This window comes from Piliocolobus tephrosceles, chromosome 9, assembly GCF_002776525.5.
Source record: "Piliocolobus tephrosceles isolate RC106 chromosome 9, ASM277652v3, whole genome shotgun sequence".
Lineage (NCBI taxonomy): Eukaryota > Metazoa > Chordata > Mammalia > Primates > Cercopithecidae > Piliocolobus > Piliocolobus tephrosceles.
In genome coordinates, this window is record NC_045442.1 from 89472602 (window position 1) to 89615507 (window position 142906).

Sequence of the window (142906 nt, forward strand, 5' to 3'; positions counted from 1 at the left end):
TTATACTTTACAACAGAAATAAATTTATCACATTTTCATTTAACTTTTGATAATAAAATACTTTATTGGTACCATTTAATAAATGTCAAAAACATATAACATTTCCATTGCTTAGCTTCCATCTTTAAACTACAAGCTAGTTTAAAAACAACAGGAACGAAAGTAAACTCATTCGATTCTCTCAAAAAACAAGCTGTAACTTACCTTTGCAAATAATTAAGTTCTCTCACTTTAAATATCATAATTCAATGGTTTTCATAATAAATAATTATAATAATAGATAAAAGGAGACGGTGGACTGAATTATCTTGCAGAGAACATTTCACATATCTTTAAAAAAATCACCGGCCAGGCGCGGTGGCTCAAGCCTGTAATCCCAGCACTTTGGGAGGCCGAGATGGGCGGATCACAAGGTCAGGAGATTGAGACCATCCTGGCTAACACGGTGAAACCCCGTCTCTACTAAAAAATACAAAAACTAGCCAGGCGAGTTGGTGGGCGCCTATAGTCCCAGCTACTCGGGAGGCTGAGGCAGGAGAATGGCGTGAACCCGGGAGGTGGAGCTTGCAGTGAGCCAAGATCATCCCACTGCACTCCAGCCTGGGTGACACAGCAAGACTCCGTATCGGAAAAAAAAAAAAAAAAAAAAAAAAAAATCACTGAACTACCACAACTTAAAATCTGTAAGAATAAATGGGTAAGAGTTATTGTAATATTGAATTAATATAGCACCTAGAATTTTGAAATTTGTAATATTTCAGATTATATGGTTTACTGAGAAAAAGAATAATGATTTTTCTTCAGTGAATTTTCAGGGGTTTTCAACATAGGTCTCTTTTAAAAGCCAAAGGTTAAAAAATTTATGCATACTAGGAATTGACCTGATGGTAACAGATCCATGTGTGACAAATAATGTAGTGCAGTCCTATGTGAATATAATTTCTTTTTCACTTTGTCTCATTAATTTATACCTCAGTTAAAACATTCCATATACAAGTGATATATTTCTCTAAAACATTCCATATTTCAGATTTCCATTCAGACTATCTTCCCCTCCTCCCTTTTCTCAAATCAGAGTGATCTTGTGGCATACAATTGCTTTTTCTCTCCACAATGAAACTCTTTTTCAACTCAAAGTATTATAGTAATGCAAATACAAATGTAGCATATATTAATACATTAGAAAAAAGGATAGTAAATACATATGGATCCATGCCAAATGAGAAAATTGAAAGCAAAAACAAACAAAACCATGCTATGCTCATCTATTCTGACCCACCATGGGAAGACCCTGATGTAGATGGCTAACATAAACTAATGTTCCCAGACACAGCTAGGATCCTGTACTCCAACATAATTAAATGCTCTGTTAAAAATGTTTCCATGTTCTTTTCTGTTTGTTCAAAATAGTTTACAGCAACTCTGACTACTAATCCTGAAAATGATAATGTAATAACATTATATTTTTAATCAAGCCATAGATTCTAACCTATTTTCTACTATTACCCATTTGCTTAAAAACAGACTTTCAGGGGTGTACGCAACAGTAAGTTAAGGAGTTTTTATTTCTACCTTTCTCTTGATTGACTGATTGGGGATTTCAGATGTGTCAATTAATTATCCTCTACTTCAGTGGAAAAGGATTCTTCGAGCTATCAAATCAAGCAGGCTGACTCAGGGGTGGGCAGGTGAAGATACCTGTCCACACACTATGCTCCATCTCCTCTGTAAGAATGTGCTGCTCTCCACCCAACAGTGGCCCAGCACATTCCATCCGCTCCACCTAGATGCAATCAGGACACCATACAATCCCACACACAGTCAGAACATGGGCACCAGGTAGAACTAACTCAAAACAACTTTTGGGACAAATGTGAGATTTCAATTTCTCAATTATTCCATAGTGCAGTATTCTCACAAAACAGAGATTTCGTGTTGAAACATTTGCTTTTTCTTCTTACATCAAGTTGAATTGCTAAAGTAATGTCAGCAAGAATATGAAAATGTAAACAAGTCTTTTCCAAAAGAGGCACTGCATCTGGAAGTAGAAGTAAGGCTAAATAAATAGTGCTGGTTTGTGGTTCACACAGTAACACATTAATTATGATTTCAACCAACAGCTTCGCTGTTTGTCCTGTATGCCTGTTTATGAAGATGCGTCTCTATTTCCTCCCTGAAGACCAGCATTCCCAGGTGGGAGTGAGAGGCCTCATTCATGGCTTTAGACTGGATGCACATGCGGTACTGCTCGGGGGGCAGCTCATCAGCACAGCGCTTTTCATGCCAGAGGTGGAAAAGACCAGGAACCGGAGTCCGAATCACAATGAGGTCACCATGTAAGTATTTTCGATAAAGATGAACATCTTCTCCACCCCAACCTTTCACTTCCATGTCAAATCCACCTGTAAGATCAAAACTGACACTATCAATATCTGCCTATTATTAGCCAGAGCACAAGGATATACATATAAATGTTTAAATGTTCTGCTTCAAAAGGGATGGGATCGTTCGGCACAAAGATAGCATGAGACACCTGGCATGGAGGAGTGACTTCCAATCACTGGAAGTTCAGTTTTGAGCTGACACTTGGACTCAAGGAGTTCAAGATTGGTTGTTGAGAGTATCAAAATGGGGTTAAATATATAAGAACACTTTGTAAATTTCACAGTCCTGTAGAAAATCTACAGAAAGTCAAAGGAGAAGAAAATACAAGTCACCTATAATCTCACCACCATTAAATTTTTATGTTTTCTTTTGTTTTTTTTTTTTGAGACAGGGTCTCACTCTGTCACCCAGACTGGAGTGCAGTAGTGTGATCATGGCTCACTGCAGCATTGACCTCCGTGACTCAGGCGATCCTCCCGTCTCAGCCCCGTGAGCAGCTGGAACCACAGGCGCATGCCACCATACTCGGCTGGTTTTTTTTTTTTTTTTTTTTGTGGAGATGTATCACCATGTTGCCCAGGCTGGTCTCGAACTCTGGGTTCAAGTGATCTGCCCACTTGGCCTCCCAAAGTGCTAGATTACAGGCTTTAGCCACTGAGACCAGCCACATTTTCTATCCTTTGAGACACATGCTTTTCTGGGCTATAGAAAAACTCCCCAGAGGGGAAAAAGAAGAAAGGGCCGAGTTGGAGATAGAAATTTGAGAATGGGTCCATAGATTATTTAAAGCTATAGGAATGAATGAAATTACTGAAGGAATTGGGAAGGAAAACACGGCCTAGGTCTACACACTAAGAAATGCCAATTTCTAGAGATTAAATAGAGGTAGAGAAAGTCAGGAAAAGAGATTGAGAAGTGGCCCCAGGTGAGGGAGAAAATTCTGGAAAAGGTGCCATTGGAGTAGCCATGTGAAGAAAGTGTCTTGAGGAAGAAGTTGTCAAGTGTGTGCTATTCAGTGAAGAATTTAAAAAGAACTGACTGGACCTGGCAGCCTAAATGTTACTTACAAATTTACCCAGAACAATTTTGACAGAGTGATGGGGCAGAAGGCTAACTGGAGTGGGCAGACCCATAAAACGGGAGATAAAGTTGAGACTATTTTCAAGCCAGGTTCAAGCTAAACGACTAACCTTTTAAAGATGCAGGGAAAATGCAAACCAGAGTTTTTTGAAGAGCTAGAAAACTGATTCTTAAAAACCTAGAAAAAAATTATTTAATTAAGAGTGAGGCTTCCAAATTAATTCTATTTTTTTAGAGACAAGGTCTCTGTCACCCAGGCTGGAGTTAAGTAGGATGATTATAGCTCACTGTAACCTCAAATTCCTGGGCTTAAGCAATCTTCCTGCCTCAGCCTCCTGAGTAGCTAGAACTACAGGTGTGTGCCAGCACACCTGGCCAATTACAAAAAAATTTTGTAGAGACAGGCTTGCACGATTTGCCCAGGATGGTTTCAAACTCCTGGCCTTAAGCGCTTCTGTCTTGGCCTCTGAAAGCATTAAGACTACAAGTGTTAGTCACTATGCCCTGCCATCTGTTAAACAACTTTTTTTTTTTGAGCCTCCCAAGTAGCTGGGATTACAGGCATGCACCACCACCAGCTAATTTTTGTATTTTTAGTAGAGATGGGTTTTCACCATGTTGGTCAGGCTGGTCTTGAACTCCTGACCTCAGGTGATCCACCCACTTTGGCCTCCCAAAGTGCTGGGATTACAGGTGTGAGTCACTGTGCCTGGCCCGTCAAATAATTTTTATTTTTCAGAGATGTGGTCTCACTCTGTTGCCCAGGCTGGAGTACAGAGGTATAATCATAGCTTACTGCAGCCTCCAACTCCTGGGCTCAAGTGATCCTTCTGCCTCAGCCTCCTTAGTAAGTGGGACCACAAGTTTGAGCCACCATGCCTAGCTCCTGTCAAATAATTCTATCCCGCTTAATTTCACATTAACAGGATGGACAATAATCTGGAGATCTCTGAAAAGTATTCAACAATCAGAGCTTGAGACATATCAGCTTTTCTTCCTTGTAGATATAAGCTCTTAGAATATTAGAGATGGTACATATACTTAAAACAAATGGGGCATTCCCAGTTTCTGGTCTGGTATGTCCGGGGCTAAGAAGTCATCGCTCCATCCTAACAAGTCAAAAGCTGAACACTGAAAAATCAACAACTCCTCTTAGGTCTCTCACAGAGAAGTGAGGTCACAGGGTAAACCGCTGCCCTAAAAACTGGTGAGACATATAGGCAGATACAAAGAATGCCAACTTACTGGAGCAGAAATCTCTGTGGGAACCAGTACCCAGGTAGGAAGACCCGAACTGGACAAATTGCTGGAGGCTCAGGGGAGGCAAGTCTGAGAGTTAAAAACTCCAGGGGGACCCAGTCATATTGGGACCCCCATATTCATGTGAGTTTTACCTCTAGGAGCTCTGCCAGGTCCTCGATGGTGAAGATCAGAGAAAAATCTCTTAATGCGTCCAGCAGTGGGGAAGGGGAAAAGTAAATCATTTTAAAGTATGCCACAGCATGTTGTCATTATTAACAAGGCCTGTCCTTAGGAGAAGTTATTTAACTAGAGCCTAACCTGCTGGGGTTTTATCAGTGCCTAACTGACTTGGAGGAAGAAATGTACCCAACTCCATCCCTTTCTAGTCATCCTGTCCAGGAGAGGAGGGGAGATTGAGAAGCATGTGTGAAGTTCAGAGTCTGGGATACAGGATCCCTAAGAGACTGAGACTCATGGGACTACAGAACACTTCCGCTCCCTCCATACTTCACCACCACATCATCAAAGGCCTATTTATTGCAGTTCCTTTTACCCAGTATATCAAGTCCAACTTTCAACAGAAAACATGACAAGGTATACTAAAAGATAAGAAAAACACAGTATGAACAGACAGAGCATGTACCAGATCCAGATTCAGATACAGCAGGGATGTTAGAATTATCAGGCTGGGAATTTACAACAATTATGATTAATACGCTAAGGGCTCTAATGGAAAGAGCAGATAACACACAAGATGCGTAATATAAGCAGTGAGATGGAAATTCTAAGAAGGAATTTTAAAAAATGCTAGAGATCAAAAACACTGCAAAATAAATGAATGCCTTAGATGGGTTTATTAGTAGACCAGACTTAGCTGAAGAAACAATCTCTGAGCTTGAGGATATAACAATAAAAATTTCCAAAACAGAAAATCAAAGAAAAAGACTGCAAATAAAATGAACAAAATATCCAAGAACTGTGGGATAACTACAAAAGATGTAACATACACATAATGGGAATACCAGGAGGAAAGGAAACACAGAAAGGAACAGAAGCTCCAAATAAAGAGTCTAAGTTCCAAACAGGTACAGCTCTTTTTCACCCAGCCCACAGCAACAGGGTGGAAGCTCCACTTCCAGGTGTGGCCAGCTGAGAATACTGGGGGTCCTTCTGCCCCTGCCCAGTGTCCTGCTCATTAGGACAGAGGTGGTCACTCTGCTTAATGATAAGTATGTCACTGTCCCCATCCTCAGGGCAAAACCTCATGGATTTTTTTCCCAGGGGGAGAGGCAGTCCGTAAGAACAAACTGCTCCAAAGTTCTTCCCTAAGGAACTGACTTTATTTAAAATAGAATGTAGAGAAGTTCAGAGTTTAGAGAAGTTCCAGCCTCTAGAAAATAATGGAGATTTTGGTAGTAAGCAATTAAGAGGAGGCTGGTAACTCCAGGAGGGCAACAGCTAAACTGTAGGCCAGCTAATTTACTAGAGAGAACCACAGAGAGAGACAGTAAGAATATACCTCCCAGGGTCTGAACAAATCAAAGACTTGTTGCAAAAACTATCCCTGCAAGAGGGCCCAATTTAGTAGGGATAGATTATGGAGCAATTTATGACCCCAGAGCATTGTCAAAAACAAGACAGCACTTAGTGAACAGTCAGTGGAGTCTAATAGGAGTGATAGAGATGCTCAACATTAATCATAAGAAAAATTATAATCAGAGTCACAACCAATACCACATCCACTATCATGGGTGATACTAGAAACAAAAAGACAGATAACAACATGTATTAATGAGGATGTGGGGAAACTGGAACTCTTAAAACACTGCTGGTGGGAATGTAAAATGACGTAGCCACTTTGGAAAACGGTGTGGCAATTTCTCAAAAGGTCAAACACAGGGTTACCGTATTACCCAGCAACTCTACTAGATATATGTCCAAGAGAATGAAAATCTATGTCCACTCAAAAAGTTAAACACAAATGTTCACAGCAGCAGTATTTATAATAGCCAAAAAGCAGAAACAACTCAAATGCATATAAACTGACAAATGGAGAAACAAAATGTGGTATAACCACACAATAGAACATTTTCTATAAAAAGGAATGAAGTACCTAACACTAACACATGTCACAACATGGAAGAACTTTGAAAACATTATGTGAGTGAAAGAAGCCAGTCATAAAAGGCCATATATTGTATAATTTGCTTTCTATTAAATTCCCAGAAGAGGCAAATCTATAGGAAGTAGACTTGTAGATGCCTAGGTCTGGGGGAAAAGAGGGTTGGTGGGATATGAGGAGTGATTGTTAATGGGTATGGGGTTTCTTTTTGGGGTTATAATGCTCTAAATTTGATGATGGTGATAGCTACATGACTTGGTTAACTGTACATTTTAAATTGATAAATTTTATGATATGTAAATTATATCTCAATAAAACTGTCATAAAAGAGATACAGAATTCAAAGCATTTAAGATACTACTGAAAATAATGTACACAAATCTATTTTTGAGGAATAGTGAAATGCTTCTTGCTTAACTAAGCAAGAAATCAAGGAAAAAAGCATCAGTTTAATTTAACGCCCCTTTTATTGTTATTTCCTGATTTTCCATTATTCACGTGTTACAGTGATAAGGAGACAAGGTGGGGGGGATTTCCAAAACAAAAGGTTGATTATAAAAACGAATGTGATATGGACCTAGAATGTATATAAAATACATTCTATGACTTCTATGCTGTAGAAAGGTAGCTAGCCCTAAATGAATCAGAAGACATGGAATTAGGTTTCAGCCTGCTTTATTAAACTATTCTTTGACACTTTATTTTTTGATGGGTAAGACTGGAGCTGGGGGCTGGGCATGGTGGCTCATGCCTGTAATCCCAGCACTTTGGGAGGGCAAGGTGGGCAGATCGCTTGAGCCCAGGAGTTCAAGACCAGCCTATCCAATATAGTGAAACTCCACCTCTACAAAACAAATACAAAAATTAACTGGATGTGGTGGTGCATGCCTGTGGTCACAGCTACTTAGGGATTGAGGTGAGAGGATCGCTTGAGCCTGGGAGACAGAGGCTGCAGTGAGCCAAGATTGCGCCACTGCACTTCAGCCTGGACAACAGAGGAGCACCCTGTCTCAAAAAAAAAAAAAAAAAAAAAAAAAAGAAAGAAAGAAAGAAAGAAAGACTGAAGCTGGCGTGGAGGATGATGGTTGGAACAAATGATTCATGGGCCATCTTTAGACTTAGGGGAATGCATGACTAAGGTGTGATTCCAAGACGCTAACTCCAATCAGTGCTAGAGAGAGCAGGTCTTCTTTCATTTGTATTAAATACTGGGATTTTGTGTAACAGTTCACTAGACAAGTAAAGGAGGTTTCATCTCAAAAAACTGTGAAAGTCCTTGGTTTAGACAACCAAGATTACTTCCAACTGTAACAACCCATGGGCAGAACAGTAAAGTTATAGAGAAAGCTTTTGTAAGAGTACTCTAAACAACTGCAAATACAGGTAACAAGTTAAACAGATATTTTTAAAAACAAGTGTTTTGATTTTAAAAGCACAATACTATACTTTATGACCTTTTTTCCTAGTCAAAACATTAATTATAAACTTACTTTGCCTTTTGTATATCCAGTTTCTCTTTTTAGCTAACCTTAGACACTCATAATTTAGTAGGAAAACACTCGGATATGAGAACTTTTAGCAAAATACCATTAAGTCTGGAATAAATAAAGTCCTATCCTTAAATGTAAAGTATACTTACCAATGGTCAGGAAATCTGATCGATACTGACAAGTCATTCCAAAGCCAAAATCTCGCCAAAAGCCAGAATCCTTTTTATGAACCTTAGTTAAAAAAAAAAAAAAAAAATCAATTTAATTCCATAAGCAGAAGTAGTTTTAATCAATGATGAAACAAATTATTTTCTAATGTATACTTTTTTCCTGTCATTTATGTGACTGATTAAGGATCGCATGCACTTATGTTATTAAATCTTTACAAAACAAATAAAAATAGAACTCAAAGCCTGTACAAGGTACAAGCTGAGGTTACTAATAATTAGTGCGGTGCCTGACTTCAAGGGGCTTACATTCTAGGACAACAGTTGTGTAAACAAATTGTAACATACATGATCAGCCTTACACAGTAGACCTTTTCTGGTGCCTACCCAGCATCCATTCCCCCAGCCCCCTTCCTGATTGGTACAGTTTTGTTCTGGTAATTACCTGGCCCTGGGCAGCCCATGAATTCTGGGAAGCTGCTGTCACCAGTAGATTCAGAGTGGGCCATGAGTCTCTATACTAGTGAGACAGTCTCCCCCACTTACCATAGGAACTGGCTCACTAATAGGTATTTGAAAAAAATCAGGCCAAGGAGGTAAACAGGGGGGTTGTTGGGAACTTTGGAAAACAAAGCTCCCTAGAAAGGACACTTGGTCGTAGGGCAGGGTCAGCAAACGATGGCCTCTGGCTAAATCTGGCCTGCTGCCTGCTTTTGTAAATAATTTTAGCGGAACATAGTTGGGTTGATCTGTTTACAAATTGTCTATGGGTGCTTTCACAGTGCAGTGGCAGAGTTGAATAGTTGCAGCAGAACTATATGGCCTATAAAGATTAAAATATTTCTTATCTGGCTCTCTACAGAAAACGTTTGTTGACCTCTAGTGCAGGATGCAGCTATGAAGCTTGGAACTGCCAAAGTCCTTTTCTACCATGCGAGGAACCAGCTTTAATATGAAGCTGTCACCACTGAAGTCTAAGTAGAGAAAGAAATATAAAACCAGGGCATTGATGACACTGAGTCCTTGGAATCACTTCTACTTACAAGTTGAAGCCTGATAAACCTCTTTTATTTTATTCATACTTTCAACAAGTGTTTAATCTTTTGGATATGGTTCTAGTAACTGGGGCTTAGCAGTGAACAGAGGTGACAAAGTCCCTGCCATCAAAGCACCTTTGTTTGGGTGGGAAAACAGTATATAAATATACATTTTAGGTGGTGATACATGCTACAAAGAAAAGAGGCAACAGCTATAACTAGGGATGGAAAGTTGCTAGTGTATGCTACTGTGGTACGTACAGAAAGCAAAATAGTGTATGGATGTGGAATGTGGAAAAGATTTAGGTCAGAGACTTCACAGAAGTTCCCAAGTGATTGAATGGGCAGGAGTGGGGAGTGAAGGAGAAGCATCAACCAAGATGACAGCAGGTTTCTGTCCTGAACAGTGGGTATGTAATGGTGCCATCACCAAGATGAAGCCCAGGGGAAGGGGCAGCCCAGAGAGGAACAACATGGAGTTGGTTCTGGCCATAATGAATCTGAGTGATCTGTATGGCCCCTACACAGAAATTCCTGCAGATAGCAGGAATATCAAGGTCTGTAGAGGGGACAAATTTTGAGAAGCGTGGGCACAGCCTGAAACTGCTGCTGTACAGAATAAGAGACTCAACAGGAAAACACAGAATGAACCAGGTAGCCCTGAGGGCTCAGTTCAGACTGGAGCTAATGGATGAGGTTGGCATTTTTCTTTTCCATTTGTTTTTCTTTGAGCTGAGGGGGAGAACTTCTTCCCCTTCTAGAATGTAAAGCTCCATGAGGGGAGGACTTGTGGATTCTGTTCATTGCTCTATTCCTAGCACCGAGAACAATGCAAGGCACATGGCAAGCTTTCAATAAATACATGTTGAATAAATAAATATATAGAGAGACAAAACTTTAGTGGCAAAATTATGACTAGACTCTATTACTATTATTTTGAGATAGAGTCTCACTCTGTTGCCCAGACTGGACTGCAGTGGCACAATCTTGGCTCACTACAACCTCCGCCTCCTGGGTTCAAGCGATTTCCGTGCCTCAGTCTGCTGAACAGCTGGGATTACAGGTGTGCGCCACCACACCTGGCTAATTTTGGTATTTATAGTAGTGACGGGGTTTCACTATGTTGGCCAGGCTGGTATTGAACTCTTGCCCTCTGGTGATCCACCCGCCTCGGCTTCCCAAAGTGCTGGGATTACACATGTAAGCCACCACTCCTGTCTCTAATATTCTTATCTCTTTGTTAAAATATAACTGTGATACAAAGTATTAAAAAGCAAAACACTTACTTTGACATCTCTACATCATGCCAATTCTGATTTTATAAGTACTATAACTTTGTAACTTAGTTTCTCTAAAAATTCTTCAAATATTATCAGACTTGGAGAAAGGAATCATTGGTTTTGTCTGATTTTTAAAGTAACACATTTTCACAGAGGAAAGTAGAAGGAAACTCAAATTGTCCATAATCCTCATTGTTAAAATTTTCTTGCACTGTTTTATCTGGCCTCCTAAGCATGTGGGAGATGCAGTTATCCACACATAACCTAGATACCTAAGCCTTGGCCTCTCACAGAATGCCAGATCCCTGAAGCCAACTAGCAACTTGGCACCTCCCCTTGGATGTTTGATAAACAACACATGCCTACTATGGCTCCAGTTGAATCCTGATCTCTCCTCTCCCATTCCTTTCCTTTACTCATTTCCTACATCTAATCCAACAGCAAGCTCTGTCAGCCCTATCTCTGAATCATATCCAAACCTTTCTCCGTAATTGTAATACACTGTCATCCAAGCCACAATCATCTTCACTTGTCTACGGTGAAAGCCTAACTGGCTGCTGCCAGCCAGAGCAACACACAATCCATTCTCCCTGCAAAGGCTTTCCAACACACTTAGCATAAAATCCCAATGCCTTCTAGAGGCTTAACAAGCTCTACATGCCCTGGCCCAGCTATATGCCCCTCACCGGCTGTGCTCCAAACACCCGAGGAAACCCAGTAGCTGTTCTTTCTGCCTGAAACCACTATCCCCGAATCACAGCCTAGCTGGTTCTTTCCTGTTCTTTGGACAGCTCTGCTCAGCTTCATCTCAGAAATGCCTTTCTGACCAAACAAGTCACAGAAACCACAGAGTCAGTCTTGGCAACTCAGTCTGTTTTAATGATCCACATGGCACGTATTATCTGACTTTACTTTCTGTCACCTCCTAATAAATAAAGGTCCTTATGAGCAATAGCTATATCTGTTAGGGTCTAGATGTCAGGGTGCCAGTGGTGGATAATGCCTGGCATCAAAGGGACCCTCAATATTTGATGAATTAATATAACAGAGGCAGTGTGTGCAGTGGACAGGAGTGGAGGCTGTGGAGCCATATCACCCGGGCTCCTGGGCCTACCCAGGCCAGTGTGCACTTGGGACAGGCACTCGACTGCAGCACAGCTGTGACAAAGGGGGCAGTAATAGTACATACCTCAGAGGTTGTTAGGAGGATTAAATGAATTAATGTGTAGGCAAAACAGAACAAGTACCCTGCACACAGTAAGGGGTTCATAAAAATATTAGCTATTATCATCATTCAAATGTTACCTAAAATATAGATAAGCTATTTCCCACTTTTTAGCTTTACAGTTTCCTCTACATTTACATTGCTGTATATACATTTCACATTTTCCTCGATATGCAATATCCACCACAGAATGCACCAGAATTCAATTTATCCTTTTATTATTAGTTTTGCTTGCTTTTAATGTTATCAATTTATGCATATTACTATCGTGTAGCTTGATTATTTCCCCACGAGAGACTGCTGGGAGTGGAAATTACTGGATCGGAGGGATGAATCTGTTTAGAACTCGACCCAGAGAACTGGCCTGAATCCCCAACAGGAGCGATGGAGGAGCTCCCATCCCCCAGCCTTGCTCGCATGGCTTTCCTTTTTAAAAGCAGTGACCTAACAGCAGAAAAAAAGCATTATACTGCTGTTTTAATTTATTCCTAGTAAGGCTGACTATTTAAATGTGGTGAAACTAGAACTTGAAGTGCTTAAACTTAAGTTGCTATGCAACACCTAGAATGAATTGGCATTCAAATCATTCTTCTCCTACAACCCTCCAAGCCAGGCAAGAATATTAGCATGCTTTGGCCGGGTGGGGTGGCTCACGCCTATAATCCCAACACTTTGGGAGGCAGAGGCCAGCAGAGCACAAGGTCAGGAGTTAGAGACCAGTCTGGCCAACATGGTGAAACCCCGTCTCTACTAAAAAAACAAAAATTAGCCGGGCGTGGTGGTGTGCGAATATAATCCCAGCTACTTGGGAGGCTGAGGCAGGAGAAACTGGAAGGCAGAGTTTGCAGTGAGCTGAGATCGCACCACTGCACTCCAGGCTGGGCAACAAGAGCGAAACTCCGTCTCCAAAAAAAAAGTATTAGCAAGCTTTTACATTCCCTTCACACTTATATGTTGACTTTATTTACCTCTTCTTGTTTGCTTTCAATTAATATATAACCTTTTATTTTGGAATAATTTTAGATTTACAGAGAAGCTGCAAAACAGTAAAGAGAGTTTCCGTATACCCCTAATCCAGTTTTAGCTTCCCCTAATGTTATTATCTTACACTGTTGTGGTACATTTGTCAAAACTAAGGAACCATCATTGCTATATTAACTATTTAACTCAACTCCAGACTTTATTTGGATTTCACCAGCTTTCCCTTCACTGTCTTTTTTTCTATTCCAGGACGTAGTCCAGGGCACCACATTGCATTTGGTTGTCATGTCTCCTTAGTCTCCTCTTGGCTATGATGGTTCCTCGGTCTTCCTTGTTTTTGATGACCCTGACAGTTTTGAGGAAGAATGGTCAGGTATTTTGTACAATGCTCCTCAATGTGGGCTTGCTGTAGCTTTCCCTGTGACTGGACTGGGGTTCTACGTTTTTGGAAGAGGACTGCGAGCTAAAGTGTTCTCATTATATCATGTCAGGGGTACATGGTATCACTTGGTTAAGGTGTTTGCTGGGTTTCTCCTTTGAAAAGTTTGTTTTTTCTTTCCATACTATATTCTTTGAAAGTGAGTCCCCTAGTTCCACCTACTGGAAGAGGTGGAAGTTAAATGGAATTCTGTAAGGAAGATTTATCTTTTCTTTCCTATCTAGTCTAGTCATTTACTATTTATCTGCTCATTCACTTACTCATTTATATCTGTATAGACTCATGGCAATTTATTTGATGCTTTGGGTTATAATCCAGGTCATTGTTCAGGTTGTTCCAGTTTGGGCACTGGGAGCTCTTTCTGTTGGCTCCTGTACCCCTTTGACACACTCCCATCTTTTTGTTGAGTGCTTTCTTACTTTCTGGCGCTGTAAGATGCTCCAGGGTCTTCTTGTATATTTTTTGCCCCTGCCCTGGAATCAACCATTTCTCCGTGGACCTCTGGCTCCTTTGATTGGAGAACAGTATTAGAAACTAAGATTTGGAAGCTGAGTGTGCTTGTTACTATTAGCGTGTCACTGGTTCTAGGCCCTTTCAGCTGACAGTTCGGTAATACACATATAAGTATACCAGGCACATAACCCTCTGACATCTTAATCCCAAATTGCTATTGCCTTTTTATTATGTCAACATAACTATTTACACTATTACATCAACAAATGTTTAGACTTAATTTTTTTGTTGTTCACCACTATTTATTCTCAAGTCCTCCTCTCTCAATGTATACATTTATCATTTTGCTGGACTTGATTAAAAAGATCTGTGAGAAATAAATTCTGAGTCCTTGAAAGCTCAAAAATGTCTATTTTGTCCTAAAATAGTAGGTCAAATATTAATTCTAGAATCAAAGTTACTTTTCCTCAGGATTTTCATAGTATTGCTTTATTGTTTTCTAACACCAGTGTTGTCAAAAAGAAGGCGAATGTCAATCTGATTGTTACTCCTTTGTGAACAAGCTGGGTTTAGATATTTTTAGTGTCTCTGGAAGCTATTAGAATTGTCCCTTTACTGTTGTTCTCCAAACACCAGAAGATTTGTTTCTGCTTAGCTCTGGAAACTTTTCTTCCATTTCCTCCACTCAATATTCTCTCTTTTCTGAACTCCTATTAATAATTTGGGAGCTTCTGGCTTGATTCTCCTTGTCTCAATTTTTCTCTCATGTTGTCTTGTGAACTTTACGTGTTCAGTTGGCTTGTCTTCCAGTTTACAAATTTGGCTCACCTGTAACCATTCTGCTATTCAGACCATTTACTGATTTTTAAAATATTTTCATAATTCCCAGATTCTGATTTTTTAAAGCAACAAATCCTGTTTTATGAACTTAACATTTTCTCTAATCTCCCTAAAGATATATTTTAAAATTACTTTCTGTCTGTATTCATACACTCATGTGTTAATTTTTCTGTGTATTAACACTTGGTCCCTCTTTCACACTATTGTTTTTCCTCAAATGTTTGGTTAGTCTTGGTTAATTGCTACTCATTTTTGTTTCAAGTATTGTTTGGAAGTCCACGGCTGTTAGCTAAGATTAAAATGGCCTATCTCCAGTACAGTCAAGGAGGGCAGAACAGGATCTCAGGGGGAAGGTGCTAACAGTAGCTCACTTTTGTAGTCTAGGGGCTCCCTAGCCACCCCGACCAGCCTCTCCTAGCTCCAGGGACCACACGCACTGCCTTAGACTGAGGGTCAATCCCTGTGATGTCTGCTTCTCAGCACACCTAGAGAAGCATGTTTACTCCAGGCTCCCTCCATTCTGTCTGCCATGAGCTCAGAGGATACAAAGCAGCCCCATCTTCACTCACTGTTCTCTTGAACACGTTCTAGTCTGTTCTCTCCTCCAGAAATCTTATGCTGCTATCGTCTTACAGAAAGTTCTCAAAACTTATGGCTGCTAACACCTTCTCTCATTTTCCAGTACTAATGTACTCTTTTCTTCAGAATAATTCACTGTCATATATGGCAGATGTGGTTGCTCAGTTTGCCATTTTGAACCTATTTATATTTATATTCATAACACTGGCCTACAGATAAGATAGAGGGGTGTGTGTGTGTGTGTGTCTGTGTGTACTATGCCAAGTGTTGATATCAGGATAATGGTGGCCTCATAAAATATGTTAAGTACATCATATGGTGCTAATATTACCTGCTCTTTGAGAGTTTGGAAAAGCTCATAAATTAAAACATTGTATTTATGTACCTACAGGGTAACTTTTTGATAACTGTTTTTTAAATGGCTCTTAATTTCTTCAGAGCTTCCACCTCTTTGGTTTTGTTTTTTTGAGACGGAGTCTCGCTCTGTCGCCCAGGCTGGAGTGCAGTGGTGTGATCCTGGCTCACTGCAACCTCTGCCTCCCAGATTCAAGTGATTCTTTTGCTTCAGTCTCCCGAGTAGGTGGGACTACAGGCTTGTGCTACGACGCCTGGCTAATTTTTGTATTTTTAATAGAGACGGGGTTTCACCATGTTGGTCAGGCTGGTCTCGAACTCCTGACCTTGTGATCTGCCTGCCTTGGCCTCCCAAAGTGCTGGGATTACAGGCGTGAGCCACCATGCCCGGCCCACTTCCACCTCTTTTATTCATAAAATACTAACATGAACTTAGCCTGTGTTCATATTTTATAAATTTCCAAATCTTTCATTTTATTTAGAATTTAGAAAACTTACCCTATAAAATTGATTTATCTCAATGTTTTCACATTCTAATTTCTAATGTTTTCCTTTTTACCCAAAATGCGTCTACCTTATGATTAAATTTTTTGTACATAAACATAAGCTTCTATATTTCTCAATCTATTTTTGTTGTATTAACTTCTGCTTTATCTTTATTGCTTTCCTTGAAGTTATTTTTCGTTTTTTTTTTAAACATCTTAAAGTGACTTCTTAATCATTTCTACGTTTTCTTAGTATTAACAATAAAGGATTACGCTAAAAGCAATTTGGTATTCTGGACTCGATTCTGAAACAGAAAAGGACGTTAGTAGAAAAACTGGTGTAATCCTAAATACTTAGCAGTAACTTACCAATATTAATTTCTTCACTTTGACAAATGCACCATGGTTACATAAGATGTTAGCATCAGAGGAAACTGGGTGAAGTATGGAACTCTCTATACTATCTTTGCAACTTCTCTAAATCTAAATTATTACAAAATAATGTTTAAACATTTTAAAAAGCTTCATAAGATTAGCTTTGGCAATAACTGTAAGTTTTGATATATGGCATTTATATTCCATGACTTTCCAAGTAATTTACCAGAGTATACTATTCCCTCTTATTTAGCAGAGTAGATTTATATTTCTAGTTAGTCGAGTTTTTAAAATCAAATTTTTAGTATTAGTAAAAATAAGCTGGCAGAAATGACTGTACAATTTCCACATTCTGGGACATGAGGTTTTCCTTTATGACCTAAACTCTGCTCCCCTTACACTTAATTCTGAAGCAATAAATGTGAAAAGCATTTTATTGGGGGTATAAAGAGGAACTACGGAAATGTATTTACAATAACTACAGTTTTTCTTTAACACTTTGCTCATGGGAATACAGTTTTTTGCTGAAACTTTGTTTTCTACTTACACAACAAACATCTAGAAAAGAAAAGATCTTAGAGTCTTTCATAACTGAAAATGTGAAAGTCTCACCAGCTGCTGCTCCACAGGTGGTGGCACTTCCTGGTTGGCATAAACAATGGCAGGATTGTAAAGACTGAACACCACAGGGTAAAACACCTTCTTACCTACAAATTAAAATATAGGTTTGTAACATACAAAGAAGTTATGAAGAACTGTTCCTTGTTGCAGTATCTATTAAGTTTTATCAAAGTCTTTCTTATCATAGAAGATGATTTTATCTATATTTTTAAATATTCAGGCTACAGAACATCATGTTAATTTGATGAATATCATGATGATTTTGTAACATATCAGTAGGTTAACTACAACCTTACAAAAGAACAGAGAAAAAAACAAACTAAAGGGTGCTTCACATTTATTCCCTTTGACTTTGGGGAGATGTGTATTCATTACCTGAGTCATTTATTACTCATTATTTCATCTAATCAGTAGTAATAAGTGTAGATTAACCTCTGATAATCACTATGAAACTTAGAAATGTCTGTTAAATCCACCCTTCAAAAATGAATCATCAGAAAGAGTAAATTCAAAAAATACTGTACAATGAATAGACATGCAGAGAATAATTAAAATATAGAAAAAATCTGAACCAAAATCTGGAACAGTCAGGAAGACAAGGATTAAAATTACTTGATATAATAGACCTTGGAGAAGACCCTGTCATCAGCATTCAAACTGACTGATCTAAAAGGACCATAAAGGCTAACTAGACCATCTCCCTCAGTAGAGTATGGCTGCCTTCAATCAGATGTGATCACATGAAGTGTTCAGTGATTGTCAGGAAGTGTGGGAGTAACATGGCAACCTTTTTATTACAAGATTCCTAGCAGATGTTCATTCTACCATTGTTCAAATACATTTAGGGATGGGGAGCTCAATTTTCCAGAGGCAAATCTATTTCTGGATATAAAATGTTTCTTTTAAACTAAGCAAATATGTCTCCTTCAACTTTCACATTTTGCATTTCATGCTGTAAAATAAACCTAACCTTCATTTATTCATTAGGTTCAAAGAGTTCCTGAAAACTCTCTCTAATCTAATTAATAAGAAGGCAATCATTTGCATATGAATAGTTCCACATTAAAAAAAATTTGCTATTAGAATTTTAAAAAAATTTTATTTTTATTTTTTGGGATGGAGTCTTGCTCTGTTGCCCAGGCTGGCGATCTCAGCTCATTGCAACCTCCGCCTCCCAGGTTCAAGCAGTTCTTCTGCCTCAGCCTCGCGAGTAGCTGGGATTACAGGAGCAAGCCACCACGCCCGGCAAATTGTGTATTTTTAACAGAGATGGGGTTTCACCATGTTGGCCAGGCTGGTCTCTAACTCCTGACCTCAGCTGATCCGCCTGCCTCGGCCTCCCAAAGTGCTGGGATTATAGGCACGAGCCACCACACCCGGCCTCTTTAATACTTTTAATTCTTTTAAATGAGCTAAAAAGCATTTAGCCACTGTGCCCAGCCAAAAATTTTATTTTTAAAGATGAGGTCTCGCTATGTTGCCCAGGCTGGTCTTGAACTCCTGCACACAAGTGCTCCTCCTGTCTCAGACTGCCAAGGTGCTGGGATTAAGGTGTGAGCTACTGTGCTCAGCAGCGCCCCCACAATGTTTTTCTAATTGACTAATAAAAATGTACAACATGATGTTTTGCTACATTCATATATTGTGAAATGACTAAATTAAGCTAATAACCATATCCATCACCTCACACAATTAACATGTTTTTTTTTGGTGGTAAGAACATTTTTTTAATGCTACTGACTTAGCAATTTGTAAGTATACAATATATTATTATTAACTATAGTCACGTTTGTATAATAGATTTCCTGAACTTACTCATCCTGCTGAGATTATTTAATGCTTTTTTTTTTTTTTTTTTGAGATGGAGTGTCGCCCTGTCATCCAGGCTGGAGTGCAGTGGTGCGATCTCGGCTCACTGCAAGCTCCGTTCCCTCAGCTCACGCCATTTTCCTGCCTCAGCCTCCTGAGTAGCTGGGACTACAGGCGCCCACCACCACGCCAGGCTAACTTTTTTTGTATTTTTAGTAGAGACGGGGTTTCACCGTGTTAGTCAGGATGGTCTCGATCTCCTGAACTCATGATCCGCCCACCTCAGCCTTCCAAAGTGGCAGGATTACAGGCGTGAGTCACCATGCCTGGCCTCTTTAATACTTTTAATTTTTTAAAATGAACTAAAAAGCATTTAAAATTTGATTTAAAAAAATATCATCTTCTCATTAATTTTTTTTTTTTTGAGACGGAGTCTCACTCTGTCACCAGGCTGGAGTGCAGTGGCGTGATCTTGGCTTACTGCAACCTCCGCCTCCTAGGTTCAAGCAATTCTTCTGCCTCAACCTCCTGAGTAGCTGGGACTACAGGCGTGTGCCACCATGCCTAGCTAATTTTTGTATTTTTAGTAGAGACGGGGTTTCACCATGTTGGCCAGGATGGTCTCAATCTCTTGACCTCATGATCCACCCGCCTCAGCCTCCCGAAGTGCTGGGATTACAGGCAAGAGCCACTGCACCTGGCTATCTCATTAATTTTCAAAAAATATCTACAACGTAAAGCAAAATATAGTAAAACACCTCAAAATGCAGTCTGGAGACCAAGCACTATCTGCATCTAGACTTCCATGTGTGTGTGTGCACACATGCATGGGGGTATGTTTGCATGTGTGGACACTATATGCCCAAAGTTGAGTGCTTCAGACTCTCACACACATCTCCATACCATCTGCTTAGCTCTTTTTCGACCTGCACTGCTCCTGCCTCATCAATTTGTAGATATCCTGTTCCTCTGCATTTCTTTATTTGGCTTCAAATGTAGTCACTGGAAGTTGGACCCAAGAGAACAAAGGATATGAATTTCAAAGGGTCAGATTTTCAATTTCCTATTTAGTATTCCAGTTAAATTATGCCTAATATAGCTTAAAAAAAAAACCGGGGTTAACTGAAACTTCTCCCTCAAAAATCACTTGATTCAAACTATAGGACATGCCGACACTGTTCTAAATTCTATAGTCAGCTCATCTACCAACATTTTACGCACCTGGCTCAGCATTTAACCGGCAGCTGTTAAGGAATTCGGCTGAGAAATAGATATCAACATCACAGAAAAACATCAAGACCTCTCCCTTGTCCCAAGCTCGGGCACCCACATTTAGTCCTCGTCCACGATTAAATTCTTCATTCAATGAGACCAAGGTGTAATTGTGAAAATTAGACTCACTATGAGGAAAGCACACACAACAAATGATAAGTCCCACTTAAAGTTACCAACTTTCTTCCTTCAACACAGCTTACAAAATATGTTTTACACTTCAAATATTTGATTATATTGGTTCTACATTCACACAGGGAAAGAAAATCCCAGCTTCATGTGTATGATTATCATCAGGGAGAGATATTCACCAAATGCCCACATTTGAGGCACATTTTGGTGGTATGAGGCTCCAAAAGTGGCCACTGCCCTTTGGAATCTTAAACACCTTCTAGGGAGATGAAAAATACACAAATGGAAAAATAGCTGTAATGTCTGTTAATAAATAATGCATTCTAATTGGATAGCACACACAAAGATCACTCTCCTCATGCATCTGTTGGGTCTTTGCACACATGTCCCCTTATCAGAGGGATCCTCCCTAATACTACTTGAGAAGCAGCTCCGACCTCCCAGTCCTTCATCTCCATCCTCTTCCTCAGCTGTTTTCCTTTATATTGTCAGACATGTTTGTTCCAGTGTCTCTTCCACTCTATGGGAGCAGGGATTTTGTTTTGTTCGTTACTACGGACACAGTGTCCCCTGATAGAGTAGGAGTTCAATACATAGTTACTGAATGAATGAATGAACAGCAGTTCTAAAAAATACATCGCTCATGTCTGGAGTAGTTAGAAAAGATGTTAGAAGTGGAACGTGAGTTATGCCTTGGTTAAAATGTTGAATTCAGTGGTGAGTGTAAAGGTCATTCAAGAGAATTATTCCCAAAGGCAAAGAGGTAAGAATGTAGAAAGCATTTTAGAGAAAAGGGATCAGACAAATCAGATTGGTACAAAGGGACCCTAAAATGGGAACAGTGAGATAAGGGTCAAAGGAATCTTAAAATGGGAACAATGAGAGAAGAGTCAGACAGAAGAGTACCTCCCATGCAAGGTTAAAGAAATCGGTCAGTATCCTAAAGGTAAAGAGAATCAGCAGGGCTTTTCTGCTAGGGCAGTGGTTCTCACAGTGAGGCCCCCAAACCCAGAGCATCAGCTTCCCGTGGCAACATGTTAGAGAAGCAAACTCTTAGACTACACCCAGACCCACTGAATCAGATGCTAGGGCTGGAGCCAAGCCTCTACATTTTCACAAGTCCTCCTAGTAACTCTGGCACTGAAGTTGGAGAACCACTTACTGCAGCCTAATCAAAAAAGTAACATTTTAGGAGGATTATGCTTACAACAGTACAGAATGGGTAATGGAGAGATGGAAAAAAGGCTCAAATAGTACATGGAGTGGACTCCAAGTGCTCTGAGTGCCTAAGACTCTTTCCCCCATCTTAAGGATTATAAATCTCTCCTCTGTTGGGTGAAAACTGCCCACTGCCACCCCACATACTCAGCATCAAGTGGAGGCACTGATCACAGAATACCCCTCACTCTCTGCCCACCCCAACCACAGTAATTTCCTAGGGGTGGGGACCAGGCTTAAGCTGGGCCAGTCCCAATACCCCCACCCCACCTGGCCATAGTGATTGGCTCAAGAGTGGGCAAAACGTCCTTCCCTGGGATTTTCTCAACTGGAGCTGGGAGAAAGCTCTTTCCTCTCTGATGGCAAAGCTGAGAAGATGTGAGCCCAGAGCCGCCAACAGTCATATCCCTCACCATGTGGAAGAAGCCAATCTGCAACAGGAGAATGAAGTCAACATGCAGAGAAAAACAGACAAGGAGACAAGAGAATTTTGATGGTATTCAAGTCTCTGCTTCCAATCCCTGAGAAACCAGAGTTGTTTTGATTTTCTTCCCCAAATTTGGTTGTAACAATCCCTTTATTTCTGGGAGGTATGCAAGATTCTTCAATACTGCTCCTATTTTCCTTAAGTGAGCTCAAGGTAGGTTTACACCATTTGCCACAGAAGTGTCTTGACAATACTTCAGTATTACCAGTGTGAGCTCGTGGCACTTAGTAGGTGATCTAAAAACACTAAGGAGGGAGAGGAAGGGAAGAAATGGAGGAATGGGGAACCAGGGTTAGGGTGGTGGCAGTAGCAAGGAAGAGATACAGAAGAGGTCCTATGAAGTAAGTAGGAACTAACTAATTAGAGGTAACTGGAGGCAAAGAATAAGTAAAAGACTGTGGCTCTCAGAAGTCATGCCCAGGGGATGGTGAAAATGGTTTTACTCTGAACTGAAAGAGGGCCATCAGGAGGAGGAGCTGGTGTATGGAAGGGGAAGACAGTGAGTCGTGTCTATATATATCAAGGCTCTGAGAATCCCTGCAGGTCAGGGACTCAGATTCACCCATCTATGCCCACTCTTCTTCCAACTACCCCAGACTCCCAAGCAGTGTACCTGGAACACAGTAGGTAGGACTCAATGAATGTTAGTTGAATGATTTGAGAAGAACGGCTGCTCAAATCTGGGCTCTTGGCAAATGGCCACAACTGGCAGAAAGGTAAAGAAGCAAGTAAAGGATATAGAGCTGGTGTTACTGGTTAGAGATGATAATCAACCTAATAGTTTACATTACATCATACTTACATTTACAGAATAGTTACATTTTACAAACACAAGAAGAACATTTTAAGATGGAAATACTGGTTAGGTTGTCAAAGGTAAAAAAGCAATGAAAAAGAATAACAGAAAAGAATTTGGCAGTTAAGTCGTATTTTTGGGCCCATGATTTAGAAAGAAAAAGACTGAGAAGCTAAATAATAATTAAGTACTAAAGGATTACTAATTCATCCATTCAAACCTCTGAGCATCTACTATGTGCCAGGTACTATATGACTTGCTTAGTTATGAACTACTGTCTTGTGATGTTGAGCTGTGAAAGGACAGAAATGTAATGGTAGCGGCTGGGCACTTCAGAGTTGAGTGGGAGTTTCTTAAGGATATGGGAGACCTTGGCACTGTTAGCAGGGGGAGAAGAAGGAGCCTGAGGAAATGGAAGGAAAGAAAGGTGACAAAAAAAGAGACAAGTTCAGAAGATGTAATCTTCTGAATTATGTCAAAGTGAAGGAATTAGATTTAAACAAAGGGAAAGCAGCAGCAAATACACAGAAGGTGAGTGGGCCAGAGAGAGCATCCTGATCATGCCAAGCTGCCTGTAAGCAGTGAAGGGAAGTTGAGTCATGTAGGGTTGCATGTGAAATGAGGAACTTATCATCACCACAACCACCCACATGCTCAGTCAACTTTTAAATAATAGTTACTAAAAATTATTAACTCATTACATATCTGAAATTCTCTTTTAGCAATATTATATATCAAGGACTTCGCTGTGGATGTGGTTCACCAACCTTGTGACAGATTCTAGGATAGACTTGACTTTAGACAGTCCTTCTTTGCCAAAATATACCACTGTGAGATGAATCTTCTTGTCTTGATGAATACAAACATCCCTAACAGAAGTGAAAAATAAAGTTTATTCAAGAAAACATGAGGCACTATTTATTCAGAAAGCAACCACATGAAGCTTTAACAAGAAAATGAGGCATTACTGACACAGTAGTAAACATAAAAGTGGCAATACTGATGAATTATGGAAGGCACAAGATCTATGCCTGAATGGGTGCAACCCTTGGAGGGCCATGGAAGCAGTCTGACATTGTTGCCATATTTCAAAACATTTTTTGAACTTTTGCTTTTGGATTGCTTTCAGAAGCAAATCACAAGCTGTCCAAGGAAATACACTCAATTGGTTCAAAACCAAATAAATAAATACTGACCTTTTGGATTAAGAGTCATTTTGTCTTCAGACTGGCTAATTCCAAAAATTATAACTATCATTAAGGAATAATATTTGCCATGACTGAGATTACTTACTGTAAAGAATAATGTGGCCTTTGAAAGTAATTCCAAGAAAGGCAATAAAAAAATGCTTTAGGAAATCAGATCTCATGTGAGCTATTTGGAACAGTAAATCTCACTTGGAAGTATGACTGCCAGACATTCAGTTGCAGAACAGTTTTAATTAACCTTTAAATCCAACAATTTCAATACGAGAATAAAGACTAGGATCACAAAGCATTAAAACTAGTATATCAAAGTATCTAAAACATTAAAAATATTAAAGTATTAAAAACATGGAAACTGTTAAATCAAAAAGCAGCATTTCCCACAGTTTTCATAATGTGTAATTATTTAACCCTTCAGCATTTTAAAATATCCAAATTTGATAACATAAAAAAACCTTTACAAATTCTCTGCTTTGCAAGATGAAATAACTTTCTCCAACTTTTAGTTTAATGTTTGTATTTCTAAATGTATTTCAGTTAAAAAAACTGAAATCATTCTCAAGGGGATTTTCTTGTGAGACACCAGTATTCTATGTCTTGATTGGAGTGGTGGTTCGCGAGTATGTACATTTGTCAAAAGACATTAAATCCCAGCCTGGACAACATGGCAAGACCCCCACTCTACAAAGTTGTACAGAATAAAAAAGATGGCATGCACCTGTGGTCCCAGCTACTTGGGAGGCTGAGGCAGAGGATCACTTGAGCCCAGGAGGTTGAGGCTGCAGTGAACTGTGCTCACTCCACTGCATCCTAGCCTGGGTGACAGAGTGAGACCCTGTCTCAAAAAAAAAAAAAAAAAAAAGAGTCATGATACCTATATCCTTAAAATATGTGGATTTTACTGCATGTAAATTATACCTTAGTAAAGCTGATTTTTTAAAAATTCAACTTGTCTTAAAATGAATTCACAATTATCAAGGCCATCAAATTTAGTTTCTAATAGGTGTCACTCAATTTATTTCATAGTTCAAATTGTCTATAACACAATACACTACACATGCTTTAAAAAAAGAGAGAATATAAAACAATAAAGTTCCCCTAAAGCCTATAAAATTATTCTAAGTAATTATAATCAGTGAAGATAAATTAAGGAAATCTGAATAAAATGTGATTTTTTTTAGGAGAATGTAGCTGAATCATTAAGTCCTGACAGTTACCTGAAGTTCTGCATAAACTGTACAAATGCTTCAGTTCTTTCAGCAAGTGGCACAATGATATTAATAACTGATCTAGTGATGTCAATCATCTCACTCTTCACTTTCATGAGAGGTCCAAAAGGGCGGAAGAGGGTCACATGTCTATATTCCATAAGGTCTGCTTTCTTAAAAAAGAGTTCATACTGCGTGCCCTTATCTCTCTCGGTGCGATAATAACCTAAAGGTTAGGAACAAAGACATCTCCATGTCAAAGTTCACAAATTCAAAGGGAAGACAGATTTTCCTCACTTAAACATCAAGAGTATTAAACCAGACCCGCAGGATTTTCACCTATTTGTGAAAATATTTATCCCCACTGTACAGTCAGTAACAATTACTCCCTTAAAAGAAAAGGAAAGGTTAAAAAAAAAAGTTCACTGTTCTGTTCTTTTATTCAATCTATAAAATATACTACAAATGACAATTATTCCTTTTTACATATGACTTTTTAAAAATACTAAAGCCTATCAATATGGTAACCATGAAAGACATTACTTCTAGCAATATTAAAATCTAGACCCAAGAGTCAACATTTCTATTGGTTTAGGTCAACTAAAAGAAATCTAGTGCCTTCATGTCAGTTATGTGATATAAAGAGTGCCATGTGGTCTCAATTTTGAGGACAGGGCCAGTCTAGTGAAGGAGACAGAAAAATAGACAAATAATAACAATAGAGTACTATGTGATATATATATCTGTATATATATGTGCGTATACATACACACATATAAAATCACTGACTAGAGTGAAGTCAGACAAAGAAAAATTGGTACAGACATAAACACAGTGATTTGAGATGTCTTTGAGAGAAAAGCATGAGTATCTACAAGGCAGTCTGATTTTTTTTTTTTTTTTTTTTGAGACGGAGTCTTGCTCTGTCGCCCAGGCTGGAGTGCAGTGGCCGGATCTCAGCTCACTGCAAGCTCCGCCTCCCGGGTTTACGCCATTCTCCTGCCTCAGCCTCCCAAGTAGCTGGGACTATAGGCGCCCACCACCTCACCTGGCTAGTTTTTTGTATTTTTTTTAGTAGAGACAGGGTTTCACCGTGTTAGCCAGGATGGTCTCGATCTCCTGACCTCGTGATCTGCCCGTCTCGGCCTCCCAAAGTGCTGGGATTACAGGCTTGAGCCACCGCGCCCGGCCTGATTGTTTTTGTTTTTTAGACGGGGTCTCACTCTGTCACCAGGCTGGAGTGCAGTGGTGCAATCTTGGCTCACTGCAACCTCCGCCTCCCAGGTTCAAGCAATTCTTCTGCCTCAGCCTCCTGAGTAGCTGGGACTACAGGCATGCGCCACCACGTGGCCTAGCTAATTTTTGTATTTTTAGTAGAGATGGGGTTTCACCATGTTGGCCAGGATGGTCTTGATCTCTTGACCTCATAATCTGCCCGCCTTGGCCTCCCAAAGTGCTGGAATTACAGGCGTGAGCCACCGTGCCCAGTCACAATCTGATTTTTAAGTGTGGCACTCAGGAGAGAGAAGGTTAGACTTACAGATGTGTGAGTCACTCAGTCAATATCTGGGTATAAAAAGGTGAATAAATTAGACTTGGTCCCAACCCTCCTGAGGCTTACAGTTTAGTAGGAAGCACAAGCCAGGAAATGGGCAACGCCACACACTGTGACAAGCAGTATGAATGTACAGGTGAGAAGAGCACACAGAAGTACTGCTGTCTTAGACTTGAGGTTGCAGATGACTTCTCAGAAGAGTGATATCTGAGCTAAAGTCTAGAAGAGGGATAGGAATTAGTTGTCATTACTAATTATTAGTAATTACTCTCCCTGCAGTGGGCAGACAGTGGCACAGTAGAGGAAAGGTAAGGAACAGAATATGTTCCATGTAGAGAAAAATCCTGAAGTATCAGAATCCAAGGAGAGTTATAAGACAAAAGCAGGAGCTGCAGAATATAAAACTGGCACAGCTCCCTTTCTTTTTAGGTAGAGCTGATGTGAGGACATTTTACGCATGTTACTTAGTTATCTTATTTCCTCCGCAGCTTCCAATTCTGCCATAAGCTACAAACATACAGTGAGAAGACAAAAAGCTGAGCTTGCAGAAAAATCAGAAGAGTTTTGAGAACAATAATCCATCAAAAATGGCAGGAAGTGACAGCAGAAAAAAGAGGAAGCCACAAGGAAAGGCAGCTGCAATGCCACTGCAAACCATAATGCCCTCCCTGATGGCCTCCAAAGGCCTCGGTGTATTATAATAATGCTACAGCGCAGCAAGTGATGGCCACGATGATTTGGAGTCAAAAAGTCTACATGTGCTATACCAGGGGTCCCTAACCCCCGGGCCACAGACCGCTACTGGTCTGCGGCCTGATGGGAACTAGGCGGCACAGCAAGAGGTGAGCGACGGGAGCCTGGCAAGCATTACCACCCGAGCTCCGCCTCCTGTCAGATCCGCGGCTGCATTGGGTTCTCAAAGGAGCGCAAATTCTGTTGTGAACTGCGCATGCAAGGAATCTACACTGCACGCTCTTTATGAGAATCTAACTAATGCCAGATGATCTGAGGTGGAACAGTTTCACCCCAAAACCATCCTCACCATCCCATGGAAAAACTGTCACCAATGAAACCAGTCCCTGTTGCCAAAAAGGCCGGGGACCACTGTGATACACAGTCTATAGAATCAAGCAAAGAGAACTTTCAAGAAACATTTATTTTCAAAATGGTTTAAGTCAGCAATTAAATGTCTAGCAGTGAGTGTAAAGGTGTAAAGGAGATGGGTAGGGATACAGAATTATTACTGTTAATATCAACCAATAAGTATCTTAAATTTTATAGCAGTATTCTTCAACCTCTGAGTCATATCCCATCTTGACACATAAAAATCCCATACCCTTTCTGAAATATGTATGAGGAAAAGAGATATTTCCTTACTTTTCCAAATGCCAAATATGCTTTTTAAACTATGTATGACCCCTTGTTCAGACAGGCACTTCTCCTTCCTCCAATATGAAAAATAGCTAAGAGTCTACTAATATTTTCTTTATCAAATGGTTTTCAAGTTTTGAGTCTTAGTTTACACATTTTTAAAAACATAAAAAACACCAAGATCAGATAAGTGAGTAATATAAATCATACACATGCAACAAGAGCTGTTTTATTCTATTTCCCTAGTCCTTATTCTCCAATTTTATTATGATCTCATTATACCTTTTTCCAAAAGGCCACTTAAAATTCTTGGTGGAATAAAGTGCCAAAAACTTTAAGTGTTTTAATACTGTGGATAATGACTGACTTATGTTACCAACATACAATACTAGCATTTGTCTTACTAACATAATATTGACCAACGTATTTTTCACATTACCTTCTACGAAGTCATTTTCATTAAATATCAGTTTCTCTCCAAGTGGACCCTCCTCATCATCTTGTTCATCATCTTCATCAGGATTATTAATGACCTCCAAGCCAGCTTCAATAACTTCCACCAATTCATCTCGTTTGTCTTTTCTAACTGGCTTTTCTTCAGGATGGCGAGTGAGACCCATTTCCAATTGAAATACTTTCATTAAGGTAAAACTTTCAAAGGGAATGACCCCATACTCACTGGGTAGTTTGGCCCCTATGCTAACTTCAGCTTTGTCAATTTGGGAATGAAGAAACTCTAAAAGATCACTAGGTGCTTGCTCTTTGTTGCTCTGATAGCCTATGCCATTAGCCCCTACATTCTTTCTTTCTTGCAATGACCTCATCTTTTCACTCATTTCTTGTAATTCTTGTTTTAGTTGAGCAATTTGGCGTTTCAGACTGGTTGCCCTGGTCTGATAATGTTCTTCTTGTTCCTGTAGGAGGGCTTGATAATACTCTTTACCATAATTTTCCCCAACAACACCAGGAAGAGATGCATTTCCATCAGTCTGGGGGGCACATTCCAGGAGGTACATAAATAATACCAAACTGCAGAGCAAAGCGAGGCCCAACAGCAACCAGTGGGTCCGGGTGTGAAGAATCAGTCCTCTTCTAGGCATGCTTATTAACGTGTATTTGCCTAACAAAATAAGCTCTTTGTGTGTTCATACCTTTAGTAAAAAGTCATCAAAAATTGAAAACAAAATCAGAATTTCCATAAAAGGTACCCAAATAATTCTGCCGTAGCTTTAAGTTTTTCTTTCTTCAGCAGTCATGACTACTTGCAGAAATGGGAAGTTATGTATACTTTCTGTATTGTTACCATGATATCCAGAATAAAGCAATCTGACATATAAAATCCATTATATTGGTAGTGATTTTTCTGAAAGACACAGATCAGAATCAATCAGAATTTTGTTTCCTTAAGGATATCAAATTTGTTTGTGGCTTCAGTGAACTTAGCTACGTGACTACTACATGCAGAGAACTATGAGAGGTACTAATATAATTTAGCATATTCAGTAAATACTGGGAGAATTTTTTTTTTTTTTTTTTTTTGAGATGGAGTCTCACTCTGTCACCCAGGCTGAAGCGCAGTGGCACGATCTTGGCTGACTGCAACCTCTGGCTCCTGGGTGCAAGTGATCCTTCCATCTCAGCTTCCCGAGTAGCTGGTACTACAGGCACCTGCCCACTACACCCAGCTAATTTTTGTATTTTTAGTAGAGACGAGGTTTCACCATGTTAGCCAGACTGGTCCTGACCTCAGGTGATCTGCCTGTCTTGGCCTCCCAAAGCGCTGGGATTACAGGTGTGAGCCACTAAGCCTGGCCTGGGAGAATTTTTAAAAATACCTGGCTGGGCGCGGTGGTTCAAGCCTGTAATCCCAGCACTTTGGGAGGCCGAGATGGGTGGATCACAAGGTCAGGAGATCAAGACCATCCTGGCTAACACGGTGAAACCCCGTCTCTACTAAAAAATACAAAAAACTAGCAGGGCGAGGTGGCAGGCGCCTGTAGTCCCAGCTACTAGGGAGGCTGAGGCAGGAGAATGGTGTAAACCCAGGAGGCGGAGCTTGCAGTGAGCTGAGATCTGGCCACTGCACTCCAGCCTGGGTGACAGAGGGAGACTCCATCTCAAAAAAAAAAAAAAAAACAAAAAACCTTACAAAACAATAAATTATGTATAATACTTTTAACTAGTATGTCTACACGGCTATAACTTGAGTCAAAGAAACATTAAAATTACGTTCAGCATAGTCTGTATTACATATATTCTACTATTCTCTAATTTTTTGAAAATTATATTGCCTATAACTCTTTATTAACATAGTATTTCAATTACCGCACCATTTCCCAACTAAAGCTTATGACCATTTGGGAACTGAGTTTATAGAAATTGTTTCTGTTATAGTAATAATGATTTACTGGAGAGAGATATTTTCTTCCAGTTTATTCAACTCAAGCATTCTACCTCATTAATTTCTACTGTTCAGCTCAGCCTTAAAATTAAGTGGGGGAAAGAATAATTTCATAAGCTCACAGACATCTGAAAAACACATTAAGAAAACATTTTTATATCCAATGTCCTCCAGTAGATTATTTGCACATTAGATCACATAATTCTTTCCACTGTATTATGCATCAACAGATTTCCTACAAGTCTAGAAAGGTTTGGAGTCTATACAAAGAAAAAACATGAAGAATTTAATCATCCTTATCAGCAGAGAAAAAAATTCAAAAACCATTTATACATTTATAAAATTACATGCCATCGTTCATGCCACAACCAGTTGTGCAAACTCCTCCATGTCTTGAATGATTCTTAACTCTAGAAATAGAGGTTTAACTTAGGACAAGGGAGGCAAGGAGGCCTCCACTGCAAACAAAACTTCCATCGTAACAAAGTGCTTGTTGAGAAGGATAATGTGATATGACAGCAGGCTTTTAACAGTAATGGTTTTCTCACTGCAGCAAAACCTGGAAGATCACTACAGATTATCAGTCCTAGCCACTTTTTTAATGAGTAGAAAAACCTGGATGCTTTCTGTGGCAAATGCTGCAATGTGTTTTTTTTGTTTGTTTGTTTGTTTTTTTTTTGTAACATGTCTGTATAAAACATAGGACAGATGAAAACTTCTTATGGCCAATATACCACAAATAATGGTCTTAACTCTCCTTAGTCATTTATTATTTTAGTAAACCAAATGATAACCAAGTATCTTGGAAAATTTAGTTCACTACAAGGGAGTTTTTTTGTTTTTTTTGAGACGGAGTCTGGCTCTGTCGCCCAGGCTGGAGTGAAGTGGCCGGATCTCAGCTCACTGCAAGCTCCGCCTCCTGGGTTTACGCCATTCTCCTGCCTCAGCCTCCCGAGTAGCTGGGACTACAGGCGCCCGCCACCTCGCCTGGCTAGTTTTTTGTATTTTTTAGTAGAGACAGGGTTTCACCGTGTTAGCCAGGATGGTCTCGATCTCCTGACCTAGTGATCCGCCCGTCTTGGCCTCCCAAAGTGCTGGGATTACAGGCTTGAGCCACCGCGCCCGGCCTGTTTTTTTTTTTTGAGACGGAGTCTGGCTCTGTGGTCCAGGCTGGAATGCAGTGGCGCGATCTCAGCTCACCGCAAGCTCCGCCTCCCGGGTTCATGCCATTCTCCTGCCTCAGCCTCCCGAATAGCTGGGACTACAGGTGCCCGCCACCATGCCTGCCTAATTTTTGTATTTTTAGTAGAGACGGGGTTTCACCTGGTCTCGATCTCATGACCTCGTGATCCGCCTGCCTCGGCCTCCCAAAGTGCTGGGATTACAGGCATGAGCCACAGCACCCGGCCAAATGGAGTCTTTTACTATGACAGCATTTCTCTTACTGATTATAAATCTTGTTTGAGTGATGTAGAGAAAAACAGAAAAAAATAGTTGGCTTTAAGAAATACTATCTAATTAAGAAATAAGAACACAAAACTAATATTATTTCCAGGACTTAACCATACCTCAAAACCATAATCCCTAGCATAAGAAAATACTTGAATTTCAAAACCTAGCAGTATCTGTTTTAACTATTATTACTAGTCCATTTATTAGGAAAAAGAACTGAAAATGTGGAGACATAATGTTGTATAATAAAGATATACATACTTTAATTAATAAAGATACACATACTTAAGCATACTATACTCAAAACTGAAGTGAAACTAGAACAGAACTACCACTATCTTTTATTAATATGGTACCTCATATGTTTTCTTTATATACACAATGTATTTTAGACAATGAGCTATAACTCAGACAATGGGTCACTACTGAAGGTTTACTTTTCAATAAAATAGAATGGAAAATATCAGTGGCAGTGTTAAAGCTAAGGTCATCTTTCTTCCTCTTCCCTTTAAGGGAAATACAGGTTTTGAGATATCCTACTTAATATTACAGTTGAATATTTTCCGATAAAATGAAAGAAAGGATACTGTAATTACTTCAGAATGTAAATGTTAGTGGTTATTAAAAATGAAAGATTTCAATTAAAATTTTATTTGCCTAGTTCCTGAAAGGAACTCTATGGCCATAATCTAGAAGATTACATTATAACTGTTCTATCATATAAATTATGTTAAGAATATTATAGGAAACATTTTTCTGTTGTTACATCTTGATTGTCATCATTCTATGAAATGTGTTTGTATCATGAATACGGTTCATTCACAGCCCAGAGTTAATCCCAATAAGCCTTCTAAGCACAAATGCAGATAGTTAAGTGTTTTGAGGAGAGAAAAGGATAACGAACGTGAAGATGGGAAAATAAGCTGTTAAAGGTATGTAACATGAAACCAAAGATCTCAGGATTGAAAGAAACCTTACAAGCCATCAATTCTAACTCTCTAAAACTGACTAAAAAACTGACTTCCTCTTACAACCAAGATGAAGTAATGGGCCAGATTTACTCTCAGATTTGCTCTCTTTAATTGTCTTGAAACAACCAAAAACAAACAACCCTTCCTGCCAAAAAACCCAAAATATGAAACAATGATTTTCAAGATATTTAACATCAGGTAACAAAGGACAGTGATTCCCCAGAGAAACAAGAAACAAGTGGTTGCCAGCTTACTGCTTTAGTTTCTGAGCCACCAAGGAGGGGAACCTAAGCAGAGCCCAGAAGATTCCCTGAGTTGATGGGATGCAGCTCACAGTCTGAGGAGACCAAGGTATCTAGGATTAAAGCAAATAGTACCAGAGTGGATACAGCTGCAGAGAGAGAGCACTCCAGAAATCTGAATAGGATATCCCATGGGTATTTGGCAGAGCACTGATCAGTGAAGGCTTATGAGGCAACTAACGGGCTAAGAAAAGGACCACACACAAAATTAGAGGACACAGAACCCAGCATTCATACAGGGCCAGGATTAGTGCATGTTCCCACCAGACAGACTGGAAAACCTCAAAATTCCCAGGGCACTGGGTAGACTAGCACTCAAGAAAGTCTTGTCTCAGTAGTGGGAAATAATTAGCTCCAGACTAAACATGGCACTAATCCTGCCAATACATCTTAAAAGCAAGACTTGAAAGGATCACATTATTTCCAAGTAATAGCACAACAAGCCTTAAGAATATTTATAAGAATACAGAAATACCCAGTACTCAACAAAATAAAATTCACAGTATCTGGCATCTCAACAAAAATTACCAGGCACAAAAAAATATGATCCATAATGAGAAAAATCAATGATTAAAACTGACCAATGATTAGAACTGACAGATGTGGGAGTCTGCAGAAAAAGCACACCAAAACAGCTATCATAACTGTATTTTTAAAATAATGTTTATGTTCAAAAATTTAAGTAGAGGTATGAATGACATAAAAGAGATCCAAGTTAAACTTCAAGAGATGAAAATTTCAGTGTCTGAGATGAAAAATACACTGAATGGGATTAATGGCAGATTAGATATTTTAGAAGAAAATATTAGTAAACTAAAGATATAGCAACAGAAACTATGCAAAATACAGAAAGAAAAAAGAATGAAAAATTTAAACAGAGCATTGATAAGCTCTGTAACAACTTCAAACAGCCTAATATACATGTAATTGGAGTCCCCAAAGAAGGGGGAAGGAGTCAGGAGAAATAAATAAACAAGACTGAAAATTTCCCAAATTTGATGGAAACTATAAACACACATAAGAAACTCAACCAATCCCAAATAGCCATAAAGAAAATTGTAGCAAGGCACATGATAATCAAATTGCTCAAATCCAATGTAAAGAGAAAAATCTTTAAACTGGCCACATGAAAAATGCACATCACATACAAGGAACAAAAGATAATGACAGATTACTCCTTGAAAGCTGCAAGTAATTAGACAGTGGAACAATTATCTTTAAAGAACTGAAAAGAAAAATATACCAGCCTACAATTCTATACCCAGAAAAATTATCTTTGAAAAAGGCAAAATACTTTCCCTACATAACAAGCTAAAGGAATTCATCACCATCACACCTGTACTGTAAGTCTTTTAAGCACAGGAACATAATACCAGAAGGGAATATGGATTTATACAAAGCAATGGAAAACATCATTAATGTTAAACTACATTGGTAACATAAGATTTTTGCTCATTATTATCTAAATCTCTTCAAAAGATAACTGAATAAAATAGACAAAAATCCTAGAAAGATAGAAACAAAACTGATTTAAGAAGAAATACCAGATATGAATAGACTTACATGACAAAAGATTGAATTAATAATAATAAAAAAAACTACTCACAATGAAAAGTCCAGGCTCAGAGGCTTCACTGGTGAAATCTACCAAACATTTATTTATTATTATTCTTATTTTTTTGAGATGGAGTTGTGCTCTTGTTGCCCAGGCTGGAGTGCAATGGCGTAGTCTCAGCTCGCCGCAATCTCTGCCTCCCAGGTTCAAGGGATTCTACTGCCTTAGCCTCCCGAGTAGCTGGGCTTATAGGCATGCGCCACCATGCCTGGCTAATTCTGTATTTTTAACAGAGATGGGGCTTCTCCATGTTGGTCAGGCTGGTCTCGAACTCCTGACCTCAGGGGATCCACCCACCTCAGCCTCCCAAAGTGCTGGGATCACAGGCGTGAGCCACCACGCCCAGCCTAGTAAACATTTAAATAAGAATTATTATTATTAAATAAGAATTATCTTCACAGACTCTTCCAAAAAACAGAAGAGGAGGAAGCATTCTATAAGGTCAGTATCATCCTACTACCAAATCCAAAGACATTAAAAGAAAACCATAGGCCAATATCCTATATGAATATAAATACAAAAATCCTCAACAAAATACTAGCAAAACGAACCCAGCAATATATAAAAGGAATCATACATCATGACCAAGATTTGTCCCAGGACTGCAAGGTTGGTTTAACATATGAAAATCAATTAATACAATATACCATATCAATAGAAGACAAAATTCACTTGATCATCTCAACAGACATGGAAAAAGCATTGGACAAAAACACCATTTCCTAATAAAAAGCATTCAATAGGGGCTGGGTGCAGTGGCTCACACCTGTAATTCCAGCACTTTGGAAGGCTGAGGTGGGCGGATCATGAGGTCAAGAGATAAAGACCATTCTGGCTAGCACGATGAAACCCCACCTCTACTAAAAATACAAAAAAATTAGCCGGGTGTGGTGGTGGCATGCACCTGTAGTCCCAGCTACTCAGGAGGCTGAGTCAGGAGAATCACGTGAACCTGGGAGGCAGAGGTTGCAGTGAGCCGAGATTGCGCCACTGTACTCCAGCCTGGGCAACACAGCGAGACGCCATCTCAAAAAACCAAACCAAACCAAACCAAACCAAACCAAACCAAACACCATTCAATAAACTAGAAGAGACCTTAATATAAGAAAAGGGTCCTACAAAAACCCCATAGCTAACATTGTATTTAATGATGAAAGACTGCATGCCTTTCCCCAAGATCAGGAATAAGACAAGCATGTCTGCTCTTGTCACTTCTATTTACATTGTTCTAGCCAAAGCAAGTAGGCAAGAAAATGAAATAAAAGGCATCCAGATTGGAAAGGAAGAAGTAAAACTATCCTTATCTGCAGATGATATGATCTGTATGCACAAAATCCTAAGGAATTCACTAAAAATCTATTATAACTAATAAATGAGTTCAGCCAGGCTGTAGGATACAATATCACTCTACAAAAATCAATTGTATCTCTACATATTAGCAATAAGCAATCTGAAAAAGAAATTAACAAAAACAATTCTGTACACAATATGGCATTGAAAAGAATAAAATAGTAATAATTTTAACAAAAGAACTGCAAGACTTGTATTCATAGAAACTACAAAACGTTGTTGGAAGACATTTAAGATTTAAATAAACAGAAAGACTCCACACTCATGATTGGAAGGCTTAATATTGCTAAAAGGGTAATGTTCCCCAATTAATATACAGATTAAACACAATCCTCTTCAAGAATCCCAGTGGACTTCTTGCAGAAATTGGCAAGCTGATCTTAAAATTTATACAAATTCAAGAAACCCAGAATAACCCAAACAATATTGAACAAGAAAAATGAAATTGGAGGAAAACACTTCCCAATTCCAAAAATTACTACAGAGCCACAGGTAATTAAGACAATGTGGTATGGCATAAAAGTAGACATATAGTCAATGGAATGGAACTTAAAGCCCAAAAATAAATCATCACATTTATGGTTAGTTGATTTTCAACAAGAGTGGCAAGAGAGTTCAATGGGTGAAAGAATAGTTTTTTCAATAAATAGTACTGGGACAACTGGATATTTACAGGCAAAAGAATGAAACTAGACTCCTACTTCACACCGCATTAAAAAATTATCTCAAAATGGATCAAAGATCTGAATGTAAGAGTCAAAGCTATAAAACTCTTAGAATAAAACCTATGTGTAAATATTTGTGACCTTGGATCAGGCAACAGCTTCTTAGATACGACACCAAAGTCAAAACAAATATTAATTGGACTTCATCAAAATAAAAAAAACTTGTGTTGCAAAGGACATCATCAAGAAAGTGAAGAAATAACACACAGACTTAGAGGACATTTGTAAATCATTTGTCTGTCTTACTTTAAAACGAAAAAAAAAAAAAGATAACTCGACAGCCAAAGATCTGAACAGACATTTCTGTAAAGATAAATAAACAGCCTATATGAGTACATGAAAAGATGCTCAACACCATTAGCCAAAAAGGAAATGCAAATCAAAAGCACAATTAGATACCACTCCACATTCACTAGCATGTAATTCCAGTGAATCTTAGACCTAAATGGAAAACCTAAAACTATAAAACTAAATAGCAAACATAGGATAAAATCTTTGTCACTCTGAGTTAGGCAACTATTTCTTAGATATGATATTTAACAGCATAAATGATAAATTGAATTTCATCAAAATGAGTAATCTGTGCTCTTTCAAAGACACTGTTAAGAGAATGAAAAGACCTGGAGAAAATATGGGCAAAGCATGCATCTTATAAAGGACTTGTACCAAGAATATGTTTTAAAATGATCAAAATGAAATAATAAACCAAACTCAATTAAAATGTGGGAAAAGGCCTGAACACTTCAAACAAACACTTGAAAAAGATGCTCAACATTGTTAGTCACTAGGGAAATGCAAATCAAATCATAATGAGACACCACTACACACAAGGGCTAAAAATAGAATAGCTAATATTAAAAAGAATGACTATACCAAGTGTTGTTAACGTGGAAGGACTAGACCTTTCATACACTGCTGATGGGAATATAAAATAGTTTTGTTAATAAGTTATGAACTTAACAAGTTAGATTATTTTCTTTCTTATTTAAAAAAAAAAAAAAAAAAGACAGGACCTTGCTCTGTTACCAGAGCTGTAGTGCAGTGGCTCTATCATATTATAACTCAATGCAGCCTAACTCCTAGGCTCAAGTGATCCTCCTGCCTCAGCCTCCCGAGTATCTGGGATTACAGGTGGGAGCCACTACATCTGGTGTGATGGCTAATATTGAGTGTCAACTTGACTGGACTGAAGGATACAAAGTATTGTTCATGGGTGTGTCTCTGAGGGTGTTGCCAAAGGAAATAAACATTTGAGTCAGTGGACTGGGAGGGGTAGACCCACCCTCAATCTGGGTGGGCACCATCTAATCAGCTGCCAGTGGGGGTAGAATAAAGCAGGCAGAAGATGGAAGAGCTGACTTGGTGAGTCTTACAGACTTCATCTTTCTCCCATGCTGGATGCTTCCTGCCCTGGCACATCAGACTCCAAGTTCTTCAGCTTTTGGACTCTTGGGACTTACACCAGTGGTTTTCCAGGGGCTCTTGGGCCTTTGGCTGCACAGACTGAAGGCTGCACTGTTAGCTTCCCTACTTCTGGGACTCAGACTGATCCACCACTGGCTTCTTTGTTCCTCAACTTGTAGATGGCCTATCATGGGACTTCATCTTGTGATGGAATGAGTCAATTCTCCTTAATAAACTCCCTTTCATATATACATATGTCCTCTTAGTTCTGTCCCTCTAGAGAACCCTAAAACACTTTGCTAATTAAAAAAAATTTTTTTTTAGAGAGAGAGTCTTGCTATGTAGTCCAGGCCAAGTTTCTTAATAAGTTAATAAGCCTACTCATATGATCCAGCCATTCCATTCCTAGATACTTACCCAAAAGAAATGAAAGCACATATTCATACTATTAAAATAAGATGGAGACTAGGTCTGTAAATCTCCTGAACAGACAAAGCCAGTTAAGCCATTAAAACAACCCTGACCTTGCAAATATAAGCAATAGAAGCAAAACTTAATTTGGGCTGTTTGCAAATGTAAACTTTGGTTATTTTTTGCTGTGCCTATATTAAAGAAACATTAGGTTGGGCATGGTGGCTCATGCCTGTAAGCACCTTGGGAGGCTGAAACAGGAGGATTGCTTGAGACCAGAATTTGAGATCATCCTTGGCAATATAGCTAGCGAGACCTTGCTTCTATAAGAAATTAAAAAAATTAGCCAGGCGTGGCAGTGCATGTCTGTAGTTCCTGTTGTCCTGGTTACTTGAGGCTGAGGTGGGAGGATCACTTGAGCCCAGGAGTTCAAAGCTGCAGTGAGCTATGATCACACCAAAGCACTCTAGCCCTGTCTCTTAAAAAAAAAAAAAAAAAAAAGAAAAAGAAAAAGAAACAAACAAACTTAGGTTATGCCAATTAGAAGCCATCAACTAACTTATATAACTAGGGACTTTACAATAGGATGGACTAAACAAGGCAACTATATAAATGCAATTAATCAAATATTGTCTTTGCCTTGCTTCCTTTTAATCAAATATTGTCTTTGCCTTCTTCCTTGTTCATCCTGTAGAAGTCTTCCGCTCACATTCCTTCGGTGGAGTCTCAAATCACTTTTGATTTGTTGTTGCCTGATTCATGAATTGCTGTTTGCTCAGATAAAGCTCTTTAAAATTTTATTCTGCCTCAGTTTATATTTTAACCATACCAAAACCTGTACACAAATGTTCATAGCAACTTACATGTGTAGAGCCCAAAAGCAGAAACAACCCAGTGTCCATCAACAGGTAAATGGACAAAATGTAAAACAGACACACAATGGAACACTGCTTAGTAATAAAAAGGAATAAACTCTGACACATGCTTCACCATGGATAAATATCAACAATTACTCTGAGTAATAGGAGCCAGGCAACAGAAGTACTTACTGTATGATTCTATTTATATAAAATTTTGGAAAATGCAAGGTAATTTGTGGTTAACTGAAGGTAAATCAATCAATGATTTCCTGTAGGAGGTGGTACCAGAAGGAATTATAAAAAGGGAGGGAAAACCTTTTGGGAGTAATAGATTTGTTCATTACTTTGGTTGTAGTGATGATTTCACAGGTGTACACATATGTTAAAACTTATCAAATTGCACACTTTAAATATGTGTAGTTTATGTCAATTATACCTCAATGAAGCTGTTTACAAAATAAAGCCAAGTCAGATTTAGTAGTAGTGCCAAAAAGGCATTTGTAAAAAAAAATTAAAAAACAAAATCCTCCAGTTTGTTTACTGAGGTATAAAGATCTATTGATTACAAGTTTGCATTTAAAAAACAAAACTAAGTCCCTCATCTCCCCAAAAGTAGAGTACTACATATTTCTCTAAAGGTCTTACCATATCTTTTCTCTTTGCCTTGTGACTCGGAGACAAGAGAAGTGTTAAAGATAGTTAATTCTACAGCACTAGTCCCTTACATAATAATATGACCCTTAAGGAGTTTCTACTCAATCTTGATTATACACAATTTTTGGTACTACGAACACAAATGTTACACATCTTTTCCAGGACATGTACATTGCAGTGTGTCAAGCTAACATGCAAGACTAATCTACTGCCCTCTGAAGGATACAATCCATTTGAGTCTATTATAAAACATATTCTGTATAATCTTCCCAAATTTTCTGCAAAGAACAATTTCTCATTAAAGTTTTCAAAAACTAAATTTATAATTTTGAGTTCATTTTTTACAAAGCAAAAACAAAGTCACACAATTATTTGGAAAACATAAACCAGTCAGAAAACTAAACCATTATGAAATGTAAATATCTAGGAAGCAGGAGATTAGAATGTTTTATTTCTTGGTAAGTTCTTGATTACTTGATGAGTATTACAGTGATGCATGGGTTGTCAATATGTTACTGAATAAGTGATCTGTAAGTACTGATCATCTGAAAGCAGCACGTATTCAACAAATACTTGATTACCTACTGTGTGTCAGGCACTGTGCTGAGTACCAAGGACAAGTAATATCAAATGGATCCTTTTGACAGCCTGTTTCTGGAGAAAACTATACTCATGGCACCTGGATTTCAGCAAGACAAAGGAGAAAAAGGTGCCAAACTGTGGCACAGTAAAAACAACTTAAAGAGTCAAGTGTAACAGCTACTTAATAGCTATGTAACCTTAGGCATAACACTTTACCTCTCGGGGCTTCCTCTAAAAAATGAGGCAGTTTTGCCTGAACAGTCAATGTTCCTTCCAAGATATTATGATTCCTTTAGTTAAACCGCCCCCAGCCCCCCACACACACAATTTTTGTAGAGAAAACTTAATTTAAATGCACAGGCCATTTAATCCAGCAATTCACAATTCCACCTTCCTGATTCTATACTACAGAAGTATCCATACTACTATATAAGGTCACATTCATAGGATGTTTATCAGTGTTATATGTAAGAGCAAAATAAAAACAGAAGCAACTTAAAGTTCATCAATAAAGGAAAGGTTAAATTAACTGAAGACATTTACACAACAGAATATTTTAAAGGAATTAGATACATCTTTATGTGCTGATGTAGATAATACCTACAAAATGGTGTTAACATGTTGCAAGTATTTTTTCTCAGTTTGTCTTGTCTACAATAGGCTTGGGAGCCAGATGGCCTGAATTCAAAGATCTGCATCATGGTTTCCTACTCTTCGTTACAGACAAATTCCATAATATATGTAAACTTCAGTTTCCTCCTCTGTTAAGTGGGAATAATTACAGACCCTACCTTAGAGTATAATTATAACACTTATTCAAGTAAAACATGACAAGCATAAGTGCTCAGTAAGTGTTAGGTATTATTTCCTATTAAGCAAAGTTTTGCTGGTGGTGGTGGTAGTGGTAATAGACTCAAATCTATCAATCTTTTCCTACTTCTTGATTTTAGCTTCCCTACTCGAAGTAATACTAATAAAAGTAAATTTTCCCTCAAATAGATAGCTAATTCTTGCCATTTATCATGTAATCCATGCTCTTGTCACTAGTTTGAAATGCCACCTTTATCATTAGCAAAATTCCTATATATGCATAAGTCCATTTCTGACCTCTAAACCAGGAATCAGCAAATATTTTAGGTCAGACAGTAAATGTCACAACCAGTTGATTCTGCTTTTGTGGCACAAAAGCAGTCACAGATGATATGTAAGTGAATGAGTATAGTTGTGTTCCAAGGGACACTGAAATTTGAACTTCATATAATTTTCATGGGTCATGAAGCATTATTTTCTTTTTCTCCCCAAAGCATTAAAAAGTGTAGGGCTTGGGCACGGTGGCTCACGCGTGTAATCCCAGCACTTTGGGAGGCTAAGGCAGGCGGATCACGAGGTCAGGAGTTCCAGACCAGCCTGAGGAACATGATGAAACCCTGTCTCTACTAAAAATACAAAAATTAGCCGGGCATGGTGGCGTGCACCTGTAAACCCAGCTACTCAGGAAGCTGAGGCAGGAGAATCACTTGAACCCAGGAAACAGAGGTTGCAGTAAGCTGAGATCACGCCACTGCACTCCAGCCTGGGCGACAGAGCAAGACTCTGTCTCAAAAATAAATGAATAAATAAATACAAAATAAAAAAAATAAAAAGTGTAAAACCAGTCTTAGATCACAGGCTATACTAAAATAGGTAAGCAGCCATACTGGCAATCCCTGCTTTAACTTCTAAAAAATTGTTACACTTTAAAAATTTCACAAAATAAATACATGTGATAAAAAGGTTAAACATCATATAAGGACACACAACCCCAATCCCTGCTGTGAGCTGGTAGGGAAGAAGAGTGGGGAACAGTCAGCAAACCTAACACATCCTTCCATAAGCTCTCAGAAAAATGCATACTTCTTGATCATCCCCACTGTATAGATGAAGAAGACCAGAGAGGGAAGGGTTGATCTATATTTGCCAGTCCTTTGTCCTGATACTTATTTCTCCCTGGCTCAGGCTGCCCAAGACTCTGCCTGGACACTCCTACCTTCAGGATCTCTGTTATCTCTGTGGTTATTTCTTCTTTTCCAATTTCTAACGCCTCCTGGAACTCCTATTAGATGTATATTGGCTCTTCTAGATCTACTTTGCATGTCATGGCTAGTCTTTCCCACTTTCTTTTTCTTTCTTTCTTACCTTTTTTTTTTGAGACAGTTTCACTGTCAGGCTGAAGTGCAGTGGCAGCCTCCACTGCCTGAACAGCTGGGATGACAGGTGTGCACTACCATACTGCTAATTTTAAAAATTATTTGTAGCCAGGTGTGGTGGCTCACGCCTGTAATCCCAGCACTTTGGGAGGCCGAGGTGGGTAGATCATGAGGTCAGGAGATCGAGACCATCCTGGCTAACACAGTGAAACCGCATCTCTACTAAAAACACAAAAATTAGCCGGGCGTGCTGGCGGGCGCCTGTAGTTCCAGCTACTCAGGAGACTGAGGCAGGAGAATAGCGTGAACCTGGGAAGCGGAGCTTGCAGTGAGCCGAGATCGTGCCACTGAACTCCAGCCTGGGCAACAGAGCCAGACTCTGTCTCAAAAAACAAACAAAAAAATTATTTGTAGAGACAGGATCTCATTATGTTGCCTAGGCTGGTCTCAAACTCCTGGGATCCAGCAATCCTCCTGCCTCGGCCTTCTAAAGTGTTGGAATTACAGGCATGAGCCACCACACCTGGCTCTTTCCTACTTTCCATGTTTAAATATTCAAGAATTGATTGCTTTTTTTCATGTCACCCTGTATGTGTTCAGTAGGCATAATACCTTAACAAATTTGAAGATACTAATACTTACTTTAAAGTTTTCTTTTGTCTTACATTAGCTCCACTGCTTCAGTGCCTAGTTCTTGTATTTGTTTGGTCTAAAGCTTCTCCTAGACGCTACTGATTTCCCACAAATTTTTAGTGATTTTTGTTGTGTGTTCACATTATAAATATGCTAGTAAATATCTCAGTCCATATGAAAATCACTGTACTCCTGCTGTAAATTCACATTTGTAACTAGCCTTATAATTCAATTTTACACTTATACCTAGTGCTTGTGTAGCATGACAATAACAATGTTAAGTTCTTTGACTTGCAGTCCCACGCTTCTTCAATCCACTTTCAGTCATATCCTTTTGGTATTTCATTTCCTCTAAAAAACCACTAACTTGAGTAACGCAGTTCTTACGTAAACGTTATGCTAAACTTCAGAGTCAGATCCTCACCAGCTCTAACAGACTTGTCTAACAGTTAAACAAACAATGACAGTCCGACAGAAGACAGTCATAAATGTGCAATCCAACGGGTAAATAATAACATGGTAATGAATGAATCACTTACGTCTTGAACTCTTAATAGTTATGCTTTTTTTAAACCAACCTTGAATGTTATATTAGTTAAAATAACTAATTCTATTACATTAAAAAAAAGATGACTCCATGTTGGTTAAATTTTCTGCCTTTGGTTCGTGATGGTATGGTTGGTAATGACTCCATGTTGGTAATTTTCTGCCTATGTCATGACTCAGTCATTCTATAGCTGACAGAAATGCATACAGATGCTCACCAAGACATTTAATTTACAAGGATGTCCACAGTATTCTTTTTTTTTCTTTTTGAGACTGAGTCAGGCTCTGTCACCCAGGCTGGAGTGTAGAGGCATGATCTTGGCTCACTGTAATCTCCACCTCCTGCCTCAGCCTCCCCAGTAGCTGGGCTTACAGGCATCCGCCACCACACCTGGCTAATTTTCGTATTTTTAGTAGAGATGGGGTTTCACCATATTTGCCAGGCTGGTCTCGAACTCCTGACCAAGTGATCCACCCGCTTGGCCTCTGCAAGCGCTGGGATAACAGGCCTCAGCCACCATGCCGGGCCCACAGTATTCTTAATATCCAAAATACATCACATACAAAAATTGGGAACAAAAATGTCCATCAACTGAAGAGTAGTCACATATTATTCAATGGACTATTACACAATAATAATACAATACCATGAAATAGCATGGGTGTGTCTCACAAACAATATGCCGAGAACACTATGCAATCCATTAACATGAAGCTCAAAACAGAGAAAACTAAAAGCTGACAAGAGAAGTTAGAATACAGATGGGAAAACAGGGATATAACTGACTTGGAAGAAGCACAGGCAAACAGGATGATGGAAATGCTCTACGGTTATAATTTGATATATCTAGTGGTTCCACAGGGTAATAAGTAAGTAAAAATTCATTGAGCTGTACAATTAAGATTCGTGCTCTTATTGATTTCATATGTATTGTATGCCTCAACAAAAACAAAGAGAAAAATGCAGCTTCTAAACTGGTTGGAACTGTGCTTAGTTAGGCCAAAATCCTCTGAGCCACAAATACTGGAAATCCAACATCTTTTTTCATTCTTTTAGTTACATGACAACTTTAAACAAATGGTACAAGAATAATAGTACAAAATGAACGCTAACACTCAGTTCTAAAATACTTGGCATCTTACTTCCAAGATCGAAAATACTAATTTAATACAACTTCAAAAAACAACATTAATTACCAGACATGAAGGCCCTGCTCCTGCGAGCCTTGAATGACGGTGAAACGTCACGACATCCCACATCTATCTCAAAAGCACGCTAGAAAATGTCTCCAAGTTTAACAAGCCAAGGGCTCAGGAAGAAAAGCTTCAGATGTATAATCAAACTATCATACCGCCAATACCACCATCACAAACAGAAGTATCACTGTCGTGCTTCCTGCACTGCTCAAGGGTAGGGTCATTTTTAAGATGCATTCTCCGACAACACCAGAGGCTTCCCGTCTCCTCCGCCCCACTGAGCCCTCCACGACCGAGCATCTTTACCGGCCCTCGCTCTACCATCTACAGATAAAGAGGGGCTGCGGGCAGAACTATTTTAACGCGATGACGAGGTCACCGCTGACTAAAGTTTATCCACTGAGAGGAGCAGAGATGGTGATGAGTTGGTAAAAAAAAAAAAAAAAAAAAAAAAAAAAAAAAAGACCAACACTGACACGCGAACCAACCGTCTCTGGCTGCGCTCTCCCCAAAACCGGAGCCTACTCCGGCAGGCTCATCCCTGAGGGACAGGGCCCCCCGCAGGACCCGTCCGCGAGGCGACCCCACCCGACCAGACAGAAGCCCGCAGCCTGGGCGCCCGCACCGCCCAGGCTCGAGCCGGCGGGAGTCGCGGGCGGGCAGGCGAGACCGGGCCAGGTACTCACCGCGCTCGCCCGGTCTGCGCTCCACCGCCTCCTGCGCCGCGGGCACACCCGGGCGGCAGGCTGCCGCCGCCGACGCCTCAGTCACCCACCCCGCCGGGCGCGCCGCCGCGCCTGAGCGGCCACTTCCGGCGCGCGCGAGGAAATGAGGCCGCCTCGCGCCCGCGGCCCCGCCCAGGAAGCTCTGCCACTGGCAGCTGGGTGCCGATTCATCACCCACGTATTAAAGTATCTGTGTGTGTGCCTCCAAAAACCGTTTGTGGAGGCAGCAGAATGCCCGAGGCAGGAAACCGCTCCGGCCTGCAGGCGCCAATGCCCGGACTCGTGGACCGCAGCGCTGTCCAGCCCGGGAGCCGATCCTGGGAGCCTGAGCGGGGCTGCGGGGCCTGCGTGGCAGCCGAGCCGAGGACTTCGGGCCTGGGGGCTGTGGAACATCCTTTGGCGCTGGGCCGCCGGCAGCCGTGGGCGCATCACTGCATTTCCCTGGAGGAGTTCCCTGATCTGTTGAGGGAGTTGAGGCGGACACGCTGGGAAATGGCTTCGAGCTCACACACTGATTTTCGTGAGTGGGAAGAGAAGCCCTTTTCTAGGCGTCTTCCATGCCACTGCGTGTTCCAGGGTCCTCTCCGGGCACTCTGTCTCCCACGCCACCCCGAGCACGGCCTAAGCGGGCGAGCGAAGGCGCGGCGGCGCTGAGAGCCGGCTCTGGTGGGCGCCGGGCGCGTAACCGCGGGCTGGCGGGGGAGAGGACGCTGGGAAGCCCTCCAGAAAGAGGAGCCACCACCGAGCAAATTCCCATCTGCCACGCACAGCTGAGCCTCTCCCTCCGCCGCCAGCATTATTTTCTTTGTCCTCCTAGTCCTATAAACGCTGGGTTTCCTTTCTCATTCATGGACTTGTTTTCTCCCTGGATACGTCTTAGTGCTCCTACCCTGTGTCCGCACGTCTGGCACACGCGCGGCGGGCGCTGCCTGAATACCCGAATCCTCCCAAGCACCTGTGCAGCGGCCACGGCCCTCAGCTAGCGGCGAGCAGACTGAAGCCGCAGGGTCAGGGTTAGTTGCCACATGTTTTAAATTGCTCTTCGAATCTTCCATTAGAATTGTTTTTATTTATTTATTCATCTATTTTTTGATACAGGGTCCCGCTCCGTCGCCCAGGCTGGAGTGCAGTGGAGCCATCACTGCTCACTGCAGCCTCCCCACCGCAGACTCCAGAGATCCTCCCGCCTCAATTTCCCGAGTAGCTGGGACCACAGATGCATGGGACCACAGGTGCATGCCACCACGCCCGGCTAACTTTTAGGTTTTTTTTTTTTTTTTTTTTTTTTTTTTTTTTTTTTTTGGTAGAGATGGGGCCTCCCTGTGTTGCCTAGGCTAGCCTTGAACTCCTGGGCTCAAGCGATCTTCCAGCTTCGGCCTCCCAAAGTGCCGGCATTACAGGCATGAGTCACCCCGCCTGGCAGTTGTTTTTAAACTGAGGTTCTCGCATCAATGGATTTACATTGTTACTTTTTAATGATTTTTTTAAGTAGCCAAATACTAAATGTATGTAATTTGTGGAGAGAAGATAATGCATGATTCAAATTATGTGGCTGATCATGAGTGATACACTGGGATATAGTTGTAAAATAAGTAGTTCCCCTAGGGAAAATATTGAAGTACAGCTGTGTTGGGTTTAATATCAGAAAAAATGTAATTAAAAACATCTCCCCCCAACGACTTCCAATCTGATACTTAAAAAAAAAAAAAAAAACAAAAAAAAAAAACTATAAAAAGTTTCCCATCCCTTTCGGGCCTTTTAAATTTCTACCAAAAGCAAGTGATGCTGGCTGATTCCCCTGCTATAGCAAGTTGTGAATAAATAGCCTTTGCTGGTTTCCACAGTTTTCCTGGTGATCCCATGGTAAGTCTGTACTGCTTGTACCTGAGGTCCCCAGGCTTCCAACCGTTGTGCCACCCAGAGGCCCCTCATGCCTCCATGTTCTCGTCCTATCAAGTGCACCGATGTGGTCAGCACTAGGGCTAGCCTCACTCTTCGTGGAGGTCTCTGGCTTATTCTCAGTTTTGTACTCTGGTTGTTATTGATTCTCATTTGTCTGGCATCTCTAGTGGAATCAGGCCATTCTTTTTCATCCCTTTTCACTGTATTTTGTGTTAGTGTTTAGTGTTGTGCTGTCAAAAAGTGCTGCTTGTCATAAGGAAACCATAGGAAAGGACACAGGCATGGGGCTCATAAGCCTCTTATTTGAGCCAGCCTGGCAGCCCATGAGTTAGCAGTTCTCATCACACCGGCCATACCTGGACAAACTTTGCTGTGGGTTTCCGGTAAAACTGAATGAGGTTCTCCTTCCATCTCACTTTCATGTCCTGAGAGACACAAACATTCCATTTCTCGCCAGCCTCACCACCCAGCATTCATGGTGTTGTCTAAGTTTAAATCTTCTCCTCCTCCAGGAAAAGCTCCTGCTTCTTCAATATGCTCTCTTAACAATTCCAATTCTCATGCCCATCTCTGAAAAGCATTAACTTCACCAAGGTTGATTTGGTGAAGATCTTATTTGGAGAACATCTAACTTGAACAAAATTGCTCATTTGAGAGATACCTTAGAAATGAAAGGCAGGCCGGGCGCGGTGGCTCTTGCCTGTAATTCCAGCACTTTGGGAGGCCGAGACAGGCAGATCACAAGGTCAGGAGATCAAGACCATACCGGCTAACCCAGTGAAACCCTGTCTCTACTAAAAAATACAAAAAACTAGCCGGGCCAGGTGGCGGGCACCTGTAGTCCCAGCTACTCTGGAGGCTGAGGTAGGAGAATGGCGTGAACCTGGGAGGTGGAGCTTGCAGGCGGAGATCACACCACTGCACTCCAACCTGGGTGACAGAGTGAGATTCTATCTCACAAAAAAAAAAAAAAAAAAAAAAAAAAAGAAATGAAAGAGAATAAGATTTCTCAGGCCCAGTGAGCAGCCTTTTTTGATTGGTAGTCAGAGGTCTCCAAATGATATTCTGATTCAAAAGTGCTTCCCTGAAAGACTCTTTGGCTAAAGCTAATGAGCGATTTGGCAAATTTAAGCAGCAACAACCTAGACTCATTTTCCTAGTAAATCCTTCTCCTGCTTGTCATCCATTTGCTTCCCTAATACAGCTCTCCCTCTTCTCCCCCTTATCCTTCTGATCTCTTTCCTTCCACACATCTGTCCACACTTTCCTTCTCTTTCTCTTGTCCAGATCCCTGCCCTTTCACAACAACCCTCCTATGACCCCAGAATGCCAGCTGCCTCTCTGAAGGCCTATCCATCCATGAGCCCCGTATACAGACAACTATGGAATTTAAACCTTAGACCCAAGCTAAATTAATAACCAAAACTAAGGATTTCCCCAAACCCGGGCAACATCAGCAACTATTCATAAAATAATTAAAAATACTTTGGCCAGGCACTATGGCTCACACCTGTAATCCCATCATTTTGGAAGGTGAATCAGCAAGGACTGCCTGAGCCTACAAGTTCGAGACCAGCCTGAGCAACATAGTGAGATCTCCATCTCTATGGAAAACAACAACAACAACAAAAACCCAGGCATAGTGGTGTGTGCCTGTAGTCTTAGCTACTCGAGAGGCTCAGATGGGAAGATCACTTGAGCCCAGGAGGTCGAGGCTGCAGTGAGCTGTGATTGCACCACTGCACTCTAGCCTTGGTGGCAGAGCAAGACCCTATCTCAAAAAAAGTGGCTGGGGAAGCATGTGACCCAGTGTTACCTAACCCATATCAACTTGTACACACATTGACCAGAACCTTGCATGCTAAATCCTGAATGGCAAAAGTTGACCAGACTCCCCCAAAAGGGATCCTAGGATCGCACTGTCCACAATAAAACTCAGAGTTAACAAAGAGGCTCAAAACAGGGCAGTCTTCTAAAAGCCATACCTCAAACATTCCCCCCCCCCCCACAAAAAAAAGGTTAGACCATAATCCAGTGTCATGCAAATAAAAAAAAAAAAAGATGAACCTACAGTATGTTTTTTGGGATAGGCTAGAAAATACATTGTACCATTTGGGAGTCTAGAAATTAACCCTTTCATTGCTTGTTTTCAAGGAGCTAAACCTGAAATTGGAGACCTAATCAAAAACAGAAATGAGAATGGGAAGTAACCCCTTAACCTGAACTACAACACCTGGCAGACATTTTAAAAGTGCTTTAGAACAAAAATAAGACAGGACTCAAAATTAACTTGTGGCCCTGCCGATCAAACTGCTGGGTGGCCCCTACCCAACCAGTCAGCTACTGACAAGGGCAATTATAGATACTGTAAACAGAAGGGACACTGGGAAAAAAGATTGTTCAATCTTGAAAAACAAAAATCAAGACAAAAAGAAAAATCCCTCACTTCAGATCAATGAGGTGCATTGGGGAAAGGAAAAGCACCAGTATCCTGCAATACCTTTAAACACCTGCCACACATTAACCATACATACAAATGGTGCGTTGGTTTTCCTAGGATTGCTGTAATGATTTACCACAAACTGGTTGGTGTAAAACTACAAAAACCGTAACATCACCCTTAGTTATTCAGCACTCTAACTGGGGAGTTACTGACTCATTGTTTATGCAAACAGTCAGAGCAATGTTCTCATCTGTGGGAATCCTGTTGTCATAAACTTATCATTAACCCTGGCAGAAGTCATTAGCAATGCCACTTCTTCACTAGATGGGGCACCTATCAGTCTCAACTCATTGGCATGAGTAGTGATGGACAGTCTCATTGCTGTAGATTTCTTGTTGGTTGGTGAAGGCCTCTGCCACTGCCAATACTGCACCTGGACCAGTGAAACAGAAAGGTAGAACAGGCCACAGATCACCTTGAGGCAAAAGCTATTTGGCTTTCTAAGGTTGATCCTCATGGCCTATATGGGATTTGCTCTTTGCCTGCATTGGTCAGCTGAGGTTTGCGTTCTAAGCGTGTCATAGAGACAGTTGCTTTTGTTTCTGTCATAGTGGTCCTGATGTTGTTCCACTGCATCCCATTCTTGTCAAATGAGCACTATGATGCTACAACAACAGAAAGATCAAGATCTCACAGTACAGTTAACCGGAAAGACAACTGAATAATCTCTGAGCAGTGAAGAGCTGGATCTCTAGACTTCCTTGAGTCGGCCAACCTTTTACAAACAAGAAAATGACCAAGAAGGGGGACTGAGAGACTGAACATGCAAACAGACAATGGCCAGACCACATATGGCCGGAGGATTTGGATCAGATTCTCTGCAGAACTAGCCAGGAAGCTAAACCATAGCCTCTGCAACAATTATCCCAGAATGGTTAGAATTTGGTCACGATCTACAAGCTTCCCTATTTTTTGCCCTCTGAACTAAACAGAGAAAGCCACCTGTGTCCCCCAAACCAATCACATAAGAGGCCCTCCTGGTTAGCTGCCTCCAGCTTCCCCAGGCCAACAAGCCCCAATCACAGCATCCCCGAGGCCTTCTCCTCACCCTCCCCACCTTTAATTTTTTACTGTAAGGCTTTCCCACTCCTCTGCCTGCCTTGAGTGTCTGTTTTAAGTGATGCTGGCTCACTCTCTTGCTATAGCAAGTTCAGAACCAATGGCTCCTGTGGGTTCTCATATGGGTAGCCTTTGCTTGTTTCTACAAAGTTAAAGATTATAGGTAATTGTGTGAATATCCCTTTAAAAATAGTGTCCAACCACACTTCCTCTACTTTTTCCAGTGACTATCTTGTGAGACACTAGAGCTCTTCCATCCTTGGTGTCATTCCTATTTTTAGAAATCATTTGCTATGATCTTACTTTTCTTCCCAGACACTGAAGTCCCTCAAACCCTCAGTATGCTCCTTTACCATGGGGTTCTAAGCAATCTAAGAGCTTCAGGCCCTGTGGCCAGAGTCTTTAGGAAAATTCTCAAGCTCTTGAAAACTCCCAGAAGAAAGGCACAAAATACGGAGCAAGGCACACGCCCTAGGGAGAGTGGGTGCTGCCTGGCTCCCTGCAGTCCTCTGACCAAAGTCTCTTGCCCCCAGAGACCCCTTCTTCCATGGGAGAATACAGAAAAGGATTGATGTGCAGGTGAGAAAATCGAGCAGCCAAGAAACAGGTTGCTCTGATTCTGTTTACATTGACAAAAATACACAAAAACTTGAATGTTTTAAAAGAATTTCATATTTTTATTCAAGAAATCGACAGTCTGCATGGTAAATATTGTCTGTATATGAAATATCAAACTTGTTTCCTTCTTAAACAATGAAAAATGATTTTTTTAGTTTAGAATTCACTTACCTTGCTTGCCAGCCAGCACATTTTTAGCTTGAACTGCTCAGTGTCATCTGAGAGGATGCAGGTTTATGATCTCTCTTAGTGTGGTAGTCACAGTGGCTGGGGTAGTCTTAGACCACAAGCTCCCTCCATGCTGAACTTCACATTTCTGCAGCCCCCACAGTGAGATGTGCCCCCATAAAGGATCCCCTGCCCGGGGTCCAACTGAGAGATCTCACTTGGCCAGGTCCTGTGATTTAACACCTCAGAGACATCTGCAAAAATACCTGGTCACTTGACACAGCACTCAAATTTGTAGTTGCAAAGATAAAACGTGATTTCTCCAGGGTGTTTAGAGTGTTTGCCTCCTTAACTCCTGGGAGCAGCCTGCCCTAACAGCCCTCAGACGGCCACTACCTGACCTCAGCAGCAGGACACAGTAGTAGCCCCACGCTGAAAAGTTCTCTACACGTAGGTTCTTAAGACCTCAGCTAAGATGATCCTTCCTGAGTCCCAGTTCCCTGAAGAGGTGGGAGACTCTACACAGTTTCCGTCAAGGCTGCTGCTGTGGAGAAGGGACAGGGCCACAGCAGGCAGCCCTGGCAGAGAGGGTGCTTTCCCTGCAGGCGCGCAAGCCTAGGACACGCACCTGGAGCATCTTCATGTGGAGGATGCCAGGGGCCACACACACACACTGCGGCATGCACCCTGCAGACCCACCTTTCCACCTTTTTCAGGGCCACAAAGGTTGGGATTCCCTAGGACTTCTTAGAACCGCCCCCCAGTTGTGAGGACCACTAAACACAGGCGAACCTCAGAGATAGTTTCAGACCACCCCGGTAAAGCAAAGAAGATTGAAGATCCTAAATAAGTGAGCCACACAAGTTTCTTGGTTTCCCAGTGCATATAAAAGTTACACTTAACACTGTACTGGAGTCTGTTAAGTATGTGACAGCACTATGTCTAAAAAACAATGTACATACCTTGGTTTAAAGATACTTTATTGCTCAACAGTACTGATAGAGAGACATGAAATGAGTGTGGGTTGTTGGAAGAATGGCCCTGATAGACTCCTGATGATTCAGTGTTGCCACAAAATTTCAATTTGTGAAAAACACAATAAAGCAAAGAGCAATAAAACAAGGTGTGCCAGACACTATGTGTAAACGCACCCGAGGCAGGGAGAGGCACTACTAACTGCTCCACCTGCCTGCGGGAGAGGCTTTCTTAAAGTTAGAAATTGTGCTTTCCCTTCAAAATTTCTTTTGTATATGAAGTATTTGTTCAAGCCCTGTTCTCAGGCACATTTCAGCTAGATTTCTGACCACATAAGCTGGCCTTGTGGTGGGAAGAAATCCTTCGTGAAGGTTGGCAGAAAATGTGTTTTTAGGGGAAAATAAAACAGTAAACATACACACTCAAATAGTCCTAATGTAGAGTCTACATTGGGGTGGCTTTTAGTATTAACTTTTCTTGGCATAGATTTCTACTTTCAGAGGTAAAGGCCATAGCAAACAGCTGGCTCTGGAGATTACGTTCACTTCCAGCTCCTGTGGTCCAGGTTGAAGGAGGAAGCCGTGAGCAGACACAGGCACCCACGGCTGGGAGGCGGGGCCTCATGGGCCTGGGGCAGGCACTGGAACAGGTGTGCAAAGGCCTGTGTGTACACCACCTGGCAAGGCATGCAAAGGCCCACGTGTACACACATGTATGCGTGTGACACAGGCCCTTGCCATCTGATACAATGTAATCGCAGATGAGACTGATGTTGACAACAACTCCCATTTGTCCACTGACCCACCAGCTCCACGCCCAGCATGAGAAGCTCAGAGAATTCCTCGGGAAAGACATAAACAGAAGCAGTGAGTGTGTCAGGCTTCATGGTGGTCAGGATAGCATTTTCCCTCACACTTCTAATGGCCTTCCTCAGGACTAGGCATTTTATATTCTCTCTCACACACTCTAAGGCCAACTTCAAAAGATCAGCAACAAGTAAATTGCTAGAGAACTGTGAAGACCTAAACTCAATGCTGGCTGCTGCTTTGTTCTAGGGATCAACACCTTAAGGAAGGGATTCCTTGAACAGTGGAGTTAGCTGAGTTTTTCAGTTTCTATCAATGTGCCTATTCATATGCAAATGTACCAGATAAACCAGCGATATCACGGGAGCCCTTAGTCCTCAACCACTACTGATGCCTCAGTGGTTATCATGACAGAATTCTTTGTGACGTTTTAAATATTTAAAACGATAGATTTCTGATTTTGTAGTTTCCATACAATATTTAAAACATCAGAAACTACAAAATCAGAAATCTGTTTTCAACTAGAATGTTAAAAAGAAAAAAAAGGTTACACATTTTACGATACATGATTTTATTTACACAACTGATTTTCTTAGTCACCTTGATTACAAAAAAAGGAACACGGTCTGGTTTAATGACCTTTCATAAATAGATTTTACAAATTTTAATAACTGACAGATTGCTACTTAATACTCAGTAATACTTAATACTTAGTAACTTCTGCATATATGTGTATGAAAACTCCAATAGAGCTAATAAGGATGGGGACTTTTATAACTCAGGAATAGACAATTAGGTTATTGGTCAAGGATAAATTCCCCATCACTGGGTCAGCTGTTTAGACCTGGAGTTCTTACCCTCCTGAGAACAAACCTGTTGCAGCAATTCACACTTACTGTGTAGGCATTTTTAATAATTTGAGAGAGTTTATTCTTATTTCTGCATTTAGTAGGCTATCATTAAGCATATCTGAAAACCAAAAGTTTACCATGTCTATAGATATTTGTAAAAGAACTTATCACAGTGTATCTGAAAAACAGCCCAAATTAGAGCCAGGTTAGGTGTCCACCAAGCATTTTTCAAACTCTCCCTCTGGGTGTGTGCACACACACCGTAACGCTCTATTACGCACGCATCCAAGCCTTGGCCTCACAAAATGCCATAATTTTGCTGTTTTTGTGAAATGCATATATAAAATACAGTATTTGAGACTATTTTAAGTCCTATCAGTGCTTTTAGTCTGAAGAGCAGGCAGTGTTTTGGTAATCCGACTCTTTTCTGCGAAGTTACAGTGCTGACGACACAGCCAGGAGAGCTGCTGGGACTTCCCAGAAGCTGCCCCCACAAGACTGGAGGAGCGTTGTGCGTCTATGACCACAAACAAGCAATGAAGAATGACAAGAAGCTTATGAGTCATGGTCAGAATCTAAGAAACAGACATGTCTTGTAGCAGCATTAAATTACAAACACAGGAAGAACTGATCCATGGGCCTTTCACACAGGCTCTATAAGAGCCAAACACCATCTTTTTCACATCAGAATTGTAATCAGAGGTGTAGCAATCCTTTGTCATTGTCATTGCTACTTCTAACACAGCTAGTTAGCCTGCCCCTTTATGAGTAAGTTGATAAGATTCAAATTAAAGTGAGTACAAGCCCTATCTGCTCCTAACAGGTCAGAGGAGCCACTGCTTTTGCCTCTACTTGGCTATGGGGTGTGCTGCAGGCTGGTGGCAGGTGGCATTCACAGCAGCAAAGCCTTTGCTGTCAGCAGTCCTGGGACTCCAGCAGCCCCCTTTCTTCACACTGTTCTCATCAGGGGTAGTGGTTGCTCGGTGCCGAACACATGAGGATGATGTGGTGGGCCCGGGGGACAAATGTGTCTTGTGAGCCCTCTTCCCTGATACCACCATCCACACAGCAAAGATGGCATCAAATCTCTCCATTGTGCTAAATCTAGGAATCATCTTAATCATGATGAAAACCAAATGTCTTCCTAAGAAAAGGTTGCATGATTAAAAAAAATCATTCTCAAGATCTCGAATGCTGAGCCCAGGCCCATCCTTGGGTCCCCTCTGCCCCTCCAGCCCTGGAGGGGCATTGACACTACCCCCAGGCCCTCCCAGACTCTCATTCTGAACAAGGACAAGTCATCTGGGCCAGCATTTTTCCTACTGCCTTTTGTGTGTGTGTGCTTCATGTTTAAACTTTTTTGCCTTGTTTGACGGCAACCAGAAAAATCCAACAGTTCAGGTCCAATTTCATACACCAGGTAGTAAGCAGTGGACCCACACATGTGAACACAGAACGTTGGCGGTCACTGATGGACACGGACCAATACCAGGCGCTGCTGGGCACTGAAGAGAAAGGAATGCTTAACCACTAAGACTCAGAGCTCTTATCCAGTGTGGCATGTCTGCTAGGAGGGAAAATCACCGGCTATCGGAAGTAAAACCACCTTGGAAGTTAAAACAAGCTACCAAAAACGAGTCTGCCGCCTGGGAACTGAACATGGCTTGGCCAATGTGACGTTCACAAAGAAAGGGCCGGTAGACTTTCCATTCTCAGCATGTTTCTTCCCCTTGTGAGTTCATTACCTTTCACAAAGAAATGTTAACTATCAAACGTGTCCATTAATTTTGCCGCTGAGGGTGAAAGCATCCAGTTAGCATATACACTATCATTTGCATATCTTGGAAACCCAGTGTTAGTGCCATCAGCTCTCGTGAGTGGTACAGGACTCTCTCCAGGCCAGTTCGGGTCTGACATGCCTAAAAATGAAAACAGATCATTTGTTCTGCACTGAAGAACCAAAACTTCAAGTGCAGACAGTAAGGCCTTGGCAAAACTCCCTTTGATGTTCAAACCAAACTCATGGTTTCTGTGCCAATTATATTAATGGTTTTGTGCTTCAGGTTTCCAAAAACACTGTTATCGTTAAGGGAAATATCATGTGCTCTCTTGGTAAATGTAACTTAATAGACACTACCAATTTTGACTTTTATGAGCTTGAGACTCTCAAATCTGATGTATATTTGTCAAACTGCTTAACTTTTTCTAAGGCAGTGTAGGGCAACAGCACACTGCTACACTCAATGGCTTACTGCAGCGGGAACGTTCTATAAAACGTTCTCTAACATAAAGGAGGCACTCGTCTGTTGTCTTGAGCCTACAACGGAGAAGAGGACCTTCCAAATCGAGGGCGCACGCGGGCCAGCCTCATAGCATCGTCAGCACAAATGGAGTGTGGCACTAGACACAAAGCCCGTGAGGAGTCAGTGAGTCAGGAGGCATGCAAAAGGAACCGTCTCAGCTTGAAAAAATGCTTGAAACTCCAAGATTTCAAACAACCAATGATGAAGTTAGGAAACAGAAAAAAATTTCAAGTATTTAATCGAAGACAAAAGAAGGAGTTTTGGCAAGAACCATATTTACTGTCCATTGCAAGACCACAGCACCACAGACTATGTTCTTTCAAAAAGCAACTGCTCCGGCTTTAGCACTGACTTCATAAGTGACAACTGTCCTGAAGGTGGGTAAGGCAAAGGATGTGAAAACAGCAGTGGGGGTGTGTCCTCCCAGGGCCGGCCAGCTCCTGCAATCTCACTGCCCCGGATGGAGGACATGCAACTGGGACTGGGGCTGAGGCTTGGCCAGTGGCCGCTGGCCAGTCCCAAGTGGCCTCTGAGAGGCACTGGTCTGCCCAGGAGGGGTCTGGGGGAACCTGGCTGTGTTCCCAGTGCAGGGTAGGTAGTGCTGGCAGCTCCTTTCTCAACTGAATGCCTCCCCAGATTTGTAAATTTATCCACGTAGTTAAAGTAGAAGTACTATGACTTGATTCCCACCCTAGAAATGCCTTATTCAGCCTGTTCTTGGTCTCCCCTGAGAGTTCTGCCCTGATCTGTTTTTTCCTCTACCATCCTAAGTTGCTGGGCGATGTGGTAATTACACTTATTTTCACATCCTTTTAGAAAAACATAGTTGCAAAAATGCCTAAATGTAAACTGGATGCAAAGTCAGACATTTACAAATAAAAAGGTTCAGAGCAAGACTTTGGTTTTGTTCAGACCAGAAACATTTTTAAAAAGCATCACAGAGAGGAAGGATAGTGCAGAGGGGACAGCGGTGCTAGAATCTAGTAAATGCATGGGAAATTCTACCATAGAGTTTGTTTTCAATCCATGTGGAAGGGAGGGCTCGAGGGAGGGGGGCATTATTACAGTCCACCAGGGGTGTCTCCTCCTCTGAGAGGCCGTCGTCATAAAGCAGGGAGTCGGACGGAGTGGACGCCGCAAGGTCCAAGTAGTCCTGGAAGAGAGAGACGGCCGGTCACTCCACGCCATGCGCCACGACTAGACACAACTCAGGTCCCCTGCTGCCCGCAGGGCAGAGGCTCTGGCTGTGTCTCCACCTCACACCAATCTCCTGGCCTCTCCGAGACCAAGGCCAGGCTGCGCTAAGCTCCCAGGACTCCTGGCTAGCCTGGTCCTGCTCTGAGGTCCCCCTGGGTGTTGTCTATTCTGTCTCTTCCCCTGGAAAGTCACCTCCCTGGGGACAGAAATGTGCTCCCTCAGGGTCCTATCTCCAGGGCCTGGAGGGCAGCCCCGGGGGATGCCTCATTCAGCCGCCTCTGGCCCAACTCGGAGACGGGTGGCAGGGAACCGGCCCGCTGACAAACCCTTGGGCTCTGGGGGAGCCCACTGCAGCCACATGCCAGGATGCTGCCCCAGCCTGCAGGATGTTTTCCAGCTTTCCCCAAGGATCCCTGTCATCTAGAACATCACGTCAGGGCTAAGACTTCTGAAATCTGACAGTGCTGTCAGGGTGCACATGACCCTGCTACAGGCACAGGCTCCCCAGCACGAGGGGCCACTTGCATCTGCTCCTTTCAATGCCCAGCTTGAATGTGCACAGAGGGGCCCAGTGTTTTCCTGGCTGTTTCTCAGCACTGTTCTAGGAAGGCCAGCACCAGTGATCACTTCTGTTTAGAACCACCCTGCATTCTCAGGACTTGGCGTTTTCATCCAAGCGAGACAGTGATGTGAAGTGTTCCTACGGGGTCCTAGGTCCTGCATCCTGCTATCCAAGTCTGAAGAAGTGACAATTCAGTAAATGTGCCAATGTTAAGACAAGGTCTGTGTGTAAACCCCGTGAGGACAGGGCTGTGTTGGTCTTGTTTATTTGGATTCCCAGCCTCTGAGACACAGTACAGGTCCTAGCAGCTGCCTGATGAAACTGGTTGAAAATGTGTAGAACTCACAAACTGTACTTCCAGGCATGCGGGCTAACTCTGGTCACCCCCTGATAAGCTTTGTTTTGCCTACATTTGGCTCTGGGAAATTTTAATGAATTGTTAACAATAAAAACTGGGAGACAACATAAACCTCATAAAATGCAGACGACCCGGTCCATTCCTGGCTCCTTTCTCTGCAGGCCACAGGTACTCCAATAAGGAACCTTTTGGAGGGGCCTGGCTGTTTGCCACAGTCTCCACTGCTCCTTACTCACTGCCCTCCCCCAGCCAGGCTCCCCTCTGGGCATCTGAATTTTGGGCACTTGCTTCAACTCGACTTTCTCATTTTCCATTATGGAAAACAATTTTTTTTGGCTTTGGAATATTTTCCTCCCATGCCTGTCTGTAGAGAGCTCTTCCTAAATGTCAAAAATCTTGGTTTCTTCATGACTTGAAAAGAAGCCCAAGCAGCCTGGCCTGAGAAAGGTTCAGTCTGCTGTCTGCACGCAGGGGAGAGCATGACTGTCTCTCTCTGCACAATCCCACTGTGGCCTCACACTGGGAACTCTGAGGGCTAAAACCACTGCCTGGGGTGAGGCTGGAGTCTCCCACGCCACTTTCAGCTTGTGGGAATTGGCCCCAGGCACTCACTCTGCTCTTAACCATCATCTTCTCCAGGTCTTTGCTGATGTCCGCAAACACCGGCCTTTTGTCTGGCTCCTGCTTCCAGCACTGCAGCATCAGGCGGTACCTGGTGGGAAGAGCAGACAGGCCAATGTGACCCAAGCAAGGCCAGGTCTCGGAAGGACAGCCCACCACAGTCACCGCACCCTGCACCCCGGGCCCAGTGTGCTCTGTCTCCAACCCCAAAGCTATTTCTGCATCGCTGACATCTCCTCTGGGCCTTGCTGGGACTGGGGCAGGGCCTATCTGCAGGATCCCAGCCCGTGGGCCACTGTGCTCAGGTCTCCCAGAGCTGTGGTCCAGAATCCTATAGGCTTCCCTTCCCTCCAGGGGAGATTCATTTTTACTTCCCTTGCAAAGACACTGGTAAACAGCTCACTGGATATTATGCCTGCTCTGGCAGCTAAGTGATAAGTGCCAGTCCTTAAAACTCTCAAGAAGGATGAATTGACTGAGGGCTTTTAATTGTGGAGACAGACAAACAAGAACCTTTGGCAATCACACATCTGTCGTGCACCGTCCTTGCTTGCCTGGGTGCCCAGGCAGACCGCAGTGCTCCAACTGGCCACCAGCTGGGGGCCCAGGGAGGCGGTGCCTGGCTTCTTGGCCCAGGATGCCCCCTCCACGCCCCACTCTATGGAATGCATGGACCAAGCATCTCTGCCTCTGGGCAGCCCTTTCTCATCTGTTTTTGGCCTGGTTTCTAAGACCATCTCTCCCGAGAGTGTAAAGGCTTCAACCTCTCAGGTTGCAGCCCAGGCTGCCCCTGCCTGGCTCTGCACCTCCACTCAGGCACCCCTTAACACATGCCCCCTGGGCCATTTGGAATTACCAGCTCCTCCTCAAATGTCGTGCTGGGACAGCTCTCAGCCCTCGAGCTTGTATTGCACTAGTCCCTGCTCTTGCTCATTTTTATAAGACCTCCTAGCAAGCCCACCAGCCCTCAGCAGGGTAGGACTCCCAGCATCTACGGCAACACCCAAGGATGGCTCTCTAACCTCTGCCCTGCCCACTCCCCACCCCCAACTTCTCCTGGTTTCTCCTGGGGCTGCTCTGGATGGGGAGGGAATGCACACAGGTGTCCCCTCCCTTCCCAAGTGAGGCTGGGCCAAAGCTGGTCCCCGCTCACATCTCCTCGCTGCAGTTGTCTGGCCTCTCCATCCGGTGGCCGGTCTTCAGAAGGTTGAAGAGCCGCTCAGGAGGAATCCCAGGATAGGGGTTGCCCCCTAGGGTCACGATCTCCCACAGCAGGACACCGAAAGACCATCTGCAGAGAGTGAGAGGACCAGTGAGTGGCTCCACCTGGCCCTCACGGTACCCTCCGGGGGGCCCAGATGTCCATCCCCACCGCCAAGCACCTGCTGACCCTGTCGGCCCCAGGCACAGATGCTCACAGATGTCAGCCTGGGTCTGGTTGCTCAGATGGATGTAGTATGAAGGTGCGGAAGGGCTGCCTGCCTGCCTGGCCCCTACTCCATGAAGCTAAAGTCCCTGCCCAAGCCACTCCCATCGGAGCAGCCACACCCACAAGGGGCACATGAGGTCTGGCACTTAAAGGGGTGAGAATGCAGACCACCAGACTCAGAGTGCCTTGTATAGTTCTTTCACCATTTCTATGTGTTTGGAAAATTTCATAAAATCTTAGAAGGAAAAAAGCTATAGAAAAACATTTTAACTGTGAAGGAAAACTTGCTGTGCAATGGGAACAATATCATATCACAAAACAGCATCGCATGAGCCCATTTAGGGCAATAAAAAGCATACATGTGCACACCACAGAGCACACCAGAGGGCAGCCAGAGGTCACTGTGTGGTGTGGTCCAGTGACATTCAGTCTCTTCTTTATGCTTTTCTCTGCCTTTTCCAACTAGCCTACACTCAGCTTATGTAATTGGGAAGCTTTTGTCCAAATGGTTGCTCACAGCCCACAGTATTTAAGATGCACGTGTTGGCCGGGTGTGGTGGCTCACGCCTGTAATCCCACCACTTTGGGAGGCTGAGGTAGGCGGATCATTTGAGGTCAGGATTCGAGACCAGCATGACCAACATGGTGAAACCCTGTCCCTACTAAAAAATACAAAAAAATGAGCCAGGACAGGTGGCGTGTGCCTGTACTCCCAGCTACTCAGGAGGCTGAGGCACAGGAATCGCTTGAACTCAGGAGGTGGAGGTTGCAGTGAGCCAGTATTGTGCCACTGCACTCCAACCTGGGTGACAGAGTGAGACCCTATCCTCCCACCAAAAAAAAAAAAAAAAAAGAGATGCACATCACACCTCTGCTGACTGTAGAACACTTTAGAGGCAAGAATCCTGTGTTTTGAAAGCGATCAGCTCTTGTCATTGGACCTGAATAATGAATTTTTGGCTTTCACATTTGAGCAGTTTGGGGCATACCAATCTATAAACTCACACAAGGCCATCTTCAGGTGGAGTCCCCAAGCTCCACTTGTGGGTGAGGGCAAGTCACTGGGCGCTCTGCCTGAGCCCAAAGCCCTACTCAGGACCACAGGAGGGTAACTGCTGGGCTGGGCCTGTGAGTCACCAAGGGGCCCAGAGGCTGGGCTGGCAAGGGCAGGGGAGGCTGGGTTACCGGCCACCTGCTCTGCTCTCATGCTCCACTGGAGCTTTCAGAACTGCAGCCCGGCCTGGCCCAGCCATTCGCCTCATGAATACATCATGAAGTCCCCTCAGTGAGGGGGTCATTGTGGAGGGCTGACACTGCAGACAGGTGCTCAGGGCCAGTGCAATTCCCTGGCCAAACTGCATGGATGGGCGTCATGGCCCGACTACACGTATAAGGGTGTTTCTGTAACCCCCACCCCAAGAGAGCAACACCCACACTTACACATCACTTTGGGTGGTGTAGATATGATCAAAAAGGGACTCAATTGCCATCCATTTAACTGGAATCCGACCCTAAAGAGGGGATGGAAGAAAGACATTTAAGTTACTCTGATGCTCTAGGAAGGAGGGGTGAAGGAGAAGGCCAGGCCCTATCCCTGAGCTTTCAGCAGCCAGAGTGCTGTAGACACTCCTGGGCACAGAGCTGGCCACACACAGCTTTGAAGGGGCCGGAGCTCCAGCCTGAACCTCCTGGGGATTGCTGAGATGCTGGCGGGAGTCAGCTGCCCGCCAAAGCCACACAGGGCCAGTTTGTCACATGAGACAGGCCTGCTGGTGGTGTAGAGCAGTGCTTCCCTATGCATGGGCCTGGAACTTCTCCAGCAAGATCTCTCCTAGGGTTCTGAGGGCCAATGTGTTTGGGAAACCAACATCTAGCATTTCCATGTTGGGCACTTTGCCAGCAGCTACCATACTGAAGGAGCCTTGAGGGAAGGGATTTGTCTGTGTGCCTTCAGGGAGGCTGTTTTTTCTCTCTTACTGTATTGCAGCGTGCTTTTAGTATCTCCGAATGAGTGCCCCCAGCCTCCTACATCCCTCATCAGTGCTGGGGTCTGACCTAACAAATCCTTTCCAGGGTAACTTGAGAAACAGCTTCTCCACAGACAAGCCTGAAGGTGCAAGTCCATTTTTAAAATGTGTGCCTTAGGTTGTATCACAACATTACTGTCACTTCTTTTACTTAAACACATTAGGGATTTATGTCCTTAGTGCACTGTGGCTGTCTTGGTAGCAGTGTGTGACAGTGCAGCCTGCACACCTTGTGCAGGAATGCCTTCAGCTTCTCTCCCTGGAGGACCAGTACATCAACAGGAAGGCTGTGTCCACACCCTCCACAGAGCCCGGGCCAACCCCTACCCCTTCCCCTGCAGCAGTTCTGAGATCCGCTGTCACAAAGGAAACCCCAGAAGAAACTGAACAGCTCACAACCCCTGGCAATACAAATGACTTTTCCAGACCCCTCAGAGCAAAGCTGAATCACAGGAAGTTGCCTTTTGTGTGTGTGTGTGTGTTTTCTTCTTCTTTTTTGAGCAGGGTCTGCTCTGAACGTCTGGGTAGCATGGCCTTTGAGTAGCCCCCTGAACTTGACCTGCCTGGGCTGCCACTGGGAGGCTGCAGGAGAGGGGCTGACGTGGGCGGAAAAACTAAGAAGGCCAAGGCAGTTGTCCTGGGACTAGGACCACGGTAGGGAACCAGGTGTCCTCAAGGGTGCCCACTGCCTGTTTCATAGCCTTGGACAAAGCTGGGCTGCGTTTCTGGAACCTGTCCAGGGGGTTCCTATGCCTCTAAACTCACCTAGCCCAGCGTCCAAGGCCCTTGTGCAGGAGAAGCCTCACTTGTAAAGCAATACATTTCTTTCTGCAAAGAATGACGATCCTGCTAATTTCATCCCACCCTTCTTTGAGGAAAGAGCTAAGGTCACATGAGAACGGTGACCTTTATTCTGCAGAAGAGGACTGTTAGTTCCGCAGCATGAGGTGGCCTCTGAAAAGTGTGGCAAGGGCCTCAGTCAGTGCTGCAGGGGAGGGGTGTCCTCGAGGCCCTGGAGGAGAAGGACATGCCAGAGGCTGAGCATAGTTCTAACTGGGTCCTTGGGGACCCAGGGTCAGAAAGATTTGGGGTGAGGGCTATAAAAAACTTAGAGTTCCACAAATCTTCGGTATCTTTCCTAGGTGTCCCAAGGGCACTGCCCGCCCTGTGGTGCAGCTGGGATCTCCGGGAGCCCCGCCTCACCCCCAGGACTGGGCACCTTGCTCCTCTTCACGTAGGAATCCTCTTCATAAACATCTCGGGACAGGCCGAAATCCGAAATCTTCATCTTCCGCCCCTCAGCTACCAGGATGTTTCTGGCTGCCAAGTCCCGATGAACGAGCTGCGAGGAAAAACAGCACAAGTCCTCAGGCCATGGCCCAGCGGCAGCGGTCACTGGCTCAGCCTGGTTTGACCAGCAGAGGGGTAGGGTGTGGCCCGGGTAGCGGCCTGGTGAGATCTGGGCCGGGGGGTGTGGCATGGCAGGGGCGTGGTGGGGTCAGGGTGTGGCATGGCAGGGGCGTGGCGGGTTAGAGCGTGGCATGGTGGGGGCATGGCAGGCCAGGATGTGGGTGGCAGGGACATGGTGGGTCAGGGTGTGGCCTGACCGGGGCCAGCTGGGTGCACAGCCATATGCACGCACCTTCATCTCGGCCAGGTACTGCATCCCCCGTGAGATCTGCCAGGCAAATGAGATGAGGTCGCCCATGGTGAGGGCCCGCTCGTCTGGGTGGTCCAGGGAGCTGGAGTTGCGGCTGCCTCCACTGCCCAGGTAGCCGGGCCCCACCTTGCGGCTCTCACGGAGGAAGCCCCGCAAGGAGCCGTACTTGGCGTACTCCACAATGAGGAGGAGCGGGCCTGGGGGTGGAGAAAGGCGGCCCTGGGCGTGTGGGTCAGGCAGCTCCGGTCTTTTGGGAGCTGGGGTGGGAGGCTGCAGGACCCCCAGGCCCAGCCACCCAACGAGTAAGGGGGCAGACACAGCCCTGCCTTGGGCAGTACAGCTGCAGCTCCGTGGAGAGCGAAGACCTTGAAGTCTCAGTTCTCTCTTGAACCACTTGCTCTCTGCCTCCTGCTGCTTGTGTGGGCGCCTCCTTCTAGAGTTGCCTGAGGCAGGCGACACTGTCCTGGGAGGCACCCCTCCCTGATGCTAGGACCCCATGCCTTTTTGCCTCCTGGGTCCTGCCCCAGTGCAGGCTGGGGGTGCTGATGGAGGCAGAGACCTGCACAGATGCAAGGGTTCCCGTCTGGCGCTGGGCTCTGCACGCAGCCTGCTCCCTGTTCCCGCCTGTCCTGCCCCAGGCTCAGCCTCCAACTCTACTGGTGCTGACCAGAGTGCCTACTGCGCGCTCCCGGTGTTTCTCTATCCCTCTCGCACACATCTGCACATACATGCTGGGAAGCCCCTGAGCAGCACGGTGGTTTGGAAAACCAACAAACCAGGCTGGTCTCCTGGATCTTTATCTGAGAAATGGTGACAAAGCTCCTGTCACGCAGGGCGGGGTTGGGGTCACCTGAGGTCACAGCACACCTAGTGCCCTGTGGTACCCAGGGTACCCTAGTACCCAGGATGCACTGTCCATTCCTAGAGCTCCCTGCACCGCGGGCTCAGCCCGGAACTGGGTGAGGACACATGGCAATGTCACACCAGAGACCTCTGAGTAGCCCTCTGGGCCCAGGGAGTGCCGCTAGCATGGGGCCCCTCTGATGGGAAGTGCCCAGTAAGCCCGTGGACTCAGCTAGACACAAGCTCCAGGCTGGGGCCTGAGCCAGGCTTTCAGAAAGAGGGAGAATAGGAAACAGGGCAGGAGCAGTCGGGAAGGGGAGAAAGAGGGAGAAGAGGGCTGTATGGAGCCCCTAGCCTGGGTGCTGTGGCTGCCCACCTCACCCTGCAGCTCGCCTTACCATCCTGGCTGCAGGCACCATACAATTTGATGACATGTGGGTGGTTGACCTGCTTCAGGAGGTTGAACTCTGACAGCAGGTCTCGCAGCTCACTCGGGGAGGCGTTCTCTGAAATGCAGCACAGAGCAGGTTGCAAACGATCCCTCCTGGAAGCCCCTTCCATGACCATACCGGTCAGGATGGACCAGCATTGCCTTGCCCAAGTTCAGACAGAGAGGCCTGCAAGGACGATGCTGCTTGAGGCTTCTCCCAGCCTTTGGGGTCAGTGGACAGGGGCTTCATCTGCCCTGAGGAAGAAGCGCCCTGAGGAGCCAGCATCCACACATGTCAGATCTTTCCCCAGTGTCTCAGGGCTGGGCCACCTGTGTATGTGGCATTATGTTCCTGTAGTCGTCTTTAGAAGACAGTGGTCCACAGAAATCCCCCTCCTTAATCCTTCTGGAAAGGTGAGGGGACTCCCCCAGGTACCCACGCCGACTTGTGGCAAGAGGCTCTGAAGAAGCTGGAGAGCCATGAAAGAGGTCCACACACCGCGACCAGGCTCCCCGTTTCCCACTCCTGTCTGAGATGGCCAGCCTGGAGCCCAGGCATCTCCCGTGCTGCTGATGTATCCATCACGCATGCATGTCAGCAGCTCAAACTCCGTTAGTTACCAAGAAGACCCACATTAGCACCTGAGATAAAGCAGTGTTACCAGTGCACTGAACACCTGACTTACTCTTAATGAACAGCATGATTCCCCAGAGAGTCTAACTGTAGAGGCATGATGGAAAGAGGACGAGGCACCACAGGGGTGGCCTGCCCAGCACATGCGTCCCGAGGGTGGCCAGTGCTGTCCTGGAATGCCCAGCAGGTGCCTGGGCCTGAAGGTATTCCAAGAGTCAGAACACATGGCTAAGCCATCCCTCCCAGGTCAGCTGTCCCACTGCCCAGCTGTCCCACTGCCCAGCTGTGCCGTGCCACCTCCTCTGTCCTGAAGGATTGTCTGGAAGGGAGAGGACAGTTGGGAGTTGGGGCCCCAGGACCCCTTGGATCAGATGTGGGCGGCCTGGGGCTGTGCATGGCTGAAGGAAATCCAAGGGTCTCCCCATACCCCTGGAGAGTCCAGGGTTTTACTGGCTTGGAGGTGAACCCAGTCTGAGGGGCTGGGTGGGCATCTGGAAGCACCCTGTGCTGTGCAGCCCCCGACTACTGCACATAATTCTTGTGTACACCAACTACTCTCTCTCACTGCCATTCAGCCTGGCTGTCCGCAGGGCTGGGGCCTGGCCACAGAAGAGGGGGCCACTCAGTGCAGTCACCAGCCTCAGACATGAATGCCTGTGTGGGTAAGTGCATGTGCCCATCAAGAGCCAAACTTGTGGCATGACTGGGCATGCAGGCGAGATAGGCCCATGGGGGTCTCTTGAGATTGAGGGCCAGTCCTTACTGGTGGTCTCTTCACCAGGACCCCAGGAGACACTGGGCTGAGAGGAATGAATGGGGTAGACTGGAGTGAAGACAGCTATCAGCTCAAAACCAAAGGGCTTTTTAAATGTTTAAAGCTTAGATCTTCAGTGGCACTGGCACAGCAGCACCTCTAGAGCATTCCAGGGAGAACAAAGTCCTCGCTCTGCTTCTCTAGGCCCAAGTGGCCCATGGGACGGGTCCCCCAACTGCAGCCGCTCTAAAACAGCAATGGGGGTTCTTCGGGGTCCCATGCTGGGCAGGAGGGGCCTCACCCCGCCCCCTCGCCCCAGAAACTCCCCCAGGTGCACTGTGCCTGTGCCTGGCAGGTACCTTTCAGCATCTTCACGGCCACTGTGGTGTACCCTGCTCTGCCTTTCAGACGGAAGGCCGTTGCCTTGACCACTTTTCCAAATTCACCTTCTCCTAGAGTTTTTCCAAGAACCAAGTTCTTCCGAGGGAATTCCCACTTTGGATCCTCCTATGTTGGAAATGAGGGAAGTGGGAGAAGAGGGGAGAAAAGTGTAAGGATGACAGGGGAGGAAGAAGGCAAGACCCTTAAAGGAGCCCCCATGGACAAGTTCCAATGTGCAGAGAACCAGCTGTCATCTGAGCCAGAGGCAATGCTGCCTGTCTCTGTCCAGGGCAGGACCCCACAGCCAGGCCCCTGAGAGCTGCTACATGACAGGTATGGTCACAGCATGGCTTGGACTCAGTACTCTGACCGTCTCTGGCTCTTGGTCTACTGTCTCCCCTGACTCCTGCCCCAGGACTAAATGAGCACTGGCCCAGCCCAGGACCTCCGGCTACAGTGGAAGTGTCCAGGGCAACTTCTCTACATAGCCATCCCTGCAAAGAAAGGCGCCACCATGTTCTGCCTCCAAGTGTGGAACCACTGCTCCTCCAGGGCTGCCACCTGCCCTCACGCACCCATTTACTCTGCCTGCTGGCACCACCACCCTGCCCTCCCATCAAAGTTCTATCCACACATCGGGCCCACTTGGGACTGCTTCAGATGCCTTCCCAGACCCCCACCCCCAGTGCTTGAACTCTGACCAGGGAGGCCAAAGCCTGCCAGGATCCAGGAACCCTCCCCTGATGTGCCAGCTATGGGCATCTGTCACCCCAGGTCTCCTGCTCCTGGGCTGTCCTGGTCTGGCCCCATGTTCCCTGGGAAGCCACAGTCAAGGTCAGTGTCGACATTGCCATGGCTTCCCTGCGGCTGTCACCTCCACAGCTGGCACTGGAAACCCGTTTACCACACTCCAGAGACTGCAGTAAGCACATGAGGGCGACATCAACCTGATCCTCTTAAAAACTGAGGTTGAGTCACGGGTCCAAGACCTGGTGCTGATGAGTGTGACTCTGGAGCTGATTGGGGTTAGGGTGGTGGTCTCTGCCAGCAGCAGCCCAGACCAGGGCGGCCTTCCTGGGCAGCCTCGCACAAACCCGCTGGGTTTATGAAGGACTCTGGAGGCTCATCCTAGAGCCCTGCCATGACAGTAAGCTGCGGCCAGGCCAGGACGGGGACCACCAACTAGGAAAGCTGGTGGGGAAGTGGCAGTGGCCACATCTGGGAAGGCCTTCTTGGCCCACACCCTTACCGAGGGCTGGGTGTTGCCTGAACGGAGGCTCCAGGGCCAAGGCCTCAGGCTGAGCTGTGCTGTGGGATGTGGCCCCTCCCAGGAATCCCAGGTCACCTCCCAGCCTGAGATGGGAACTGCCAGGGCCCTGTGGCCGCTGCATGGCTCACCGTTCACTCACACCCTTGGCTCTGAGCCTCTTCCTCCCAGAACCGAGGCTTGGCTTCCAGCGCCCTGGACAGTGCTAGTGGGGACACTGAAGGGGCAGGCCACCACCAGAAGAGGGCAGAAGCACCACACAGCAGGCCTGGCCGGGACAGGGAGGCTCCAGGGTGCTCAGCACAGCCTGGAGGCTCTGAGTAGCACACACAGACCTGCAGGCCAGGCTCCCCAGAGAGGCACCCCACTCTGATTTCAGTGTCCCTCCGTCCACACTGCTGCTCCCCTGCCCGATGCTGCGACCCTGACCACTGCCTCTCACCTGGATGGGAAGAGCACCTCATCATAGTCCCACCCCACAGACTGTCCCCACACAGCACCCTACGGAAATAGGGGCAGAGCACGGGCCTCATCTGCCCAGCGTTGGCAGTCCCTCACGGGATGGCCTCCTCTCCCCAGCTGGACTCCCTCCCTGCAAGGCATCTGGGGAGGGCAGGCGGTCTTCCCTGCCCCCTGGGGACCCTCACCGGGATCTTGAAGGCATCCACGGAGACCTGGTTCTCCATGGAGTCGAGCGAGGGCCGGCGGGCGCCGGAAGAGGAGTAGCTGACCGGGAAGGCCTGGGCGGGCCTCCGAAAGGTCATCTCAGCTGAGGGGATGGGTGGCTTGTGGGCAAACTTGTGGTAGCGGTGGATGCAGAAGGCAGACAGCAGCACCGAAACGATGAAGGAGAAGAGGACGGCGGCTGCAATCACCGTGCGGCACAGCTCGTCGCACAGTGGATCTGTGGGTGGGGACGGTGTGAGGCTCCAGGCCCAGAGGCTCGGCACCACTGGGTACAGGCTGCGCATGCTCCACCGCATGGCTCTCCAGGCAACCGTGTTCGCACCAGCGGGGAAGTGGCCGTGAAGGTGTGGGAAGGCCTGAGAACACCCCATCAGGCATGGGTACTGCCATTTACTGCCCCCTCCTAGACTACTATTGCCCTCTTACAGATGGTGACAGAGGCTCAGAGAGGCTGAGCAGCCTGCCAAGGTCACACAGCAGAGGCTATGCTCACTACACCAGCTGGCACTGGAGGGCTGGCAGGGGAGGTCAAAATTTTCCTGTTCCAAATGTCTTTGGCATTTTCTTTATGAAAATGCTAAGTGGCTCATGACATAGGGTTATATAATACCAGAAAACTCAATACCAGAAACGCATCCCTGTGCTCAGGCAGAACCGCATCCCTGAATGTAGTCACTGTGGCTGTGCCACCCACCATACCTGTTGACCTTGAAATGTGTTCCTGGGTGGGTCCCACATGCAAGGGACAGTGACTTGTCAGCCTGACAAGTTGTTTGGTGGAAGAACTGCTTTTCTGGCCTGTTCATCATAGAACTTAGGGCCAGAGAACACTTTATAGGGGCCCTGGCCCCTCTCCTGGGTTGCACCAATGGAGTAACAGAGGCCCAGAGGAAGGGAGGGAAGTCTCATGGGGACCACTCGCCTCCCAGCAATTTCCTCCCTTGTTGGGACCTTAGATGTGCTGTTGAGACCTCCATGGGCCCAGGAGGTGGTGGTGGTCCCGGCTGCCACCCACTCACCCTGGATGTCTTCGGGCTCGCAGAAGCACTTCTCCTCCTCAGGGAAGCAGTTGCAGGTGCCATAGCCAGCTTTAATCCCCCGGGGCTCCCCAGGCTCATGCCCGCCGACAATGCTGCCCCCTGAGGGCAGATGTAGCCCACTCAGCCCCCTGGGGTGCCTGACCACCGCAGGCCCCCATATTTCGAGGGCAGTGTCCCAAGGAGCCCCCTCCCCAACTGGTGTTGCAAGCATAGGCCCAGGGAGGCCAGGCGCCCAGCAGCTTGGCTCAGTCGGGCAGGGTTCGGTCACAGTGCCTTTCTGAAGCCATGGGTGAAGCCAGGCCTCCTCCTAACATTTCATCTGAACAAACGACTCTGCCTCCAAAACTGGAGCCTGGTGGCCTGATCAGCACATTGCAGGGTCCCTTGTCTAGCTCAGGGCCCCACTTTCCCTGTCAGTGTCTCTACTGACCATTCTCTGCTTCTGAAATCTGTGTGTGCCAATTTCTGGGGCCTCAGCAGGGACCTGGACAGTCTGTGTGTCCCTGCCTCCCCCCGTCCCTGACCCTCCCTGCTCCCTCCCCATGGCCAGGGTGACGCTGAAATGCACAGGAGACTCAGCTTGATGCATAAAACTGACAGCCCTGGCAACTCTGGCTGAAGTGCATGTGGGATCCAGGTTTCCCCTACTATCTCCTACCTGTTCCCATGCCCTCATTAAACCCTGCTTACGGAGGCAGTCCTGGGGGCAAATGTTGATGTCTTGGGTCTCCACGACATCGCAGTGGCCATCCGGGCAAGTCTTGGTGCTGGGAGAGCAGGTGGAGAAGTTCCTGGTGATCCCTGCACAGGACACACAGCAGGCTGTCACTCATGTGGGAGCCCCGCCACATGCCCCCACCACCTCCTAGGCCGATCCTGCCCCTCCAGGGAGGAGCAAATGGAGCCCTGAGCAGGGAAACACCACACACAGAGCCTTGCCAGTGGAAGCATCCTGGGGTGCCACAGCTTATGGGAGAGGTGGTATGAGGGGTTTCTCACACAGGTGGCCCTTACAGCAAAGAGGCTGGGACCCTCTCAGGGCTGCACAGTGAGGGCCCCTCATGGTGGTGGGCACACCCAGGCTGGCCTCTGGCTGATGCAGACAATGAGTCCCCTGCCCACACCACATACCCTGGCCGAGGACCTCCCAGAAAAGGCCATTCTGTCCCCAGCACATCCCAACTTTGGTTCAGACCTTCCCAAGTCCAGAGTGACTCCAGCCTGGGGACCATTTGCTGTATTCACAAGCCCTCTCCCTAGCCCGGCACTGCTGCCCACTATGCTGGCATCGTGAGCCACGTGGGGGATGAGGTGCCAGAAGCAGACCTGGAGCACGGAGAGCCACCCCAGGCTGGCAGGGCCGCAGGACCCCATTTCTACTGGTGCCGTTGCCCCTGCAGGCCTCCCTTGGGCGTTTCCAGGACCCACCTTTGCCATCTCCTTGCCTCCACTCACACCTGCCCGTTGGGGAGCCCAGGCCGCCACACTCCTCACACTCTGGCCGTCTCTTGCTGACTGCACAGGACAGGGGGCAGCCCGCCTCCTCGGCCACATCTGCAGGTGGCAGACAAGCAGGGTCACAGGGGGCTGGCCTGGGTCCAGCACCCAGCCAGTGCCCAAGGACAGGGAACAGTACCAGCTGAGCTGCCCCACAGATGGAGCCCAAGGGGACTGGAGTGGCAGACCCAGGGCAGCAAAGCCAGTGCCAGGAGCACAGGGCACAGGGCAGGGTATAGGACATCATGGTCACAAAGCGGGGGTCACCTGGGCTGGGGTAAGTACAGGAGGAAGGATGTGAGGGCAGCCAGATTCGGCCAATGACGCTGAGGATGCCCTGTGGGACCTGCATTTCAGATACACAATGAATGGCATGAATGGCAGCTGCTCAGCATGTTCCTAAGAGGGCATGGATGGGCCTGGAGGTGTGTCTTTCGAGAAGCTGCAAAGGTTGCACGGAACACACCTATACCAAAAAACTGCTTGTTGTTTACCCAAAATTCAAATTTAACCAAGGTCCTGTATGTTATCTGGAAGGGACAACCATTTATTGCTGGGTCACTCAGGGTAAAGCTGGTCCATGCCTTCCCCACTCCCCAGCTAAGCCTTGCACCTGTACTGTTTTTCTCAAAGGGCAGCAGGCCCAGGCTCCGGAAGCCCCCAGGTCTCCAACCCATTCCTTCCTGGAGCAGGCACTCACACGACCCCTCCACCGTGACAAGCAGCTGGGCCTGGGCCTGCCTGGAGGTCTGATGGTCGGTGGCCACCACCATGTAGTGAAGCTCAGCACACTTGGGCCGTCGCAGGGCCTTGGTGTCATTCACAAACAGGATCCCCGAGGTGTCCTCGGCCGAGGTGACCACCCCTAGCATGCTGCAGTTGGCGCCGGAGGAATGCAGCTCATACTGGACATTGATGCCACTGAACGCCTGGCAGTTTTCCACACAGACTTTCCCGATCTAGGGGGGCACAGGGGAACACCTTAACCAGGCCGCTGGACCGGCCTGCAGTGGCCTGAGGGTAGAGGTTCCCACACAGCCTGAGTTCCGGAACAGCCCCCAACTGAACCTGGAGACAGCAGCCCCCCTGAGCGCCCTGTCCTCCATCCCCTCAGCGCCTGCAGACCCACCCATCTGCCCCAGCCCTGCCCTGCCCAGCTCCACTCAGGCCACATGTCACCAGCTGCCTTTGTTCCTGGGAGCTGGAGGTCAAAGCAACCCAGGGCCTCCAGGTTGTTTGTTGGCAGGAAAAGCCCCAGGCAGGCCCTGACTTAACCCTTTATTCTCCTTTTCTCCCTCACTCAGACACCAAGGCCGCCAGAATGTCTCCCACGCTCCTCCCCAGCTGCTCCCAGCTGCCCCAGCAGTGCTCTGGGGACCCCTTGCTCCTCCCTCAGTGCACAGGGTTTAGAGGTCCACCCTGCCCTGGTGTCCCCTGGTCAGAGCACTGAACCCCAGCCACAACACTCGGGAGCATGGTTGCCCCAGCCCATGCAGGACCAGGGGCCTCCCTGTGACTTTGACTAGAGCCCCTGGGAAAGAGGGGCCTCTTCTCCTGGGGATGCCAGGCTCTGGGACTTTGACCAGAGCCCCTGGGAAAGAGGGGCCTCTCCTGGGGATGCCAGGTCCTGGAGCCAGGCAGCTGAATTCTTTCAGCCTCATGGCAACTCTTGCGGTTGCTTGAAACCAAGAGTTCCACAGATGGTGAGACAGGGGCCAGCCAGAGTAGGGCCGGGCTCTCCCAGGCCCATGTGACCATAGCAAAAATCAGCCTCCTGGGCTCCCTCACTTTCCCCTACAAAGCCCAATTCCAAATTCTCTTGTGACTCTCCAAATTGTCCAGGGTTCCTGTCCCTAATTCACAGCTTTACAAACTGGGGAGAGGGGTGAGACCACAGTGAGGCTGAGGCTGGACTGGGATTCAGGCCCTCGTTGTTCCTGAGCCTGACAGAGGGCAGGTGACTCACCTCCAGCAATACCTGCTCTTGCCCCGCCCCCGTGAGACCCCCAGGTCCCTCTGCCTTGTCGCCCCTCTGTCTCTGATCCCTCTCCTATTAAAGACCAAGGGGATGGTCGGGGAGCTTGGATATGTCCAAGGGTGGGCTCCCTTGTGGGCTGGACACAGGTGGCTGACAGGAGCTGATGTGGGCACAGAACCACCTGTAAGAACTGGCCAATGGCCCTCTGAAGAGGAGGCGCTGCGGGCTGCTCTGCGACGGAGAGCGGCATGTGAGACCATGCATGCTGCAGTTTCAGGTCAACTTAACAAGTGCTTACGAGAAACATCCCAGAAAGAACGCCATGACATGCAACACTGGTACCTACGGGCAGAAGGGATCACGCCTCATGCCTCATCTTCTTTAATGAGTATTTATTACTTTTATGTTTTCTCTTTCTAATCATTATTTTCCAAAGACAAATATAAATGTACGCTTTTTAGCAAACCTAGTTACAAAAGGTAAAAAGTGGAAGTGTTTTCTGCCTCCCCCTGGGGGCATGACTGTGGACAGCACTATGATCTCTGCACACTTGCAGATCCCCGTCAGGGAAGATCTGCTTTTGCACAAAGGGAGTCACGTGGGACCAACATCTCTGCAAGCCACTCTCACTTACCAATTTACCAGGAAGATTTTTCCAAGTCACCATATATGTAGATTTACCCAGTACTGCTCTTGCATTTTTGAAAAAACATTTTAAAGATACCAAGAATGGAAAGGGGGAGAAAAGAGAGGCCCAAGGAGCCCCTAGCCCTGCCCACTGTGAGCTCTCCCAGACCTCTTCTGCACACCCAGCTGTACCTCCTGGCCCTGGGTTCAGGACTCCACCCAGTCTACTCTGTGCTGGTTGGGCCAAGAGGCAGTGTCACCTGCCTCCCTGTGCCCCCATGTCCCTTGGCCCTTCAATCTTCCCCAGACGGGCAGTGGGTGTGGGCTCACCTGGGCAAATCGACGAGCCCTCCTACTCACAGAGAGGGAGTAGCTACTGGGCAGGTGCAGGCTGACCGGCAGCACCGACACGTTGAAGTGGAGCAAGAGGACGCCCGTTCCTGGGCCCTGGAAGTCCGAGTCATTGACCAGCACAGCCAGCTGCATGGTGCGGTTCTCCGAGATGGAGAGGTTCCGATTGAGAACCAGCCCTGCAGGTGGGGGCACAACGATGACCACCGAGCTGCTCTGGTTGCTTCCTCATATGTAGCACGCCTCTTCCCAGACACAGCCCTGCACACACACTGGTGCAAACATGCACTTTCACACGTACAGTGCCATGCGACCGGCCTGGGGCTGGTCCTAAGTTAGCACCAATGTTCAAATGTTGGGATTTGCTGAACTGAAAGTCCAGGGAACCCTTCTCAGTTTGAGGCAGCCTGTGTGTGTGTGCATGTGCATGGACTGTATGAGGTGTCTGTGTGTATGATATGCTTGTGTGGTAGGCGTGTATGTGGTATGTGTAAGTGTGTAGTATGCATGTGTGTGGTGTCTGTGCATAGGGTATTTGTGCCTGTATATATGGGGTGTTTGTATATAGAGTTGTAAACTAAAACTAAAATCTTAAGTCCCCAGACCAACTGAATAGATCCCCTCTTGGCCAAGTGGACACCAGAAAAACCTTAAAAACAGAATTCTGGACCATGACAGGAAGGCAGGGCGGACTTGCCTTATTAGGCCCTCTTCCTTCTGGAGTTTGGACACGACTGACCGTCATTAACATTAAAACAGAGATCATAAGACTGACAGAACAGACTCTTTGTGGCAGTAAGATACCAAATTATAAACAGGACCTAAGGCCATGCCAGGCAAGGGTTAAGTAACACCCTACAAACCATAACATTGGTTTTCTTTTTTGAGACAGAGTCTTGCTCTGTTGCATCTCATTGCAGCCTCAACCGCCCAGGCTCCAGCCATCCTCCCACCTCAGCCTCCCAGGTTCCTGGAATCCAGGCGTGTGCCACCACGCCTGGCTAATTTTTCGTATTTTTTTGTAGAGACAGGGTTTCACCATGTTGCCCAGGCTGGTCTTGAACTCCTGGACTCAAACAATCCATCTGCTTCAGTCTCCCTGAAGTGCTGGGATTATAGGTGTGAGCCACTATGCCTGGCCCATAAAATCTTGTTAAAAACCTTTTTTTTTTTTTTTTTTTTTTATTACCCAGGTATAACGCGGTTTACTTTCCATCCTGACCCTGTATAGCATCACGCAACACATAGTAGGCCTCGTTAACATTCCTTTGTACTGACCTGAAGTCTTTAGGCAACGCGTAACTCTTTCAACCAACTGTAAATTAAAGAATCTCTGCATGTACCTCTAACCTGTAAGCCCCTGCTTTAAGATACCCTGCATTTTGGGGCCAAACCAATGCATACCTTCCAAATGTTGATTTATGTCCTTGCTTGTAACTCCTATCTCCCTAAAATGTATAAAAGCAAACTGTAACCCCACCACCTTGGACCTGGGGACCACTTACTCAAGGTTTCTTGGGTTTGTGTTTTCTCCAGGCTGTGGTCACTCATCCTGGCTCAGAATAAACCTCTTTAAAATGTTTTACAGAGTTTCGTTTTTTTGGGGTAACAGGGTGTGTGTGTGCGTGTGTGTGTGTGTGTGTGTGACATTGGGGCTTAAAGGTCTGCATTACCAAGGCCCTGGGAAGAACATGCTAGAGCCCTCCAGACAGCTCCCCCAGAGCATGGCAGAACTCCCCTCCACTGCAGGAGCCTCCAGCAGACCCAATGACCCTGCAGGCCAAGCCTTGGAAGTCATGCCGTCCGTGTACCTGCCGCGTGCTGCCACTCTGGTTCTCATGTGGTGGAAACAAAGACGGGAGGGGCACTCCGGCAGACAGAGTGTTCAGTGCCAGGGTAAGGAGGCTGTCTCCCTTCTGACAAGTGGGGCCTCCATAGGCTTGGTGAGGTGGGGAGGACTGAGGAATGAACAGGACCAGGCCAGGCAGAAAGGGGCAAAGGACCCACGGCCCGGGGTTCCCCCAGACACAGACCCCAAATGCAGGTGGTTTATTTGGAAGGCGATCCCAGGAGAAATCAGCAGGAGGTGGGGGAGGGAGGCAGGAAGCAAGGCCTCAGCTGAAAGTGCCCTGCAAGCAGGTGAGCATGGTGGCACATGTCAGGGGTCAGGCAGGACAATGGGCTCAGAAGCCCTGACCTGGCTCGGGGCTGCTTCTGTACACCAAACTGTTTAGCAGAGAGCTGATAAGGCTGGAGCAATAATCCCTAAGCATTTGAGACACCTTAGGGGCAATGATGGAGTGCCGGGGTGGGAGGAAAGCCTCAGGTGACATGTGTGTTTGCAATCAGTGGTGAGCCCTGGCGAGGTCAGCATGGGGGTGTGGTAGGGCCCTTCCAGGGTCGGCCATGGGGCAGCTCAGGGAGAGAGGACCCATGGTGAAAGCCCTGCTGCTGGCTGGAGGGCAGGCCTGGCAGAGACACAGGAAGTGCTTCGCAGAGGGTGGAGGGGAAGTGGCTTGGGCCACAGAGGGACATGCCAGGTGTGCATGTGTGTGGGGTGCTGCTTGCCCATGAAGAGCTAGCACCTCATTTCCTGGGGGCCCAGACAGGCCACGCCACCAGCCCCTCTTACTATAGTCATGTACGGTCGCCCGCACGAAGCTGCCGTTGGCCTGGACGGAGGTCTCGTTGGGCCAGTGCTCCACCCGGAAGGTCTGCTGGGTCCAGGTGTCCCTGGGGAGCAGCGTGCTTGTGTACCGCCTCACCAGCTCCCCTGATGCAGGTACCACGTCTGCATCGAAGACACGCAGAGTGGCCACTACGGTGTCCTGCAGAATGCAGAGGGCGTTGGTCAGTGCAGGTGAGAGTGGCCCCTCAGACCCCCCAAAACCAGAGACCTCAGGATGCTGCACGTCCCACACAGCCCACAGGCGGATCAGGTGTGTGTTGTCAGAGCCAGGTCTGGGGACTGTCTGACCTAGATTCAAGTTCCTATGGGGTCACTGGCCAGCCTGGCCCAGTCACCTTCCTTGAGCCACTGACCCTCGCCTGTGTAACAAGTGCAATGTAGACCTCTTATAAGGACAATTACAGCTGATGCTCAGGCACCCTGCTGGCAGGTCCCATCAAGGTCCCTAGAGAGCAGAATGAGCACCTCCACTCTCCCGAGGAAGCTGGGCCCTACAGGGTGAAGGTCAGGTCAAGGTCACACAGGAACAGATGGCAGAGCCCAGATCCGAGGCCAGGTCTACATCAAAGCGCTCTGCTCGAAGCATCCTCCTCCCCCAGGCTGGAGGGGGTTGTGAGGAAAGCCGCTGGGCACCTGGGATGGCTCTGCGTACCAGGCCTCTGCTGTCACCCCTAGGCGGCCCAGGGAGGCCCACACAGCCTTTACTCATAAGGTGTACTTTCGGTCAGACCTCCTTTCCCTGCCAAACCTGCACGTGGTGTGTCCAGAGAAGGGGGACAAGACAACGCACTACCTCAGTCCCCACGCCCACTCTCCCACGGCCCCGGCGGAGTGGGCCGGTTGCAGGAAGGCCTGAGGCTCAGCAGGTGGCGGTGGCGCTCCACCAGCGCGAACCAGAGAGAGGCGGGGCGGGGCCGGCCCGGCGGCGCCGGAGGTGATCCGCCTTCCTGTCCCTTTCCAATCCCGGCACCACTCCTGGTCACTCAAGGGCCCTCTCGTTGGGGGCTGACTGCTGGTGGGAGGGAGTGCCCTCCCGGCAGATGCTCCCCGCCCGGGCAGCGCGCCGCTCCCGCCTGCAGCGGCACAAGTGTGCCCCAGACGCGAGCCCTCGGGCCTCATCCTGGTCAGTCCCAGACTGGGCACCCAGGGTTCCCAGTCTCCCGAAGCAAGGCCCCGCTGGGTGCTGACAGGACTCCCCCTTCTTCTCCCCCTAGGACAGAGGGGGCCCACGGAGACGAAGGACAAACGAACGCGTGAATGGTCGGCCACACGATTGGGTGGCTACACGGACACGAAACCCACAGAGAAACGAACAGCGGCGGGAGACAGACACTGGGTAGACCACAGCACGAGCGGACAAGCACCTCCTTCCGCTTGAACTCCACCACGGCGCTGGCGGTGTCGACGCCCGCGGGGAATGTGGGCGCCGAGTCGTCCTCGTCGTACACGGTCACCGGGAAGGGCACCATTACCACCTCCTCGCGCGCGCCGGCGTGCACGGTGCACACGGCGACCAGCTCGTACTTCTCCCGCTGCTCGCGGTCCAGGGCCCAGCGCGTGCTCACCTCCAGGCTGTCCGGGGCGCAGCGGAAGGGCAGACCCTCACCTGCGCACCAAGCAGACAGGGGCCCTGCGTGATCGCCAGCCGGGACCGGGCCAGCCGCCTTTCACGGGAAGGGGGCTCTGCGGTCAGAGCGGGGCGCACACCGCACGCCAGCCGAGGACCCAGGCCTCCCCTCCTCCGCTCCACAGGTGAGGGCAGTGCTCCGAACACGAGTTTGCGCTTACGTCCTGCTGCAGCTGCGTCCTCACTCGTGCTGGTGGGGAAGAGCGGGGATCAGCACCCTGAGCAACCGGTAGGGACTGGGACACTCCTCCGTCCACCTGGCCTCGATCAGAAGTGGCCTTGTGTGGGGAAGGGTGACTCCGGCTCAGACCATGCTGCACTGCAGCCCTAGAGAGCCAGCTACTGGCCTTGGCTGCCGGTTTTTTTTTTTTTTTTTTTTTTTGACGGAGTCTCGTTCTGTTGCCCAGGCGGGAGTGCAGTGGCGCCATATCGGCTCACTGCAACCTCTGCCTCCCGGGTTCAGGCGATTCTCCTGCCTCAGCCTCCCGGGTAGCTGGGACTACAGGCGCCCGCCACCACGCCGGGCTAATTTTTGTATTTTTAGTAGAGACGGGGTTTCACCATATTGGTGACTTTGGCTGCTTTTTAAAAAATGTTAGTTTTTTTTCCAATTATGTATATGTTCATTTTAGAGAACGTGAGAAATAAAGCCACGATTCTACCACTTGAAAACAAACACGGTGGACATCTGGGGTATGAGGTGACATTAACGCATAATGATTTCTGACCGCCTAGTGTGCATCTCCACTCTATAACTCCTTGTCCAGTGCGTCGCCAGGCTGGTCATCCTCTGAAGGCCGGATCGTTGAGGCAAAAGCGCATGCTCCGTGCCCTGCACTGCAGCTTGTGCTCTACATCGCCCCTGAAGCAGGGCCAGGAACCACAACACACTCTTCAGTGAGCCTGCCCTACATCTGTCCTCCAGAAATAATCCAGAAATAATCCAGAAAAGGGGGCATGCTGAAGGCGGAAGGTCACTGCTGAAGACTCCACAGCCAACCCCAAGGAGGAGGGGGCAACTCCACAAGCCTCCCAGGCAGAACCATGCCTTGCGCATGAATTACACATGTGGGAAATGCTTATCATATAATGCTTTCCTCTGTCAAGTGTGATTACGAAAAGAACCCCACTAAACTAAATTTAATGACATAATTTTTAGTGGAAAAGGGCGGCATGCAAAAAACCAAATGCTTCATCAACAATCTAGTTCAAAGACATCTATTCCTGCCCCAGAGAATGAAAGGAATCTGGGGAAGCATGAGTGATGGCTTTTCTTCCTTTACTGAGATTTTAATAATATTCTTGCCATGTTTGTGTGATAGTTAGTGTGAATGGAGGACACACTTACCAGGGGTGCAGCCTGTGACCTGGTTGAGCCCCACTTCCTGACTTTCAGATGGTCAAATGGGGCCTCCCTACACTGGGTCAGCTGCCTTCTCCCCTCTCTGCTGGGATCCAGCTTATCCCACCCCCTGACTGGCGGCAGCTGCCTGCTTCTTGCCATGCCTGGGCTTACACCCACATCCCGGCATCACAGCCTACATACTCCTGTTCAGAGGTTTCTCCTGTAGCCTTCTGATTGTCACCCAGCTTCACCCCTGAATCTTCCCACCCCAAACCATTCCTAACACAGCAGTCTGACTAATCCTTTTAAAACTAAGACAGGTCCTGCCAGCACTCCGTCCCTCCAAAGTCTTCCATAGCTCCCCATGTTCCTCTGGAGGAGGCCCTGAAAGCCGCTCCCAGACCTGCCCCCTGTCCCAGAACTATTCTGCCCTATCGGCCTCAGCTCTTCCCTGTAGCTCAGTGCACTCCAGGCACATGAGGGTCACACTGTGGTGTCCTCCAAGGGGCTAGGCCTGCCTACCCGGCACCCTCCCACCTTTGCTCTGCTAGCCCCCACCCTGACCACCCAATTTACGATGGAGGAATGGAGGTCTCCTCCTTTGTTCCCCTCCTCCTCAGCGTTTCCCTCTTCCCAGTTTCCTAGTTTCTGGAAGCTAGCTCCTTCCAGAAGCCACCCAGTTTCCTTGGCATGCTCAGACGCTCTGTCTGCCCCACAAGAATGAAAGCTGCAGGCAGGCAAGATTCCAACCTGTTGTGTTCATTGTTATATCATTAGCTCCTAGAACAGTACCTGGCCCCTGGCAGGCATGCAAGAGGTACTTCTGGAATATTGAATGAACTGATGGCATGGAGGTGAAGAATAAACCAGATGGCCTGTGTCAAGGGCTCACAGAGCAAGCCCAGCAGTAGCAGGCACTGTGGGGTGGCCCCACAAGGTCGGCACTCACCCTCCAGGAGCCTGTAGGCCACGCTGACGTTGGGGCACAAGAACTGCACAGGCAGCAGGCGGAACTGGTGGAAGGTGCCTGGGGGTCGGTTCTCCCGAATGCGGAAGGAGGGCCTTGTCTCTGGGAAGCAGAGCTCCAGGGGCTTGAGGGAGGTGCAAGCTGGAAAGGAGGTGTTGAAGAAGGAGAAGTACACGCGGGCACAGCCTGGCCACTGGCACTCGCCCTCACGAAGGGACGTGGGTGACAGGAATACCTTGAGGTAGACGGTGAGCAGGGGGAAGCCGCGGTCTGCAGAGAGAAGTCAGGTCTATGGGGGCGTCGGCCACACCTGCCAGGCAGTCGGGAATGGGGAGGAGGCAGGAGCTCCAGGGCTGGTGTAAACCCTGGTCCCCACCAAGGTCCACAAAGCTTAGCCTGGTGTTCCAGCTCTGCCTGCTACCTCCTTACCTCTGCTGCACGGCCCTGGAGCCCAGAGTACCAGTGCCCCACAGGCCTAGCTCTCATCATTCAGTTTTCAGCTTAGAGGCCCCTTCCTCAGGGAGGTGCGCTGAGTGCTGGGTCTAAGGCTCCCCAACTCTGACGCTGGCAACTTCTCCAGTAAGGAGTGACCAGTGCCCCCCTCCCACACCCTCCCCAGGAGGTTTGGAGTGGCCACAGGCATACTTCCCCAACGCCTAGAGGGGGGCATTTCCGGCAAGTTCCATCACCCATGTGTCACAACCATTTCAGCTGGGATGCGAGAGCTTTCCCAGCCTCCATCTCAGCCCTAGGTGGGCGGCTGCTCCTCACAGCTGCTCTTCCCATATTCTCTGGCATTCTCTTTACTTTTTGCTAGCCTGTAGCCTGTGCCTCATTGCTCCAATCCCCTGTTGTAATTAATTCTTTACACAAACTTTCCCTGTTAAATTACCCTGTGGTTTCTTCCTCAGCAGGAACTGGCTGTGCATGAAGCCTCTCCCCACCTTGGAGGGCTTAGGCCTCCTAGGAAACCCAGGCCCAGGGCAAATTCCATGCTGGCTCCCTCCCAGCGACTCCCGTTCCTCAAGCTCCACCCTAGGGGAGCAGGATGAAGAGGGCAGCAACTAAGTGCATGGAACCACGACCTATCTCAGATGCCGCCTCCTCCAGGAACTGCCTGGGCTGTGCTAGAGGGAGCTGCCCACCCAAGCCCCTCCCTCCCCTGCACCCTGGCTGTCCCTGGCAGACAGATCAGTCACTCTGCCTGGGTAGGGCAGGGATGCCTGCTCTGCATTCACAGCCCGAGGCTTGCCTCTCCCCAGCAGACAGGGCTCAGGGTAGTTGTGAGGGCTGTGAGAGTCGTGGCCCTGGAGGGGTGCTGGGGATGAGAACTACCAGGTGACCGTTTCCTGTCACAGGGGCTCTGCTTCCCCTCCACACCCCTCCCATTACCAATGTCACATGTGGCCATGACTCTGGCTCTGACTGCTCCTCTTTCCTCCCTGGACACCTGGGACAGGCCCAAGTCCCTGCCAGGTACAAGGGCAGCCAGCTGCCGATAAGAAGTCAGGCTTTCCTTGGGAACTGCCGCTTCTCCAGAGAGTTGCAGGTCATTTGCTAAATCAAAACCTTGGGATTTTTCTAGTCCCACTTACTCCCTCTCTCAAAACCTCCTAATCCTTTTTAGCCCCACTGGAAGAGGGATTCGGGTCTGGCAGAAGAGTGTACCCAGATGATTCCTGTGTGTCTCCAAACTCCTACAGCCTCAGGCAGCCCTGAAGCTTGTCCTGGCTTCTCTCCAGGCTGGACACAGAGGCAGGCCAGCCCCACCTAACCCCTGACGCCTTCCACAGCAGGGGTGGTGGGGAAGCCACCCTGAGCCTCAGTGCCAGTGGCTGTGATGAGGGCGGCTTGAGGAAGGGGTGGGGCGGGGCACAGGGGTGGGTGTTGGGGCGGCTCCCTTACTGCGGCCACTGAGCTTCTCCCAGGAGCTGCGGTCCAGGCTCTGATTAAGGTAGAGGAGGCCAGTGTCCTCCTGGATGCAGATCCAGTTGTTCTCATGCAGCCGTGTGCGGTACGTGCCGTAGAGGTGCTGGCCCAGGTGGAAGCTGGGCACCTCCTCAGGGGCGTCCCGCAGGGCGTGAACGTACAGCAAGGGTGTGCCAGCCGGCTGGTCCACATACAGCTTCTCCCAGTAAGCATCCCTTGAGAAGTAGAGGCCCAATGCCACTGTGGGAAGTAGGGAAGTGAGTGAGGGACGGTGAGGATAAGGCTTCTTCAAGGACACACATACACACAAAAAATCATTAACTTAAAATTCTGATCTTAGCAGGAGTTTTTCATCTCTGTTCCTGATAACATGAACACTCAATTATTTGTATAGTTACACACGGGCTAGAAAAAAACTGCTTTAAAATAGAAAAAGAGAAGGAAACAGGGAGACAGTATCCTCAATGACAAGCCTATTCTCAATCATCCAAGCCGGAAGGGCGCCCGAACCATACAGAGTTCTCAACAGATCACCCAGAGCCAGAGTGTTCAAGGGCAGGTGACACTGCCAGCCACGCAGGGCAGGCAACAGTTGCCAACAAATGAAGAAAGCACTTTACAGGAAAGTCGTCTTTATCTAAACATACGCCTACCATATGACCCTGCAATTCTACTCCATTCATCCAAGAAAAATGAAAACATACGTCTATCAAATGCCATAGTTGGAACTGGAAGGATGATTCATAGAAGCCAAGAGCCTAGAGGCCCTTCAGCAGGTGGATGGACAGGCAGACCATGATCCAGCCACACCACAGAATCCTGCCCAGCAATGAAAAAGGATGAACTATGGATACACATGAACACCTGGATGGGTCACACACACACATACTATGCCAAGGTGAGGAAGCCAGGCAGAGGAGAGCACACATGGCACGATTCTGGATGGATATTAGGCAATGGATCAGACTGGCTGCCTGTGGCGGGCAGGGGTGTGGGGGAGGTGGACAGATTGGGAAGGGCCGCAGGGCACTTTCTGGGGAAGGTCCCATATCCTGAGGGGGTGCAGATCATGCGGGTATATTCGTTTGTCTGCGTTGTACAGCTAAGATCCGTGCGTCTTATCTATGTAGTATTTATTTATTTTTGATATGGAGTTTTGCTCTTATTGCCCAGGCTGGCATCTTATCTATGTAATTTTTAATATTTATTTATTTATTTATTTATTTATTATTTTTGATATGGAGTTTTGCTCTTGTTGCCCAGGCTGGAATGCAATGGCGCAATCTCGGCTCATCACAACCTCCACCTCCCAGGTTCAAGCGATTCTCCTGCCTCAGCTTCCCGAGTAGCTGGGATTACAGGCATGCACCACCATGTCTGGCTAATTTTGTATTTTCTTAGTAGAGATGGGGTTTCTCCATGTTGGTCAGTCTGGTCTCGAACTCTCGACCTCAAGTGATCCACCCACTTTGGCCTCCCAAAATGCTGGGATTACAGGTGTGAGCCACTGCGCCCGGCCTATCTATATAATTTTTACCTAAATAACTAAAAAACGAATCACTGAGGGTGCTGTGGACAGAGGCGTAGCTTCCTCGGAGAAGGCAGGATGCTGGCCTCGGCTGTGGCCGGGTGAGCCCAAGCAGGAGTGCAGTGCACTACACTGCTGACTGTGTGTGGCCAACATTTCCCACAGTAGAAAGCTTTTAAAATAGTTTTTGGAACTCATGTACATTGTTGGAGAGAATGGAAAATAATATACAGTTATGTCATGAAAAGCAAGAAGGTAGTTCCCAGAAACTTAAAAATTGAATTACCATATGATCCAGAAATCCCACTTCTGGGTACATATGCAAAAGAATTGAAAGCCAGGTCTCAAAGAGATATTTACACACCCATGTTCACAACAGCACTATTCAAGATAGACAAAAGGTGGAAGCAACCGCAGTGGCCATCGATGGAAGAAGGGATGAACAAAACATGGTCTACACATACAATGGAATATTCAGTCTTAGAAAGTAGGCAAATCTGGCCGGGCGCAGTGGCTCACGCCTGTAGTCCTAATACTTTGGGAGGCTGAGGTGGGTGGATCAGTTGAGGTTGGGAGTTCAAGACCAGCCTGGTCAACATGGTGAAACCCCTGTCTCTACTAAAAATACAAAAATTAGCTAGGCGTGATGGCGGGCATCTATAATCTTAGCTACTTGAGAGGCTAAGCCAGGAGAATGGCTTGAACCCGCAAGGCGGAGGTTGCAGTGAGCCGAGATTGTACCATTGCACTCCAGCCTGGACAACAGAGCAAGACCCGTCTCAGAAAAAAAAAAAAAAGGAGGGAAATCCTGACACAGGCTATTAACATTGATAACCCTTGAGCACATTATGCTAAGTGAAATAAGCCCATTGCAAAAGGATGAACACTGCATGATTCCACTTATGTAAGATCCCTAGAGTGGTCAAATTCACAGACACAGAACATAGGATGGTGATTGCTAGGGCTTGGGGGGGGGGGGAAAGGATGGGGACTTAGTGTTTGATAGGGGCAGAGATTAACTTTGGGAAGATGAAAAGTTCAGGGATGGTGGTGATGTACCTGAAATGTACACTTAAAAATAGCTACATTGTAAATCTTATTTTTGAGTATATTTTTCCACAATAAAAAATAGTATGAATTTTTTAAAAGATGGATACATCGGCAAAAATGCTTAAAATCCATTAAGAACCTGCAAATAGACTCTAGAATGCCCAAACAATACCAACATCCAAAGCAGACATTAGGAATACTGCACTTAAATGCAATCGATCTCTCTTTTCTATCAGTTTGCTCCCACCCAGACAGTTGCTGCTTGAGGTCGCTGAGGGGTCTGGAGGGCGGGGCCTGCAGCAGCAGTTGAGAATGCCCCCCGGGGCCACTGGCTCCTCCGGGACACATCTGGGTTTGGGAAACAATCAAATGCCAAGTGGACCCTGGAAGAGAACAGGTGAGACGTCTGGAGTCCCACAGCGGGAAAACAGAACAGGAGAAGGGTTCTCTTGAAGTGCTCACTGCACATCAGGAACACTGCTCCCATGACAATGCCCTCAGGGTGGGAGGGGGTGCTGCATTTCTGGTGACAAAGAGGGTGAGAGATTGTAACTCACAGTGGCCTCACAGGGTGAGGAGGGTCCAGACGCCCTGGCCCCTGATGAGCCCCCTCCCAATTCCATGTGGTGTCGTATGTCTGGGCTATCCACGCAGGTGACAGGGTCCGTGTTCTTTTCCCAGAGGGGATGCTAGGGACCTGACTGAGCTCAGGTGGGGAGAGGCAATGCAGCACAGCTGGGTCTAGTTTTCTCTGGGACACACACCTCTGGTCCTGGTCTTCCCAATAAGAACCATTTGCACTTGGGCGGTCGTGGGGTGGCTCTGGTGATGCCCAGGCTGCAGAAGAGTGGGCGAGGCCCTGACACCCCATCTGCCGCAGGAGCAGATCCAGTCTGGGAATCCTGCAGGTGCTCCTCTGGGGCCTCCATGATGTGCAAGCACCTTCAGTGGTCCAGGGACTAGACATAAGACAGGTCTGGGCTTCCCAAAGCCCCCACCACAAGACCACATGTGCAGGGGAGAAGGGGCCTTTCTGCTCCCATCTGGCAGAGCCCACCCCTACAGGATCATGGGGGGCCCAATCCCAATTGGTCTCCCTGCTGCCAAAAGGGATTTGTGGGTCAGGCAATGATTGCGAGCAGAAACAGACTTAAATGCACTTAAAATGCCTCGCCTCCCAGGTGGTCTCTGCAGCTGGGCACAGCTGTCTTAATGTTCCCGCTTGTCACAAACACTTCTAGATGGAAAAACACATGATCCAAGGTGGGAGAATGAAGGAGGTGGGTGCAGGGCCGGCCTCAGCGAGTGCAGCCTGGGGAGTCCCAGTGGGCCCTGCTCAGAGGTCTCACGCTTGGTTTAATGCTCTTTGCTACAGTCTTGAAATTCTTCATAATTCTAGAACAAGGGGCCCACAAACGATGCAGCCAATCCTGGTGGGTCAACCACGGGGGAGAGCCGGGGAAGAGCTGCTGGCATCAGGCACCACCGGGCGGTGCAGACTCTGCAGAACACTGGCCTCCTCTGGGCCCCAGGTTCCCCAGCTTCGAAGTGGGGAAGGCACGCTAAAGAGAGGAGGAACAGCCAGTGCAGGTGTAGGCAGGTGTGTACCTCTGCCCAGGGTTGTATCATCATGAGCCTCTCATTGCAGACTCAGCCACTGGGTACAGATCCCTTCACTGCCCATTTCACAGATAAGAACAGTGAGGCTGGGTGGCGAGAAGCCTGACCAAGTTAAAAAGCTGGACACGCTGTGAGGCTTTGTGTCTTGGGGGTTAGAATAACAGCTGAGAAGGGGATGGTGGAAGTCAGGCTCCAGCAGGTGCTGAGCCTGCCAGGACACCCAGGGCCCTGCTGGCTGGCTTCCCATCCTGCTGCCGCCTTTCTGCCTAGAAGGGCTGACTGGCCTGTGGACTAGTCGGGCCTGTGGGTTGAGACCTACCTCTGGTGAGAACCACTCCTGGCACCATGGGAAGGTCACCAGCAGGACTTGCAAAGCGTTTCCCACCCCATGCCTTCAGGGCCCAAATGCCACGTGGTGACAGAATCTTCCCTCACACCTAGCACACAGGTGTCTGCCTGGACAGCTTTGGTTGCCAGGGCTGGGCCCACCCTGTACTTCTGCAGCACGGCAGTGGCCTGGCACACACCACACCCACCGACGGTGCAAATGGCAGTGTTGCTTGTCTGAGAAACCAAGAGTATTCCCACATCAACCCTCAATGACTCCCCCACCGTGGTTCTGGTTCCTCAGGCTGGCTGTACCCTGGCACCATGCAGGATGGGGTGGGGGAAGGTCCTGCTTGCTCACAGCACACCTGCCAAAGACCCAAGTTGCTGCTCATATTCAGAGAGACCTCAGGAACCTTCAAGGCCTGTGTAGTGTGTGTCATGAGTGTGTGTATATGTGTGCATGCACAGGGCATGCAGGAGACAGAAAAAGAGACGGAGGCACGCCCACCCAAGACCCCATCTGCTCCCATCCTGCCCACCTCAGCTGGAAAGACTTGGCCCTAGTGTTTGACAGAGTGAAGTGCTAGACTGTTTCCAATGATCCACACTTGGCTGGGCTGTTTAATTTATTCATCTTTGGATGCAGAGGGGACCAGTCCCAAGCCCCCTCGTCCCATACGTGTGCACACACACACCTTGTCAGTCCATACACTCTGTCCAGGTGTGCATGTTCTCCAGGCAGGCCTGGAGCAGGCTACTTTGCAGGCAGCACAAGGCAAAGCTTCATTGGTGGAGGGCTTTGGAGGGATGCTGGGGACAGGCCAGGGCTTGCTCCTGTCTCCGGTTGTTATACCTGCCTTTTCTGAGTCCTGCTGCCCAGCAGCCCACGAGACAGGGTGTGCTCCACCCCAGCGCATGCAATCCCTCGGCACTGATGCAGCCCACACCTGAGCCTAGCCATCAGCTTCCTGCAGCCCTCAGCCTCAGTTCCCATGCCCTGAGGAGAGTTCCTGCCAGACCTGAGCCTGCACAGCAGCCCCAGTTGGGCATCCAGCTCCTCCCTCAGGCTCTGACCCCAGCTGGGAAGGGGGTTCCTTCCCTGGTGCCCACCTGCAGCTGAGGGTGCCCCACAGAGCTCTCCCCATCCCTACCCGTCCCTCTTTCATCACAGTTTAGTGCCTCTCATGTTACTGCTCCTGTCTCAGGGACCACATGGGGCTGTCTCCTGGTCAGACTCGGGCGGACACACTGCACACATGCATTCCTTCTCTCACACACACTCATTCTCTCGGATGCATACCATTACACACCACGGGGGCACACAGTTACACACTTGTTCTTCCATATGCTCACACATTATCACACTGCCAATCTGGCTCTAACAAGCACATGCATTCGCTCATGCTGGTGCACACCCACTTTCACACACAAGCACACACATTTTCGGACACCCTAGGTACACACATACTAAGCGTGGCCTGGCCCTGTCTGTGGAGGCGGGGGCTCACCAGCTGTCCACAGGCTCCTGGCTGTGGCCTTTGGTCTCCCACTCCCCACTGCCGACCAGCAGCTCTGATGGGGCACTGTGAGGTCACCCTCACCATGGCATGGTGACCCTGCCACAGAAACACAAATGGGGCTCCAGACGATGAAAAACTTCCCTAGGATGGCAGCACAAGGGCCGAAATTTGGGACTTCCGAAAAAGAAAACAATAACAACAACGATAGGATCCAAAAACTGCATGAATTAGAAGCAGCACAGGGCATGTGTGTACAGCAGGCCCTTCCTGCAGAACCCCTCATGCGACACCAGCCCCACGCCTGCCCCTTGATGGGTGGCAGACGATGCAGATGACAGCTTTATTATGGCCCAGCAGAATCTCCTTAAGAGACGATTTCCTAATGCAATCATCTTCCTGGGAATGGGAAACAGGCCCCAGGGCTCCTCCCTGGAGGCTGGGGGTGGAAAGAAGCGGTCCCTGCCTCCCCAGGCCAGCTGTCCCTATGGGGGTCCCTCCAGCCCCATTCTGAGCACTGTTATCCTCTCAGGATGTGACCTGTTACCTCCCCACACCTCCCCTACCGCTTCTCTCCCACTTCCCACTCATGTTTTCTCTTACTATAGTCAAATATTTGACATGTACAACGAATACATTTCACAGAACATTTATGCTGAACAAACACTCAGGAGCCCGTGGCCCTGCTGAACTGGATGCCTGGCCACATGCTGCCCTCCTGCCTCCCCATCTGCCACTGAGTCCACCCCCACCAGCAGGAGCCCACACCCGTCCTTTCTCTTGCCTCATTTTTTGACGTCATTCATGGAAGGCCCATTTTTGCTGGGTGGAGAATTCCATGTGGACAGCTGTTTTCCTCCGCTCTACATAAGGTCTGGTTCCCTTCTTTGAGCCTCACTACTGCTGCTGAGGGCCCATGCTCAAGCCGGCCCCTCCTGGGTAACCCACTTTCTCCCAGCTGCTCCCAGGACCTCCTCTGTCTTTGGTGTTGTCCAGCATCGCTGGGATGCTAACGAGGCTGCTCACCCCCTTGGCTGGTTTCCTCCTCTGCACCCTGTCCTTCAGATGGTGGCAGTGGCTCACTCGCCAGCCATATCCAGGCCCTGGGCTGTTAATCCCGTCTCTATGCTGATGTGCGACGTGCTGATCAGCAGCCTGGGTATCTCCATGCCTTGCTCCCTCCGCTCCTTTGCCTCAGTTTGGCCCCTCCTCACCCCAATTGTCCCCAACTCTTCCCCATCTCGTCACGGCATGGCCCCACCTCACTGCTCAGGTCACACACCTGAGTCCCCAGAGTCCTTTCTCTTTAACCCCTCACCCCACCTCCCGAATCCCTTCTGCCACCCCCATCCAACCCTGGACCACACATTGGGCATCACGGGCACCTTCGCACAGAGGAGCCAGGGTCCATTGAATCATGGCACCCTCTGTAGAGCCCTGTGTTAACTGTCCGCTGCTTGCAGAATAAAACATAGCTCCTCATCAGGGCCCCCAGGGCGCCCTCTACCCTCCAACTCACTTCCTCCTCACTCTTACAGGGTGCCCACCTTCCTGCCACATCTGCCAACTCACTTTCTGTGAGCTGAATCAATAAATTGATGAACCAATGAATGAATCAATGAATCAACGAGCCAGTACAATGGTTTCATAAACAGGAGTGTGAAAGGACTGGGCACATTTGGGAAATGGTCAGAATTCGGGGACAGGAAGAGGGTAAGGGGACGGGGAGATACTGTGACATGGTCTCATGGGCACTGGAGCCACGGGCAGGCTGTCAGTGGCAGGACAGAGCTGTGTGGATGCGCGCTGTGCACATGTGCAGTGCCCACTAGTGCACCAGCAGCCTTGGGGGGCCAGCCACTGTGCTGAGCAAACAAGCCTGAGGCTGAGAACAAAACAACTCCTTTTCAGCTCAGGCAATGATCTATAGGTGCCTGAGGAGCCCTGGGCACCGGAGCGGCTCTCCAGACTCACTCAGGTAGGACCACCTGCAGCACGCTGCACAGACCTGGGTGATGGGCTCTGTCCCAGCTGGAGGCTGCTTTTGCCTGGGACTATAATCTAACTTTGCTTTTAGGAAAAAAACACAGATCAAGGGAGGCTGTACCATAAATAACAAATTTGGAGGTGTATATAAAGAGATTCTAGTTTTAAAAAGTTATTTTAAATTGTGGTAAAATACACATGAACTTTATCATCTTACAATTTTTAAGTGTACAATTCAATGGCATTAAGTGTGGTCACACTACTGTGCAAACCATCCTTCCCCAGCACTCTTTTTATCCTGTGAAACTGAAATTCTGTACCCATGAGACAATTACTCCCCCTCCTCTCCTCTCCCAGTTCCTGGAACCCTCCATTCTACTGTCTCTACGAATTTGACAACTGTAGGGACCTTATATAAGTGGAATCATACAGTGCTTGTCTTTTTGTGACATAATGCCCTCAAGGTTCATCCACGCTGTAGGATGTGGCAAGATTTTTTTCCTTTTTAGAGCCAAGTAATATTCCATTGTATGTCTGTATTATATTTTGCTTATCCATTCATTGGTCAATGGACACTTGGGTAACTTCCACTTTGTGGTTACTATGAATAATGCTGCTGAAAACGGGGACATACAAATGTATCCTGACCACTTCCTGCTTCCTTTCCTGTATGTATCCAGAGTGGAGGTGCTGAAGCCGAAGTTGGCTCTAGGTTTAACCTTTGAGGAGCCTTCTTGTTGTTCTCCACAGCAGCTGCACTATTTACCTTCCGGCAGTGCGCAAGAGTTCAGTTTCTCCACATCCTCGCAAACACTGGTTCTTTTCTTTTTTTGATAGTAGACATCCAAATGGGTGTGAGGTGCTATCACACTGTGATTTTGATTTGTATTTCTCTAATGAGTGGCAATGCTGAGAATCTTTTCATGTGCTTCCTTGTCATCTGCAAATCTTATTCGGAGAAATGTCCATCCAAGCCCTGTGCTCATTTTTGTTGTTGTTGTTGTTTTGGATGGAGTCTCACTCTGTCACCCAGGCTGGAGTGCAGTGGCACGATCTCGGCTAACTGCAACCTCCGTCTCCTGAGTTCAAGCGATTCTCCTGCCTCAGCCTCCCGAGTAGCTGGGATTACAGGCACCTGCCACCACGCCTGGCTAATTTTTTTGTATTTTTAGTAGATACAAGGTTTCACCATGTTTGCCAGGCTGCTTTTGAATTCCTGACCTCAAGTGATCTACCTGCCTCAGCCTTCCGAAGTTCCAGGATTACAGGAGTGAGCCACCATGCCTGGCCCCCTGTGCTCATTTTGGAATCAGGTTTTTTTGTTGCTATTGTTGAGTGTGAGGAGTTCTCTACAGATTCTGGATTAACACTGATCAGATCTATGAATTACAAGTTTTTCTCCCATTCCATGGGCTGCATTTTCACTCTTTTGATTGTGGCCTTGGTTCACAGAAGTTCTACATTTGATGTAGCCCAATTCATCCATCCTTTCTTCAGCTGCCTGTGCATTTGGTTTTTACAGTTTTAAAGATGTGTACCCAGCTAAATCTTCAGCTAGAACCAAGGTCAAACAGAAGCATGAAGTTTTTGGCCCCATCTGGCATCGCCCTGCTGCCCTGGCCACCTGCCTGGGGCAGATATACACCTGGGCACGGCCAGTTTCTGCTGCAGTTCCCACTTCAGCTGCTGTCCACTCAGAAGAGCACGGCATCCAGGCACGGGAGCGCCCTGACTGGCTAGGGAGTGCCCCATCTCTAGGCAGTTGGGAGGGCTCACAAGGGCTGGGCCACTAGCGCCAGCCCTCGGTGCCAGGGTCCCAGGGGGCCAGGAGCCTGCAGAGGAGGAACCTCTGCTCCTGACCAGCACCGCTGCTGCATGCGCCTGGGTGCGCAAAAAATGTTTTTGTTTTAATTAATTTTAAAATCAAAAGGATGAAATAAATATAACAATAAGGAATAAATAATAATAAAGTGGCCTGGATTATGTTTGTCTTATACCAACACAGTTGCAGAACACAATTTTGCCTTTGAATGTGGGAAGGGTCCATAGTGCACGCATGTGGCCCTGGCTTGAGTCACCTGGTGGTGCCTGAGCTCCCAGGAGGACAAGGCTTAGCACGGAGCACACAGCCCTGGGCAAGGCAGGGACCCATCCGAGGCCTCAGCAGAGGAGGCAGCACCCAGAGGTGGCCCAATCTCAGCTGCTTTCTGTCGCAGAGCCCTTTCCTTTGCCACGCCTCCTCCTCACACAAGCCCAGGTGCCAACCCAAGAGCCTCCCAGGCAGCCACTACCAGACACTGGTTTCCAAGTGACGACTAAGTGCACCCTGCCTGGCGTCCTGCTCTCTTCCTCAATTCTGTGTCTTCCCTGCATCTGGGGGTGGCTCTCATCACCTCTAACTCAGGAGGTTCAGTGGCCTCTGAGCCTCACCCTGCCCAGGGCAGCCACCACACACAGCTGTTCACAGGTGTCTCTCTGAGCCATTTGCCAGGCCTGGGCTGCTCACACATGTCCAGTTTCCCCTTCATACACAGAGCCTGGGATGTGCAGCTGCCTGCATGCCCCCACCATCAGCCCTTCACTCTGGGCCCTGGTGCTCGCTCGCTCGCTCAGCCTGGCCCAGGGCTCCCAGGTGCATGACCATCCCTGTCCTCTCCACCTGTGGGAGTCCTGCCCACTGTCCTGAACAAGCTCCTGTCCCAGCCCCAATCTCTGCCCCAAGTCCCGACCCTGCTGGCCTTTGCCTCCCTTAACTCTCAGGGTTCTTGTCTGATGATAACAAGAGTATGAGGCTGACAGACGGTGCCCACACACTCAACCTGCCCTTTGCTGGGATGGCTGCCTCCAGATGCCCTGCCTATGAGCCAGAGGAGGGCCCCACTGGCCGGCCTATGGTGGTGCCAAGCAGGTGGGACAGGCCACACATGCTCTCAGTGTGTGGTGTGTCCTTGCATGTGGGGGCGGGCTCCCCGACACAATGCTGTTGGCCCTGGTACACAGCAGGAGCACCCGGTTATGCCTCTTGACGATGAACCCTGGGGTCCTGAGGTGTGTCCTACAGAAAGAACAGACATGCACTCCCCACGCTGCCTGCATGCCTTGGGAGAGGTGACAGCAACTGGGTCCTGAGTACTTCCTTGAGCAGCAAAAGGAGCGGCTATCCTGGCAGCCCACAAACCAGGCAAGACAGATGGACACGCACATGCTAATGGCTTGCTGGTCAAACACAGTCCTGGGCTCATGGGGAGGATGCCTGCTGGCCAAGAAAATAGGCAGCTTGTCAGCCCTTTCCCTGGCAAGGAATCCTTACTTTTGGAGAGATGAATGTGTTAGACCCTAAGGCTGGAGACCCTGGGACACCTGACTGGGGCACCCATGTGCACACTCCCTGAGGTCAGCGGGCTGGCGAAGTCATCACACCTTTCTGCTGAGCTGACACTGCCCAACCTGTCTGAAGGGCCCAGCCCTGGGTGGAGAAGAGTGCCCAGCCCAGTTGAGGGGCCAAGGGGGCTACCCCATGCTGCCTGTTCTGAAAAAATGCCTGACCAAGAGACAGCCACAGACAGGCAAGTGGAGGCTAAAGGGAAGGGACTGCCTGGGGCTGCAGCCACAAGCAGGAGCCAGTGCCCAGCAGGATGGGAGGGCTGGGGGCAGGGCCAGAGTGAGAGGAGGGGAAAAGCAGTAGGAGGTGGAGGCAGTTCAGATGAGCAGCAACAGCACAGAGCTGGAGGCGAATGCTGGTTGGAGACAGAAGGCCAGCTCCCTGGGCCATGAGGGCATGAACTTAGGAAGAAGAGGAGGGTTGGGCAAGCTTGTGGATTCCAGGCAAGGCTGTGGACTCCATCTGGGTGATGGAGAGAAAGTGTGTTGCAGTGGTAACGAGCCTGGGGCAAGGGACATATATTTGTGTCTCAGTTCCCCCTCTGTACCCACTGAGACTCAGAGCTCCCACCACACAGGGGTGTTGGGAGCTAGAAGGAATTAATGCACGTGAAGTTCATAGAACAGTGGCTGGCACCAAGCAAATGCTCACAGAAGATGTCTGCATCATGACCATCAACATCACCATTACCTCTACCACCACCATTACCTCCACCTTCCCCACCACTGTCTCTACCACAACCACCAGCACCATCACCTCCACTACTACCATTGCCTCCACCACCACATCCCCACCTTCACCATCATGACCTCCAACACCACCTTCACCATCACCTTCACTAATACCATTGCCTCTACCACCACCATCACCACCACCATTGCCTCCACCACCACCATTCCCGCCTTCACTATCATGACCTCCACCACTACCATCACCATTGCCTCCACCAGCACCATCGCCACCAATTGCCTCCACCACCATCACCACCATCTTCACCATCATGACCTCCACCATCAATATCCCCATCATGTCCACCACCACCGTCTTCACCATCATCACCACCACCACCACCACCACCACTCACCATCATGACTTTCACCATCAACATTATCATCACCTCCACCACAACCACTATTATCACTACCTCCACCATCACCAATACCAATACCACCACTACCAACACCAACACCAACACCATGACCATCACTATCACCAGCACCACCCCCATCTCACCTCTATCCCCACCACTCTCACCACTTTGCTGGCATCCTGAGACTTCCAAATGAAAGCAGCTTTGCCAGGTTTAACCTACACTAACCGTGGAAGGAAATCTGGGCTGTGCAGACCCACAGGGCCACTACTGGCTCATCCTGCCCACTATTGTATTTATAACCCTGCTTGATCCCCAGCACAGAGCAAGTGTGAAGGAAAAGCCTGGGGCAGGCTCTGGTAACTGGAGTCCATAGAAGCCCCTCTTCAGGAGCACACTGCATCAGCCCCTGGTCCCTTGGCCCAATTGTACCCACGAACAAGGCAACACCTCCTTCAAGAAAAATCTGACAGCCTGTCCCATTCTTCGTACGCTAAGTTTAAGCATCTCTCTGTAAAACCATCAAGAAAACACTGGCCTCTGCAGCTCAATGCATATACTGGGCACTCAACAAACACCAAGGGCAGCTACTTTCCTGGTGTCCTGGTGACACCAGTTATCATCATGGCAGTGCAGCCTCAGTACCAGACTTAAAAATTTATTCTTCCAAAATGCTGGGCAGGAGACCCGGTGCGGAGTGCAGGATCTCCTCAGATACCTCTCCTCTTGGACCTCCAGCCAGGCAGGGTGGCCAGTAGCTGGAAGAGCAGCTGAGGAGGAGGAGAGATGGGGCCTGGCCCTGGCCTGGGAGGCACCACAATCCCTGCACGCACGAGCATGGCCCTCCTTCACTGAGGCTCTTCTCACACACCCGGTCTGAGCCGCTGCTGTAGAACACAGATATCACTCACCTCATCCCATGCTAGAAAACAGAGGCCCAGAATTCCTGCCGCACACTCATGGTAGAACTGCAACCAGGCAGGGCATGAGCCTCCTGACACCCCTAAAAGCCATGCAGCCTTCTGCTGTGAGTGGGGAAGGGGTCCAGGCATGGCTGAGGTTTGGGAGAAGGAGGTCCGCAACTGGGCACTGGGGGACCTGGCACCCCAGGGCTACCTTCTGCACACAGACCCAGCCTTCTGCTCTGAGGGGTCCAGGCCCTAAGCTGCACAATGGCCACCACCCACACTTCCACACCCAGACCAGCTGCAGCGGCCTGGCCAAGATGATGGGCGCTCCTGCCCAAATGCGATTTCCCAGCTGCTGCGGAGTTAATCACCAGCCTCACTGGCAGTTGCTTCCAGCTTCTATGCAAAGGAAACTGCCAATTAGGTTATAATTAATTTATTTCCTAGGGCAAGGCCTGGCTGTAACAAGACTGGCCACCCAAGTGGCCTATGGATGACCGTGTAAGGGTCACTGGCCCCCTTGGCTGCAGGGCTCTAGAGTCTGCCCCAGCTGATTACATTGTTCACTGGCCCTGGCCTGGGGCAATGGGGCCAGGGCATCACCATTGGCTTTGACCCTGGTGCCTCTGGCCTGGGCAACTGTCCCCATGGACTCAGCAAGGCAGTGACTCAGAGCATGTCCATGTGCTAATTTAAGTCATTCTGTCAGCTCATGTTCCTCAAGCTGAGACGGTCTTGCCCATTTTCGCCCTACCCCAGCCCCTTCTCATCCCTGCTCAACATTAACCAGTGGGAATCCACGGTGTGCTCCTTGGAAGCAAGTCTGCTCCAGGCGCTTCACCTGCGTCACCCACTGCATCAAAACAACGTCAGAGGTAGGAACCACGAGGATTTCCATCTCACACAGGAGGAAAATGAGGCAGAGCTAGCTTAGGTACCCTGCTGGAGGCCACACAGAGGCTAGGAATTAAGCTGCAATCTGGCCTGGGCTTGTCTGTTCAGTGACAGGCATGCAGAGAAGCCGGGGCACTGTGAGCTACCTCCCCTTCTGCATTGGGTTGCAGAGCAGAAGCTGGGCTCTCCCTGGGGAGGGGACACAAAAAAGGCTTGAGGGTCTGCTCTGGTGGAGAGTCGGGGGAGAGAGTCACGAGCTCTGAGACAGTAGGTTTCAGCCCAGCACAGACCTGGGGCCAAACAAGCTGCCAATCCTGATGCCCCAGGTCACGGCCAGGCAGCCCAATGAGGGGGCACCACGTGCATGTGGATGCTGTTATCCAGGTCCTGGGAGCAAAGACCTCAACATCAAGGGTGAAGAGGAATCCAAACCCAAGGCTGGGGGTGCCATGCAGGGAAGGGGATGCCCAGGGGAGTGGTGCCAAGTCTTCACCTGACACTGCCCCCATGTGTTACAACTCACACTGCCTCGGGGCCTCGGTTTCTCCATGTGTAAAATGAGAGGTTTGCACTGATGTGTAAGCTCCTTTCAGCCGAGGTCCTCATGCCCTCTGAGTCCACGTGATGTCTGTGCAGTATTCACAGAATGAGCTCCTGACCAGGGGCCGAGGGGCGGACGGTGGCTGAGATGGAAATCGGGACAGGCTCTGGCCAAGGTAGCCCCTGAGGGGTGAGGGACATGGGACCAAAACAGGATTAAGACTGCAAGTGTCCTCCCAGGCCACTGACAATGAGGCAAGAAGACAAAGGCCTAGTCCAAAGAAGAGAGTTCAGCAGCAGGAGGGAGCAGAAAGGCAGGGCAGAGTGGCCCAGTCCATCCCCCTGTGCCTCCCCACTGTGTGCCAGGGCTGGGCGCTTGACCTCCCTAGCTCTGTCTCTAGCTGCGAATGGGGACAGGAACTCCTCCTTGGGAGCACAGAGTGCCCGCCTATGGATATCAGTGTTTCACCCCCACCAAGCAGATTCGCAGGAGCCCAAAGAGGCTGCCTGCCACCCTTGGGCCAGGGACCCTGGCTCCGTGCTGACCTCCCGAGCTACCTAGGTGCATCCACCACTGTCCTGAGAAAACTGCCCCAGGCCCTGGCAGCATGACATAACACCACAGCAATGACGATAATCAACTTACGGCAGATCCGATTATCAGCCTGGTTATTTTTAGAGTCAGGGTTCAGGGTGAGCGAGAGAGGGTGGCCCTGGGTTCCCATGCTTCTAAGTCTTGTCTCGTCAGTGGGGTGGGGGTCCGCTGGCTCCTTGCACCTTCCCCCTCCTCCATCCTTCACAGGGTGGTTCCTGGGAGGCCCCTTCTTATGCACAGTGACATCATGGCTTCCAGATGTTTGTGCTCAGTGTGGCCTCAGAGTCCGGATCTTCTGAGAATGTCCCCGAGGTCCCCAAGGGCAGTGGGATTCAATGCCCATGTGAGGAATCAGACGAATCCACGTCCTCCTCACAAGGGACCTGGGGCTCAATCACTGACGGTGACAGCCCTGCATGAAGCTGCTTTTCTGCAGCTCTTGATGCAGATCCGACAGCAAAGTCAGCTGTACGGCAAGACGGCCACCCAGTTAGACAACAGGCAGAGGGCTTGAAGAGATGCTTCTCCAAAGAGACATGCAACTGGCAGCATGCACAGGAAAAGATACCCAGCACACCATCACTGGGGGAAGGCAAACCAAAGCCACAATGAGCTAGCACTGTGCACCGGCTGGGCTGCGCAGACAGAGTGAGACATGAACCAGAAAACAACAGAGAATTATACGTGGTGGTGAGGATGTGGATAGATTGTAACCCTTGGGAATGTAACACAATTCAACCACTGCGGAAAACAGTTTGGCGGCTCCTCAAAAAATAAAACAGAATTACCTAGCGATTTCATGTCCAGTTAGGTACCCAAAAGAACTGAGAGCAGGAACTCAGATATTTGTAACAGGAATGTCCCTGGCAGCATTTTTCATAACTGCCAAAAGATGGAAAGCACCCATGTGTCCATCCCCAGATGAATGGGTGACGGCACACTATTTACCCGACAGGAAGGGGTTGACGCATGCCACAGCCTAGAGGAACCCTGAAGACCTTATGCTGAGTGAAGCCAGACAACAGTCCATGCAGATGAAATGTTTCTGGACAGGCCAAGTCACAGAGACAGGACACAGGACACAGGCTGGGGGTTGCCCGTGGACAGGAAGCAGCTGTTTAATGGGTATGGGGCTTTCTTTTGGGGTGATGCAAATGTTTTGGAACTAAGGCAACGCCTGTGCAATGATGTGAATGTGCTAAATGCCACCAAATGGTTCACTTACAAATGGTTAAATTTATGCTATATCAATTTCACAATTAAAAAAGTATAAGCCATAATTATTTGCTACCCTGTTTTCCCCTCCCTCCCCCTCAGCTGCTGGGCCTGCCACCAGCCCCTGCTATGTGGACCAGGACAAGGGCTGGAGAGCCGGGAGGCAGAAGTGTGTGCAGGCACACCCCTGCATGTCCACATCCCTGTGTCCTCTGAACTTGAAGCCTCCTGGGGTGTTCAGAAGGGCCATGTGACAGGATCCCAGGGAAGACAGGGAAAGTGACAGTGGCCCCCTCCCAGGCCTCAAAGCTCCTCAAGCCTCAGGCTCCTCGAAACTCTGTGCCCGCCTATGCACACAGCCAGGCACACGGGCTGGGAAGTGTGGCCACCCAGCAGGTAAGAGCCATGCCAGGTAGTGCCACAAAGAGGACACAGTAGATGGCGTTAAGCTCCTGAGACTGGGGGCGTTCCTGTCACCAAGTACAGTCTCACCTGCCCCTACAGATACAGGTGGTGGGGAGGTTAGGGAAGTAAAGACAATTTGAGACTTTCCTGGGTCATGAGTTTTCAAGGTGCTGTAGGGCGTCCTGCATGTGACCTGCCAGAGGAGTCTCCTGCAGAGACAACCTGCGGGCTGCCCACCGGTGCTGGGTCCCACAGCCAGGCTGGCCCCTCACGATGGCAGAGCAATGTGCCCATGTCACCAAGCGCCTATGAGCCCCGTTGTTTTCCTGGGTGAGGAGGGCCAGGCCTGGAGCCCCACTTGGGCTAAGTGTTAGGCTTCCCACGGGTGGCAGATGCCCTACAGGCAATGGTGGTGGAGCAGGAATGGGAGCAGAGCAGGAGGAAGCCCCTGGCCCCTAGCCCAGCAATAGCTGCTGGGTCTGTGCCAGTTGCACTGGCAAGTAGTATGAGGAAGAAACCCAGTGAGCCCTCTCCCTCCCTCCGGAGCTGCACCAGCTCATGCTGCACCCCCAGCTCACCCACCCTCATCCCAGCACCCAGAGCACACATCTACCCCAGCATCTCCCCGCTCATTACTTAAATTCTAAGAAATAACATGTTTCCTTTTTCCCTCTCAGGAATACAAGGGCGAGAATCCTCTGGAGTCAGGCACACAAGGGAACTGGAAACAGCTTGGTGGCCACTGCCCTCCTCCTGCCCTGGGGCCACACGGCCCCTCAGGTGCTTCCCTGGAACCTCCTGCAGGGCACAGACTGCAGCAGCACGGAGGAGCAAGAACCAGAAGTGGAAGCACAGCTGCAGCACCCGAATCTGGGAGGGGGTCCAGGACCTGGGGTTGTAGGGCCACAGGCTCTCCCTTGAGCATAGAGCCCCAGCACCAGGCCCTCCAGGTATCCCTGGTATCAGGGAAGAAAGCCTATGCGCGCTGGTCCACCAGGTGTGTACACACCTGTCCAGGTGCAGCGGTGACCTTTGTGTGGTGGTGCCCGGGCTGCTGTACTTTGTGGAGCCACCCTCGAGGCAAAAGCAAACAGAGGTGTTTGCTCGGAGCTGGCCACCTGCTCCCTCCAGGGCCGGGTGCTACCTGAACTGCTGTCCTTAAGGTCCTGCTGGCACCATCTCCCTGCCCCAGGCTTTCCAGAGGCCAGGAGTCCAGCCAGGAGGAGCTGCAGGAACAAGAACACCTCGCTGCCTGCTCTTGCCCAGCCCTGCTCTGTCTGGGGTCTCAGGCTGCACAGTTCAGGGACCCACGGGCTTCATGGCCTCTAGGCTTGGGAAATGGAGGGAAGCAGGGTTCCTGAGGCCCCCATGATCACCCAGCTGCGGGACCAGAGCTCCATGGAGGTCCAGGCCTCATTGTCTCAACACCTTCAACCAAGCCCAGGCCTGGCCCCAGAGCTCAGGGAAGTCGGGACGAAGCAGAGAGGTAAGGCAGGACCTCAGCGGCTGCCCAGTGTCCCAGAGCCTTGGTCAGGAGAGGGCCTGTCCTCCAAAGTTCTCCTATGAGAGGCAGAGCCTGCCTCAGGGAGCAAAGAATCAATTCCCAAGGCTCCACCTCAATCCCTGAGCTGGCCCCAGCTGCTGTTCTAGTGGGGGAACCAGGTGGGTTCTGGTGGGCCTGGGGCCTTCTCCCTTCCCAGCCCCGAAGGGTGCAGTGTCTGGGTTATGGACCCCAAGGGACCTCCCAGCTTGACCTCATAGTCCCACTGACTGGCAGCCTCCCAGGGGCCATGGGGTGCTCCCCTACCCCATGGAGCATGGAAGAAGGCTCTGGCAGGCCCAGGTGCAGATGGGCAGGGAGAGACGGCCCCGGTGCCATCAGTTTCTCTGTGACCATGACCGAGGTGCGCTCCCTGCCTGGTGGTCACCGCCCAGTCCCCGCCCCTCGCCACACAAACATGTGGAAGTCACTACACAGGGTCTCCTTGACTATGGTCTCTTCCTGCCACGAGACAGCTCCGGAGAGTCCCTAGCCCTAGAGCAGCAAGGCAGGAGCCAAGGCTCCATCAGGAGGGCTCCCAGCTGCTGTTGTTACTATATTGCTACTGTTACTGGTACTATTATTGTTACTATTAAGTCACACTGCTGAAAAATAATTGCAGAGGAGAGGGGAGATAGAGGACACAGCAGAGAACGGGGAGGGAGCATAACTCAGCACCAGGGAGCATCCTCTGAGGCAGGGAGGGGGGATGGTGGGGCCCAATTCTGGGGGAGGGGCTCCCGAAGTAGAAAGGAAGTGCCTCTGCAGGCGGGAAGGAGGGGAGCAGGGAGCCTGGGGGCTGCTCCCCGCTTTGCCCCTATTCCCTGGCTTTCTTCTCCCAGGCTGTCCTGGAGGATAGGGAAGACGAGGGGGAAGGCCCTGTCCTGCATGAGGAAACACAGCTGTACCCCTGACCCTGATGCCCAACCCCCATCCCTACACCCTTGTCCTCAGCACAGTAGCTTCCATCCGACGCCAGCACCTCAGGCATATGTTGGTTGCAAGGGCCACAGCCTGGTGTTCCAGCTGAACATCTGCATCGCCACTGGCAGCAAGATGCCCTCCTGCCATCCACGGAGCACACGTGGCCGGCCCTTCTGCTGGCACAGCCATGCCTGGTGCTCGTCCCCAGACCCATAGGACTCCCAGACATCAATCAAAGCTGATGAGACCCAGAGAGTGTCTCAGTGTCTGCGCATGGTGCCACACGTCACCCTGGGATCTGGGTTGGGATGTCCTGAAGGCACCTGGAGCCCAAGGCAGGGGGACTCACCAGTGGGTGGGCAGGCTCAGGGCAACCTCCCTGGAAGCCCTCCTTAGCCCCACCCTGGACCCACACCACTGGCCCAGAGAACGGGCTGGAGCAAGCCAGAGGGCCAGGGTTGGGGAGCTCCTGCATCCTCTCCACCGGTTCTAGTCCATAGGCTATGAGAACCTCAGTATTCTCACCTGTGAAATGGGCCAAGGCCACGACCCTTGCAGACTTGCTGGAAAAGATGAGGTGAGTGGGCATAGCACAGGGGCAGTGCACTGTGAGCCCCCATGGGGTGCTACTGTTGGTATTAGCCTTATCCAGTTAGGATGAGGGGACCTAGAGGGTCCTCAGCCAGGCTGCAGAGGGGGAAGGTCTCAGGGGAGATGGCAACTTTGGGGCCTTCCCTTCCCCTTGGCACCCCAGGTTCCATTTTAACGGATATCATAATTTTTAATTGATTTTCTCCTCCCCTGGCTAAAAGGCTATTAGCTCCCCACCAGGTGAATGCATCCCATTTTCTTCACACCACCAAGGAAATAGCGATTTCCTCAACCTGTCCCTAAAGTGATTCTGCAGAATAAAGGCAATTTAGTGAATCAGCTCAATGCACTTCCCCATTTTCTCTCTGCTTGCAAGTCCCCAGCAGGCCCAGCCCACCACTGTGGGCTGCAAGCAACTCCTGGATGCCAGACAGGGTCAGTGAGCTGGGGTGGAGGAGAAAGCAGGCCAGGCCCAGGTGAACCTGGTGAAGCCTCTGGCCAGAGAAAGGGGAGGAGGAAAAGGATGAAGCAGGTGGAGCTGTACCCCTGGCTTGAGCTGCCCACGCTGACACCTGGCGGTTCAGGCAGAGGTGGGCCGCCTAGGCCCTCTGCAAAGGGTGGTCTGGCAGCTTGGATTGGGGCCCTGCCAAGTCACATTGCCCAGCTCTTCTATGCTGGGAGCAGAAGGCCCTGGGGCCCGGGGGTAGAGAGGGAAGGTCCTTCCTTGCTGCAAAACAGGACCCAAGAAGCCAGGCCAGGAAGACAAGGGACAAGAGGCTTGCTGAGGAGCTGTGGGAGGTTGAGGTGCAGGGTCAGCCTGGGATCTGTGGGGAACCCCAGAAGCTGAGACTCAGTTTCCTCATCCAAGCAATGGGGACAGCCATATCTGTGTTGAGCAATGAAATGTCAGAAACCTTTAAGAGGAACTTTTAAATGAATGTAACTTTTAGATGGAGGTTCTCTCACTCTGGTTCTAGCATACCTGGGGCTGACAGGCTATGCCCTGCAGGTATGAGGAGTGTGTCCCTATATACACACGTGGGGTCCCTGTGTGTGCGAGTGATGAGAGGGGCTGGGGTCCCTGTGTGGACCTGGGTGAGGCAGGGTGTGAAGGAACCACGCTGTGCGTGTCCACAGCCTTGGGAGCAAGTGCCATGAGAAGGGGCAGGAGTGTGTCTTGATGGTGATCCAGTGTGAGTGTGTGTGTGTGTGAGCTGGGGAAGGACCCTCATCCTCTAGAGACCCAGTCTGTGCCTGTCATCAGGCCCAGCTACTAAAGGGCAGCGTCCGCAAGAGGGCGCTCGAGGCCGAGCTGTCCCCAGGGGTGGTTGGGGAGAACCGCGGGGCTCACTGGGGCGGTCTTTGGCATCTCCAAGAGTGCGGCTTGAACCTCCCGAGCTGTGGCTCTTGGGAAAGAGCCCCGCAGGCCTCTCCAAAGGCCCCAGCTGTCTACAACAGGGAGTGGGGCTGCCTCTCCACTTCCAGTACTACCAACTGCGGTGTCTGGGTTATCCCAGGGGCTAGGGACTCACGATCTCTGGATTGCGGAAGCTGTCTGTGGGCCAGGGTTCTGGGGATGGAAAGCTACCTGAATGCCTGCTGAGTGCCACAAGCCGACCCCCAGAGCCTGGCCCCCACAGCCTCACTGGCCACCCCGACTGAAAGCAACGCTGTGGAAGGGTGTGGGGAAGTCCCCTGCCCAGCACACCAGCAGCTGCTCACACATGACCTCCTGCCCACAACCTCAAAGCCAAAGCCACAGCCCAGAATCCCAAGACAGCCTCAGGGCGCCTTGTTTGCTTCTGCCCCGTGTCTTCCCTCTGCAGCACTGGGACCCCAAAGTCCTAACACTCAGAACAGATAGGAGGGCAAGGGCTTCTCCCCTGTCCCTCGCTAGGTGGACTGGGGACCCACTCTGGCCTCAGCATATGCTGAGCTGAGGCGCAAGTCACACACATGAAGTCTCAAGCAGGCCTGGAAACTCAGTCTGTGCAGGGCCTGGGGCCAGAGACAGGTTGACTGCCCAGGGCTGCTTCTGTTCCCAAAGGCTGTGGGGAAAGAAAGCCCTTCGTAAGGAGTGAGGGAGGATGGCCAGGGCTCCTACCCTCTTAGAGGGAAACTTGGTTCATACACAAGCACTTGGAGGGAATTAAGTCAGGGCCTGTTTGAGGGACACTAAAACGCGCACCAAGGGGTCAAAGATTCCACAGCCTTGCGGCTCATTCTGCCAGAGTTTGGGTGGGGTCGATGACCATCTTTGCAAGGTCACACCTAATGCTGGGATCCTAAGGCATCTGCGGTTTCACCAGGCCCAGCACCCACGCTGGCTGGCGGCGCAAACCCCTACCCCACCCCAAGCCCTGGGCCTCCTATGGCTGCATCTTCAGCATCTCTGCCAAGCAACGCCACACGACTCCAGGGCTGCCGGGTGGGACTCCGATCACGGCGGCCCCTCGGGGGGAGCCACCCCAGAATCCACGGTTTTTAGGTGTTTAAAGACCAGGGCGGCAAAAGCGCACGAGGGAAAAGCAATCTTTTCAAAAGAGCCTCCGAAACCCTCGGCTGGCCAGGACGGCAGAGCTGGGGGAGTAACGCACGGACGCTGAGCGGGAAAAGGAAACCAGGACGGAGCCGTCTCCTGCCGAAACAGAACTCCCCGCACCAATCGCGGGCTTTCGGGGTTCCCTGACCCATCCGCCACGCCGGCCCCGAAACTGCTGTCCAGTTTGCTCCAGGACGCGGCTTTGGCGTAGGGCGCGGCCAGATTGAGACCTGCGGCTATGGCTAGGGTTCTGAGCACCGGCCCCCGTCGCCCGGCCCGCGCTCCGCTCCCGCCCGAGACCCGCCCAGCCCCAGCCCGAGGCGTCCTGCCCACCGCCCGCTGCAGCCACTGCGCTCCCAGCCGCGGCCGGCGACCGCACAGCCCGCTGCCCACAGCAAACAGAAAGGCGCTTCTGAACGCGTCCTCTCCGCTGCTCGGCGCCAACTTCGCCCTGGCCGCTGCGGGCGCCGGCAGCCGGCAGGACTCACCTTTGCCCAGCAGCGGCAGCAGCAGCAGCAGCAACAGCAACCGCAGCCCCGCGGCACCGGACGTCGCCTTCGCCATCGCCCGTGCGCGCTGGGGCCGCGGCTGGAGGGCCGGCGGCTGGGGCCGGCGGGTCTGGGTGGCGGGTGCGGCGCTCAGTCCGGTCGCCCCATCCCCGCCCGGGGCGCGGCGGACACGACGGACACTGGGCACGCGGCAGGGGCTCCGGGGCACTCGGCGCTGCTGCGCGCCCTGCTTCGGTCGCGGGACTGAAGCCAGGCAAACGCCGGCTGCGCCGGAGGAGCGGGTAGGGGCGGGACGGGGCGGTGCGGGGGCGGTCCACGGGTGGGCCAGGCGGGGCCGGAGGCTGGCGGGGTGCGGGCAGGGGCGGGGCTCCGGTGCCTGCTCTGGCTGCGCGGGGTGCGGCCGGGGCGCGACTCGCGTAGGAGCTCAGTGCGGGACGTGGGGCGCGGGCCGGGGGGGGGCTTGGGGAGGAGCGGGATGCGGCCGAAAAGGGCGCAGCAGGAGTCGGATGCGGGCCCTGAGGGGCGCGGTGCGGATGGAACCCCGTGGCCCGGGTCCACGCACCTCTGCACGCAGTACCGGCTGTGCGCGCCCACTTGCAGTCCCTGCGTTTTGCCCTTTCCGCTGCACAGAAAGGGCAGGGATGCTACGTGGGATGCAGGTCTGGCCGACTGGCTCGGGGTGCGACCCCGCGGACTCAGAGAAGGGCGCCCCGCCTCCAGGCCCTCCGCGGAGCGCATGCTGCGCCATTTCTCAGAGGCCGGAGGCGCAGTGGGAGCGCGGCCTCTGCTGGGGCTGGAGGGGGGAGGCGGGAGGCGGGGAAGAACTGAGCAGGGGAAGAGTGGCAGAATAGCCTTTTTCAACATCCTGGGGTAGTAGAGGGTAGGGTCGAGGAAGGGCAGTTTGTGATTCCCCCCACCAGTACTGTTCCAACCCTTGGAAACCGGAAACTGGCTCCGGCCGCCTTTCAGAGGCCTGGTGCTGGTGGCCCTTGCATCCCTTACACAGCAGAACTCCTAAGAGGTGGGGCTGACAGAGTCGGAGAGCCAGTAGCGGGGAGGAACTAGAGCCCCAAAGAATCCAATTTTCCCCCAAAGAAATGATGGAAATGATGCGCATAAACACATTTACCCCTAGTAGGGAGCAGCAACTAGACCTGAGAAGGGGTTCTGGGTGAGGCTGGATATGGGCTCAGTGGGGAATTTCTCTGTTCTCGCCCCATCCCTCGCTGCCTTTTGAGGTCTGGCCTGCACCTAGGCGCAGAGAGATGGAGGAAGGGAAGCCCATGGGCCCTTGAGGATGAAGAGCCTGGGAACCTGGGCACGGGGCGCCCCTGAGCCAGCCGCTCCTTTGCCTGCTGTGTGCAGAACCCCGCCCTCTTGCCTGGCTGAGCTCAGGGCTGAGTAAGTGATCTGCACATCACTGCAGATATGAAGTCAAAGTGAAGTCACCCTCACAGGCAGGAGGGGGAACTGCCAAGACAGAGGCTGGCTTGCACTCAGCCAACCATGATGTCCAGACCTGGCTTACTGAGGGGTAGGTGGCCCGGGCACAGGCCTGGCATCCCAGGAGAGCCACCCTGGACCACTGGACTCCGGCTGCCTGCCACACCCTTCCAGTTTATGGAGCTGGAGTTGGCCACAAGGGGCTCCCTTGGGTGCAGACAGGTTCCATCTCTGGTGCCAGTGGCTACCCAGGCTGCACACTCAGGCCTGTGCCCAGAGAAGGGACCTGATAGGTAGGGAGGGGCTGGGGGCATCTTTTGGCTACAAACAAGCTCCTGTGATTGCCTCCTAGGTGAATGAAGAGGGAAGTGGGTAGGCTTAAATAGCCCCACCCCCACACCTCCCGGGGACCACCCTGGCCAGCCCGTGGCTGACATTGATGTCTGGCTGGGCTCTGTGTGGCCATCTTAAGGAACCATCTGGGCTTATGCTCCTGCCTACCCTACCTTAGACCTTTCCACCCTCTCGCTCCACCCTCACCCTTGGGGGTCCTGAGTGAACACCTGACACCATGAAAGGGTGTCATTTACTCCTTAGAAAAAGGTCTGGGGGCCTTCGCAGGATACACCTGTGTTCCCATACATGGACACACACACACACACACAGATGCGTGGCTCCCTGACACGTGCACGCCCAGGGATTTGACCAAAGGGTCGCTCAGCAGAGGACAGAGGTGAGGCCCAGAGCCGGCTGGTCTCAGGGACTGCGGGGAGAGGAGATGCAGCCCTGCCTGGGTGTAGGCTCAGTATCCAGAACATCAGGCAGCAGGAAAGAGCTCCTCGCCCAGCAGAGGGGAAGTGAGGCCACCCCTGAGGTCTCACAAGGGGAGGCGGAGGCCAGGTGAAGTACAAGGCAGATGTGCCGGTCTTTGGGTGCCCAGGAGGCCTGGCCCTGACTTATTTCAGTCCGTGGGGTGGGGAGGGCCTGCAGGGGGCTCGGCCCCTTAGTCGTCTCTCTGAGCCTCAGTTTCCCCAGCTATAAACATCTCCCTCTCAGAAGAAGGGGTGAAGATAGAAAGAGGGGTGCATGTGAGGGTAGAGCCCAGTGCCCAACAAACAGGAAGCCGTTAGTAAGTTGCAGCCATTGGACCTCCCTGGGCCTGGGCTTGGGCACCCTGGCCACACCGTCCTGCTGAGGGTCACGGGCTCTCTGGGAGCTGGAAGAGGGCACATCAAAATGTGGTCGGTGCTCCCTGTCCCTGCCCGTAGGTCCTGTTGGAGAATCTTTAGGGCAGCTTTTATGAAGACACACATCCTGGGTCCCCTGCTCCCTAAAAATCCACGTTAAAAGAAAAGTTCAGGGGCCAGGCTAAGGGCTAACACCTGTGATCCCAGTACTTTGGGAGGCCAAGGCAGGAAGATCACTTGAGGCCAGGAGTTCGAGACCAGCCTGGGCAGCAGAGTGAGACTCTATCTCTTAAAAAAAAAAAAAAAAAAAAAAAAAAGCATCCCTAAGATGTTCTGCTGCAGGCATCTGCTTGGAGTGATTAGACCTGAATTTGAATTTTGCCATTCATAGTTGTGTGACATTGCATACTTTACTCCTCAGCCTCAGTTTTGCCATCTCTCAAATGGGGACTGAAATAGTGTCCCTCCCTGGTGACTGTGAGGAGATGGTATTTTCAAGACTCTGCCCCAGTGCAGGGTAAGATGCTTAGTGGGTGGGCAGCTCACACCATCTCCCTGAAGCCTGTGAGAACTTGGAGGTCATTCATTGCTTCTGAGCAGATGAAGATTACCTGGAGCTCCTCAGGTCTAACTCCAAAGCACCAAAACGCAGCACAGGGAAGGGAGGGAGGAGGGCAAGCCCATCATGGGCCATGCCTGTGCAGGTTTGCCTGGCAGGAGGCGGGCGGGATGCTCTGTGTCCTCTGACCCAGGTGACGTGGGGGTCTCTGCCTGCACTGAGAAGCATGGTCTGAGTGAGGCTGAGTGCAGTGACAGGAAACTCTGGCTCTGGGGGTGTCTAGTGACTTGCAGGTAGGGGGAAACGCATTCAAGAGTGCAGCTCGGTCCTGGTGACACTGGAAGGCTGGGTGGCATTCCTAGAACTGCTGACCGAGGCCTCTCAGAGTGGACGTGGGCAGGGGTCCAGGTCCCTCCCATGGGCAGTGTGACATGGTGGTTGGAAGCACAGACTCTGAGACTGGCCATGTGCACTGTTAGCAAAGTGGTCGGTGCCTCAGTTTCCACATCTGCCTGTCACTGCCCTCTGCTCTCCCATCGGGCTATTGAGGTGAGGGGCAGGTCTACTGCTCCCCATGGTTTGCCTCCCTGGTCTTGCTGTTGGTGCCCTCCAGGGCAGCTGCGAGGAGGAAGCCAGCAACCACCAGCTGGCTCTCAGGGCACCCAGAAGGGCTGCTCAGCCAGCCCACCGCATGCCAGATATGCTGTTTCCGTGAGCATGCTTACAGAACACCTGGCCTGGGCTCGAAGGGTGTGGCTGTGCAGCACAGGCTTTACCTAACCGTGCAAGTCCTGCCTGCCTGTGGACCTCAGGTGCCCTCAGGGGTGTTTGTAGAAGAGCCCTCAGCCTGGCCTGGGAGAAGACTCCTTTTGCATCCTCCCTGGGGCCTGATTAGGAGCCAGGTCCCTGAACAAAAGCAACAGGGGCCTACATATCCATCAGAAACCCTGGGGGGTTCAGGGAAAGCCCACCTCCTTCCACCAGCCTGCCCACCTACTCCAGGTGACCCATCATTATCACTGCCCACCTCACTTTTCCGTGCCCCCACACTTCGTTCTCTTCTGAATTTCTTTCCCTCGTCCTCGTTTCTTCTTCCCCCTCTACCCCTCTTCCCCTCCCCTTCCCTTGGAGGAATCTCCATCCTTTTTGCCCAGCACCAGAGCCAGGCTAGCCACACCGCTCAGCGGCTTCTGTGGTACTCTCTGGGCCTCGGTGTCATCCTCTGTGACATGAGAGCAATAACATGGGCACTGCCTTGAGGGTAAAGCCCAATGATGCATCAGTGGGCTCAGCAGATAGTGGCGGTGTTTCCTGCCCTTCTGCCAGGGTTTTCTCTCCTACAGGAGGCTGTCTAGGTGTGGCCTGGGGCAGTAGCATGGTGGGAAGGCTACAGGGGGCTCTGAGTGTGTCTTTGCTCTGTCTCTTGTCCCCATGTCCTTGGCGGGTTACCGAGAGTCTCCATGCCTCAGAAGGAAGGCAGAGCTCCTTCTCCCCAAGTTCCCTGGGGATGCAGCCAGTCAGTCTGCACAGAGCCCTCAGCCCAGGGACCCTTGCCATCAACATGAGCTGCCCCTGTCATCAGCCTCTATCCTGTCAGCTGTAGGACCTGAGGCCATGAGGCCCAAGCAGCCACTGGACGGTGCTAGGGTGGCACAGAAAGCCAGGGGACCCTGGACCCGAACAGTCCAGACTTCCCACCTGCACAGGTGCACGTGCATGCTGTGTGGGGCTGGTGGTCAACAAGACTAGCTTGCCAGAGTACACACCTGTCTTCTGCATCCTGGCTTGGCCACAGGCTTTGAGCCTTCCCCATGCAACCCGAAGCCTTCTTCTCAGTGCTGGAGGGACCCAAGACCCCAGAGCCGTATTTGCCGCAGAGGACCACTTATCTGACCTTGGATTACACATTCAGGAGTGGTGGGTTGATTAATGTCTGCACCCACCCAGGCTCCTGGGGGATTGGCTTACATAAGACAGCCCCAGCCCGAGGGGCTGAGAGGCCGGCTGGTTTGTGGACAGGACCTCAGGCCTGTCGGTGCCTTGCTTGGTGCATCCTCTGGAGAAGGCATCCTGGCTCCAAGCAACATGGAGAGTGGGGAGCTCGAGTCAGCCGTCCAGCAGATACGGGCTGAATGCTTTTTAGACAAAACATCTCCCAAGGCAGTTTCATAATCTGCCTTGTAATGCAGATTTAGACAACTTTTTACGAATGCACTTTTTAAAATAGGCCTTAATGGATCTTTGCAGTAGTTACAGTCCATTGTGTAAATGCAAGCAGAAGGCTTTTTGAAAACATGTATTATTGATCAGAAAGGCAGCAGCAATTAGAAGCCAGTGTGTCGTATTGTTCAATACACACTTCCTATACAGCCCTGCCGTGCCCACTCATAACTTTCTGACAAATTATCTTGTCACTAGGAAGCCCTTTCTTTCCTTTTTGCTTCTGTGAGTGAAAGAGTGCCTCCCGATTCGTTATTAGCTGGAGGTAAGCTCAATGAAAAATTAAGCTCACTTTTGCCATTGCAAAACCTATTTACGACTTCTCCTTGGGCTTCTAAACTACAACGAGATCTGAGCTGGAGGGGCCACAAAGGGGCCGCAAAGGAGCCACTTCGAAGGAGGAACCCTGGCATCCAAGGCTACCATGAGCTGCCATTCAGCGGGGTTCCAGGGAGGAAGTATGCCCCCGCCAGCTCCCAGTGTCCTCAGCATTTCTCCTCTTCAGTCGCCAAACCCAAAATGACCACTGAGGATGAAGTTGGGATTTGTTTTTTGCTCCAACACTGGTAGGAGAATCTGTCTTTCCCTCAGTCTGCACAATTGCCCTTCGTTCTTCTTGAAAAGCCCACTTATTTATTTGACAGACATCTCCTGGGCCCTTGCTGTATTTCCAGCACCATTTTTGGAAACAGAGATGTAACAGTGAAGAAAACCAAGTCCCTCAATTCCCCGTGCATCTAGGGAACAATCCCCCAAACTCAAGACACGTGTGCAGGGGTCCAAGGCAGAAGAGACAGACGTAGGTGGTGGTTGTCAGGCCTGGGCGGCCCTGGGAGCTGACCTTGGGCAAAGAGGATGGTGCTGGGGTGCAGTGCGGCCCTGGAGACACCGGGAGGTGGTGGGAGGCCAGCCAGCCTTGGCTTCCCCACAGTGCCCCAGCAGAGACAACAGGTGTTCACCCTCCCAGGAGAGTATCCTCGCAGCAGCCTCTGGCTGGCTTCCCTGGAAGTTGCAGTGTGCCCTCCGTCCTCTGAGAGGGGTCCTGCCCGCAGGACCTGCAGAGGCTCACTTTGGCCCAGGAGGTCTTTTGGAGCCAAAAAACCTTGTGTTGCTTTGGGATGCTGACAAACAGGAAGCCAGTGACTGAATGCCCCAGTGGTGTCTGCAGGCTGCCATGGGCTCAGGATGGAGTGGCTGTGGCTCTGGCGAGATGTGTATCTGCCAGGGCCCTCCAGGCCTGTGGGTGCCCAGGGGAGCCTGCCTTGCTCCACACTCAGGAGCTGCTGTGAGCTGCAGGGACAGGAGGGAACTGTAAGCTGCCTGCAGGCCACTCTTGCTTCCTGTATCCTGCTTGCCCTTGGGTGTGGGACGCAGAGTGCAGGTTGTGCGTGATTTCCAGCCCCTGTGTCTGCAGAGGGTGCAGGCACTTGATACTTGCTCAGGTACTGCAGAGGGCCCAGGTGCTTGGTACCCCTTCCGGCTCTCCTGCAGGCCTTTGTTGCTTTGCAAGCCCTGGGGCTGGCTGCGGGCAGAGCCCCCAGGACTTCCCCTCCAGCCCCTGCAAACCCTGTGCTGCTACCTGAGCTGAGGCCTGCCCAGGGCTTCCCGCCATGCCTGGACCCCTCATGCAGACCAGAGAGGCCCCTCCCTGCTGGCTCTCTCTGTCCAGGGGAAGGTTCTGTGACGATGACCATGTTGAACTTTGTGCTGCCCAAGCACTTAAAATGTGGCTAGTGCGACTGAAGAACTGAATATTTAATTTTATTGAATTCAAAATAATGTAAAATTAAATAGCCACATGTGGCTAGGATACTTATTGAGCAATGCAGCTCTAAAAAACATCTCCATAGCCTCTCCTTGGGTTACCTGGGGAAGATGGACTCCTGCCACCCACCTCCCTACTAGAAGGAGAGCAGAGAAGCAGCCGGCTGGGTAGTTCCTGGATTATCCCGGGGACCTCTGCTCTTGCAGCGTTCCCTCTGTGCCCTGGCTTCCAGGCAGCTTGAAAATGCACAGCCCTGAGGAGATGGGGAGCACTGCAGGGGTACACCCTGGGCACCCCCTGTCTGGAGAGTCTGCTGCTTTCCTCTAGGCCCAGCCCCAGGACTTCCTTCCTACAGCAGGCAGGGCTAGGAGCACAGACACAGCTCAGCCTTGGCAGAGCCCTGCCCTCAGGGGCCTCTTTGGAAAGGGGCTGATGAGCTACTGCGTATTAAGAGGCTGATGAAGAGCTGTCAGGGGACTCTCTATGCAGCCTGAGGCCCAGGCATGATCACGAATGCTGGGACCTCAGCATCCAGCCCTCTCTCCTCTGCCCCAGACTCCCCATCCCTCAGACTCAGGTGTTCCCTGCCCTGGACCCCCACCGGCCTGGGAGGCTCTTCCTGTCTCCTCCCGGCACCTCTGTTGTCCAACTCCTACTTATCACTCAGAAGTCACCTCTTCCCACCCTACTTAGATGCTCAGCACTGGCACTGCATGGAGCCTAGCATGCCCTCCGCCCTAGCTGTGCTGCATTTCCCTGTCGCCTGAGGGAGGCCTTGTAATGTCTGTGGCCCCAGGCTCCCTACATCACTCTTCACTGTTGTCTGTTCCTTGGTCTGTCTCGTGTGTCCAGTCTGCCTGAGTGGGTTCAGGTGTGTTGACTGCTGAACTCCCAGCATCTAGGGCAGCTGGGGACCTGGTGAGGATTCCTAGCTGCTGTTCAAATGTCTACCAGGAGAATGCCCTCTGGGTGGGGAGGACAGCCTGGGTCCAGCCAGGAGTGTGTTCAGCCAGCAGATGGGGAGTGCAGGGGTCTGCTGGGAGCATCTGTCCGCTGCCCCACTCTCTGCAGCCCCTCGATGCATGCTCACCTGCTCCTCCAAGCCCCTTCTTCCTGGCCCGCCTGGCTCTGCGCGGATCGAAGCCATCTATAAACATCAGGGGAAGGAGCTATGCGACCAGGGGCTTGAGCTGAAAACAGCTCGCAGGGAGAGAACAAAGCGCCCAAATAAATCACCCGGGGCCCGACATTTGGAGCGTTTGCGTTGGAGACCAAACACAGATGCCCTTTAGATAAATACATTTTTGAGAAGCGTTCCGCAGGAGAACTTTATGACTTTAATAGGTTTTTGGTGTCAGACAAGCATCAGGAAGTGTTTTGTGGAGAGAGTTTCTCTAAAAAGCACAGAAACATTCTTCTCCCTCTGGCCCTTTAAACATAAGGATATGATGATCCCAGCAAGGGGAGGGGCTTCCTTTTCCAGGTTCCCTTGGGATTTGCCCAGGGCTGGGATTGCTCAGCTGAGAATGTTCTGGAAGGTTTGGAAGACCTCAGTGCTCCAGGCCAGCAGGGGGCGGGGGATCAGGGATGGGGGGGTCTCTCCGGAACCTGATTTAGAAGCTTAGAAGCATCCTGCTTACCCAGAGCAACTCCCCTCCCCTCCCAGCTGTGCCCCGCCCAGATCCCCAGAGGAGCCTGGGCCTGTGGTCCTAGGGGATAAGAAGGGCTCTGCGTGGAGGACATTGGTCCTGCTGAGGCTTCCAGAGGTTGGCAATTTTCTGTAGATTGGATACTCTACAAAGTTCCCCAGGATGAAGCCCAGGAGTGCGGAGCTGAGCTCACTGTGGGCTCTGAGCCAGAGAGAGGAGACACTAGGAGAAGGGCAGATGCAATCTTGTCTGGAAGCTTCTCCTTCCGGCTTAGAGATGGGCCCCCACCCTGCTGCCCACCCATCCATCCTGGGCCCTGCCCAGGGTCCTGTAGCCGCCCTCTGCCCAGCTCAGGCTTGGATACCAAGCGGCCGCTGGTGGGGCTGACTCCATCCTACCTGAGCTGCTCTACTCTCAGCCTCCCAGCCCCAGGATAGGGCTGAGCTGTGAAGGTGTGGGTGCCCTCCTGGAATTGCAGTCCCAATTGCAACTCATCTTCTAGTGAGGCTGGCATCTAAGCACTATACACCAGATCGTCCGTGCTGTGGCTTGGGACCACTTTGGGTGGGAGGTCCTAGGGCCAGGCTGGGCTGACTGCAGGCTTGTTTTCCAGGCCCGGTGGTTGTGGGCGGGGTCGCAGGGAGCCTAGGCAGAAGGGTTGCATCATGGTCCCAGGACCTGGCTCACAGAAAACGCACAGGCAGAAACAAGAATTGAGAGGCAGCCCAGGTGGATTCCCTGGTGCTGGGGGCTCCGAGGGCACAGGCAGGCCTCCTCCTGGCAGGGCTGTGGATGGGGAGTGGGAGAGAAGGGACGGGTGTCTCTGCTGTTTTCCAGGACCCCCCCTGAAGGCTGCAGAAAGGTTCCAGGCCTCCATGTTGATGGCAGAGGTGGCAAGGCAGCTCACCCTCCGCCCTGCTGATTTCTGTGCACATTTGGGGCCACGTTTTCAACAGCTCCAGCGCTGGAGCCAAGAGACAGTTGGCCTCAGGCTTCCACCTCTGTGGGTATCCTGCCTCCCTGGGCCTGGCCCTCAGGGCCTGTCTCAGACACTCACCCACCCAGCCCTGCACTCACGGGGACCTAGGCACCCTCCTGGGTGACAGGTGGTGCACACGGGGTTGGGACGGGGTCAGGACAGGGTTGTGTGTGAACAGCCTCCCTGGTTGATTCGTCCTAGGCTGTAAATGAGGGGTAGGTGTGGAGAGGCCCACAATGGGAAGGGGAATGTTGCCCCGCTCCTTCTTCTCCTAGGGGCCCAAACTCACCTCCTCAGCCCCTGAGACTCACCCAGAACCTCATCAGGAGACCACCTAATGGAAGGATGAGAATAGTTGGAAGATCGTCTTTCTCTTGCCTCATAGTTTATTTCCTTGCAGAATCCAGCCCCTCAGATGCAGCTGATGTCTTAGCCACCACACACAGCAACCTTTTCTGTCTTCACAGTTGTGTCTCTGAAGCAACTTCCAACTAAATAAAAGCAGTTCCATAAAGGACACGTCATTGAGGCTCTCGTGACCTGTGCCAGGTGGGAGGAAGCAACCTCTGCTCTATTTCCCAGCCCTGATGCCCAGCCTGGCATAGAGGGTAGCTGTTACCTGGTTACCCATTTGCATTTGTAATTTATCAGCTTTCTCCAAACCATAAAGGTTTGGGTTTTAGTCATGCATATCTGGCCCCTGGAAGAAAGGCTGAATGAGATCCCTCAGGGAGGTAAAGCTTTGGTCCCTGAATCATCTTTTCTAGACAAAGAGGCAGCCCTCTTTTTTGGGGGGGTAAGAACAGCTGGTGGAGATCCTCCCTACCATGTGGGCGAGTGGGCAGCCCAGGGCTGGCCCCTCCAATTCACTCAGGATCACAACACCCCCAGGTGGCAGCTACATCCCTGTCTTATAGGTGAGCTAACTGAGGCGCCAGCTCAGGTGTTTCTTCTCTGGGGCCCTCAAGCCACCCTGCTCATGGTTCCCAAGTGCCAGTGGAGGCTGGTCACCAGGCGGATGTGGGGTGTGGGCCGGGGTGTATACTTGCCATGAGCTCCCAGTGGCTGGGGTGCTGCTGGCTCCACATTTGGGCCGACACTTGGGATCCACTGCTCTCAATCCTGTAGGATGGGAGAGGGACAGGTGAGGGTCTCAGAGCAGAGGCACTCCCCCACCTACTGGCAGCATGTCCAGCTTGGCCAGGCATCCTCAGAGCTGCCAAGCCCCTCCTTCCATCGTCCTCCCCGTGTTCCTCTCTGTTCCCAGCCTCAGTGCCCTGGACTTAAGCCCCTGGCCCTGGCCTCACTGGTCAGCGGGGAAGGACGCTTCTAGAACACACCACACCACACTCTGCAGAGACTTGGGTTTGCAGACAGCTCTTAGCCTTCTGACACCCATTTTTTCAGCTGGACTCCTCATGCAAGGCCCAGAGCCCTTGGAAGCCACCCATCCGGTGCCTCTGTCACCCCAGCAAAAGGGTGGTCATTTCTGTGATCTAGGCCTGGATCCCACCCAAGATATCCATGACCCTGTACAGTACTGAGTGTCAGGGAATCTACAGCAAATGCATTTCCTTCACCTGCAAAATGGCTGCAACGACAGTCCCACCTCACTCCTAGTCGGGGCACGGATTCTGTGAGATGTGGGAGGGGAGGCCCCAGCACAGAGCAAGGGCTGATGAGCTGGGGGTGGTCACTTGCTGAAGGCTCACTCAGAGCCTGTGTGAGGCCAAAGTTGGGCCTGGGAGGCTGGGAGGAGAGGGAAGATGAGGGACGACTAGGGGGCCCTGCCTCTTTAGTTGAGGCTCCCAGGCAGCTGCAGACCCCACTCCCAAGTGACGGCGGCGCTGGCAGTGACTCCAGCTGGCCTGTGCGTTGTTATTTCCAGACTGAGTCTTTGGAGCAAAGGAATTTTCCTTCTTTAATGAAAACCTTGCAGCCAGGGAAGCCCCCGACTAAATGACTGATACTCAACAGATATGCACTTCTCAGAAATGTCTCCTAGTCAATGAAGAAGAGATAATAGTCAGTGGAATAAAAATTAATCTGGCCACTATAGGAATTAATATAAAAACATCAGATGCAGGACTTATAAGGGATGCCACCTCCACCTAACCCTTCCTGGGTTAAATACCCCGGGGATGCTGATTTACATTCTGTGCTGCAGGTCTCTGCCACCATAATCAATAGGAATGAGAAATGGGGCCAGCTGGGCCTGCCCGTCCGTGCGGGGTGGAGGGGAGTGTTCAGGGGGCGGGGAGGCTGCTGGGAGCAGGGGCCCATCTGGGCTGTCCCATCCCCTCCCTCTTCCACCCTGGTGAGCTCCAGGCCTGCAGCAGAAGGATTTTCAGAGGCCTGGCCCAGGGCACCTCTCATCAAGCTTCTCCAGGGAAGGAGAGGGCAGGTAAGGGTGGGGCAGGGTAGGGAAGATGAGCCTCCAGCTGGCTGGTCAGGTGCTGCCTGAGGCCCATGCAGTGGGCACCTCTCCCGGGGCCTGGGCTTTGAGATGCTCATGGCATTGATAGTCTGGGATCAAGGCCTCCGAGGGCCACCCACCCACTGAAGGTGTGGGCGGGAAGCAAGAGTGTGTTCCAGCCTCTCTTTGCTTATAGACAGCTATCCCCTCCCCATGTCTGTCCTCATGGTCTCCCCTCTGTGTGACCCACCGCCATTGTGGCTCCGTGAGAATGATGGGCCCACACTCCCCACTTCGGTGAAGCTCGCCTGAGCCACTGTTCACTCTGCCATCCCCAGTCCAAGTGCTGCGGATGCCTTCAAGGAGTTATAAGTCCAAGCCCTTGCTGGCCATGCCTGAGCTGCCTCTCTCCTTTCCCCTACTGGGAGCATCAAGTCTCCCCGCAGCTGCAGGGCTGCAAGAGCAGCAAGTTTTCTGCCCTCCTCTTTAGGAGCTGTGCTTGCTCAGCTCTGTCCCATCCTGTGCACACACCACATGGGGCAGAAGGGGGATGGGGGGGCCGTGTGGCAGGTGAGCTGTGCCACCCGTCCCTCCACCTGGAGGCCCTGTGGGAGACCGGTGAGGGGAGGACAGTGTGTTTATGTGTTTATCCCCTACCCCCTCCTAGCAAGGCCCCAGTGCCCCCCACCCCCACACCCAAGTCCCTCTTTCTCAGCCAAGCTTGGAGGTCCAGCACCATTCACTGAGCTCCTGCTGGGTCAGCCTCTCTCCAGGCCTGTAGGTTCCCCGTGCTGCCCACACCTCTGCCCCTACAGGAAACCCCAGTCCCTGTCCCCTCCATGTGCCCTCTGCTTCTGCTGGACCCTGGTCATACAGCTCCCAGCAAAACCCCCGCAAGGCTAGCTGGTATGGGGGGGCTCAGTCCTCTGTCCCTGATGATGGCAGAACCAGCCCTTCCCAGTGCTTCTCTGCTGCTGCCTCCTTTGTGTGCCCTGCTGTGAGCAGCCTGGGTGACTCCCGTACCCACCGCCCACTCTGGACTGACTCAGGAAAGGCCCCACCTCCCATGCTGGAGTGCTAAGCCCCAGGACCTTAGAATGTGACTGTATTTGGAGCTAAGTTTATTAAAGAGGTAATCGAGGTCAGACGAGGTCATTAGGGTGGGCCCTGATCCAGTGTGACTGGTGTCCTCATAAAAGGGAAATTTGGGCACCAATAGACACACAGAGGGAAGACCATGAGGAGAGACATGGGAAGACACAACTGTCTACAAGTAAGGAGAGGCTGGAATAGACCCTTCCCTAGCACCCTCAGGGAGCCGGTGGCCCTTGGAGGCCTTGATTCCAGACTTCCAGCCCTGGAACTGGGGGGCAGTAAACTTAGCCACCTGATCTGTGGCCCTTCCTTACAGCAGCCCCAGCAACTTGTGTACCTTGCAAAGGAATTCACTCTAGGGAATGCAAAGCACCATTTGTTTTTGTTTGTTTGTTTTCTCAGGGAAGTTGGTGTCTTAGGTTTTTTTGTTGTTTAGTTTGTTTTGTTATGGCTTCATGAATCAGAATTTATTTACTAACGAACAGAGGTTGAGAGGAAGCTGCTGACTGGTGGGAAGGTGGCCTGGTGCTACCTTGGCAGTGGCCTTGGTAGAGGCTGCTCCAGAGGTTGCTGGGATAGAGGGGCGTGGGCTGTGACCTGGGAGGGGAGCTGCAGCCCTCATCTCCAACCGAGGACCCCAAGGACCATGGCACGGTGGGAACTGCACTCTGCCCTCCCCCTGTTGCTGTCCTGGCGATGTTTTCTGTGCCCATGGATGGCAGGGTGGTTGATCAGGAAGCCTGTGGAGGCCCAGGGCGCAACAACCTCTAGCTAGAGACTGGGGCACGGGCTTGTCCTCCCACGTGGTCACAGGTCAATACTGCCTTAATAAAAAGGGCATACATATTTTAAATAAAACCAAAGACGAGTCATCTAATGAAACCCATCACAGAGGATCCCAGCGTATTGCTTAATGCCTGGGGACCCACGCTGCTCGGGGCCAGGCTCTGCTCTCACGCTGTCCCATTACTGCTGCTTTTAGAGTGGAGATCTAGAAAGGGCCATTTCTCTACAGGACAGTGCACAGCTTGCCACAGATCCACAGGAGGGATTCGGAGACCCCACAGCCTTTGGAAAAATGACCAAATATCTAATTCTGAAGACTAATACTTTTTGGTACTATGAAAACATCTCCCATTAAGTAGAAAACCCCAGACAGGGCTTCCAGCCTGCGACACTTTCCCTCTCACAGACCCTGGTCACCACGGATCCATGACTCCTGCAGCCGTGAATGTGGCTCTGAGTCTTGCCCCCAGGCCCAAGGAGCTGCTCTCGACCCATCGGAGCCCGCCCAGCATGCAGAACCATCACTGCAGATGGGCTCTGGCCCTCTGCCCGCCTAGGATCTGTACCAGTGATCTGCAGACAGAAGACCCAGGGAAGGCTGGAAATCACCTAGGGCGTGTTCTCCCTGTCTGGCGCTGAATGAGAAGCCATCCCCAAGCTGAGTGTCCTAAAGCAACACCATCGTTAGCCTTACTCTTGAGTCTGCGATCCGGGCAGCGCTCGGTGCAGTAGCTTGTCTCTGCTCAGCTCTGACTCATTTAGGGCAGGCGGCTTGCAGGCTGGGGCTGGCAACACTGAGGTCCCTCATGCAGCTGGTGGCTGGTGGCTATTGTTGACTGTCGGTTGACTACCAGCTCCCTTGCTGGAGCTGTGGGCCGGGACTGCTGGGCTTCCTTACAATGTGGTGGCCAGAGTCATGTTACTGTCCTTAACCCGTCGTCCTAAGTCACCTAAAACCCTCTCTCCTCTTTATCTCAGCAGTCGTGAAGGCACCCCCAGTTTCAAGGAGAGGAGAAATAGACTCTGCCTCTCAATGAGTGGCCAGATCCTGGAGGAGCTCAGAAGTACTGTTGTGGCTGTTTCTGGACCATGAGATCTGCAACCTGCTGTGCCGTGGGCTAGAGGTCAGACCCACCAGGGAGTCTGGGCCCAGGGGTCAGGTTCCAAAGATGGTTCACCACCAGGAGTTAGGGACAAAGTCCAGAATGCCTCTTCACTGCATGGATGTGATCATGTGGCACTGCCCCACCGGGACGTCAGTGTCCACTCTGGCCCTCGTTAGCATAACGAGACCAGACCCAGACACATCTCAGGGGCCTCGGCTCCCACTGCCTGCAATGCCAGGACATGCTGATCTGTGAATCCTTGGAATCTCCTTCAGGAAATGACCCACTCAAAGGGAGGATTTGTCATCCTGGGGCATTGTATACATCTCATCCAACTTCCAGACAAGCTGTAATTCTGTGAGTAACGGTTTGGCAGTGTGAGGTGATGTCATCGGGGCAGACGCTTTGGTGGAGAGGGATGTGTGGCCTGGACACAGCCACCTCCCCCCTGGAGCCCCCAGAGCTCACCTACCTCAGGAAAGTCAGGGCAGTCAGCTCCTGCCAGCCAGGATGTTCAGCTGGGAGCTGGAGGCAAGGGCATCCATTGGGCTTGGACTTCTATACCTGTGACACCTATGCAAGTGATGGACTCCCCGAGCCAGGGTCCCCTGCACCCCCAAGAGGAGGAGCCTGAGGGTGAAGGATGGCTGCTCAGCACACAGGGTGTGATGGATAATTGCTGGCCCTGGGCCCTAGCTTTGTCCTCCCACTGCCTAGTGTGGGTCACCCGAGGCCTCTACCCTCCCCATCACATGACAGCGCCTACCTTGCAGCAATGTGCATGAAGGGCCCAGAGCCCCCTTTCCTCCTCTGAGGCCCAGCATGCTGCCAGACACATTCGAGGTCCTTGGTCAGCACCTCGGGGTCATGGGACCTGAGGCCTCTGTCTGGCTTCTGACCATTCTCAGAATGGGGTCTGACCTGTGGCCAGGACTCAGGAGCACCTGGCACCTGGAGCTGTCTGCACTGGGGCAGAGTAGGCCATCTGTGTCCAAGTGCTCGGCTGGGTTGCATGCGGACCCCAGTGAGGACGGAGATGGGGGGCTAGTTTCCTGTGTCTGAGTGGAGATCTACTCCAAATGCCCATGTCCTGTATCAGAGCCAGTAGATTTGATTCTTGGAAGGGACTTCGGCAATCTCAAAGGTCTATGAAAGAAAAAGGCCAGGCGTGGTGGCTCACCCCTGTAATCCCAGCTCTCTGGGAGGCCGAGGCACGTGGATCACCTGAGGTCGGGAGTTCCAGACCAGCCTGGCCAACATGGTGAAATCCTGTCTGTACTAAAAATACAAAAATTAGCCAGGCGTGGTAGCACACACCTGTAATCTTAGCTACTCAGGAGGCTGAGGCAGGAGAATTGCTTGAACCTGGGAGGTGGAGGTTCCAGTGAGCCAAGATCATGCCACTACGCTCCAACCTGGGCAACAGAGCGAGGCTCTAACTCAAAAAAAAAAAAAAAAAAAAAGAAAGGAAGGGTAAGACTGGATGGTTCATTCCACATAACATTTCCGGAAGCTGTGTGCGGAGCATCTCAGAACGTGGAGGTCCTGGGCCCCTCAGAATATCTGTCTCCCCGACCTGCCCTACTCTGCTTCTCCAGGTCGGCCTCCCCACCCTGAGTCATGCCGACTCCTCCCCCTCACCCGTGCTGACCTGCTTCAGAGTGACACTGGCAGGCAGCAAGGCCCTATCACACCAGGTGCATGGGGACTGGTGTCTTATCAGCACCAGTTAGCCTGACCCTTGTCTGCAGCTGGCAGTGGGTGGCCCAGGCTGCTCTGATAGGTGGGTGCCTGTGTTACAACACAGATCAGTGTGGAATGCCAGTGTGTCTGCCAGGTGTCACAGGATCCTCCCCACCCTGGTTCACCCCCACCTGCCCTGCCTGACGGTCCCTTCTGCCTGGGAGGGGCCAGCCCCAGCTTGCTGCGGCCTCTCCCTCGCCGTGCCTTGGCGTCTGCGCAGCCACCCGGACTGCTGTGTGAAGCGTGTTCCCACTCTCCTTGTCCTGCTCTGCTTTCCTTATGCTCCTGTGATAGCTGCATTCGTCTGTGTGTTTGCATTCTTATTTGCATGTTGGCATTAACCCTGAGATAAAGCTCCTGAAGGCAGCCTGAAGGTTGCCTGCCTCTAGTGCTGGGGAGGTGCAGGCCGTATGGCTGTCTCCTGGTTACACGAAGAAGGAGATGGTGATGCACCCAGATGCGGCTCTGCCTGGGACTCCGGTGGCTGTGCGGCGTTCCACTGTGGGGCTGTGCTGTAATAATTCATCCACTCCTACTTGAGGACATCTAGCTTTTCTATTTGATGCTATAGACAAAGCTGTACTGCACATCTCTGCATTCACGTGTGACGATAGAAAAACATCAGCAATTCCAGGATCTGGACATACTGGTCAAACAGTGTGTACCAAATGGCTCCCCCAAAAGTATGTCTAACAATTTATGATTTTTTAAAGAGACAGAGTCTGTGTCAACTAGGCTGGAGCACAGTGGTGCAATCACAGCTCACTGCAGCCTCGAACTCCTGGACTCAAGATCTTATCACCTGAGCCTCCCAGAGTGCTGGGACCAAAAGCCTGAGCCACTATGCCTGGCCCAATCTATGACTTTTAATAATATTTGAAAACATATGTAAAATAATGAACCTAGCTCCACCCCTTACAGGACCCCTGAGACCTCGAGGCCAGGCTCTGTGATGTGTCTCTCCTCTCAGACTTGGGGCCAAGTGTGGGGAGGGTGTGATTTCCAGGCCGCTGGACTGAGATAACCAGTACGGCCCCAGCTTCAGGGGCTCGCACCCAGGCTTCCTCGCTCCTGCAGAAGCCAGCCTTCAGGGGGTCCCAGGATCAGGGTGTAACACAGGAAAATGCCAGCGGAGTCTCTGGGGGAGGATGGCCATTTCTCCTCCTGCACTGTGAGGGGCTTTCTGAAGTTCACAAGTGTTTACTTAGCACCTGCTGTGAGCTGTGCTGATGCTGTGACGGGGCAGGTGGTAGGGATGAAGCCTGTGATGACGGAACGCCCTGCCCTCAAGAGCCTGCGTTCTCCTTGAGGGAGACAGACAAAGAGCTGGGCTCTGCAGCCGCCTACCTGGAGAGTGAGGAGCTCGCAGTGGGGAGGAGGGCTTCACACCCACTGCTGGGGCCACACTCTTGAGCTGTCCTTCCCCGGAGGCTGCCTGGGCCAGGACTTGCTTCTAATGGACGGAAAAGGCAGAAGGGATGGCTGCCACCTCCAAGCTCCCCATCTGACAGAGGCCTGTGGCTTGTCTTACTGGTGCTTGCTCCCTTTCTTGCCTTGCTTGCTTCGATATCCTCAGCAGCGCTCTGGGGGACCACGTGCCAGGGACTTGGGCAGCCTCCGCTACAGTTTGAGAGGAGCCCATTCCTGCCCACAGCCTTGTAAGGGAGCCTGAGGTGGACCCGGCCCTGAGATGACCCGATCCAGCCGAGCTTGAGCGCAGCCTATGGGAGACACTGGGCTGGGGGTGGGGGAAATGGCACTGAGCCATGCCCGGGCTCCTGACCCGCAGAAGCCGAGATCGCAATGCTCTCTGAAGCCCCTAAGGTTTGGGCTGATTTGTTCCTCAGCACTGGCTAACCAACACCAAGGTGGGTGCAGTTTAAGATGGGGTAGCAGGGCAGGAGTTATTTGAGAAATGAGTTGTAGAAGAAGAGAGGGAATCATTGGACCTGGGGGCAGAGTTGGATTTGGGGACATGTGTTTGAGGGTGCTCAGGAGACCAGGGTGCTGGAGTAGAGTGAGGGGGTGAGAGGAGGTGGGGACCAAGGCAGAGAGGAGAAGGGGCCGTGCTGGCATCTGGGCTTCAGCTCACCTTAGGGAAAGGGCACCTTTGAGACCTCCAGCAGCTGCCATGTTCCCAGGTCCAGGTGGCCATTGAGTGGTTTGGGTGGGGAGTGGGGTGGCAGTAGAGATGACCAGAGGTGTGAGGTTTGTTTCCAAGGTAGACCACAGATTGGGCGGTGGGGGTGTGAGGGAAGACGGCTGTTTTTGTACCTGAGAAGGTGATGGTGAGCAGGTTTTGGGGAGACCTGGAGGCTAGGGTTCACGGGTGCAGTCTGGAAGGCCTGTCCAACCTTGAGGTGGGGGGTGCAGGGGCGGGGTCTGGTGGCACACGGAGTCTGTAGAATGTGAATACAGATGAGCACTGGGTTCCCCCATGGGAAGATGGGGAGGAGGTGTGGGGGATGGGGAAGGAGGGAGGGGCCTGGCAGAGGGGGCCTGGAACTCGGCGAGGACAGTATTTCAAGAGGAGGACTGCCACTGAGTCACCACTGTTGCCAAGCTCTGCTTCAGTTTAGCAAGGTGTGGTTAGTGTTCAGGTGTCACAAAGTCTCCGTGGAGGGCTTAAGCGGGGCAACCCCAGGTGGGGCCACATCTCTGGAGCAGTTGTACCATCAAGAGGAGCAAACAAACAAGCAAAGCAAGTCAAACAGAGGACTGTCTTAAATGCAGGGAGGTAACAGTATTTTTGGATACAGATGGGGAGGATCTGGTTAGAGAGGAAACCCGCACGAGGCAGGAGCGAGGGATGGCGGCTGGGACAGTCCCCAGGGAGGCAGAGGGAAATGACCAGGCCAGTGCTGGTTGGAAAATCAGAGCGTCTGATCTTCAGGAAGTTCTAGAGGATGCAGGTGCCCCTGAAGTCTGCAAGGGTCCCCTGCACACCCCGCTGCGACCTGGGGGCAGCCTACAGGAGCCAGAGCTGAGCTGGGAGACTGCACTTGGAATTTCCTGACCTGGATGAGGTTCAGCTCCTAATCTCATATTGCATCTATTGCATTGTTTCATGCGGTCTGTGAGAAGCTGAAAGAGTGTAGGCTGAGAGGGTTTGCAGAGGGGAGGAGAGGCCAACCCAGGACACTCTTCACCAAGTCTGAGGTCTGGGTTGGGACCAACAGTTTTGGTCACTGCCAGGGGTGCAGACAGGTGGCAAGAGCCCTGGGCTACAAGACCAGGCTCAGATCAAGGCAAGGGGCAGCTTTTCTGAGCCTCAGTTTCCTCATCTGGAAAGTGGAGCAGGTGAGAGCCCAGCGTCATAGGCTGCACGAGGCCACCACGGGCAGTGACTTCATCCAGATGACGAGCAAGATGGGTGTGCACAGAGGGGCAACCAGGACCCACAACCACAGGTTGTACACAGAGATGGCAGCCAGGACCCACAGCCACTGGGTGTGCACAGAGTGGGGCAACCAGGACCCATGGCCATCAGGTGTGCACGGAGCGGGGATCCAGGACCCACAGTCACTGGGTGTGCACAGAGGGACAATGAGGACCCACATCAGGGGGTGTGCACAGAGAGAGCAACCAGGACCCACAGCTACCGGGTGTGCACAGAGGAGGTGACAGGACCCACACCCACTGGGCATGCACAGTGGGGGCAACCAGGACCCACAGCCACCAGTTGTGCACAGAGGGGGTAGCCAGGAAGCATCCTACCCACCCTCTTGATTTCACCAGGAGGAACTGGGGCCCAGAGAAGGCAGTAAGTGGCCGTGGGCACCAGGCCCACTCTCTTCTCCACCGACCTTTTCAGACCAGGCTGTTTCTGGGAAGCAGCAAGGGGTTTTCAACCAGGACTTGGTATACAGCCAGGAGTCTGGGTTTCAGCCAGGAGTTGGTATTTGTTAAAAGAGATGAAAAAGGTGAAGCTGTTATCAAGGGAAAGTATCTGGGGTCTGAGTTCACAGCAGGGTCTCAGGAACTAGATACCATCAGCCAGGCCTGCATTGCGGATGTGAAGGGAAGCTGGGAGCTGTGTCTGTCACACATGGGAGCTCCCAAGCCCCCACCCCACTGCACTGCTCAGTGCTCCTGAGAGCCTGGAAGATGGAAACAGGTTGAACAATCCAGGAGGCACTAACCAGAGATGCCCTTGCTGCCAAAGGCTGGGGCTAGCAGACTGGCAGCCTCCAGCTTCCTCCAACCTGGAGCTAACCTGGAGCTGGCAGTGGTGGCCTTCCAGCAGGGAGGTGGCTGGGGTTGGAAGCCCTGCATCCTGGTCTGCACAGGCTCTCAGGTTTGCTAAGTCCTGGAGCTCTCAGCTGCCCCCACAGATGAATTTTCCCTGCTGCTGCTTCATAATAGGTGGGACTCCGTTTAGTTGAACCCCTAGAGTAGGAGAGGGGTAGAGACACTGGGATGGTGCCTCTGCTGAGAAAACATTTGATGAATGCCACCAACCACTCCTCACTCAAACACATGTCACTTAAACATGGGCCATACAGATCTTCTTAATGGGATAAAGAAAATAGTGGCAGGCTCCATGAGGTTGTTTCCAACTGCCTTTCCCTTGAGATCTGCGCTATTGAAGCTAAAAGTCTAAATATATTCCCAGCCTCTCTTGAACTAAGTGTAGTCAAATGACACAGTTCTGGTAAATGAGACCTAAGCTGCAGTCAGCTGGGATATTTTGAGAAGGCTTGTTTTCTTGTCAAAAGATCCAAATGCAGCTCTTTTCTTTCCATTTCCTTTCTTCCTACATTGAAGATAGATGTGATGCCAGGCACTGGGGCAGCCATATTGTAACCCTGAGGCAGAATGCATGAAAGACAGACAAAGCCCTGATGGGGTTGAACTGCAGAACCCAGGCTAGCAGCTGCCTACTGGCAGGCCTCTTGTAAATGGAGGCAAAACAAAACATTATTTGTTTAGGCTGCTATGTTTGGAACTCTTGCAGTTGAAAGCATTCCTAGCGAGTATACACCACTATGGCAAGCATCAGGAATATCACACCTAAGAGTAAAACCCTGGCCTCATTCCTGTTACATTCTGAAATAAGAGAAGGGTGTGCCCACCGTGACTTCTAGGAATAATATCACAAACAACCGTTTTGGAGCGTTACTACATGCTAGCTACTGTCCTAGGCACTTGGCATATTTACTCATTTGATCTTTCCAACAACTCTAAGGGGACATTTTACAGATGTTGAAACTGAGGCACAGAGAGGCACAGAGAGGTTGGGGCGGGGGGAATTTGCCATGTTCTAAGTTCCAAGTCAGTGAGCAGTGAACCGGGGTGTGAATTCAGAAAGTCTGGCTCCAGAATCCATCCTTCTGACCACGTACGGATCCATCTATAAGATCAGGAGATGAGGAAGAACAGTACAGCCCAGGTCAGCGACCTCTGGTCCTGTGCCTAGTGCCACTACATCCCCTCCCGCTGTGGACCACTCAGGGGAAGCCAGTAGGGGGTAGGATCAGAGCTGGAGAGCTGACACCTGGGATGTCCCCAAGAGCCTGCAGGGCCACTTCACAGAGAGCCAAGATGGGCCAGGGCCCCACCTCTGCTCCAGGGCAGGTATAATAAACACTGCCAAGATTTTCTCTTCCTTGTCTTCTTCCTCTGCTTCCAAGGCTGATTGATCCCACTTCTGGTGAGTACCTTTCTCTTTATTTTTGAAACTACTTCAGTGTATTTCAACAGTGCTGGCCAGTTTTGTAGGCTGGAGAGCTGGCTGGAGAGCCGGCTGTCATTTTTGACCTATTATCTTCTAACACCTTTTAAAAAAATTACAGACAGAGGAACTATATGGCTGCTATAAAATCTTCAAGTAGTTCAGAAGTTTATAAATAAAAACTATAATTTTCTGCTTGTATTACCAGCCTCCATACCTCTGCTCACTACCCTCTCTGAGCGATAACATTACTTGGGCGCTTGGACTTCATCCTTCCACAGTATTTCCTATATGAACACACTAATGTATGTAAGATATGTGCACATGTGCACACACACACACACACATTTTATTTTAAATGTATTTAAAAACCAGATTACATGCGCCACTCTATAAGTTACTTCTTCTTTAGTAATTCTTAAACTTGAACAAATCAGGCTCATTATTTTCAGTGTACACTGAGTGTCCTTTAGAAGGGGAGCTCAGTGGTTTTTTTAGCTGACCTTGATGGACACTCTAGTTGCTTCCACGGATTACTGTTAGGCACTTGTGTGCTACTCTTTGTCAAACAGATTCCTGCAAATGGCGTGTCTGTGTGCAGATGCGCACGTGGCCACATTTGACAGGGATGGCCAAATGCCCCTTAAGCTGTTGCACCAGCTCTCTCCCCGAAGTGAGAATGAGAGTGCTCCGTCCCCAGGCCCTCAGGAATTCTGGAGCAACAATGAGCACACCCAGCACTCACATCTTGGTTTGTAAATTCTGTCTCCACTAAAAGGAACCAGGGCTCCCTGGAGAAAGGTTTCCAGGGCTGGAGCAGAAAAAAAATGAGGTTAGAACATCTCACTGAAAGTAAGGAAAGACTCAGAACACAAGGAAGGCATATTACAGGGCACAGGAACCAAGCTCCCATTGGCCCAGCTGAGACATTCTGAGCATCAGAATGAATGCTAGGAATGAATTATGGCCCCTGAATAAAATAAAACTCCATGAGCTCATCATCCAATAATGATATGAAATAAAAAGATAAGGAAAAGCTTGTCTTTATAGTATAATAGAGCATCAGCTAGTAAAAGTAGGTGGAATTTAGAAAAATAATCATTTGGCAACAATTAGAATAAATGATTCAGACAACAACCATCAGCAGATGCTAAATTTGAGGGTAAAAGTTTGTGCAAGAATACAGAATCACACAGACTCCAAGTATTTGCCCATAAAAGTCCTGGTTTATTACAAAAGGAAAAATAGTAACCTTGTAATTGAGAAGCCCAGTGAATATTGACTTCACCAAACAGTGAAAGTTGATATCATCATCAGTGATGGAATAAACTTCCACATTCGTCCTGGTGTGGTGTGTCAAGGAGGGCATGGAAGTAGGTCTGCAGCATTCCTCCCAAAAATGCATGACCCAAATCTAATCCTGAGGAGACAGTGGACAAACCCAAATGGAGGCATAGTCTACAACGTAAGTGGAAAGCTCCCTTCCAAAATGCAAACGTTAGAGAGAGGAAGGTGGAGGATGTCCCAGGTTAAAAGAGACCACCGGGACAGGATGATCGGATGCAAAGCGTGATCCTGGATGGAAAAAAATTATTGTCAAAGACAACATTGGATCAGCTGACAAAACTGGAATATGACTTTGGGTTAGATACTAGTATTGTATCAATGTACAAGGTACAATAGTATTGTATCAATGCTAACTTTCCTGTTCAGTACTTGACAGATGTATCATGGCTGAGTAGGAACATGTCCTTGTTTGCAGAAGATAAAAGTTTAATATTTGGGAGCAAGGAGGCACGGTGAATGGATGTTACTTATTGCCAAATGGTTCAAAAGAGAAAATTGCATATGCATGTGGAGAGAGTGGGAGAGGGACAGGGAAAGAAAAGAGAACACGGAAAGAAAAATGTGAACAGTGGTGAATCTGGGGAGATGAGGTATAGGAGTTCTTTGCACTATTCTTTAACTTTTCTCTAAGTTTGGAATTGTTTCAAACATGAGGTTAAAGGAGAAAAATAATTTTGCCAATGTGTTAGGAGCAAAAAGGCATCTCACAGGTACTCGAATTTGCATTGGTTTCATCACTAGTGATGTTGAGCTTATTTTCATTTATTCGTGGCTTCCAGTTATTTTTTAAATGATCTGTAATCTTTGCTCATTTTTCTATTAGATCATTTTTGTTTTTACTAAATGAAATGCTTTTTGAATTTGTATTAAATTTCTTTTCTATTTTGTGTGCCTTGTAGTGAATTTTCACTGCAAGTGAATATTGACGTCACCAAATAGTGAAAGCTGATATCATCAGTGATGGAATACACTTCCATATTCATCCTGGTGTGGTGCTTCAAGGAGGGCACGGAAGTAGGTCTGCAGCATTCCTGCCAAAAATACGTGACCTGAATCTAATCCCGAGGAGACAGTGGACAACCCAAATAATAATAATTTGCCTGTTGAATCGCTTTTTTGATGACTGCTTTAAGATCTTTGTCAGGTAATTCTAGCATCTCTTTCATCTAGATGTCAGCATTTATTTATTGTTTCATTTAGTTTGAGATTCCCTGGGTTTTGGTATGACTAGAAATTCTCTTTAGAAACCTAGATATTCTCATATGTTGTTACGAGACCCTGGGTCTTTTTTTTTTTTTTTTTTTTCTTTTGAGACAGAGTCTCACTCTGTTGCCCAGGCTGAGGTGCGGTGATGTGATCTCAGCTCACTGCAACCTCTGCCTCCTGGGTTCAAGCGATTCTTCTGTCTCAGCCTCCTGAGTAGCTGGGACTACAGGTGTGCACCACCGTGCCCGGCTAATTTTTGTATTTTTGGTAGAGATCGGATTTCACCATATTGGCCAGGCTGGTCTCAAACTCCTGACCTGTGGTCCATTCTCCTTGGCCTCCTAAATTGCTGGGACTACAGGTGTGAGCCACCACGCCCAGCTTCTGGGTCTTATTTAAGCCTCTGTTTCAGCTGGTACTTTCTGTCAGCCTCTGTCAGGGAAACGGAGGCAGCACCTTCTCACTGCCAGGTAGAAGTAGAAGCTCGGGTTTCTCACTCAGCCTCTGCTGACACCTGAGGTGCAGGTGGGGACTCCTCATTACAGCTGGGTGGGAATGGGAGTTCTGGCTTTCTGTGTGGTCTTCTCTGACACTGCTGCAGGTGGGGAAATCAGTATCAACTAGTGAGGATCAAAGCCCCAACTCCCTAATTGGTCTTCTCAGCAGGGATGTTGCTGTCAGTGGGCGGGGGAAATGGCAGGGTCACTCAGCTCCCAGGGTTTCCAATTGAGCAGGACAAAACTGCCTCCTGCTGCGGTGGAGAGGGCATCTAGGGGCAGGGTGCATGTTGGGGACAGATCAGGACACCTCGAGGTGCCTTTCAGAGGGTTGCAGCAATTGGCGTGCTGGCGTTGGCTCCCAGTGGGTGCAAGCCATGAAGCATGAGATCACCAAGGACGGAGGGTCAGGCTTCTGGATGTGCCCAGTCAGGGTGACAGACAGGCTGGAGCTGCTGGCCAGGCAGGCGAGACACTCTAGGGCCAGCTGGGTGGTCCTTCACGTTGCTAAACGTCCACATGTTTCCCTACCATGTCATTAGCTGTATCTGGTCTGAGGCCTCACATGAGGCTGAGAGCAGGTCATGAGCAAAGGAATCCATTTTGAAAGCTCCAGGTGAGCCTGAGAAGCGTCCCATGGGGAGAACCAGACAGGTTATGTGGCCTGGGGAGTCACTCAGCCCCTCTGTGTTCGAGGACTCAGTTCTGTGCATGGGGCTGGCATGAGGCACAGAGCATTCACCCAGTCTGTGTGGATGAGCTGTGCCACAGAGCTCTGCCCCGTCACCTCTGCACCCCATTGTCATTCTGCACATCTGCAGTGACCCTCCTAAAGGAGCAGACTTATCCTCCCCACAGCCCCAGGGCCTCGCTCAGAAGGGCCATGTGGAGGCCACGGTAAGAATGTTCATTTCTGTAGGGTTACTCAGCAAGCATTTGTGACTTGATCTCAGAGCACCCACCATGTCCTGAGTACTGCTCTGCTTGTAGGGCATGGAGCAGCCAACAAGAGATGAGGTCACAGTGAAATCAGTGGATGACCATGACTGTGGAAGTAACAGGCAGAGGCAGTGGCAGGCCCAGTGCTGAGCTGCAGGCAACACCCCCCACCCACTGTGTCCCCCCGGCTGAGACCCTCCAGCCAGGAGAGAAGGAGCCTCCCATGGCTGTGGTGGAGACCTTGTACCTTGCCCCTCCTTCACCAAACATGCCCACCATCCCTTACTCTAATCATCACTGCCAAGCCCCCGGCCCTACCAGCTGCCCAGTATCATCCTGTGCCCAGCATCTGCCAAGGAAACAATCTCAGTGTGTGCCACATGAAGAGGTCCCAGGATGGGCTGCCCTGGAGCCACTTACAAACACATCTTTAAAGGCCACTGCAAGTGGAGGAACATGGCCACGCCTGATCTACAGTAAGATGCCAATCTTATGGCATCTTAATGATGCCATAAAAATTGAAAATGAAAAATGAAAATGGGAGGCCAGCACTTTGGGAGGCTGAGGCAGGAGGGTCAATTTGAGGTCAGGAGTTGGAGACCAGTCTGGGCCACATAGTGAGACCTTGTCTGTCCAAAAATATTTAAAAGTTAGTTGGGAGTGGTGGCACACACCTTTAGTACCACCTACTCAGGAGGCTGAGGCGGGAGGATCGCTTAATGAGTTTGAGGCTGCAGTGAGCCATGATTGCACCACTGCCTGCTGCCTGGGCAACAGCATGAGGCCCTGTCTCTAAAAAAAAAATAATTAAAAAAAAGGAAAAGAAAAAGGAAAACAATAGAAAGTCCACTGATTTGTGAGCCCATGAGCAGTTGGGTGGCTGTCCAGATTGTTTTTATGGTCACGGCTCTTTGGGGCCTTGGGTCCCTGGGAAACCGAAGTCAACCCTGCAGCTTCTTCTCATAGCTTCAGGTCACCTGCCCCACGCACCATGGGCCACTTTCATTGTTTTGTGAAATTTGCCCATCTTTTCCAAACTCTACACAATGTATGAGTTGCTTTTATAATTTCAAGCCCGATTCTTTTATTAAAATGCAGAGAAAAGTTTACAGTTCACCTTTAAAAATGATGGAAGCTGCTGGTGGTTGGGTGGTGTGTGTCACCATTCTGCCCACCCATGCCGCAGGGCCCCTCTGGCCAGAGCCTGAGCCACTGGGTGTTTGGTGGGCACATGGTGAGGGGGTTCTGATGATTATCACGGGTCTCTCAGTTTGGGCCTGTAATCTTCCTGGACTTGGGGTCTTCCCTTGTTCCAGCCCCCTCCTATTTTTCTTCTTCCAAAATGACCAGAAGAAATACAACTTCCCACTTAAGTGAAAAAAAAAAAAAATCATCTAAGTAGCCTTTTAATAAAAATAAAGGCTCCCTCTGATCAAAAAATCAATTAGTTGGTGGAGAATTTTATTAGTCAATCATGTAACTAATTAAAAATATTGATTGATGGGGGCGTCCGTGGCTGAGAGCTGTGCTACTATGCTACTACAGCAGGGATGGCAGTGGCTGGCATGGGAGCTGAGGGAGAACGTATGGAGTGGGGGCTTTAAATCAGTTCCCAGCGTATCTCTTCCAAGGTCAAGCAGGGCACATTAGACAAGGGACTCAGCCCATCCTGGAGTCCCTTGTGGAAAACAGATTCCTCCTGTGAAAAACGCCAGTCCTGACTGCATGGGGTTCCCGGGCGCATCGGAATGAGGCCGTTTAAACAGTGCGTATCTCAGCACTTGGCTCTTGGGAGGCGGGGTGCTGTGTCCCGAGGGCCCAGGTATTCTGGATTCCAAGCCTAGCCTTGTCTGGGGCCTCCGGCTGGGAGGGACTGAATGGTCACCAGGCCCTGTCTCCTGAAACAGGCTTTTCTGAGCGGGCCCCACCCCCTGGCTAGAGTCTGACAGACATGGGGGGCACTGCGGTCATGTGATCATGTTGTCACTCAGCCTGCGCACCAATGATCCATCATGCTGCTGCTTAACAAACCACCCCGCAGCACAGTGGCTTCACTGACAATATTAATTCTGCTCCTCAAACCGCACATTGGGCCCGGTGCGGTGGGGACAGTGTGTCTCTGCTCCACTTGTGTCAGCTGGGTTGGCTGGAGGCATCTGAGGGCTCCTGGTGCCCGGGTCTGGCAGCAGAGGCTGCTGCTGGGCCCTCAGGTGGGACACCTATATGTGGCCTTTCCAGGGCCGTGGGCTTCCTCACAGCATGGGGCCGGACTCCAGGGGGAACCTCCCTAGAGAGAAAATCAGGCAGAAATGAGTCGCCCTATCTGCCCCAGTCTCTGATTTCACTCTGCGTGGCCTCTGCAGGCCCCACCCACCAGCTCTGCCCTGCACCTGGGTCCAGAGAAGGGGAAACAGGTGTGCTCCTGGAGAGTGGCAAGGTTCTGAGAATGCGTGGGATTGGAGATACTCTTGTGGCCATGTTGAGAAAATACCATCTTCCACCCAGAGGCCCAAGGATGGCGTCCTCTGCTAGTGGGAGGGCCTGCCTGGGTGCCTGGTCAGAGGGACTGGGGAGGGACCGAGTGCCCAGTGCTGAGCCGTGCCCAGGCACCTCATCCTGTTCTCTCCTTCTGACACCGCATTGGCTAGAAACCACTTCTCTGCTCACAGGAGAGGAAATGGAGCGGGGATTCCAGCACAGCATACGGGACTCCAGAGCCCATGCCCTTCTTCCGAGGTGGTGCCCAGAGGCCCTGCCTTGGTGCAGAGCTGACTGCTGGCTTCCATCTCTGCTTCTTGTGGACCTGCTCAGCCTTGGCCATCCCACCTGCTGTGGGCTCGCCTTTTCCACCCATGGCTACAGGTGCAGGTGGCTGCATGGAGGTCCCAAGGGCTGGGAACACCCTCACTGCCACCCTGCAGGCATCTGCTGGCCTCCTGAGGAGCGTCAACCTACCTGGCACAGCCCGAGCCCAGCGCCTGGAAGCCCAGCCTCGCTCTCCTGTACTGGCCCAGGCAGGGTCAGCAATTCTTGCACATGCGGCCTCTGCCCGGACACACCATTCACAGAGGCTGAACCCACATGGAGATCCACACCCTGAAAACCTTTCTTGGCTGGGGAGGCAGTCTGGGCCCTGCCCACAGTGCCCTGCCCACAGTGCCCTGCACATGGCTGAAGCTGGGTCTGCCCTACCAAGGAAGAGCAGGGATGCCATGGCCTGCTGCTCAGGCAGTAGGATCATGGGAACACTTGACCCCCACATGCAGGCCCTGGATTCTGCCGGGAGCTGGGACACATATCTCACCCCTACTCCAACCCTGCCACTGCTGGGCCTGGGCCACGTTTTTGTCAGGCAGGGGATTGCAAGTTTCACCCCATTATTGGACTTCTCACCTCCCCCTGGCCGACCTGGGCGTCCCCAAGCAGGGGCCTCCCCTAACATGGAGCTTATGCACAAGGAGGAGGATGGGGCTCCAGAAGTGGCTCCTGTAGCAGGAGGGGAAGGAGGGTGTCCTGAGAAGCATGTGCTGTCGGCCTCCCACTCCCACCTCTGCGTGCATCTCTGAGGCAGGCCCTTTCTGAGGGCCCTCAGGAGGGAGCCCTCATCTGAAGGCTCCGGGCACCTCAGGGACCCTGGACAGCCACCCTGCACCTAGTTCAGGGTCTGCCCCTTCCTCCCAGGGGGCCTCGCAGGCCCTGCCTCATTGTGCTCAGTCACCACAACCCCCAGTGCTCACCCCACCAGGAAGGGCTCCTGTTGCCTTTCTGGCACACAATTTCCTAAAGCCACCCCGAAAAGCGGGCCCTGGAGGCTCTCCTATGCAGGCTGCTCATCCTCTGAAAACCTTGGCTATTTGTTTAGACTAGCTGACATTTCCATGGTCTTTTATTAAAGGAAATATCCTGGGGAGAAGGCAGGATGTTTGCACAGAGCTTATGCCCTCTGCCTTGGGGCCCGCAGCACCCAGGGCGGGTGGGTGAGGAGCTGGCACTCAGCAGGAGTCGTCCGGACAGGGTTGCAGCTACTCCCCTCCCTCTGTTCTGCAGAGCCCTAGGCAGCAGCCCCCGCAGGTGCAGGGACCCTCCTGGTCTCTGCTGACCCTGTGCAGGGCTCTGAGGGGCTGCACAGATTGGGAGTGAGACAACACCCACCCCTTCCTCTGCGGGACTGCAGTTCTTGTGGCTGGGCCCCAGATGCCCGTGCTGGCCCGGGGGCCCCCGGCTGTGCCTCACTGCTCTGCTTCCAGCTTTGCCATGCTGTGCCCCTTCCTCTCCTTTGTGTCTATGTCAGTTTCTGCCAGGCGCCCTGGCAGCAAGCAGGCTGAGCGGCTGGGGTGACATTTTGCACTAACAATCAATGTTGTTCACTGGGATACGCCTCCATGGCCAGGCCCAGCTGAGACTGTGCTGCTCCCTCAGCCCTCATAGGGCACTTCTGAGGAGGGGTTGCCTGTCCTCACCTCCCTGGCCTCACAGGGCACTTCTGGGGAGGGGTGACTGTGTCAGGGAGTTGCCTCCCACCAGCCTCTGTGCAGCTGCTGGCCAGCTGGCATGAGGATTATGGTCTGCTGGGATGTGCACCCTGCAGGTTTTCACTGCCCCCCATCCGGGAGCCCTGCAGGTACCTCTGTCTCGCCACTGGGCCTGGAGTGTAGGCCAGGGAGCATGGGACATGTTTCAGAGGTGTCTGTGACCTTGGGGCTTTTGCAGAGGAGGAAGGAAGGGCCACTTAGTCCTGCTGTCCAGGGAATTCCCAGCAGGGAGAGCCAGGGATTGTGGCTGATCTGGCCTTAATGACATCCCTCCCTGGCGCCCTGAGACAGAAGGCTGTACTGGGCAGTATCTTTGCCTTTGGCTGTAAACATACTCCCTCCACTTAAGCTCCCAGGTAGACGGGGAAGCCCCCACAGGGTGGCATTTCCATCTTAATTGGCATGAGGCTCCTTGCTGAGATTGACTGCTGACAATCACCATCACACTCAGCAGGAAAGGCCACATGTTTGTGGATTAGGAGGGGCAACTGCACAGGCCATGCTGCCTCCTTCTCAAGGTGAAAGTGTGAGAGCCAGGGATTGTGGTTGATCTGGCCTTGATGACATCCCTCCAGGGGCTGCAGCCAATGGTACCTGCTGTGGCCCCTGAAGACACCCAGACCAGCCAGTCGGGGCACCCGTCCAGTGTGAAGCAGGCTGTGGGGAGGGCAGGAGGGAAGAATTGGGGGCCAGGTCCCTGACAGCTGGCTGACTCATGGCATGACAGCCCCCTCAGCGTGGCCCCAGTCCAAAGAGGGGCCTCCAAGCCTCGGCTCTGAGCACCAGCAGGAGGCACCCTATGCCTACTCGGCCCAAACTTCCCTGAAGCCCAGAGGGAGGGATGGCTGGGCCTGACCTCAAAGGTGCGTGCCCAGAGCCCACTGGGAGATGGGTGAGGGTCCCCTATCCTGGCTGCAGCCCCTCCTAAGTGGGGAGCAGAGACATGAATGAGGGGGTGTAGGCCATCTGTGTGACTTGGAGTGAACAAGGGAGGTCTGCTTCAAATGGCCTCTTGGCCTTTGAGTATTGCATAGATGGAAGAAAAAAATGTAACTGTCCTCTCCTCCCAGGACAGGGAGCCATACCTGCAGATTGGTCCCATTTCTAAAGGTAACCCCTACTTTCCTGCCTGCACTTACTCTGGCTCTGCCCTGAGGAATGGCCCCATGGCCTGGCCCAAGGTTGAAGGACCCTGGGCTTCCCAGGCCCCCCAGAACTGTGGTCTTGGATAGTCACACAGAGCCAGAAAGCTGTGAAGACCCCCATCTCTCCCTCACAGGGAAGGACCTGCCATGGGGAGGCAGCCCCTAGAGAGGAGGAGCTCATTCCTGGCCAGTCTCCAACCTGCCCATGGCACCAAGGCTGGTATGGGGGCAGTCTCCTGGGGTGCTCCAGGGAGGGTGCAGGACCGGGAAGTGAGGAGGCAGAACTCCCTCTGTAACCTTTGAGGATCTTGGGTGATCTCCAGGCTGGCTGGGCGCCTGGCTCAAGAGCGCTCATGTGGGGATTCCTGCTGGGACAGCCAGAAGGTCTCCTCAGGTCCTCAGGCTGCGTGGACACAGCAGCCGGCTTCAGGGGAAGCCAGTGCTACACCCACAGGGTCCCTCTGGTGCCAGCAAAGCCTGACATTGCCCCTGCCAACTTTGAGCTTCAAGAAGCTGCCCAGCTCTTGGGCTCTGATGGCTGAGACATTGAGAGGGGCTTCAGCACCGGGAGGTGGGCTGAGTTGGGTGGGGGTGACCCAGGATGCAGCAGTCAGTCTGTCCCTCCCTCAACACGCTCTTCCAGGACTGCTGTCTGCCTGGGAAAGTCCAGGGGCTGCCTCCCCACCGGCCTTTGCATTCCCGCCTTAGTGGAGCATGCAGCGGAGGAGGGAGGAGCAGGTGGTCACTAAAACAGGGACTGGGGAAAGGAAGAAGGGACTTCAGGCCAGCTCTCAGGTGAGGGATGCCCCTGGTTGGACTCAGCCCCTGACAGGGAGCTGGCCCAGGGCCGGCCTCTGATGCCCTGGAACTGCCCTGCTCCAGCACTAACCCATGATGTGGCTCTAGGCCACCCACTGGCCCACTCCAGGGTTTTCAACGTGTGTTCCATGAGCCCACGGGGTCACCAGGGAGTGCTTCAGGGGTTATAGAGGGATGGGTTATAGTGAATGGCGGTTAGAGGCAAATTCTGGCCTCTCATTTTACTTCGGGAGATAGAAAAGCACAGGATCCTTCTCCACTGAATTTTCTGAGATTCTTTGATTCTGATTCTACCCCAGAACCTCTCTTGCCTTCCATGTCTACTTACAGCTTCCTGCACTAACCCAGCCTCCTCCTCACTCGTGCCTGGACTTCATCCCCCACCACCACTACCTCCACCCTCTCTGTCTTCTCCCCCTTCCCCCTCCTGAGCAGAGCAGGTCCTCTCAGCTCCCCAGCATGGCAGGTCCTGTCAGCGCCCCCTCACAGCATGGCAGGTCCTGTTAACCCCCACTGACAGCATAGCAGGTCCTGTCAACCGCTCCCAACAGCATGGCAGGTCCTGTCAGCTCCACCCCACAGCATGGCAGGTCGTGTCAGCACCCCCCACCCACAGCATGGCAGGTCCTATCAGCACCCCCCCACCCACAGCATGGCAGGTCCTGTCAGCAGCCCCCCACCCACAGCATGGCAGGTCCTGTCAGCACCCCACCACCCAACAGCATGGTAGGTCCTGTCAGCTGCATCCCCCAACAGCATGGCAGGTCCTGTCAGCGTCCCCCCAACAACAGCATGGCCGGACCTGTCCGCCCCCCCCCCACAGCATGGCAGGTCCTGTCAGCACCCCGCCCCCAAAGCACGGCAGGTCCTGTGTCCTTGGGACCCCTCACAACTCCATCTTTACCATCACCTGCTCCTTGGAGCCACCACCATCCTGTGCCCTCCCCAACACTAGCCAGCATGAACTTTCCAAAAGGACTTGTGTGCATGTCACTGTCATGCACACCTTTTGGTAGCTGCCTGCTGTGAGTGGGATACCCGCACAGGATATCCCGTGTTCTTTCTGAAGGCCCAGCCCTTTGAGACCTGTCCCTTCCTTCTGCTATGTTTCCTCCTGGGCCACACCGCCCGCCTCTCTGGCTGGAGCTTGCAGCCAGGGGCCTTTGCTATTGTTTTCTTGGCCCCATGCTCTTTCTCCCTCCAATCTGACTTGCCCTCTCCCCTCAGCCTCAGCTCACATGTCTCTTTGGAGTGCCCTGCCTGAGCCCTCCAACCAACCCTCTGTAGGAATTTCAGAGTCCCCAGCAGAATTCTGGTCCCATGGGCCATGGGCTCACTGGGTGTATCACCTAAGAGAGAGGCACCCGTGTGTCCCAGGCCCTGAGTGAGGATGGAGCCTCAGGCACGTGGGTCTCATGTCCCTGAATGTGCCCCTTGTGGGCAGAGACGGTATTCCTGTTGTCACAGACACTGTCCTTGTGCCTCTGCACCAGATGTTGTGTGCCACCTTTCTATGCAGGGTCTCACTTACCCTCCCTGAGGGTGACAGGACTGTTGTAAGGACAACATGCCCCAGGCCAGGACACCCAAGAGGAGAAGCGGAGGAGGCTGCTTGGGCCTGAGGCCTCTCTCAGAACCCTGTAACCACTCTTGGCCTAGCAAGGAGGCCCTTCCCTGGCTGAGCTACACGGGAAGCCTGGCTGCGCTCCAGCTGCGGGGACACCTGAGGCAGCTGGGCCTGGCCCGGAGCTCCACCACATGTGTTCTGTCTCGGCGCTCCACTGGGGACCACGATGATATGAGACTCACACCGCAGTTTCCTGTGATGTAATTAGCTCCCTGGAGCCAGGGGAATGGCTGGCCTGCTGGCGGTGGGGGGGCTCCTGCAGGTGTGTGTGTGTGCGCGTATACATGTGTGCGTGGGCCTGTGTGTGGCTCTGTGGCAGCTCCTCTGGGACCTAGGGGCCTGTGCAGAGAGAGGAGGCAGGCTTTGCTCTGCCTTTTTAAAAAGACAGCATCAGGGGCTACCTAAGCACTTTGGAAACTCAGACGTCCAACTCCATGACCCTACCCTGTGGTTCGATCTCAGCAGTCTCAGTACATTCATCGATAAAACAGGGACAGGAATCATTCCGCGTTCTCAGGCTGCCTCTGAAAATTAGAATGCACAGTGAATGCTCAGGGCAGCCCCACCCAGAGAGAGTGGGAGTGAGGCATACATACTACAGGGCACTAGATGGGTGGCAGGGGACCCTGGAGTCCAGCTGCTGGACACCAGCTTGGGTAGGGAGCCTAGAGGAGTTCAGGGAGAAGCCAGCAAGAACAG

The 142906-nt window shown here is 49.7% G+C and overlaps 2 protein-coding genes across 7 annotated transcripts; both read right to left on the reverse strand.

Annotated features, from left to right (window-relative positions):
* Positions 1 to 943: 943 nt before the first annotated feature.
* Positions 944 to 46312, reverse strand: CSGALNACT2 (chondroitin sulfate N-acetylgalactosaminyltransferase 2). Of its 5 annotated transcripts, XM_023198541.1 has the most exons (8): positions 46184 to 46312; positions 28648 to 29571; positions 25292 to 25508; positions 23637 to 23738; positions 20186 to 20364; positions 17147 to 17241; positions 8469 to 8550; positions 944 to 2402 (listed from the first exon to the last, which is right to left on the reverse strand). In XM_023198541.1, the coding sequence occupies exons 2-8, from the start codon at positions 29306 to 29308 to the stop codon at positions 2110 to 2112; spliced, it is 1629 nt and encodes a 542-aa protein (XP_023054309.1). In that variant the 5' UTR covers positions 29309 to 29571; positions 46184 to 46312; the 3' UTR covers positions 944 to 2109. The 5 variants fall into 5 exon arrangements, 4 of the variants coding, with proteins under 4 accessions (XP_023054309.1, XP_023054310.1, XP_023054312.1 ...); XM_023198542.1 differs by lacking the exons at positions 17147 to 17241; positions 20186 to 20364; XR_002728226.1 differs by lacking the exons at positions 944 to 2402; positions 8469 to 8550; positions 17147 to 17241 and adding an exon at positions 21857 to 22017 and having other exon boundaries at positions 20229 to 20364.
* An 8495-nt stretch (positions 46313 to 54807) lies between these two features.
* Positions 54808 to 107754, reverse strand: RET (ret proto-oncogene). Of its 2 annotated transcripts, XM_023198579.2 has the most exons (20): positions 107453 to 107712; positions 84284 to 84547; positions 82361 to 82648; positions 79804 to 80045; positions 78383 to 78578; positions 75730 to 75929; positions 73495 to 73753; positions 72726 to 72851; positions 71988 to 72098; positions 71277 to 71396; positions 70218 to 70474; positions 68282 to 68429; positions 66503 to 66610; positions 65244 to 65458; positions 64821 to 64943; positions 63015 to 63085; positions 61299 to 61436; positions 60137 to 60236; positions 58413 to 58560; positions 54808 to 57023 (listed from the first exon to the last, which is right to left on the reverse strand). In XM_023198579.2, exons 1-20 carry the CDS (start codon positions 107526 to 107528, stop codon positions 56866 to 56868), a joined length of 3348 nt encoding a protein of 1115 aa, XP_023054347.1. In that variant the 5' UTR covers positions 107529 to 107712; the 3' UTR covers positions 54808 to 56865. The 2 variants fall into 2 exon arrangements, with proteins under 2 accessions (XP_023054347.1, XP_031792067.1); XM_031936207.1 differs by lacking the exon at positions 54808 to 57023 and having other exon boundaries at positions 57630 to 58560; positions 107453 to 107754.
* Positions 107755 to 142906: the final 35152 nt, after the last annotated feature.

Coding starts and splice junctions, on each gene's coding strand:
- CSGALNACT2 (XM_023198541.1), bottom strand. CDS start 29,308: ATGCCTAGAAGAGGACTGATTCTTCACACCCGGACCCACTGGTTGCTG. Junction 8,551..17,146: donor CACCTGTGGAGCAGCAGCTG/GTGAGACTTTCA, acceptor TTTTTAACTAAG/GTTCATAAAAAGGATTCTGG. Junction 2,403..8,468: donor ATCAGATTTCCTGACCATTG/GTAAGTATACTT, acceptor TTGATCTTACAG/GTGGATTTGACATGGAAGTG.
- RET (XM_023198579.2), bottom strand. CDS start 107,528: ATGGCGAAGGCGACGTCCGGTGCCGCGGGGCTGCGGTTGCTGTTGCTG. Junction 82,649..84,283: donor GGAGAAGCTCAGTGGCCGCA/GTAAGGGAGCCG, acceptor TTCTCTCTGCAG/ACCGCGGCTTCCCCCTGCTC. Junction 72,099..72,725: donor GAGGCAAGGAGATGGCAAAG/GTGGGTCCTGGA, acceptor TGTCCTGTGCAG/GGATCACCAGGAACTTCTCC.